Below are 103,008 nucleotides of genomic sequence, written 5' to 3'. Positions count from 1 at the left end.
TCTCTCTCTCTCTCTCTCTCTTTCTCTGCAGACAGTCTCTCTCTGGAGACATTCTCACTCTCTGCAGACAGTCTTATATCTCTCTGGAGACAGTCTCTCTCTCTCTCTCTGGAGACAGGCTCACGCTCCTGAGCCAGTCTCACTCTCACTTTCTGGAGCCAGTCTCACTCTCTGGAGACAGTCTCTTTCTCTCTCTGGAGACAGTCTCACTCTTCTGAGCCATTCACACTCTCTGGAGACAGTCTCACTTTCCTGAGCTAGTCTCACTCACTGCAGACAGTCTCACTCTCTCTGCAGACAGTCTCTCTCTCTCTCTGGAGACAGTCTCTTGCTCTCTCTGCAGATAGTCTCACTATCTCTGGAGACAGTCTCTCTCTCTCTCTCTCTGGAGAGACTCTCTGGAGTCTCTGGAGGCTCACTCTCTAGAGCTAGTCTCACTCTCTGGAGACAGCTTCACTCTCCTAAGCCAGTCTCACTCTCTGGAGACAGTCTCTTTCTCTCTCTGGAGACAGTCTCACTCTTCTGAGCCATTCACACTCTCTGGAGGCAGTCTCAGTCTCCTGAGCCAGTCTCACTCTCTCTGCAGACAGTCTCTCTCTCTGGAGACAGTCTCACTCTCTGGAGCCAGTCTCTCTCTCTCTCTCTCTCTCTCTCTCTCTCTCTCTCTCTAACCCTGCAGACAGTCTCACCTTGAAAAGAGAGTGAGACTGTCTGCAGAGAGTGAAACTGGCTCCAGAAAGTGAGAGTGAGACTGGCTCAGGAGAGTGAGCCTGTCTCCAGAGAGAGAGAGAGAGACTGTCTCCAGAGAGTGAGACTGTCTCCAGAGAGAGAGAGAGAGACTGTCTCCAGAGAGACTGAGACTGTCTGCAGTGAGTGGGGCTGTCTCCAGAGATAGTGAGACTGTCTCCAGAGAGAGAGAGAGAGAGACTGTCTCCAGAGAGTGAGTCTGTCTCCAGAGAGTGAGAGTGAGACTGTCTCCAGAGAGACTGAGACTGTCTGCAGTGAGTGGGGCTGTCTCCAGAGATAGTGAGACTGTCTCCAGAGAGAGAGAGAGAGAGACTGTCTCCAGAGAGTGAGTCTGTCTCCAGAGAGTGAGACTGGCTCCAGAGAGACTGAGACTGTCTGCAGTGAGTGGGGCTGTCTGCAGAGAGAGAGAGAGAGAGACTGTCTCCAGAGAGTGAGTCTGTCTCCAGAGAGACTGAGACTGTCTGCAGTGAGTGGGGCTGTCTCCAGAGATAGTGAGACTGTCTGCAGAGACAGAGACTTTCTCCAAAGAGAGATAGACTGTCTGCAGAGTGAGAATGTACTTGTAAGAATTCGAGAAGGGAAAAGTGCTTTGCAGTAAATTTATTTAGTTAGATTTAGGGAAGTATAACTGAAATGTAAATGTACATCCTGTTTGGGACAGGGCGACTTGACTCTCTGCAGGACATAATGCTGACTCTCTGTCAACTTGCAGCGGAGCCTCTGTGGCTGATAGAAGGGGCGAATAAACTGGAGAAATTGGTGCACTTATTTTCATTTGGAAAAGTGAAGATTTGGTCCTTAATTTTGTTCTGAGGGTTGTTCTATTACCAAATTAACGTTTCATTAAAAGAAAAGTTGAAAAAAATTCTGTTTTCTATCATTTCTAATTCTTGGAAAAAAGATACTATATATATATATATATAAACTCACATCATCATCCCACATGTGTGCACTCGGCAGTCAGCACATATCTGGAATTCTGGGTCTGACCTGGATTCCTCTGGATTTTTCTGTCTGTGGGTTTCTGCCAGGTGCTCCAGTTTCCTCCCACAGGTGTGAATGACTGGGTGAGTGTGTGGAACTGTCCAGCGGTGTGAGTGACTGGGTGAGTGTGTGGAACTGTCCAGCGGTGTGAGTGACTGGGTGAGTGTATGAAACTGTCTACAGGTGTGAGTGACTGGGTGAGTGTATGAAACTGTCTACAGGTGTGAGTGACTGGGTGAGTGTGTGAAACTGTCCACAGGTGTGAGTGACTGGATGAGTGTGTGAAACTGTCCAGAGGTGTGAGTGACTGGATGAGTGTGTGAAACTGTCCAGAGGTGTGAGTGACTGGAAGAGTGTGTGAAACTGTCCACAGGTGTGAGTGACTGAGTGAGTGTGTGAAACTGTCCAGAGGTGTGAGTGACTGGATGAGTGTGTGAAACTGTCCAGAGGTGTGAGTGACTGGAAGAGTGTGTGAAACTGTCCACAGGTGTGAGTGACTGGGTGAGTGTGTGAAACTGTCCACAGGTGTGAGTGACTGGATGAGTGTGTGAAACTGTCCAGAGGTGTGAGTGACTGGGTGAGTGTGTGAAACTGTCCAGAGGTGTGAGTGACTGGGTGAGTGTGTGAAACTGTCCAGAGGTGTGAGTGAATGGATGAGTGTGTGAAACTGTCCACAGGTGTGAGTGACTGGGTGAGTGTGTGAAACTGTCCACAGGTGTAAGTGACTGGGTGAGTGTGTGAAACTGTCCATAGGTGTGAATGACTGGATGAGTGTGTGAAACTGTCCACAGGTGTGAGTGACTGGGTGAGTGTGTGAAACTGTCCACAGGTGTGAGTGACTGGGTGAGTGTGTGAAACTGTCCAGAGGTGTGAGTGACTGGATAAGTGTGTGAAACTGTCCAGAGGTGTGAGTGACTGGGTGAGTGTATGAAACTGTCCACAGGTGTGAGTGACTGGGTGAGTGTGTGAAACTGTCCACAGGTGTGAGTGACTGGAAGAGTGTGTGAAACTGTCCACAGGTGTGAGTGACTGGGTGAGTGTGTGAAACTGTCCAGAGGTGTGAGTGACTGGATGAGTGTGTGAAACTGTCCACAGGTGTGAGTGACTGGGTGAGTGTGTGAAACTGTCCAGAGGTGTGAGTGACTGGGTGAGTGTGTGAAACTGTCCAGAGGTGTGAGTGACTGGGTGAGTGTGTGAAACTGTCCAGAGGTGTGAGTGACTGGATGAGTGTGTGAAACTGTCCACAGGTGTGAGTGACTGGGTGAGTGTGTGAAACTGTCCAGAGGTGTGAGTGACTGGGTGAGTGTGTGAAACTGTCCAGAGGTGTGAGTGACTGGAAGAGTGTGTGAAACCGTCCACAGGTGTGAGTGACTGGGTGAGTGTGTGAAACTGTCCAGAGGTGTGAGTGACTGGATGAGTGTGTGAAACTGTCCAGAGGTGTGAGTGACTGGATGAGTGTGTGAAACTGTCCAGAGGTGTGAGTGACTGGAAGAGTGTGTGAAACTGTCCACAGGTGTGAGTGACTGAGTGAGTGTGTGAAACTGTCCAGAGGTGTGAGTGACTGGATGAGTGTGTGAAACTGTCCAGAGGTGTGAGTGACTGGAAGAGTGTGTGAAACTGTCCACAGGTGTGAGTGACTGGGTGAGTGTGTGAAACTGTCCACAGGTGTGAGTGACTGGATGAGTGTGTGAAACTGTCCAGAGGTGTGAGTGACTGGGTGAGTGTGTGAAACTGTCCAGAGGTGTGAGTGACTGGGTGAGTGTGTGAAACTGTCCAGAGGTGTGAGTGAATGGATGAGTGTGTGAAACTGTCCACAGGTGTGAGTGACTGGGTGAGTGTGTGAAACTGTCCACAGGTGTGAGTGACTGGGTGAGTGTGTGAAACTGTCCAGAGGTGTGAGTGACTGGATAAGTGTGTGAAACTGTCCACAGGTGTGAGTGACTGGGTGAGTGTATGAAACTGTCCAGAGGTGTGAGTGACTGGGTGAGTGTGTGAAACTGTCCAGAGGTGTGAGTGACTGGGTGAGTGTATGAAACTGTCCACAGGTGTGAGTGACTGGGTGAGTGTGTGAAACTGTCCACAGGTGTGAGTGACTGGAAGAGTGTGTGAAACTGTCCACAGGTGTGAGTGACTGGGTGAGTGTGTGAAACTGTCCAGAGGTGTGAGTGACTGGATGAGTGTGTGAAACTGTCCACAGGTGTGAGTGACTGGGTGAGTGTGTGAAACTGTCCAGAGGTGTGAGTGACTGGGTGAGTGTGTGAAACTGTCCAGAGGTGTGAGTGACTGGGTGAGTGTGTGAAACTGTCCAGAGGTGTGAGTGACTGGATGAGTGTGTGAAACTGTCCACAGGTGTGAGTGACTGGAAGAGTGTGTGAAACTGTCCACAGGTGTGAGTGACTGGGTGAGTGTGTGAAACTGTCCAGAGGTGTGAGTGACTGGATGAGTGTGTGAAACTGTCAACAGGTGTGAGTGACTGGGTGAGTGTGTGAAACTGTCCAGAGGTGTGAGTGACTGGGTGAGTGTGTGAAACTGTCCAGAGGTGTGAGTGACTGGATGAATGTGTGAAACTGTCCACAGGTGTGAGTGACTGGGTGAGTGTGTGAAACTGTCCAGAGGTGTGAGTGACTGGGTGAGTGTGTGAAACTGTCCACAGGTGTGAGTGACTGGGTGAGTGTGTGAAACTGTCCAGAGGTGTGAGTGACTGGATGAGTGTGTGAAACTGTCCACAGGTGTGAGTGACTGGGTGAGTGTGTGAAACTGTCCAGAGGTGTGAGTGACTGGGTGAGTGTGTGAAACTGTCCACAGGTGTGAGTGACTGGGTGAGTGTGTGAAACTGTCCAGAGGTGTGAGTAACTGGGTGAGTGTGTGAAACTGTCCAGAGCTGTGAGTGACTGGGTGAGTGTGTGAAACTGTCCAGAGGTGTGAGTGACTGTGTGAGTGACCTTCTGTATTTCCCTCAGCTCAGAGGTTTGAGTTTCCGCTGTGATTTCGATACAGAGACGATTAATCGTTCAGCCCTGGCTTCGACACTTCACTCTTTTCACTCCAGAGCGGCGCGACTGTGTCGTTTATGTAGCCTTTGTGCACAGGTTCTGACAGGAGCTTAATCTGATGTTTCTGCTACTGGAATTTTACTTGGAGATTCTCTCTCTCTCTCTCTCTCTCTCTCATTGTGTGCGTTTTATTCCTGCGGCGGATGGAGGTCTCTGATGTCTAACACGGGTTCACTGTTGTTTCTACAGAGAGTCAACTGAAGAAGGAGGAAGGGAAAGAGGAGAAGAAGAAAAGATGTAGGAAACTCAGGGAGGTTCCTGCTCACTTTTCCAGCATATCTCTCTCTCTCTCTCTCTCTCTCTCTCTCTCTCTCTCTCTGTCTCTGTGGTATTTGAAGCAGTCTCTTTTTCCTGCTTCTTCTTTTTAAAATCACTTCCTCCACTGTGTGGGTTCTCAATGCTCTTTTAAAGAAGTGAAAACTAAAATCAGCAACTAATCCATCATTTCTGTAACAACAGCTTTAAATCTGGGGTGGAGCTGCAGGGTTTCAGTCCTGGGCTGGATCCTCTCTCTCCTCAGGTCACTGTGTGTGAGTGACGGGGTGAATGTGTGGTGCTCAGTCTAGGGTGTTTTTCTAACTTGTGTCCAGTGTTTCCAAGTCAGATCTGAAACCCACTGACTCTGAACCGGATGAAGATCTTACAGATGATTGAGGAATGAATGAATGAATGTTTGAATACTTTGAAAAGGTAGCAGAAATGTTGCTGTGGTTTAGGACACAGTGGTCTCAGGACACAGATGCTCCGCACATAAGTAGGTGGAGAGTTTAAGACCTTGTGTGTTAATCTGGCCTCATTCTGATTGGCTCTCTGTACATTCACGTATACACACTTCTGTGTGTGGTTTTGTACTGGCTCTGGTTCTATTTCGACGTGAATCGCTGTCTCCTCCTACAACTCAGGCCAAAATAACAGACCGTGATTGGTCCTTTTCTGTGTCAGCCACTGTTCCTTTTCCTGCAGCAGTAGGATTCCTGGCCACGTGTTGAAGTGTTGAAAGGTACCAGACTCTCCTTAAAGACTCTGATGATACGGGACTAAGGACAGTGACTTTCTCTGAATCTAAAACATAAACAGAACATCAGGTGAAAGGATATATTTACAGTGAGGTGTGTGCTTTTATTATGTTTGTTAAATACAATGTGTATATTCTCTTCTCTGGGTCTCTGTGTGTGTGTGTGTGTGTGTGTGAGACTGAGACCTTCAACAATTTTAAATTTCTTAAGGTAAATCTTTACTGAAGGGTTTGACTGGAAAGTCCCTGAGAAATGGACAGAATATTTTTATTATTCAGTGTTTTACAATGATCAGCAAAAAACCTCAATCGGTCAAAGTCTCATTAACCTAGAGCTGCAGAAAGGGTTAAATCACGTTCTGTACTTGAGTCCTACCGCCCTGTAACACATAGGGCCCGTGTGATTGGCTGTGCCTTTCCCTGATGTCCCCTGAGACTCTGTAGTTTTTTTTAGACTTTACGAGAATTTGCTAGATTGAAGCTAGCTCTGGACAACTTACTTCCGTATGATGCTTCAGAGAGCTTTGAGTTTCAAATACTCACGGACCATCTCAAGTGTGAAGAGGCATTACTTATAGCTGACTCGTACACTAACAGTCCACTCCCATTTACTGACACTATAAGGGCGCTCACAGAGATGTATGGTCAACCGCAGCAACTGGCACTGAAGAGTATTTCAAATCTGATGGATGGACCTAATATCCGAACTGGGGATATTAAAGCCTTTAAGTCCTTCGCCCTTCAAGTTCGTGCATTAGTGGGAATGCTGCAACAACTTGGAAGACAAGGATGGACAGAACTGAGGTGTGGCTCACATGCATCTCGCCTATTATTCAAGTTGCCACCTGATCTAAGAGCAAACTTTTACAAATTTGTGAATCCCATTATCACTCCATTTCCAACCCTGCTTCATTTGGCCGTTTGGCTCGAGTATGAGATACGAGTTCAAGTTAGCGGTGACCAACAAAGCAGTACCTTTGTTAGAGAGAGACAAGCTCTGCTCAAGAGCCGTCGTTCCGACTATAAGTCACAAAGATCTACTGCTATTCTACTCAGTAGTGAATCCTGTCATTCAAAGGCAAAAAGGGATAAGGAGCCAACTGTGAAGTAAGTCATCCAATGCAAGCCAAAGAAATACTGTCCTTTCTGTAATACTGAGCAGCATTATATGAATCAGTGCAGCAATTTCAACCTCTTGTCAGTAGAAGAAGACAGAGTGGATTAAAGCAAACAGTCGGTGTTGGCGATGTGGATGTGAACATCAGGCAGCCAAGTGCAACCTCAAAGCCAAGTGCAAACAGTGCGAGAGGAAGCATTTGGATATCCTGCCTGAGGTCAATATCAGCCAAAATGCTACAGCGACTGGTAAACCCCAAGCACCTGAGCCAAGCACATGCCTTGCTAGTTATGTATGTATGTAATGTACATTGATCGTCCAGCTAATAGCCAGTAAGTGTTACTCAAGTTGAGTCGTGTCCTCCTTCAGAGTGGCCCAAATGTACTTGAGACCTATGCAATATGGGACGATGAGTCAGAGCGCACAATACTGCTACATGATGCTACAGTTCGCCTTCAAGGGGAAGCATCAAGAACTCTGTACCATTAGTGGAGCCACTGTTTCCTTCTCGGTTGCTCCCGTACCACAACCTAACAAGTCATATCAAATCAACAAAGCCTTCACAGCTAAAGAATTGAATCTAGCATGCCATACTTACCCTGTCGAAACTCTGCAGGAAAAGGACCGCCATCTCAAAGACATTCCACTGCCAACCATTAAAGGGGCCCAGCCATTACTGCTGATTGGGTCAGATTACCCACATTTGGTGACACCGGTGGAACAGCATGTCTCGGTCCACCCGGTGGACCTGCAGCTGTTCACACTAGACTAGGTTGGACTTTACAAGGCCCCACAAGTCTATTACGCCACGATCTGTCCCCACAGCAGTGCCTCTTCACTACCTGCTGCCCCCCAGAAGCTGAGCTTCTAAATCATGTGGAGAAGCTGTGACAGTTAGATACGCTGCCATAAAGGAGTGAGCGGTTGATCACTAGATCGAGACACAATGCAGAGGCAGTACGCATATAAGAGGAAAAGACCACCAGAGTAATGGTGAATGGTGTGAACAAGTGTAGAACTCCATTGTTATGGAAACAGAACCTTGCCCCTCTCCATGCATCTGAAGAAGCAGTTCTGTCTGTGCATGGGACAGAGAGAAGGCTAGTAAGAGACCCAGAGAAAGAGTCTCAATGATCACCTTATGGAATTAATTCAAAAGTGTAGTTTTTCCACAGTATTGGAGTCATCATCTTATATTAAATGCAACTGCAGCATTTAAGTTGGAACAGAAAAACAGAAAAAAACTGGCGAATGAGGCGCCAACTTCAGTGTCGTACAATGACGGATAATTCCAGTTATGAAAGCGGCTTGTTTTTAACTGTTAGGGAAACAGAGGAGGATCTGAGAGTTAGCGATCATTAATTTTAGCTGTGTTCAGGTCGTGAGAAAGAGCTCTAAACATGCAGCAAGTTAACGTTAGTCTCTGGCTGTGTCCCAAACTGCACCCTGCTGCACTGAATAGTGTGTGTGTATGTGTGTGTGAGTGTGTGTGTGTGTATATATCTATATCTATATCTATATATATATATATATATATATATATATATTCTAACTGCGATAGAAGTCAGAAAGAGTGATAGAAGTCAGTCTCCAAACACAAGCAGCTACAAAAAACTGCACCAGAAATAGAAGCTCGATTTGTCGCTAGTCGTTTTTAACAAAGAAAATGCCGCTAAGAGGATTAAGAAAGTCTCCGCTTCAACTCAGAACAGAATGAAAATTTAATGCTCCCACGGATCTTTACACCAAAGGATTGCTGATTCGCTCATTTTGCTGTCAATCAAAAAGGGATTCAGCCTCAGACAGATCATCCAATCATCATGCAGAAGCTGAGCGTCCGGGCCAGCCGAGGCCAGCCCACTGCCCCATAGACCCCCAGAGACGCTGAGCGTCCGATGGGCGGGACAAAGCCCAGCATTTATCCAATGACTCGTCTCGTTTCGCTGCACTTCGCTGCTTCGCTATTTTACTCTGTGAACGCTCAGCGTCCTCACTGTTTAAAGCACTGTGAAGCTGCGGGAATGATTGAGAGGAAAGCTTCGTCTTTACCAATGATGAGAAGCTGATTCTGAACAAAAGTTGAGTGCGTTGTAGTGCATATTTATTCAATGACATGTACACACAACAGTATATATTTGATCACTTATTTTTTTACATTTTAGGGGAAGCTGAGCTTCCCTTGCAGTATTAGAGCAATCGCCACTGATATGGGGTGGGCTTAGACTCAGCAAATATGCCCCCAGCCTGCCCCACCAATATCAAACTCACTCCTATGCCCTGCACCTGCCTTTGCTCATTTTGGCACAGATTGAAAAGTGAGAAACTGAAGCACAGTTTGGTTAGTAGCCATTTCTCTGTATTTTTGAACATGGATGTTAATGTATCTGGTGTTATAATGTCAAGCTACTGATTTGGAGATAGAAGTTGATGTTATTTCAATAAATTAGGAAATTGTAAACTTGTATGTGTATTTTATGACCATTTTTGGGGGCAATATGGTGCAGGTGTGGCACGGAAATTCCCTTTTGTCTGAGGTGGGGAATGATAGAAAATGTTTGAGAACCACTGCTGTAAATGAAGTGTTGTGACATTCTTTTATACAGCTTTGTGACATACAGCTTTATCAGTATTTCTCTCTGAGGAACTGAAACACAAACGCTATTTTGAAATCATCAGAGGGTTCACTCTTATACATAACTGAGGAAGATAACTGAGGAAGGGAAGGGCTGTGAAGCTTCCTGTCAGTAAACAGGTAGGTGCATAGTTTCTGAGTTAAACAGGGTCCTGGTCTGAGTCTATTACCAAAGTCACACTGTACCTCTGTATCATCTCTTTGGCTAGGATTTTATCCACAGTACGGGCATCTTCCTTAGAACAAAGAAACGCCTTCATTCACTTGGAAAAACCTGTCTACAATCACTAGCAAGTACTTCAACAGACAACAAGCACATGTGTAAAGTCTATGTGCAGACACTGAAAGGGATATTCAGGAGCAGGTAAAGCATCATCTTTGGCGTGTGTTAACGTTTGGCACAGATTAAACAGCTGTATGGGAGGAGTTTTACGGTTTTACGTGTATTTGAATGTTACGTGTTTTTGAATGTTCCCTGTGGACTCTCCTAAAATGGATTCTCTGTGCGTTAAAGTCCAGACACTCCATTTAATGTGTCTTCTAAAGGACCTTAAAACAAAACAGTATGTGTGTGGGTTTTTTTTCTAAATGATGCAGTTTTAATATAAATGTGTAAAAATGCATTGTCTCACTTCTCCAAAGTTTGTAGTCACTCCAGGAAATGAATCACTAGCTCTGGTAAGCAATGCTAACAAACCATTAATGGTAAAACAGACTGTAACATTATATTTACACAACATTATATTTGTAATCAAAATATAAGATAATATCATGTTAAACTTGGGAATGGGAGGCTTTGGAGTGAGCACATGTACTTTTGGAAATGGTGGGAATAACCGTGCAAGATGACTGGTTATTCTTTATTCAACAAACAATGATGTTTTGTTGACAAAGATTTTTGTAATTAGCACAAAATATGTGACTCAAATATGGCACACAATTACACGTAGAAATGTATTTAAAATATATATATATTTAATGAAAATATAAAAAATGTAAAATTCTGTATTTGATTACACATGTAAATGAAACAAAACTTCACATACTAAGAAAATGAAGTACTGATTTGAACAAAAATGTCACTGGGGCTGTACCCCTTTTAGGTTCAATACAGTACCTTTCAGTGTAAGTTCTTTTATGTACTCATGTTTTTAGTTAATGTACTTGGGACCATAAGGGGCTAAAACGTATCATTAACATTGGCTTTATATACACCACCCTAGTGACAAACCATTTTGGACCCTGTGATGACTGAAGTGTATCAGAATTATTCACACAAATATTCATAATGACTTTCTGTGCTGTTTATTTAGTTGTAAACATGCACAATGTAGCTTCAGTTAAAAAACATAAATTGCAATAGAAGTCTATGAAATTGCAAATGTAAATGGAATTATTGAATTGTAATTTTGAGATCAAACGCATGTACAAAAGGGAAATTAAAATTCAATCTTAGGATTTTATTGCCATTTTGCAAATTACATTTTAATTTTAATTGTAATACTGATAAGCTTCCATAATCAAGTGTACAAAACAATTACTTAAGTAAAAAGGCAAAATCAAAAATATAGGAATTTTTAAATTAATAAAATCCACCTGAAGAGGAAATACGCAAAACTGACATTTGAAAATGTACATTAAATTTGACCTTTTTTTATCTGTTTAAACCATACATTTATTTAATAAAAATATGACAGTGGAAGGAAAATTATTGCTTGTGTTTTCAGTACACATCTTCTGTTAGAATGAAACTTGAATAGTGTACTGGCAGTCATATACCACAGGTTATACTGTACATGTCCACGCACAGGCCAATGTGTTGTTTGAGTTTGGCAAAGGTAAACTTTCTAAGCAGGAATTGTGTGCATTGGTTCAGTAGAGGCATGAAAGGTTTAGTACAGGAGGTCGATCACTCGAGTCACACTCTGCAACTCCATGTTTAAAATGCATCTCTGGAGAATTGTCATGGTGTTTTCAGGTGTGCAGGGTATTCAATTTTAAAGTCGTGATACATACAGGAGTTTGTGAAGAAGGCCTCATCTACTGCACTATGACAGCAAACCTCAACTCAGCTTTCACCACACTCTGGCTTCCTGATCTTTCAGCTGAATTATCAGATATAATGTTGTAGGTTCACCCTACAGAAAAACAGAAATAGACTTGGCATGACACACTAAGACATAATACTGAGTTTCCATTGACTATTTCAGTTGGTGTGGCAACAGTGTACTTTATCATACTTAATGAGGGGGTCAGAGTTGTAAGTCAAGAAAAACAAGTTTATTCTTGAAGTCAATGCCTATACATCATGAAGAAAAATGCTTTAATAATGATCCCATACCTATAACCTGTTAATTTACATTGGTGCCCCCCTCGGGAGTTTGGTGTTTTCTTACTGTGTCTGTATGGGTTTCCTCTGTGTGCTCCTGTTTCCTCCCATGATCCAAACACACATTGGCAGGTGGATTGGCTACTCAAATGTGTCATTAGTGTGAGTGCGTGAGTGAATGTGTGGGTGTGTGGTGCCCTGTGAAGGACTAGTGCCCTGTCTAGGGTGTGTTCCCACCTTCCACAGAGTGACTCCAGGTAGTATGTAAATATTTGGTACCCACTACAACCTTGAACTGGACAAGCAGTTAAAGACAATGAATGAATACATGAATGAATGAAAGCACAGAGGCCACGTTGATGCAATAATTGTTAAATTATTAGTTAGGTCAAATAACAACCTGCAAGCTTCTCTGAAGTCCTCTCTCATCTCAACGTCAATGTGGCGATGTGTACAGCTGTAAATCCATCACTGAACTGGTGAAGTTTATTCACTGTTAGAGTATGGATTCCATCAACCTCATCAGACAACTGTAAAAACAAAGCAGAACACAATAGATGAAAGCTTCATTATAATATTCCAATAAATTATATCAATAAAGAGAATAGTGTAGCGCAAATAAACTAGAATAAGGAAACCATATTAGACAAAAGAATATTAATAATGGTCTTACAGTAAAAAACTAATATAAATCTAGTATTATATTATAAATGTTATAATAATATTATAAATATTGTATATAATATTTTCAGAATTTAAAAGAAACAATAATACTTATATGATGTTGGTTCACTTGCCACCGGCACTGGGCATTTGGTGACAATGCTGTTGATGCATCTGTTGAAAAAATTACTGAAACCTTCAGATCTCTGCAACATTGAAAAGTGGCACATTTTCTAGCTTTTGCTTGAGTGACATATGCAAGGTGTGCTGGAGGATGGACAGTATTGACTCAAAACATGTATGCTTTCATTAATAATCTGACTGCCACTTACACGTTTTAAAATATTATTACTAATTCTACAATATAATAAAATACATACTTGCATTAGTGTTCCCCACAACATTTATATTTCAAAGTTAAATCTCTGGGAACATGAACATACTCCATGTTGGATACCTGTGTGGGAAAAAAATTGTCAGTCTAACAAAATATTGTATCATATGTAAATGTTTTGGTGCACCTGATAAAATTATATCTATTGTTGAAAATACTATTGATTTTGCGTTCCCTCGCAAAACGTTTTCCGTTCTCTCGCAAATACATTGCGCTCCTTTGCAAATGTTTTATGATACACAATTGTCTTTGTGGCTCAGTCAACACATCAGGACACTGCAATTTCCAGGGAAATCCAGCCACTTGAAACAGATATTATATATGTATTTATTTATCTCTAATAACACACAGGTTCGTTGCCAGTGCGAATCGTTCATACATCTGTAAGGAAGTGCCTAACATCAGAGGATGTTGGGAACAAGTTTATATACGTTCAGTAGCATCCTGAAAGTGCTAGTCAGAATGCGGTAGTTCCATGTATCAACATAGTAACAGGTGTATGAGACGGCGGCTTCGTGAAAAGTGTGGATGGCGCACTGTGGTAGGGGTAAAACTAATCTTAAGGAAAAACTTTTACCAAGCAAAGTCTCTTGCAAAAATCTGGTCATTCAATCAGAAGATGGAGGGTGTGTAAGGGAGTGGCTCAACACAGAGATCTCAGGGCATGCGGCGGACTGATTTTTACAGAGACGTGGCTCCAGACACGGCTGTGGAGCTAGAGCCAATCGCTACACCATGCATTTTGTTTTATCTGGGAATTCTGTTTTTTTTTTCTTTTCTTTTAAAGCTGCAGTAAAAGCAGGATACCATTGTCTGCCTGAACTAACTTTTACACACATTACTCCAATACACTACCAATAGCTACACATTTATTCAGGTGTTCACTCCCCTTTCTCTGCCACTGTTTGGAAACTGTTCAGTGTCTGTGTCTCTGTGCTGTTCACGTCACCTTTGTCCATGCGCTGCACTTTAAATTCTCTCATCCTCATTTCATAGCAGTTAACAACACAGCAACAAACGTTTCAGTTGGTGCCCCCCAATAACACAACCATGTTTTCTGCTCAGAAGAGATGCTATGTCTTTATATTTCAGTCCAAGATCAAAGTAAAATTCAACGAGCTGCTCCATAGTTCACCTGACACGCACAGCAAGCACATAATCACCAGCAAGCACAGTACTACGGAGCCCACAATGTATTTGCGAAGGAACGCAAAATCAGTAGGTAATTGACATGGCTCTGTTTGTTATTGTCCATGTCTCCGCCTATGTCCCGCCTTCATTCCTCCTCCTTGTCAGTGTTTGTAATCCTGCCCCTTCATTATTAGAAGTGTCCTTGTGTGTATTTAAGTCCCCTTGTCTCACTTCCTCTTGTCGGACATTTCACCTCTGTATTCCTTCCAAGTCTGTCTGTTTCTGTTGTTCTTCACTGTTGTTGTTTCCACTGTTGTTTTCCTCCGTAGTCGTCTGTCTCCGCTGTTCCTTGTGTCTGTTCATCATTTTATCTTTTGCCCGAGTCTGTATCTCTTTGTTTAGTTATATTTTGGTTGTAAATAAAGTTGCTGTGTTTTAGCGTGTGCGTCCACCTCCGTCAGTCTTTTTTCAAGAATGAATATTTAAAAATAAATAAAACTAAAAAACATGCGTGGTGTGCACAGGTTATTATGTGTGTAATGATGTGTCCTTCTTACAAAAATTAGGGTCATAAATCCCCAAATTGTAAAATATTGTCACACAATGCTCCATGAACTTGAGTGAAATGTCAAATGAAAGCTTAGGTATTAGACATTGCATGATTTTATGAAATTTTCATGGGTGGAAGCTTCTGTCCATAAGAGCCCTGATAGGATTTATTTTATTTTCATGTGGTAATTGATAACTTAAGACCATAGCAGGTCAACTGGATTTTATTCAATACTTGAGAATGAAATGTGAATTTGGCTGCAGCTATGTGCACGTGTGACGCCGGCCTACCTCCTAGCCATTAAATCACCACACCCTAATGATCATAAGAGGGATAATACCCACTAACAGAATGGGTTATATATGTAAAAAAAAATACTGTGATTATAGTCCGACTACGCCACCTGAGGAATTTCACCTCAGGAAATAAGACTAGTAAAACTAGCCAGGCAACCCAGGGTCGTTTGTTGAAGACAGAGAGAATTTTATTTCAGTACACATTCAAACATTAACCTAAAACACTAAAAGACTTTAGCTGCAGCTTTTAAATTAATACATCAACATTCATTAAAGAGCATTCAAAATTACTATATTTTAAAATGACAACAAGGTGCCATAAACTAGCTGCCACAACTAGAGAGAGAGAGAGAAGGACTCTAACAAAAAAAAAAAAAAAAAAAATTGACAAACTCAAGAAATAACCAATTACAAAAAAACCAAAATAAACAAATGAAAATCAATAAGGATAGTATACACTTAAAGAAAAGAAATAACAAGAAAAGAAAATGAGCAAGCCCGAAATTGGGATATAACCCGCTAACTAAACCCAAAAATTGACACAAATAAACAATAGAAACAAAAACTTAACCCAAAGAAAATCAACAATTTCCAAAAAAAATACAAGTGTCGCAGAAACTGCGCCTTGAAAATTAAACAATAAAAAAGAAAATAACCAAAAACAAACAAACAAAACGATTTAACAGACCTGCAAGGGATACGAATCTATAACAGCGCAGCAGCACGACTTTGCCAAGATGTGGAGAAAACAGCAGCACCACGAGAGGTGGAGCAACTAGGAGAATGTTTAAACTCAGTTTAAAAGGAGTTTATCTATCTCTGTCGGCACGGAGGTGCGACAACCGATAGAAGAGAAGGAGCATCTGGCAGTGTGACGGTTCTAACGAAATATAGAATGTAAATACAAAAGACGACTGGAAATATTCTTAGAGAGAGGAACATGCCTACCTGAGACACAATAACAGTGCTGAATGTTAGTCCCATGGCCTAAAAAGAGCAAACTACTCACCAGACACCACTCTTACAAATTATTAGAACCCATACACAGTGGACCAGCAGATCTGGGGAGGTGATGAACGTTAGGGTGCTGTCCAGCTGTAATACGTGTAGTACGCCGCAAATCCCCCGAACTGGAACTAGGTTGCTCCCCTGAGCATGAAGCCACTGGGCGAGAGCTTATCACCCCTAAAGCTTGGTCCAACCTGGGCACGCCACCAAATATTCCCCAGTGGACTCCACCTCAATATCAATATTCGGCACGGGACCTGCCGAGGACCCACTAGGGCTAACTAAAACAGCATGAGGAACCTTAGAGACCTACACACAGAGGTCATCATCGCTAACCAAATCACCCTCCACTACAACTGGAGCAGGGGAAGACCCACTGGAAGGGGAAGGAAGAGGCACCGGACGCAACCTGGCCTTTAACATGCTCCGGTGTACATGTTTTACCTGCTGCAAGTTTTCCAGAGGTGCTATGGTATACACAGCCACCTACCCAACCGGTGCCTTCAACACCTGATAGACAACAGAACTCCAAATATCTTGAATTTTATGCCATCCTCTCCAGCTATTATCCCTCAGGTACACCAACTGACCCACCTGCAGAGGTGCCTCACGCACCTTCTGATCATGACGTTCCTTTTGACGTCCAGCTGCCTGCAACAATTTCTCCCAGGCACCATCGAAGGCAACCTTAAGTTGGGCCTGATGCTCCAACACCCAATCATGTACCTCTCCTGACATTGGCTCAGACACTCTGCCAAGGAGGAAATCCACCGGGAGTCTAGCTTCTCTCCCAAACATTAAAAAGGGCGACTCGCCCGTACACTGATGGGAAGTAGTATTATAGCAAAACAGGACAGGGGTAAACAAGAAGGCCAATTCCGCTTCCTTGCGACAGGAAAGGTGCGCAAAAAATTGTGAAGAGTCCTATTGAACCGCTCACACTGCCCATTTCCAGCTGGGTGGTATGGGGTAGTCCAGGACTTCTCCACCCCATATAAACTACAAACCTACTGGATAACAGAGTTCTCAAAACTCCTACCTTGGTCAGAGTGAATCCGACTGGGTATCCCAAATTTATAAAACCATTCGGCCAAGAGAACCTGCCCCACTGTAGTTGCCCGCTGATCCCGAGTTGGGACTGCCACTGTGTACTTACTGAATACATCAGTCATAACCAATACATTCTCCAGCCCATTTGCTGCAGGCTCTAATATTGTAAAATCTATGGCCACAATCTCATTAGGTCTAGAGGCCATCAAATGCCCTATGAAACTATGAGGTCCTGACCCAGAATCTTCAGCCACTTGGCAGCGCTCGCATTCTTGACACCACTGTTTAACATCTGAAGCCATTCCAGGCCAATAACAGTGCTCCCTCACCAGTTCAGAAGTCCGCTCTACACTTTGATGGCCATGCTCCTGGTGTAGTGAGGTCAAAATATCCCCCTTAAGGGCTGAGGGTAGGAGAAGCTGCAAGTTCTCCTCACCTACCTCAGGACGGAACACTCTGCAGAACAATACCCATTGTTCCATTGGCACAACAGGGCCAACACTGGTCGAGAAAGCCGTCTCTCTTCTGGAGTGGGTTGCCTTTGTTCCCTCCAGAAATGCCAGATGTCCCTCAACACTGAATCTGCCACCTGAAGTTGGCAAAGATATGGAGAGAAACTGGGGAACACTGAAACTAAGGTCTGGGTGACCGGCGCTCTACTGTCCAAACCCGACACCTGTTGCAAAGAAGCAGGAACAACGGTGCCAGGCAAACCCTGCTCTGTCAAACTAGACCCCAAAACATACTGCCGAGAAAGTAATCGGAATGCAGATGCCCTTCGACCTGACCGATACTTAATTTCAAAATCAAACGAAGCCAACTGAGCAGCCCAATGGTGTTCCATAGCCCCCAGTTTTGCAGTCTGAAGATAGCTCAAAGGATTGTTATCAGCAAAGACAACACACCAGTGACCCAACAAATATTTCCGAAATTTCTCTGTCATGGCCCACTTGAGAGCCAGAAATTCCAATTTCATGGAACTATAGTTGGTCATGTTGCCCTCAGTCGGGCGCAGGCCACGGCTGGCATAGGCCACTGGCCTAAGGCAACCATCCTGTTCCTGAGAAAGGACAGCACCTAGACCACTATAACTAGCATCAACCTCCAGGATAAAGGGACGTGAAAAATCTGCATAGGCCAACACTGGGGCGGAAACCAATTTGGCCTTCAAGGCCTCAAAGCTATGCTCACATTCAGGTGTCCACGCCTCACCCACAGATGGACCAGACCCCTTTTTAGACTTGGTGCCAGCCAACTTTGCCACCAACCCATGGAGAGGGCCAGCTAACTGGGCAAAACCCTCCACAAAACACAGATAATAGCTGGCAAACCCCAAAAAAGAATGCATGTCTGACACGTTTTGAGGCTGTCGCCACTGCCCCAACCTTACCAGGGTCTGTGGAAACCCCCTTGGCAGAAATGACATGCCCCAAATACCCAACCTCCTGCTGAAAGAAGGCACACTTCTCTAATTTAACCTTTAGCCCTTCCCTCTGGAGTCAGTCAAGAACAACCTCCAACCGCTGAATATGCTGAGAAACAAGAGGAAAATACCACAATATCATCAAGATACAAAAGTAAGGACTGACATTGTTGGTCACCAAACATCCACTGCATGAGATGTTGGAAAGTGCTTGGGGCACTACAAAGCCCGAAGGGCATACGATTCCATTCAAAGAGGCCGAAAGGAGTACAAAAAGCTGTTTTGGGTTTATCCCCTTCAGTCACCGGCACCTGTTTATAGCCACTGTCCAAATCCAAGGTAGAAAACCAATGAGCCCCAGACAAAGCATCCAAACTCTCTTCAATCCGAGGCAAAGGGAAAGCATCCTTTCTAGTTTTACTATTTAGCTGGCGATAGTCCACACACATATGCAAGCTCCCATCCTTCTTAACTAGAAAGATTGGAGATGCGCATGGGCTACTGCTCTCACGTATGATCTGGGCCTCAAGCAACTGATTAATATGGACTTTCACTACCTCGTATTCAGATGGGGGAACCCGACGATAGCGCTGCCGAACAGGGACTTCATCCAATAAAGGGATATCATGAGAGATGAGATCTGTGCAGCCCAAGTCACTCTCATGGGCAGAAAAGACAGCCTGATACTTCTGCAACAAAGATTGAACCTCACTCTGTTCCTGACAGCATCGACAAATCCAGCGATTCCAGTTGTGTCTTTACAGAATTAGAAGCTGCCTGCGAAGACACAGGTGCCGTAGTAAACCTCTCTTCCTCAACCCCAAAAGGTAAGCTAATTACATGTGCAATGCTCAAAGAGCCTAGAAGGACCTGAGGATGCAACAATACCTCTGTGGTACCTACATTGACCACAGGAAAATAAACAGTACCTCGGACCACTGGTAACAAACAGGAAGAGACGAGCAACCCTGCTGGCAACCCACAATCAGGGGGCTCTAGCAACGCCACCTCACCAAAGAACTGCTCTGGACAAGTGCTGGCGACCAACTTCATAACCCCACCTGGCACGCGAATCGCTTGGGAACCACGAACCCTGACCTGGCCAGAGAAATCCATTAAGCCCTGAAGGGCAGATGAGTGACATTGTTGCAGTGCATCCAAAACAGGACCTGGAGCCTGAGACACCAAAGGCAAACTAAACAAAGAGGAACCATGCACCACAAACAACTCCTGGTAGCAGCGACTGATAACATTCATGCCCAAAACACCAGGAGATAAAGAAGATGCCCCAGGTGGGTCCTTAACCACCAGAATACCACACTTAGGGATAACCTTCCCACACAAAACTACATCAAGCTCAATGTAACCAATATAGGGGATATCAAGCCCATTGGCAGCTCGAATGGCAGGACTGTAGACGATCGGGACCCCAAGCCTGAAACTGCTGCAAAAAGAAACTCTCCATTATGGTGGACACCATGGACCCAGTATCCACTAAGCAGATCACAGCTACTCCCCCAATCGACACTAATAGTAGGACAAGATGACATCAACCGGTGCACATTATCTATCTCTGAGCCCAAAAATACTCCCTCTGAGCTTTGGATCTGCAGCTCAGTGGGCTTTAGTTTTCCAACTGCAGCAGAGGAGGGCCTGGCCCTATTAAAGGGAGCACCAGAAGGGACACTAGTACAGGAACTAACACGCTCCCCCTCACACTCCCTCGACAAATGGCCTGGCTGTTGGCACTTATGGCATATAACACGACTGGGAAAAGAGGGCCGATTTGGTCTCGACGATTGCTGCAAAGAAATCAAAGCTTGAGTCAGCCAATCAATATGACCCTGCTGATGCTTCAAAAGCTCCCTCAGTTCTCCCAACTCAGATGCTTGAGGGGTAACTACCGGGGTTGGAGAACTCCCCTGCACGCCATACTGCACCCCATAAACTAACGGCAAAGAGAAACTACGTCCCCTAGCCCCGCCCGGTAAACCCTCTCTCTTCCAGCGCATAGCCTCCTCTCGCACATCCAACAAGGTAGCACTAGGCCGCTGACAAATAAACTGTTTAAGTTCCCGACAAAGGGAAACATCCAAAACATGCTCAACAAACTGATCTCGGAGCAATATTCCCACATCAAGGGTGCCAGCAGGTGCCTATTTTTTCACCTGCTCTATCAAAGCCATTAAAGCTAATGAAAATTGCAATAATGTCTCCCCCTCCTGTTGCTGTCTAGAGAAAAAGGCCTGCTGTAGTGTGACATAAGATGAGGTACAACCATACAATTCTTTTAAAATCTCAAATATTTTGGTGGGATCACTGCGCTCTATACTACTCCGATATTTTCTCTCTCTACGTGCTTCTCCCTCTAAATGATCAAAAATAAAATAAGCTTGATCAAGGACAGAAAAGTGTCGAGCACGCATACACACCTGTACCTCCTCTATCCACTCAACTATATCTATGCCAGATTTACCATTAAACAAAGGGCATTTCCTCTCTCTAGGAACGACTACCAGTCGTTCAATAGTAGGACTAGACACTGCAGGAGGCTCATTAACTAAGGGAGTTTGTGGGCTAGTACCAGCCACAGAAGCACCATTCTCCACCGGCACCTATAGACACTCAAGAAAAAAGACAGACAAAAATATTAATAAAAATGCATGTAAAAGGAACCACAAATCTCTGTCAACACAACAAATACTACTGACTACGCCAGTTTGTGACGCGGCCTACCTCCTACCCATCAAATCACCACATGATCACCTAATGATCGTAAGAGGGATAATACCCACTAACAGAATGGGTTATATATATAAAAAAATGCTCTGTGATTATAGTCCGACTACTCCACCTGAGGAATTTCACCTCAGGAAATAAGACTAGTAAAACTAGCCAGGCAACCCAGGTTCGTTTGTTGGAGACAGAGGCTCGTGGTCCACACTCAATTTTATTTTCACAATAAGAATTTTATTTCAGTACACATTCAAAAATTAACCTAAAACACTAAAAGACTTTAGCTGCATCTTTTAAATTAATACATCAACATTAATTAAAGAGCATTCAAAATTACTATATTTTAAAATGACAACAAGGTGCCATAAACCAGCTGCCACAACTAGAGGGAGAGAGAGAGAGAGAAGGACTCTAACTGGTTAACTCTAACTCAAGAAATAACCAATTACAAAAAAACCAAAATAAACAAATGAAAATCAATAAGGATAGTATGCACTTAAAGAATAAGACAAAAAAATAATAAGAAAAGAAAATGAGCAAGCCCGAAATTGGGATATAACCCGCTAACTAAACCCAAAAATTGACACAAATAATCTAACAAAATAGAAACGAAAACTTAACACAAAGAAAATCAACAATTTCCAAAAAAATACAACTGTCGCAGAATAAACCTTGAAAACGAAACAATAAAAAAGAAAATAACCAAAAACAAACAAACAAAACAATTTAACAGACCCACAAGGGATACGAATCTATAACAGCGCAGCAGCACGACTTTGCCAAGATGTGGAGAAAACAGCAGCACCACGAGAGGAGGAGCAGCTAGGAGAATGTTTAAACTCGGTTTAAAAGGAGTTTATCTATCTCTGTCGGCACAGAGGTGCGACAACCGATAGAAGAGAAGGAGCAGCTGGCAGTGTGACGGTTCTAACGAAATATAGAATGTAAATACAAAAGACGACTGGAAATATTCTTAGAGAGAGGGAACATGTCTACCTGGAGTTAAACTGTGAAGCAGTAAAATAGTGAAGATGCAAAGCACAGAGCAGCAACGATGCGAAGCAGAGAATGAATGAAGGCCTCAGACCACGGCACAACACCCACAGCAATCACTACTAAATACACACAAACATCACCCCGTTACTGCACACACTGTAAACCCACACAAATAGGGAAAAATATACCGACACCCGTGGTCCTACCTAAAATAATTAAAACACACAAATCATTGTAGTTGTACCTGAATCCACCACCGCCAAACCACACCAGGAGGGTCAAGTTCACCGGAAAAGCGGGGGAGCCAAGCAGGTCAAACGAAACCCTAAGTCCTCCTACTCCCCCTTCTTATAGGGCTACAGTGACATCCCCCAATTAACCCTTGACATTACCCTTACATGAGTATCAATTGGAAATAAATAAAACACAATCTGCCACACACGCACAATCAAACTCGCTCAGCTAAAAACGAATGGAATCTCATCATATTCAAATCTCTGCCTTTATTCACTCCCTCCTCAACCTGGACTATTAATGTTTTAGTCTATAAAAACTTGGAGATGTTTAAAGGGGTGTAGCCTTGAGGTGATTGACAGCTGTGGGTCAGTTGATAAGTTAGTGGACGTTCAGGGCGTAAGTTTGCTTTTGACATTGGTGGGGACCTATGAATCTTACACGTTTCTTAGAAAATTTGGTTCATTTTGTCCACCTTCTTTTCATCGGCACCCACGATGCACCTGAGTCTTGCAGTGATAGTCGTCTATGACTGGAAAGTTTTCCTTCCAGTTTCTGCGCTGCTCACAACCAAACTACAGAGTTTGTGTTACAGGGAGGTAGGACTCAAGCACAGAACGTGATTTAACCCTTTCTGCACCTCTAGGTTAATGAGACTTTGACCGATTGGGGTTTTGTTTGTTTGTTTGTTTTGGAGGAGATCAAATTATTGTTGGGGACAATTCAGTAATCGTTGGACATTGGTTGGGGACATGTCACCTCCATCCACGCTAATTCTACACCCTTGTGGATGGTGGCATCCTGTGTTTGGTCTGACGCCATTTAATGTAGTAATTATCACTCCTAAACCCACAAATAAATATATATCTACAATAGTATAATTAGGGCGGCACGGTGGTGCAGCAGGTAAGTGTCGCAGTCACACAGCTCCAGGGACCTGGAGGTTGTCGGTTCGACTCCCGCTCCGGGTGACTGTCTGTGAAGAGATGGTGTGTCCTCCCCGTGTCCGCGTGGGTTTCCTCCGGGTGCTCCGGTTTCCTCCCACGCTCCAAAAACACACGTTGGTAGGTGGATTGGCGACTCAAAAAAGTGTCCGTAGGTGTGAGTGAGTGAATGTGTGTGTTTCACTCTGTGAAGAACTGGCGCCCCCTCCAGGGTGTGTTCCCGCCTTGCGCCCAATGATTTCAGGTAGGCTCTAGACCCACCGTGACCCTGAACTGGATAAGGGTTACAGATAATGACTGAATGAAAAAATGAATAGTATTATTACAGTCAGATTATAAATTGTGACACGTGCAGTTATGTGAGGAATATACACTGTACATCACCTGAGTTTTAACTGTGTCTCTGGCTATTTACTCTTCTTTGTGAACTATGCTGAGTTTTGTTCGTGTGTTTTTCAGTGTGTACTAAGCTTCTTTCCAGTATTGTAATTTTTGTACCTTTGACTCTGCTTTGTTTTCTTGTTGCTTTCACTGTTTTGCCCTGGTCTTTGTTTAGTTGCCTGATTATTAATATATTTTATGGCTTCTGGTCTCTGCAGTTTTTCAGACCTCTATTAATACGGTTCCTCTTTTGTTGATAAATATAGTTTTTTTCTGCATGTGTCTTATTCTGTTTGAATACTGTGATATTTAATTACCAAGAGAATTCTACTTTATGTTGATATGTTGGTGAACACGTGTAGTGCCATGACCCACATTTGGTTGTCATTTAAATAATATGTAGTGTCTTTACATGTTCAAATGTCAGCTTGGACAAGGAGGCCGTCCTGTTGGGTGACATTACATATAATATACCGGTATTAGCTAAAATTAATTATTTATTATTAGTTATTATTATTATTTACACTCCATCAACACCCACACAAACAACTCACACACTACTGATTCCCCAACCCAAACACCATGAATACGAATGTAAACACTTACTGGTGATTATACATTTAATGAACGTCTTATTTTTTTTATTTATAAATAAAGCCAATGCCAACATGCCAATAAAGCCAAGCTGAATTGAATTGAATTGATTCACAAAAGTGTTCTTGGCTCCGAAACTGAATCTGACCAGAAAGTGAGAATTTCGTACAAGAAAGGTACACACACACAAACAGATGAGGACTGATTTTATCACACAACTGGTTTATTAAAGGTCAAACAATGAATATTGATTATACATTCATATAATGATATGGATTAAAGCGATACATGAGGGAGCAGGGAGATTAATAGATGAGGGAATTTCTCTATGATTAATGACCTAAACTCTGAACATGAGTGTAGTGTTTACACATATCCTGTTTACATCATGGTTACACCCAGTTACCTTTTACAGCACAAATACACCCTAATGGACATTGTTTTGTATTTTCTTAGCAATATCTTTTGCACTGTAATGTGTGTGCACTGTTTTATGTTGCACTAGCTTTGCACTAGTCGCACTTTAATGTTGTGTATTGTCTTATGTAGCACCTTGGTCCTGGAGGAACGCTATTTCGTTTCACTGTGTACTGTAAACACTGTATACTGCTGAAATGACAATAAACTTCTTGAACTTGAACTTGAACTTGAACTCTAAAAGGGCTATAGTTTTCAGGGTTCAGAGGTCTCCTTCATGCTCTGGGCGTGGCATAGAGTGTCGCTGGACTAAACTATAGCTTCCTAAGTTTGCTAATAGAAAATAGAAATAAAACTTCTGCTGGAATTTCTATTGCCTTGAGTCTATGGCTCCTTTAGGTGAACTTCCTGACTGGATTCACCCTTGGCTTAATCTCCACATCTCAGAAACGGTCATTCCGTTTCTGCCTTTCACGTCTCTTTTTTTCTGGCTTTCTCTACATCTTCGTTCTCTGTTCTGGATTCTCTGAGAAACTGCTTCTATTCTCTCATCCTTGCAGCACTTCAGAACTGCACTTCTGTTATTTTCCTTGGTGCTTCTCTCTTCTTTCTCAGTACTACATTGCTTAGAAAAACCTGTTGTCAATCATGTCACTTCCTCATCAGCTTCTCCCACAATGACTGTGCAGGCACTGCATGACATGACTCTTCTGTAGGAGCTGCACTGTTAAATCCCCCCCTGACAATAAAAAAATAAATAATAAAAGAACTTACCCTGAATGATGCACAGTTGTAGAAACAAATACTGAAGTTAGTGAGAGCCTGCTGCACTCAGTTTGGCATTAGTTATTATTATATGTATTCAATTTCATGCAATAGTTTTAATCATAAATTACTATTCCCTTCGTATGGTTCTGTTTCATATCGTTCATAACGCTCTTATATGGTTTTCTTGAACCAGACATTGACTGCCCTCTTTTACAAATGAATAATGGGTATGATTTGACATAGATATTAAACCATATAACAACAATAAACTGGTTTTCAGTGAAGAACCAGATGGATTTGAGTATTTGAATTTCACAAGAGGCATGATTGTGTCAACCACAAATTATGAGAAATAAGACCACTACAAGAATTCATAAAATAAACCAACAGATGCCATATCCATTACACTGCACCATGAACAGCTGTGTTACAGATGTGTAAAATATATATGCACCATTCACCACGATTAAGAGACTGCACTTTTAAACACTCACCTGAATAAAACCCTGTTGTTGTGTGTGTGATTCTCTCAGGACATGGCTGTGAAGATCGTCCTGGTCCTCCTCCTGTTCTCTGTTTCTCTGGGACACGCTAAGAGAGGTGAGTTTCTCTGATTCCTAAACCTCCTCACAGTGGTCCTTAAATGTTAAAACAAAATGAAATGTTCTGTTATGTGTTAAAAAGAAAATAACATCATTGTAATTCAAGAATTCTTTTGTCTTATATTTCTCATTCTGAGCTGAATTCATTTTATAAAATAACACCTGTTTTACTGGACTGTTTTCTTTAGTTTGTTTGATTGGAATAAACCTTTCACTAAAGATAAAGATTCTTTTAACATACATTTGATATGATTTAAACAGAGACTGTGGACCTGAAGTGCCGGCCTGTTGTTGGAGTCATCGGAGAGAACACAACGATCCCCTGCTCCTTCAAGTTACCAACTGGATATGAGGATGCTATCATCTATGAAGCAAAGATTAAAAAGGAAGGGCAGATAGATCCACTTGTATATATCAATAAGGCTGCCAGTGTAGTTCAAGGAGATACTCGAGTTAAACTTCCTTCTAGAACTGATCCGTCTCTGTTCTTCACCAACACCAACGTCTCTGATGAGGGAGTATATCTCTACGACCTACAGACCAGCCGTGGTGTGATAAAGAACAGAAGATTCAGGCTCAGTGTCAGAGGTGAGTGCTGCCCTTCTTCAGTGAAAGCCCTTGTTAATGAAGCTCTGTGGGGCTGGGGCTGAAGAGCAGGGCTCTGTAAGAAATCATTTCTTAATCAGTGACACCATCTTAAATCTAAATGTGTCCTGAACTGAGGGGCGTTAATCAGGAGTGTGTTCCTCTCTTCACTGCAGTAACACTCCCTGCTCTAATGGGAGGACTTTACTCTAGGTGTTAGAACATAGCTGTGAGGATCTGATGGAGTTCAGCCTCATCATCATCATCAGTGAGGGTCAGGGGCTGGTGTTGGGGATTAGTTCTGGATCAAACTCACCACTCCAACTCACCCAAAGAGAACACAGTTCCACTGTTCCACACACCAGAGGAACTCCATCACTCCAGAGAACACAGTTCCACTGTTCCACACACCAGAGGAACCCCATCACTCCAGAGAACACAGTTCCACTGTTCCACACACCAGAGGAACCCCATCACTCCAGAGAACACGGTTCCACTGTTCCACACCTCAGAGGAACTCATCACTCCAGAGAACACAGTTCCACTGTTCCACACACCAGAGGAACCCCATCGCTCCAGAGAACACAGTTCCACTGTTCCACACACCAGAGAAACTCCATCGCTCCAGAGAACACAGTTCCACTGTTCCACACACCAGAGGAACCCCATCACTCCAGAGAACACAGTTCCACTGTTCCACACACCAGAGGAACCCCATCACTCCAGAGAACACAGTTCCACTGTTCCACACACCAGAGGAACCCCATCACTCCAGAGAACACGGTTCCACTGTTCCACACCTCAGAGGAACTCCATCACTCCAGAGAACACAGTTCCACTGTTCCACACACCAGAGGAACCCCATCGCTCCAGAGAACACAGTTCCGCTGTTCCACACACCAGAGAAACTCCATCGCTCCAGAGAACACAGTTCCACTGTTCCACACACCAGAGGAACTCCATCACTCCAGAGAACACAGTTCCACTGTTCCACACACCAGAGAAACTCCATCACTCCAGAGAACACAATTCCACTGTTCCACACACCAGAGGAACTCCATAGCTCTAGAGAACACGGTTCCACTGTTCCACACACCAGAGGAACGCCATAGCTCTAGAGAACACGGTTCCACTGTTCCACACACCAGAGGAACCCCATCGCTCCAGAAAACACAGTTCCACTGTTCCACACACCAGAGGAACTCCATCACTCCAGAGAACACAGTTATACCCCCCAGACTTTTGTGTGCAGCTGCTTCCCATTTTATTTAATGTTTCTTTATAGTGATGAACATCTGTGTCTGATCCAACAACTGGATTCTCTAGGGATAAAGGTTGTCTACAAACTTTCGAACGTATAGTGTTGAAGTTGAAGGCAAGTTAAAATAATAGTGCTAGTACTAAAAGGGCTGTGGGGCAGAAAGTTCATTTTAAAAATATATCTTTGGGTAATTTAGGAGTATGTTAGGAATATTCATTAATATATTTATGATCATTGTTGTTGAATGTGTGCTCCGCTTCTGGGAGCCACGGGACCACGGAGAGAGCAGTGTCTCCCGTTGCTCCATCTCTGGAAGTACAGGAGCCAAGAGAGATGAGTGTCCCGCTCAAGGTCAATCCCGGTGTTCAAACGAGTTGTACTATCAATTATCTAGTAAAAAGTAGCTAAGGTTTGTAAAGAAAGTAGCTAGATTTGTTGCTGGTCGGTTTTTTCTTCTTAATAGTGCGCTAGAAGTCTGAAAAGTCACTGTAAAGTTGGCTATATCAAGCAGCGGTTTGGACCCGGACATGACGTTTCACAAGGATGATATTTCAAGACTTAACAAGCATATAGAGCCGGCCCAATCACACCATGCTACCACCCTGCTGTTATCAGTATCACTGGAACTCAACACACTTGGAGGAGATCACTATCTACTCATTCAGTTTCATCAGTTCAGCATATTTACTACTTTAGAACAGAATCGTTGACATCTGCAGGCCACTAGGTATCAGTATTACTGCTGTTCCTTTAACATTGTGTGCTTTTCTTTTGTTTCCGCAGAGTACCACCAGCCTGTCTTTGCATCATGCTCATTAAAATTTTGCCGCACTGAACTGTACTGCAACGCTAGCGTTATCTATCCAGCAGGAAACATTCACTGGTTTGACAACACTGACACCAACTGGACAGAGAACGCCAAACTGGAGAAAACAATGGCAGGAGACAAACTGATCTCCATGTTCAGCACACTGACCTTCACCTGCTTCAGCTCGAGACCGGAGGTTTTCAGGTGTGTCGTTCTTGACGGCAGTTTCAGCGCGGTAGAAGAGGAAAGCGTAGACCTGCTGAATGCATGTAACTACTTCATTATTTACTAGAGCACTGAATTATTTTCTTTAGCATCTGACTGGCGGATTCCGATTTTTTTAATGGCCAATTTTTGTTTCTAAAAATGATAAACAATGGCATACAGAAATATTTAATTTAACTTTTAATAGAAAGTTTATGTCAACATAAATATGTGTCCTAGGTTGTAGGACAAGTCCCTTCTTTTCATAAGCCTACAAGTAAATAACATCAGCCTCGACTAATGACACGTTTAACCCCAGAAGCGCCGAGAGCCGGTGTATATTTGAGCACTGTCACTGATTTTACTCAGAGTGCCGTGTTGGTTTCTGTGTGGGAGGGTATCAATGTGGTGCTCAAAGTGGTCATTGAATCAATGACAGCACAGACCAGCGTAGCTTGTCATTAGCAAAATCAGTACACGCTATGTTTATGTTCTGGAGACTGTTTTGCTGGACAACCAGCAAAGGCATCCTATTGGTGACCAGCTGAACCAACACCAGACCAGCAAAGGCATGATGATCTGTGCTTTTGTTTAGCAGCAGGGTGTGGAAAAGTAAATACAGTTTTAAAAAATATAAGAATAATAAAATAAAAGAATCTCAGCAATTATGACAACTGTGGAGTTCCCAAGGAGGAACTTTCTCGCTCCAGTTCACACCCAGTTAAAGTTGTGACCGAAACATTTCATGAAATCAGAGGGGGGTAAATCAAATCAGATGCTGAAGGAGCAAATTAAAATGAGATGTTTTAGCACTTTAAATAAACTATTACATTAATAATGATAGTTTAATAATGTTTCAAAATGTTTTAGGGCCCCTCTCACTCACAGACCCTTAGAAACATCCTACCCATCCACCCCCAAACCGTGGTGGGGGGGTAGAAATGAAATGATGTGTTTGTAACAGTGTGTTGTTGGGTGCTTTACAGATTTCTTGGTCAGAAGGGTTCTGTAAAAGAGGTTTTAAATCTGTGAGTCCTGTTTCCTGATCACAGGAACGCTGATAAATAAAATAGTGCAGAGTGTAAGGCCCTGAGATCTAGAAAGAATGAGTAAAATCACAGCTGAAATCTACACCACGGACATCATCTTACTGAGCTCTGTACGTCTAGTTACTGTGAGTCTTTTATAGTGTTTTAGATTTTATTACAATCTCCTTTTACAAAAACGTTGGAACGCTGCAAAATGTACGTGTTGCTGGCTTCAAATTTAAATATTTTTCAACAAACTATAAACTTTTCAGTTTCAAAATTTAAAATGTTATTGTACAGTTTTATTAATTAAATGTAGGGTTTAAATTGTTTTCAAATCATTTAGTTTCTTTTCACATTTTCCACTGAGTCTCAGCGTTTTCTGGAAATGTGTTTGTAGATATTTCTAATCAGGAAACACCTTTTCAAAATGGTTTTTGCTTTTTACTGCTTTTAAAAACACTTTAACTCAGTAAAAATGTTTTATTTCATTGTCACATAATAAACACTGGTTTATAGGATGAGATTAATAACAGGGTTTATTCCTATGGTGCAGTGGAAGTATTTGGATGGGAATAAAATCACTGAGGTACTCTAGGAATATTTACATTAACCCACCTCCTCCTGTGAAATAAATTCTGTCAGGGCTCTCTGCCCTAAGGGAGACATTTGATCAAATCTCATGATTGTTTTTATGATTTTTCAGGTGATCCAGATTCCTGTCCACTCCCTGCGCTGATTTTATGTGGAGTTCTAGTTCTAGTTCTAGTTTTAGTTCCAGTCTTAATCCTGATACTGATCATCATCTGCTTGTACAGAAACAGTGAGTATCAGCAGCTCTCAGGAACACCAGTGCTCTAGGACCATGAGGAAGCCTACTGTCAGAACTGACCCCTACACTGGGAAACAGAGGCTGTTCCTCAGTGTGTTCCTGAGGGTTCTCATGTTCTGTGTAGATTCTTCCTTTGCCCATGTTTTATTCTGAATTTGAAGAAACACAAACACCAAGAACAGTTAAAGAACACTAGGGTCATTTTGATCCGCTGCAAAATGAAGACACATCGGTTCCTGACTGTTCAGTAAGAACCACCTTAAACTCCCATCATTCACTGCAGCAGTTTGTGAGAAGGTTCTTCAGTAGAACACGAGTCCCTTCTTCACATTCTTGCTGTTGAGAAACAGCCGTGATGTCTGTGAGACACAGAGAGAGAAACATTAGAAATATACACACATATATTCATACACAAATATATAAAAATGATGGGTTCTACAAGGGTTCTTTGTTAAAGAAAATGGTTCTATAAACAATAGAGGAACCCTTTTTGCTGCCATATGGAACCCTTCTCCTAAAGGTTGTGTATAGGACAATCTACAGCACATTCTCCATCAATCTGAAGAACCCCTTCACGATGCAGAGAACCCTTTAATCGTGCAAAATGTTCTTCAAGTGTTCAGGGTTCTATATAGAACCATTGTCTTTATTAAAGCTGCTTCTAGATTTTAAACTACAGCAGATTAATTTTAGAGTGATTTTTTTTTCGACTGAAATCCCCCTGACCCTGAGCTCTGTGTCCTTTTTTTCCAGAGTGTAAGAAAGAGTAGTGGTCAGCGTCGTCATGTCGTCCATGTAAAACCTGATTGGGGGAAGCCGAGTACCGTCATGCAACCTCTCCCTTCCTACAACCCATTTAGAGGCCCTGATTACTACCGTCATCACCATCGTAAACGCTAATGATGACATCGTACATCCAGCTGTTGTCCCTATTTCTAACTACTGCCATGATGTAACACATTCCCCTGCACTAAATCAAAACTGAAATATCCTCCAGAATATGCTTTAACCGGTCTAGTATTCATTTACATTTTATTATACATTTATTTGTTGAGTTTTGTATTTGAGTGTTTTTTCTGCAGCTGTTCTCTCCTAAGTGCACTTAATAAAGTTTACTTGTTTGTTGGTAGCTGTGGCTGTGTCTCAATTTCCACCTCAGTGTCCACCACATTATCATTTAACACAGACAGGTTTCTGTAGCAGAAAGAAAAATCACTAACTTTCCTAATTTTAATATTTTAAATGTCTTTGTAATATTATAAATTAAATAAAGGGTTAACATCATTTGCACATCACTGCATTTTATTACTTTTTGTGCAATGTTTTTTTGTTTGCAAATGAGTTTTTAATTTATACAAAACTGCATCTTTTTACTGAACAAAACAAAACAAAGGGAGAAATCACCTGGGAATGATTATAAATGACATGCATTTTGTTCCTCATTCATTTGCCCTGCTGCATCTATCAGTGCTTCATTGTTTAAGAAGTAAGCTGCTCTACAGTAGAATTAATATATAATATCTGTAAGGCATTAGATCATAAGGTTTTAATAAAGGAGGTTTAAAAGTAAGAATTCAAAATAAACAACTGTTAATTCATGAAATTTTGGGGGGTTATTTTGTGACTTTTGTTGATTTATGAACAACTGATGTTCTGTGTGTTTTTGTATTTCCTGCGTTCATAAAGTGCACAAGCTGAATAAACAGGCTTCATTAAGTTTTTTTATCCTCCTTCTCTGACAATGGTGCTTAGTTCACCCCTGTAAGGGCTGCTGAAACTCCAGCACAGTGTCAACATATTTTTATCATTTAATCATTTTATATCAGGCTTACACTCATTATTATATCTCTCAGAGTTGTTGGTAATATTTGTATTAGTGTGTTTTCCATAATGAAAGTCTCTGTGAATGTAAAATCTGTGCGAGGAGATTATAAATGAGTTATATCCTGTACAGGACAGTAATCTGAGTGCTCCAATGGTGGACCAGCAGTGGTCTACAGTCAGTGGTGTGACAGTCTTTTTATGACCATGGACAGATATATACTCACTGTCTGGGGGATTTCTAAATCGGCAAGAAATGGAACGGGGGAAAGCCCAATCATCCAAAAGGACGGAAGAAACCCACGCAGACACAGGGAGAACACACCACACTCCTCACAGACAGTCACCCGGAGGAAACCCACGCAGACACAGAGAGAACACACCACACTCCTCACAGACAGTCACCTGGAGGAAACCCATGCAGACACAGGGAGAACACACCACACTCCTCACAGTCACCCGGAGGAAACCCACGCAGACACAGAGAGAATGTGATGGATAACCGCTAACTAATAAAGTAGTGAGTAAATGTAATCTAATATGTGGTGATTATGATGGTACAGAATGTGCTGTGCTTGAAGCATGTCCCTTGTAAGAATTCGAGAAGGGAAAAGTGCTTTGCAGTAAAATTTCTTTAGTTAGATTTAGGGAAGTATAACTGAAATGTAAATGTACATCCTGTTTGGGACAGGGCGACTTGACTCTCTGCAGGACATAATGCTGACTGTGGAGAAGTGAGAGAGTAGATGGTAACAGAAAGATGTATGGCCTAATAGTCCATAACGTCTGGGACTTGGGGAAATCTGAGACATGATATAATGGTAACAGGGAAAGTGTACTTGACAAATGATAAACTCCTCACAGGCAGTCACCCTGAGTGGGACTTGAACCCGCAACTTTAATATAAAATATTTAAACATTTTCAGGGGCAAGTTAGTCTCACACTGCCAGAGTCTCTAGGGACAATCTGGTGCATGTGACCAAGAACCCCCCACTACTTCAGGAAAAGAAATCTCATTGACACACACAAGGACCAATCACAGTCTGCTATTTTGGCCTGACTTATAGAAGGAGGCAGTCTTTATGATTTACTTTGGACCAGTAGAACAGCCAGTAAATGATACACAGAAGTGTGTATATGTGGATTTACAGAGAGCCAATCGGAATGCAGCTGGCAGAATCCTGACGGTGAGGCCAGGTTAGTTAACTGAAAGTATCAGACCCTCTGTCAACTTGTGGGCGGAGCCTCTGTGGCTGAGAGAAGGGGCGAATAAACTGGAGAAATTGGTGCACTTATTTTCATTTGGAAAAGTGAAGATTTGGTCCTTAATTTTGTTCTGAGGGTTGTTCTATTACCAAATGAACGTTTCATTAAAAGAAAAGTTGAAAAAAAAATTAGTTTTCTATCATTTCTTATTCTTAGAAAAAAACATATTTGATATATATATATATATATATATATATATATATATATATATATATATATATATAAATTCACATCATCATCCCACATGTGTGCTCTCAGCAGTCAGCACATATCTGGAATTCTGGGTCTGACCTGGATTCCTCTGGGTTTTTCTGCGTCTGTGTGGGTTTCTGCCAGGTGCTCCTGTTTCCTCCCACAGGTGTGAGTGACTGGATTTACATTTACATTTACATTTATGCATTTGGCAGATGCTTTTATCCAAAGCAACTTACAAAAGAGGATCTAACATTCAAACTACAACACAATTTATACCTTACATTAAGTGCAATATGCAGGAAGTAATAAGTGCATTAAAGAAAGACTTTCAGTGCAAAAGATACACTCGGAAGAGCTGGGTCTTGAAGGACTTCTTGAATGTGGAGAGGGTTTCTGTTCCTCTGATGGTGCTTGGAAGCTCGTTCCACCAGCGTGGTACCAGAGAGGAGAATAACCTCGACTGACCTGTACGGGGGGTTGGTCGTGTTAGTAGGCGCTCCTTTGAGGAACGGAGAGGGTGGGCGCTAACGTATGGTTTTAAGAGTCTGTTGAGGGAGATGGGAGCAGAACCAGTGAATACTCTGAAGGCCATCATTAGTGATTTAAATTTGATTCGAGCAGCTAAGGGTAGCCAATGCAGCTCAACTAATAGAGGCGTGACATGTGCTCTTTTTGGTTGGTTGAAAACCAGGCGTGCTGCAGCATTCTGGATCATCTGTAGTGGTCTCACAGCACAGGCGTTGTCAGAAGGACGTTGCAATAGTCTAGACGGGAGATTACTAACGTCTGACCTATTGCTTTGGCATCTTTAAGAGCTTCCATTACTGACAGAAGCACAGTTTCCGTCGAGTGGCCGCTCTTGAAGCCGGATTGGTTCGAGTCAAGAAGGTTATGTTGGGAGAGGAATTTTGTTGCCTGCTTAAAGACAGCTCTTTCAATGATTTTAGACAGGAAGGGGAGGAGAGAGACTGGTCGGTAGTTCTCTACTATAGAAGGAGCAAGAGAAGGTTTTTTGAGTAGAGGTCTTACCTGAGCTTGCTTGAAGGTGTTTGGAAATGTTCCCGAGGTTAGTGAAGAATTGATTACATGAGTGGCTGCGGACACAATGGATGGATCTAGTTTGCAGTAGGGTGGTAGGAATGGGATCCAGTGGACAGGATGTAGGACGGCTGCCTCTAAGAAGATTTGATACCTCGTCTTCTGTGAGAGGAGTGAAAGAAGGGAAGGAAGCAGTAGGTTTAGGAGGATTCGAAGGGGGAGCCGGAGGCTGTGTAGAGGGGTCAGAAAACCGGCTGCTGATTGCAGCAACTTTGCTGGTGAAGAAGTCAGCAAATGCGTCAGCAGTGAAGTTGGTTGCAGGGGGTGGAGGTGAAGGGTTCAGCAGAGACTTGAAGGTTGTAAAGAGCTTCCGGGTGTCAGTAGCGTTGTTGATTTTGTCTTGGTAGAATTTCTTTTTTGCAGAGGTGACATTTGATGAAAAGGCTGAGAGCAGGGATTGTAGTTGTGTCAGGTGTGATGGGTCTTTTGTTTTTCACCATCTTCTCTCAGCAGCTCTGAGGTTAGTGTGCATTGATCGAAGGGAGTCAGTAAGCCACGGGTGGGGCTGCATGGGTCAAAAATGTAATTTTACAAATCTTATTATAGCATCAGCCTCAGCACTGGTGAATTCTGAGTCTGAGAAAACCTGTCTGTGAAATCACACTCACAGTGTCAGTTTGTTTTGTTGTGGTTCACCTGTCTGGCCACTAGAGGTGGTTTTGATTAATGCGCTACAACTTTGGTTTGGGCGGCAAGGTGGCGCAGGTAGTGGCGCAGTCACACAGCTCCAGGGGCCTGGAAGTTGTGGGTTCGATTCCAGCTCCGGGTGACTGTCTGTGAGGAGTTGGTGTGTTCTCCCCGTGTCCGCGTGGGTTTCTTCCGGGTGCTCCGGTTTACTCCCACAGTCCAAAAACACACCTCAGGATGGAGTGTATCTGAAAAACAACTCTCAAAATATTTGCTTTATCTTTCTGACAAACAGAAACAGTGAGTGTTTGCAGCTCTGCAGCTCTCAGTAACACCACACTGTCCTAGAGTCCTCATTTATAGAAAATACAATCATTTACATTATTTCTAGACGTTTTTAACTTGTTTGAAGTAGATTTCGCCAGCAACATCTCCAAGCTCATCTCCCTGCTCCCAAACCAAGCCGCTGGATTTAGACATTGATTACCAGTGGCGGATGCTGGTCTTTCAAGGAGGGGAAGCTCAATTTCGGCCTACATCATAAAATGTGTCGGTTTATTTATACGTAAATTCTACCCTCCGTTCCTTTTTAAGAAAACGATCTGTGACCCTTTCGTACCAACAAGGCGTCTTTTCCAGGGACTGGACTAGTGTCCTCTCAATGGCCAGCAGAGCTAGGCTGCTTAAACGGCCTTGGCCCATGTGAAGTGTGTCCCCCTGTGCTCCCACGGATCTTTACACCAAAGGATCGCTGATTCACTCATTTCACTGTCAGTCAATAAGGGATTCAGCCTCAGACAGATCATCCAATCATCATGCAGAAGCTGAGCGAGGGGCCAGCCGAGGCCAGCCCACTGCCCCATAGACCCCCAGAGACGCTGAGCGTCCGATGGGCGGGACAAAGCCCAGCATTTATCCAATCACTCATCTCGTTTCGTTGCTTCGCTATTGAACTCTGTGGATGCTCAGCGTCCTCACTGTTTAAATCACTGTGAAGCTGCGGGAATGATTGAGAGGAAAGCCGCGTCTTTACCAGTGATAAGAAGCTGATTCTGAACAAAAGTTGAGCGCGTTGTAGTGCATATTTATTCAATGACATGTACACACAACAGTATATATTTGATCACTTATTTTTTGACATTTTAGGGGAAGCTGAGCTTCCCTTGCAGTCTTAGAGCCATCGCCTCTGATATGGGGTGGGCTTAGACTCAGCAAATATGCCCCCAGCCTGCCCCACCAGTATCAAACTCACTCCTATGCCCTGCACCTGCCTTTGCTCATTTTGGCACAGATTGAAAAGTGAGAAACTGAAGCACAGTTTAGTTAGTAGCCATTTCTCTGTATTTTTGAACATGGATGTTAATGTATCTGGTGTTATAATGTCAAGCTACTGATTTGGAGATAGAAGTTGATGTTATTTCAATAAATTAGGAAATTGTAAATTGTATGTGTATTTTATGACCATTTTTGGGGGCAATATGGTGCAGGTGTGGCACGGAAATTCCCTTTTGTCTGAGGTGGGGAATGATAGAAAATGTTTGAGAACCACTGCTGTAAATGAAGTGTTGTGACATTCTTTTATACAGCTTTGTGACATACAGCTTTATCAGTATTTCTCTCTGAGGAACTGAAACACAAACGCTATTTTGAAATCATCAGAGGGTTCACTCTTATACATAACTGAGGAAGATAACTGAGGAAGGGAAGGGCTGTGAAGCTTCCTGTCAGTAAACAGGTAGGTGCATAGTTTCTGAGTTAAACAGGGTCCTGGTCTGAGTCTATTACCAAAGTCACACTGTACCTCTGTATCATCTCTTTGGCTAGGATTTAATCCACAGTACGGGCATCTTCCTTAGAACAGAGAAAAGCTCTGTTCACTTGGAAAAACCTGTCTACAATCACTAGCAAGTACTTCAACTGACAACAAGCACATGTGTAAAGTCTATGTGCAGACACTGAAAGGGATATTCAGGAGCAGGTAAAGCATCATCTTTGGCGTGTGTTAACGTTTGGCACAGATTAAACAGCTGTATGGGAGGAGTTTTACGGTTTTACGTGTTTTTGAATGTTCCCTGTGGACTCTCCTAAAATGGATTCTCTGGGCGTTAAAGTCCAGACACTCCATTTAATGTGTCTTCTAAAGGACCTTAAAACAAAACAGTATGTGTGTGTTTTTTCTAAATGATGCAGTTTTAATATAAATGTGTAAAAATGCATTGTCTCACTTCTCCAAAGTTTGTAGTCACTCCAGGAAATGAATCACTAGCTCTGGTAAGCAATGCTAACAAACCATTAATGGTAAACCAGACTGTAACATTATATTTACACAACATTATATTTGTAATCAAAATATAAGATAATATCATGTTAAACTTGGGAATGGGAGGCTTTGGAGTGAGCACATGTACTTTTGGAAATGGTGGGAATAACCGTGCAAGATGACTGGTTATTCTTTATTCAACAAAACAATGATGTTTTACCTTCAATAACAATGATAATAACACATTTAAAGTAGCACTAAATCTTTGGAAATTGTCCATGTTGAAGTACAATTAAAATATTTAAGTATTGCTTAGAACTGCATTTACATTTTTTAACAGGGTAAAATACCATTGCCCTCTGGCATGAATGAGTTGGTCTTTGCCACTCAAATCACAAACAAGCGGGCCATAATTAATGATGACGTATTAATACTTCTGAATGAGCCGCGCGGAGAGGACTAACTGAGTGTCGACTTGGAGCTCGCATGATGCATTCCCTTTTTCCTTCAGACCACAACCACAGCACTACTCACAGTCTGCTCTTCAGTCCGAGGACCAGCTCTTCCTCTTTCTCTGTGAGTAACAGCGCTGTCACACTTTACTCTCGCTTTACGCACATAACTCTATAACAAATAAATAAAACTCAAAATCGACTAACAAAGTCACATTAAAGACGTCCTTTTAAAGCCGTTATTTCAACGTTGAAATCACGAACCTAAATGTCATTCAATAAACATTGAATTAAAGTTGAAAAGACATCTAAACATAAACTTTGAAAAGACGACTAACAGAGTCACATTACACATGTATTTTCAAAGTACAGTAGGTTCCATTAAGAATTTAATGGTTCAGACTGGTTTTTAGTGGTGTCTACATCTAATAGTTTACCTCATGTAACCCATTAGCACTTAATGGTTCCTAATAGTTTATCCATTATTTCTCTAATAGTTTCCATCATGTATCACTTCTTTTAGTATTTAATTGTTCCTGTCAGTTCACAATCCTGGCTGGAAAAAACATTACACCCATAGGTAAAAGCAATATATTTATAAACATATTTGCAAATTTTTGTAATTAGCCCAAAATATGTGACTCAAATATGGCACACAATTACACGTAGAAATGTATTTAAAATATATATATTTAATGAAAATATAAAAAATGTAATATTCTGTATTTGATTACACATGTAAATGAAACAGAACTTCACATACTAAGAAAATGAAGTACAGATTTGAACAAAAATGTCACTGGGGCTGTACCCCTTTTAGGTTCAATACAGTACCTTTCAGTGTAAGTTCTTTTATGTACTCATGTTTTTAGTTAATGTACTTGGGACCATAAGGGGCTAAAACGTATCATTAACATTGGCTTTATATACACCACCCTAGTGACAAACCATTTTGGACCCTGTGATGACTGAAGTGTATCAGAATTATTCACACAAATATTCATAATGACTTTCTGTGCTGTTTATTTAGTTGTAAACATGCACAATGTAGCTTCAGTTAAAAAACATAAATTCCAATAGAAGTCTATGAAATTGCAAATGTAAATGGAATTATTGAATTGTAATTTTGAGATCAAACGCATGTACAAAAGGGAAATTAAAATTCAATCTTAGGATTTTATTGCCATTTTGCAAATTACATTTTAATTTTAATTGTAATACTGATAAGCTTCCATAATCAAGTGTACAAAACAATTACTTAAGTAAAAAGGCAAAATCAAAAATATAGGAATTTTTAAATTAATAAAATCCACCTGAAGAGGAAATACGCAAAACTGACATTTGAAAATGTACATTAAATTTGACCTTTTTTTATCTGTTTAAACCAATACATTTAATTAATAAAAATATGACAGTGGAAGGAAAATTATTGCTTGTGTTTTCAGTACACATCTTCTGTTAGAATGAAACTTGAATAGTGTACTGGCAGTCATACACCACAGGTTATACTGTACATGTCCACGCACAGGCCAATGTGTTGTTTGAGTTTGGCAAAGGTAAACTTTCTATGCAGGAATTGTGTGCATTGGTTCAGTAGAGGCATGAAAGGTTTAGTACAGGAGGTCGATCACTCGAGTCACACTCTGCAACTCCATGTTTAAAATGCATCTCTGGAGAATTGTCATGGTGTTTTCAGGTGTGCAGGGTATTCAATTTTGAAGTCGTGATACATACAGGAGTTTGTGAAGAAGGCCTCATCTACTGCACTATGACAGCAAACCTCAACTCAGCTTTCACCACACTCTGGCTTCCTCTGGAAACACCAGTTTCCCAGTTCTGATCTTTCAGCTGAATTATCAGATATAATGTTGTAGGTTCACCCTACAGAAAAACAGAAATAGACTTGGCATGACACACTAAGACATAATACTGACTTTCCATTGACTATTTCAGTTGGTGTGGCAACAGTGTACTTTATCATACTTAATGAGGGGGTCAGAGTTGTAAGTCAAGAAAAACAAGTTTATTCTTGAAGTCAATGCCTATACATCATGAAGAAAAATGCTTTAATAATGATCCCATACCTATAACCTGTTAATTTACATTGGTGCCCCCCTCGGGAGTTTGGTGTTTTCTTACTGTGTCTGTATGGGTTTCCTCTGTGTGCTCCTGTTTCCTCCCATGATCCAAACACACATTGGCAGGTGGATTGGCTACTCAAATGTGTCATTAGTGTGAGTGCGTGAGTGAATGTGTGGGTGTGTGGTGCCCTGTGAAGGACTAGTGCCCTGTCTAGGGTGTGTTCCCACCTTCCACAGAGTGACTCCAGGTAGTATGTAAATATTTGGTACCCACTACAACCTTGAACTGGACAAGCAGTTAAAGACAATGAATGAATACATGAATGAATGAAAGCACAGAGGCCACGTTGATGCAATAATTGTTAAATTATTAGTTAGGTCAAATAACAACCTGCAAGCTTCTCTGAAGTCCTCTCTCATCTCAACGTCAATGTGGCGATGTGTACAGCTGTAAATCCATCACTGAACTGGTGAAGTTTATTCACTGTTAGAGTATGGATTCCATCAACCTCATCAGACAACTGTAAAAACAAAGCAGAACACAATAGATGAAAGCTTCATTATAATATTCCAATAAATTATATCAATAAAGAGAATAGTGTAGCGCAAATAAACTAGAATAAGGAAACCATATTAGATAAAAGAATATTAATAATGGTCTTACAGTAAAAAACTAATATAAATCTAGTATTATATTATAAATGTTATAATAATATTATAAATATTGTATATAATATTTTCAGAATTTAAAAGAAACAATAATACTTATATGATGTTGGTTCACTTGCCACCGGCACTGGGCATTTGGTGACAATGCTGTTGATGCATCTGTTGAAAAAATTACTGAAACCTTCAGATCTCTGCAACATTGAAAAGTGGCACATTTTCTAGCTTTTGCTTGAGTGACATATGCAAGGTGTGCTGGAGGATGGACAGTATTGACTCAAAACATCTATGCTTTCATAATCTGACTGCCACTTACACGTTTTAAAATATTATTACTAATTCTACAATATAATAAAATAAATACTTGCATTAGTGTTCCCCACAACATTTATATTTCAAAGTTAAATCTCTGGGAACATGAACATACTCCATGTTGGATACCTGTGTGGGAAAAAAATTGTCAGTCTAACAAAATATTGTATCATATGTAAATGTTTTGGTGCACCTGATAAAATTATATCTATTGTTGAAAATACTATTGATTTTGCGTTCCCTCGCAAAACGTTTTCCGTTCTCTCGCAAATACATTGCGCTCCTTTGCAAATGTTTTATGATACACAATTGTCTTTGTGGCTCAGTCAACACATCAGGACACTGCAATTTCCAGGGAAATCCAGCCACTTGAAACAGATATTATATATGTATTTATTTATCTCTAATAACACACAGGTTCGTTGCCAGTGCGAATCGTTCATACATCTGTAAGGAAGTGCCTAACATCAGAGGATGTTGGGAACAAGTTTATATACGTTCAGTAGCATCCTGAAAGTGCTAGTCAGAATGCGGTAGTTCCATGTATCAACATAGTAACAGGTGTATGAGACGGCGGCTTCGTGAAAAGTGTGGATGGCGCACTGTGGTAGGGGTAAAACTAATCTTAAGGAAAAACTTTTACCAAGCAAAGTCTCTTGCAAAAATCTGGTCATTCAATCAGAAGATGGAGGGTGTGTAAGGGAGTGGCTCAACACAGAGATCTCAGGGCATGCGGCGGACTGATTTTTACAGAGACGTGGCTCCAGACACGGCTGTGGAGCTAGAGCCAATCGCTACACCATGCATTTTGTTTTATCTGGGAATTCTGTTTTTTTTTTCTTTTCTTTTAAAGCTGCAGTAAAAGCAGGATACCATTGTCTGCCTGAACTAACTTTTACACACATTACTCCAATACACTACCAATAGCTACACATTTATTCAGGTGTTCACTCCCCTTTCTCTGCCACTGTTTGGAAACTGTTCAGTGTCTGTGTCTCTGTGCTGTTCACGTCACCTTTGTCCATGCGCTGCACTTTAAATTCTCTCATCCTCATTTCATAGCAGTTAACAACACAGCAACAAACGTTTCAGTTGGTGCCCCCCAATAACACAACCATGTTTTCTGCTCAGAAGAGATGCTATGTCTTTATATTTCAGTCCAAGATCAAAGTAAAATTCAACGAGCTGCTCCATAGTTCACCTGACACGCACAGCAAGCACATAATCACCAGCAAGCACAGTACTACGGAGCCCACAATGTATTTGCGAAGGAACGCAAAATCAGTAGGTAATTGACATGGCTCTGTTTGTTATTGTCCATGTCTCCGCCTATGTCCCGCCTTCATTCCTCCTCCTTGTCAGTGTTTGTAATCCTGCCCCTTCATTATTAGAAGTGTCCTTGTGTGTATTTAAGTCCCCTTGTCTCACTTCCTCTTGTCGGACATTTCACCTCTGTATTCCTTCCAAGTCTGTCTGTTTCTGTTGTTCTTCACTGTTGTTGTTTCCACTGTTGTTTTCCTCCGTAGTCGTCTGTCTCCGCTGTTCCTTGTGTCTGTTCATCATTTTATCTTTTGCCCGAGTCTGTATCTCTTTGTTTAGTTATATTTTGGTTGTAAATAAAGTTGCTGTGTTTTAGCGTGTGCGTCCACCTCCGTCAGTCTTTTTTCAAGAATGAATATTTAAAAATAAATAAAACTAAAAAACATGCGTGGTGTGCACAGGTTATTATGTGTGTAATGATGTGTCCTTCTTACAAAAATTAGGGTCATAAATCCCCAAATTGTAAAATATTGTCACACAATGCTCCATGAACTTGAGTGAAATGTCAAATGAAAGCTTAGGTATTAGACATTGCATGATTTTATGAAATTTTCATGGGTGGAAGCTTCTGTCCATAAGAGCCCTGATAGGATTTATTTTATTTTCATGTGGTAATTGATAACTTAAGACCATAGCAGGTCAACTGGATTTTATTCAATACTTGAGAATGAAATGTGAATTTGGCTGCAGCTATGTGCACGTGTGACGCCGGCCTACCTCCTAGCCATTAAATCACCACACCCTAATGATCATAAGAGGGATAATACCCACTAACAGAATGGGTTATATATGTAAAAAAAAATACTGTGATTATAGTCCGACTACGCCACCTGAGGAATTTCACCTCAGGAAATAAGACTAGTAAAACTAGCCAGGCAACCCAGGGTCGTTTGTTGAAGACAGAGAGAATTTTATTTCAGTACACATTCAAACATTAACCTAAAACACTAAAAGACTTTAGCTGCAGCTTTTAAATTAATACATCAACATTCATTAAAGAGCATTCAAAATTACTATATTTTAAAATGACAACAAGGTGCCATAAACTAGCTGCCACAACTAGAGAGAGAGAGAGAAGGACTCTAACAAAAAAAAAAAAAAAAAAAATTGACAAACTCAAGAAATAACCAATTACAAAAAAACCAAAATAAACAAATGAAAATCAATAAGGATAGTATACACTTAAAGAAAAGAAATAACAAGAAAAGAAAATGAGCAAGCCCGAAATTGGGATATAACCCGCTAACTAAACCCAAAAATTGACACAAATAAACAATAGAAACAAAAACTTAACCCAAAGAAAATCAACAATTTCCAAAAAAAATACAAGTGTCGCAGAAACTGCGCCTTGAAAATTAAACAATAAAAAAGAAAATAACCAAAAACAAACAAACAAAACGATTTAACAGACCTGCAAGGGATACGAATCTATAACAGCGCAGCAGCACGACTTTGCCAAGATGTGGAGAAAACAGCAGCACCACGAGAGGTGGAGCAACTAGGAGAATGTTTAAACTCAGTTTAAAAGGAGTTTATCTATCTCTGTCGGCACGGAGGTGCGACAACCGATAGAAGAGAAGGAGCATCTGGCAGTGTGACGGTTCTAACGAAATATAGAATGTAAATACAAAAGACGACTGGAAATATTCTTAGAGAGAGGAACATGCCTACCTGAGACACAATAACAGTGCTGAATGTTAGTCCCATGGCCTAAAAAGAGCAAACTACTCACCAGACACCACTCTTACAAATTATTAGAACCCATACACAGTGGACCAGCAGATCTGGGGAGGTGATGAACGTTAGGGTGCTGTCCAGCTGTAATACGTGTAGTACGCCGCAAATCCCCCGAACTGGAACTAGGTTGCTCCCCTGAGCATGAAGCCACTGGGCGAGAGCTTATCACCCCTAAAGCTTGGTCCAACCTGGGCACGCCACCAAATATTCCCCAGTGGACTCCACCTCAATATCAATATTCGGCACGGGACCTGCCGAGGACCCACTAGGGCTAACTAAAACAGCATGAGGAACCTTAGAGACCTACACACAGAGGTCATCATCGCTAACCAAATCACCCTCCACTACAACTGGAGCAGGGGAAGACCCACTGGAAGGGGAAGGAAGAGGCACCGGACGCAACCTGGCCTTTAACATGCTCCGGTGTACATGTTTTACCTGCTGCAAGTTTTCCAGAGGTGCTATGGTATACACAGCCACCTACCCAACCGGTGCCTTCAACACCTGATAGACAACAGAACTCCAAATATCTTGAATTTTATGCCATCCTCTCCAGCTATTATCCCTCAGGTACACCAACTGACCCACCTGCAGAGGTGCCTCACGCACCTTCTGATCATGACGTTCCTTTTGACGTCCAGCTGCCTGCAACAATTTCTCCCAGGCACCATCGAAGGCAACCTTAAGTTGGGCCTGATGCTCCAACACCCAATCATGTACCTCTCCTGACATTGGCTCAGACACTCTGCCAAGGAGGAAATCCACCGGGAGTCTAGCTTCTCTCCCAAACATTAAAAAGGGCGACTCGCCCGTACACTGATGGGAAGTAGTATTATAGCAAAACAGGACAGGGGTAAACAAGAAGGCCAATTCCGCTTCCTTGCGACAGGAAAGGTGCGCAAAAAATTGTGAAGAGTCCTATTGAACCGCTCACACTGCCCATTTCCAGCTGGGTGGTATGGGGTAGTCCAGGACTTCTCCACCCCATATAAACTACAAACCTACTGGATAACAGAGTTCTCAAAACTCCTACCTTGGTCAGAGTGAATCCGACTGGGTATCCCAAATTTATAAAACCATTCGGCCAAGAGAACCTGCCCCACTGTAGTTGCCCGCTGATCCCGAGTTGGGACTGCCACTGTGTACTTACTGAATACATCAGTCATAACCAATACATTCTCCAGCCCATTTGCTGCAGGCTCTAATATTGTAAAATCTATGGCCACAATCTCATTAGGTCTAGAGGCCATCAAATGCCCTATGAAACTATGAGGTCCTGACCCAGAATCTTCAGCCACTTGGCAGCGCTCGCATTCTTGACACCACTGTTTAACATCTGAAGCCATTCCAGGCCAATAACAGTGCTCCCTCACCAGTTCAGAAGTCCGCTCTACACTTTGATGGCCATGCTCCTGGTGTAGTGAGGTCAAAATATCCCCCTTAAGGGCTGAGGGTAGGAGAAGCTGCAAGTTCTCCTCACCTACCTCAGGACGGAACACTCTGCAGAACAATACCCATTGTTCCATTGGCACAACAGGGCCAACACTGGTCGAGAAAGCCGTCTCTCTTCTGGAGTGGGTTGCCTTTGTTCCCTCCAGAAATGCCAGATGTCCCTCAACACTGAATCTGCCACCTGAAGTTGGCAAAGATATGGAGAGAAACTGGGGAACACTGAAACTAAGGTCTGGGTGACCGGCGCTCTACTGTCCAAACCCGACACCTGTTGCAAAGAAGCAGGAACAACGGTGCCAGGCAAACCCTGCTCTGTCAAACTAGACCCCAAAACATACTGCCGAGAAAGTAATCGGAATGCAGATGCCCTTCGACCTGACCGATACTTAATTTCAAAATCAAACGAAGCCAACTGAGCAGCCCAATGGTGTTCCATAGCCCCCAGTTTTGCAGTCTGAAGATAGCTCAAAGGATTGTTATCAGCAAAGACAACACACCAGTGACCCAACAAATATTTCCGAAATTTCTCTGTCATGGCCCACTTGAGAGCCAGAAATTCCAATTTCATGGAACTATAGTTGGTCATGTTGCCCTCAGTCGGGCGCAGGCCACGGCTGGCATAGGCCACTGGCCTAAGGCAACCATCCTGTTCCTGAGAAAGGACAGCACCTAGACCACTATAACTAGCATCAACCTCCAGGATAAAGGGACGTGAAAAATCTGCATAGGCCAACACTGGGGCGGAAACCAATTTGGCCTTCAAGGCCTCAAAGCTATGCTCACATTCAGGTGTCCACGCCTCACCCACAGATGGACCAGACCCCTTTTTAGACTTGGTGCCAGCCAACTTTGCCACCAACCCATGGAGAGGGCCAGCTAACTGGGCAAAACCCTCCACAAAACACAGATAATAGCTGGCAAACCCCAAAAAAGAATGCATGTCTGACACGTTTTGAGGCTGTCGCCACTGCCCCAACCTTACCAGGGTCTGTGGAAACCCCCTTGGCAGAAATGACATGCCCCAAATACCCAACCTCCTGCTGAAAGAAGGCACACTTCTCTAATTTAACCTTTAGCCCTTCCCTCTGGAGTCAGTCAAGAACAACCTCCAACCGCTGAATATGCTGAGAAACAAGAGGAAAATACCACAATATCATCAAGATACAAAAGTAAGGACTGACATTGTTGGTCACCAAACATCCACTGCATGAGATGTTGGAAAGTGCTTGGGGCACTACAAAGCCCGAAGGGCATACGATTCCATTCAAAGAGGCCGAAAGGAGTACAAAAAGCTGTTTTGGGTTTATCCCCTTCAGTCACCGGCACCTGTTTATAGCCACTGTCCAAATCCAAGGTAGAAAACCAATGAGCCCCAGACAAAGCATCCAAACTCTCTTCAATCCGAGGCAAAGGGAAAGCATCCTTTCTAGTTTTACTATTTAGCTGGCGATAGTCCACACACATATGCAAGCTCCCATCCTTCTTAACTAGAAAGATTGGAGATGCGCATGGGCTACTGCTCTCACGTATGATCTGGGCCTCAAGCAACTGATTAATATGGACTTTCACTACCTCGTATTCAGATGGGGGAACCCGACGATAGCGCTGCCGAACAGGGACTTCATCCAATAAAGGGATATCATGAGAGATGAGATCTGTGCAGCCCAAGTCACTCTCATGGGCAGAAAAGACAGCCTGATACTTCTGCAACAAAGATTGAACCTCACTCTGTTCCTGACAGCATCGACAAATCCAGCGATTCCAGTTGTGTCTTTACAGAATTAGAAGCTGCCTGCGAAGACACAGGTGCCGTAGTAAACCTCTCTTCCTCAACCCCAAAAGGTAAGCTAATTACATGTGCAATGCTCAAAGAGCCTAGAAGGACCTGAGGATGCAACAATACCTCTGTGGTACCTACATTGACCACAGGAAAATAAACAGTACCTCGGACCACTGGTAACAAACAGGAAGAGACGAGCAACCCTGCTGGCAACCCACAATCAGGGGGCTCTAGCAACGCCACCTCACCAAAGAACTGCTCTGGACAAGTGCTGGCGACCAACTTCATAACCCCACCTGGCACGCGAATCGCTTGGGAACCACGAACCCTGACCTGGCCAGAGAAATCCATTAAGCCCTGAAGGGCAGATGAGTGACATTGTTGCAGTGCATCCAAAACAGGACCTGGAGCCTGAGACACCAAAGGCAAACTAAACAAAGAGGAACCATGCACCACAAACAACTCCTGGTAGCAGCGACTGATAACATTCATGCCCAAAACACCAGGAGATAAAGAAGATGCCCCAGGTGGGTCCTTAACCACCAGAATACCACACTTAGGGATAACCTTCCCACACAAAACTACATCAAGCTCAATGTAACCAATATAGGGGATATCAAGCCCATTGGCAGCTCGAATGGCAGGACTGTAGACGATCGGGACCCCAAGCCTGAAACTGCTGCAAAAAGAAACTCTCCATTATGGTGGACACCATGGACCCAGTATCCACTAAGCAGATCACAGCTACTCCCCCAATCGACACTAATAGTAGGACAAGATGACATCAACCGGTGCACATTATCTATCTCTGAGCCCAAAAATACTCCCTCTGAGCTTTGGATCTGCAGCTCAGTGGGCTTTAGTTTTCCAACTGCAGCAGAGGAGGGCCTGGCCCTATTAAAGGGAGCACCAGAAGGGACACTAGTACGGGAACTAACACGCTCCCCCTCACACTCCCTCGACAAATGGCCTGGCTGTTGGCACTTATGGCATATAACACGACTGGGAAAAGAGGGCCGATTTGGTCTCGACGATTGCTGCAAAGAAATCAAAGCTTGAGTCAGCCAATCAATATGACCCTGCTGATGCTTCAAAAGCTCCCTCAGTTCTCCCAACTCAGATGCTTGAGGGGTAACTACCGGGGTTGGAGAACTCCCCTGCACGCCATACTGCACCCCATAAACTAACGGCAAAGAGAAACTACGTCCCCTAGCCCCGCCCGGTAAACCCTCTCTCTTCCAGCGCATAGCCTCCTCTCGCACATCCAACAAGGTAGCACTAGGCCGCTGACAAATAAACTGTTTAAGTTCCCGACAAAGGGAAACATCCAAAACATGCTCAACAAACTGATCTCGGAGCAATATTCCCACATCAAGGGTGCCAGCAGGTGCCTATTTTTTCACCTGCTCTATCAAAGCCATTAAAGCTAATGAAAATTCCAATAATGTCTCCCCCTCCTGTTGCTGTCTAGAGAAAAAGGCCTGCTGTAGTGTGACATAAGATGAGGTACAACCATACAATTCTTTTAAAATCTCAAATATTTTGGTGGGATCACTGCGCTCTATACTACTCCGATATTTTCTCTCTCTACGTGCTTCTCCCTCTAAATGATCAAAAATAAAATAAGCTTGATCAAGGACAGAAAAGTGTCGAGCACGCATACACACCTGTACCTCCTCTATCCACTCAACTATATCTATGCCAGATTTACCATTAAACAAAGGGCATTTCCTCTCTCTAGGAACGACTACCAGTCGTTCAATAGTAGGACTAGACACTGCAGGAGGCTCATTAACTAAGGGAGTTTGTGGGCTAGTACCAGCCACAGAAGCACCATTCTCCACCGGCACCTATAGACACTCAAGAAAAAAGACAGACAAAAATATTAATAAAAATGCATGTAAAAGGAACCACAAATCTCTGTCAACACAACAAATACTACTGACTACGCCAGTTTGTGACGCGGCCTACCTCCTACCCATCAAATCACCACATGATCACCTAATGATCGTAAGAGGGATAATACCCACTAACAGAATGGGTTATATATATAAAAAAATGCTCTGTGATTATAGTCCGACTACTCCACCTGAGGAATTTCACCTCAGGAAATAAGACTAGTAAAACTAGCCAGGCAACCCAGGTTCGTTTGTTGGAGACAGAGGCTCGTGGTCCACACTCAATTTTATTTTCACAATAAGAATTTTATTTCAGTACACATTCAAAAATTAACCTAAAACACTAAAAGACTTTAGCTGCATCTTTTAAATTAATACATCAACATTAATTAAAGAGCATTCAAAATTACTATATTTTAAAATGACAACAAGGTGCCATAAACCAGCTGCCACAACTAGAGAGAGAGAGAGAGAGAGAAGGACTCTAACTGGTTAACTCTAACTCAAGAAATAACCAATTACAAAAAAACCAAAATAAACAAATGAAAATCAATAAGGATAGTATGCACTTAAAGAATAAGACAAAAAAATAATAAGAAAAGAAAATGAGCAAGCCCGAAATTGGGATATAACCCGCTAACTAAACCCAAAAATTGACACAAATAATCTAACAAAATAGAAACGAAAACTTAACACAAAGAAAATCAACAATTTCCAAAAAAATACAACTGTCGCAGAATAAACCTTGAAAACGAAACAATAAAAAAGAAAATAACCAAAAACAAACAAACAAAACAATTTAACAGACCCACAAGGGATACGAATCTATAACAGCGCAGCAGCACGACTTTGCCAAGATGTGGAGAAAACAGCAGCACCACGAGAGGAGGAGCAGCTAGGAGAATGTTTAAACTCGGTTTAAAAGGAGTTTATCTATCTCTGTCGGCACAGAGGTGCGACAACCGATAGAAGAGAAGGAGCAGCTGGCAGTGTGACGGTTCTAACGAAATATAGAATGTAAATACAAAAGACGACTGGAAATATTCTTAGAGAGAGGGAACATGTCTACCTGGAGTTAAACTGTGAAGCAGTAAAATAGTGAAGATGCAAAGCACAGAGCAGCAACGATGCGAAGCAGAGAATGAATGAAGGCCTCAGACCACGGCACAACACCCACAGCAATCACTACTAAATACACACAAACATCACCCCGTTACTGCACACACTGTAAACCCACACAAATAGGGAAAAATATACCGACACCCGTGGTCCTACCTAAAATAATTAAAACACACAAATCATTGCAGTTGTACCTGAATCCACCACCGCCAAACCAACACCAGGAGGGTCAAGTTCACCGGAAAAGCGGGGGAGCCAAGCAGATCAAACGAATCACTAAGTCCTCCTACTCCCCCTTCTTATAGGGCTACAGTGACATCCCCCAATTAACCCTTGACATTACCCTTACATGAGTATCAATTGGAAATAAATAAAACACAATCTGCCACACACGCACAATCAAACTCGCTCAGCTAAAAACGAATGGAATCTCATCATATTCAAATCTCTGCCTTTATTCACTCCCTCCTCAACCTGGACTATTAATGTTTTAGTCTATAAAAACGTGGAGATGTTTAAAGGGGTGTAGCCTTGAGGTGATTGACAGCTGTTGGTCAGTTGATAAGTTAGTGGACGTTCAGGGCGTAAGTTTGCTTTTGACATTGGTGGGGACCTATGAATCTTACACGTTTCTTAGAAAATTTGGTTCATTTTGTCCACCTTCTTTTCATCGGCACCCACGATGCACCTGAGTCTTGCAGTGATAGTCGTCTATGACTGGAAAGTTTTCCTTCCAGTTTCTGCGCTGCTCACAACCAAACTACAGAGTCTCAGGGGACATCAGGGAAAGGCACAGCCAATCACACTGGCCCTATGTGTTACAGGGAGGTAGGACTCAACTACAGAACGTGATTTAACCCTTTCTGCACCTCTAGGTTAATGAGACTTTGACCGATTGGGGTTTTGTTTGTTTGTTTGTTTTGGAGGAGATCAAATTATTGTTGGGGACAATTCAGTAATCGTTGGACATTGGTTGGGGACATGTCACCTCCATCCACGCTAATTCTACACCCTTGTGGATGGTGGCATCCTGTGTTTGGTCTGACGCCATTTAATGTAGTATTTATCACTCCTAAACCCACAAATAAATATATATCTACAATAGTATAATTAGGGCGGCACGGTGGTGCAGCAGGTAAGTGTCGCAGTCACACAGCTCCAGGGACCTGGAGGTTGTCGGTTCGACTCCCGCTCCGGGTGACTGTCTGTGAAGAGATGGTGTGTCCTCCCCGTGTCCGCGTGGGTTTCCTCCGGGTGCTCCGGTTTCCTCCCACGCTCCAAAAACACACGTTGGTAGGTGGATTGGCGACTCAAAAAAGTGTCCGTAGGTGTGAGTGAGTGAATGTGTGTGTTTCACTCTGTGAAGAACTGGCGCCCCCTCCAGGGTGTGTTCCCGCCTTGCGCCCAATGATTTCAGGTAGGCTCTAGACCCACCGTGACCCTGAACTGGATAAGGGTTACAGATAATGACTGAATGAAAAAATGAATAGTATTATTACAGTCAGATTATAAATTGTGACACGTGCAGTTATGTGAGGAATATACACTGTACATCACCTGAGTTTTAACTGTGTCTCTGGCTATTTACTCTTCTTTGTGAACTATGCTGAGTTTTGTTCGTGTGTTTTTCAGTGTGTACTAAGCTTCTTTCCAGTATTGTAATTTTTGTACCTTTGACTCTGCTTTGTTTTCTTGTTGCTTTCACTGTTTTGCCCTGGTCTTTGTTTAGTTGCCTGATTATTAATATATTTTATGGCTTCTGGTCTCTGCAGTTTTTCAGACCTCTATTAATACGGTTCCTCTTTTGTTGATAAATATAGTTTTTTTCTGCATGTGTCTTATTCTGTTTGAATACTGTGATATTTAATTACCAAGAGAATTCTACTTTATGTTGATATGTTGGTGAACACGTGTAGTGCCATGACCCACATTTGGTTGTCATTTAAATAATATGTAGTGTCTTTACATGTTCAAATGTCAGCTTGGACAAGGAGGCCGTCCTGTTGGGTGACATTACATATAATATACCGGTATTAGCTAAAATTAATTATTTATTATTAGTTATTATTATTATTTACACTCCATCAACACCCACACAAACAACTCACACACTACTGATTCCCCAACCCAAACACCATGAATACGAATGTAAACACTTACTGGTGATTATACACTTAATGAACGTCTTATTTTTTTTATTTAATAATAAAGCCAATGCCAACATGCCAATAAAGCCAAGCTGAATTGAATTGAATTGATTCACAAAAGTGTTCTTGGCTCCGAAACTGAATCTGACCAGAAAGTGAGAATTTCGTACAAGAAAGGTACACACACACAAACAGATGAGGACTGATTTTATCACACAACTGGTTTATTAAAGGTCAAACAATGAATATTGATTATACATTCATATAATGATATGGATTAAAGCGATACATGAGGGAGCAGGGAGATTAATAGATGAGGGAATTTCTCTATGATTAATGACCTAAACTCTGAACATGAGTGTAGTGTTTACACATATCCTGTTTACATCATGGTTACACCCAGTTACCTTTTACAGCACAAATACACCCTAATGGACATTGTTTTGTATTTTCTTAGCAATATCTTTTGCACTGTAATGTGTGTGCACTGTTTTATGTTGCACTAGCTTTGCACTAGTCGCACTTTAATGTTGTGTATTGTCTTATGTAGCACCTTGGTCCTGGAGGAACGCTATTTCGTTTCACTGTGTACTGTAAACACTGTATACTGCTGAAATGACAATAAACTTCTTGAACTTGAACTTGAACTTGAACTCTAAAAGGGCTATAGTTTTCAGGGTTCAGAGGTCTCCTTCATGCTCTGGGCGTGGCATAGAGTGTCGCTAGACTAAACTATAGCTTCCTAAGTTTGCTAATAGAAAATAGAAATAAAACTTCTGCTGGAATTTCTATTGCCTTGAGTCTATGGCTCCTTTAGGTGAACTTCCTGACTGGATTCACCCTTGGCTTAATCTCCACATCTCAGAAACGGTCATTCCGTTTCTGCCTTTCACGTCTCTTTTTTTCTGGCTTTCTCTACATCTTCGTTCTCTGTTCTGGATTCTCTGAGAAACTGCTTCTATTCTCTCATCCTTGCAGCACTTCAGAACTGCACTTCTGTTATTTTCCTTGGTGCTTCTCTCTTCTTTCTCAGTACTACATTGCCTAGAAAAACCTGCTGTCAATCATGTCACTTCCTCATCAGCTTCTCCCACAATGACCGTGCAGGCACTGCATGACATGACTCTTCTGTAGGAGCTGCACTGTTAAATCCCCCCCTGACAATAAAAAAATAAATAATAAAAGAACTTACCCTGAATTATGCACAGTTGTAGAAACAGATACTGAAGTTAGTGAGAGCCTGCTGCACTCAGTTTGGCATTAGTTATTATTATATGTATTCAATTTCATGCAATAGTTTTAATCATAAATTACTATTCCCTTCGTATGGTTCTGTTTCATATCGTTCATAACTTTCTTATATGGTTTTCTTGAACCAGACATTGACTGTCCTCTTTTACAAATGAATAATGGGTATGATTTGACATAGATATAAAACCATATAACAACAATAAACTGGTTTTCAGTGAAGAACCAGATGGATTTGAGTATTTGAATTTCACAAGAGGCATGATTGTGTCAACCACAAATTATGAGAAATAAGACCACTACAAGAATTCATAAAATAAACCAACAGATGCCATATCCATTACACTGCATCATGAACAGCTGTGTTACAGATGTGTAAAATATATATGCACCATTCACCACGATTAAGAGACTGCACTTTTAAACACTCACCTGAATAAAACCCTGTTGTTGTGTGTGATTCTCTCAGGACATGGCTGTGAAGATCGTCCTGATCCTCCTCCTGTTCTCTGTTTCTCTGGGACACGCTGAGAGTGAGTTTCTCTGATTCCTAAACCTCCTCACAGTGGTCCTTAAATGTTAAAACAAAATGAAATGTTCTGTTATGTGTTAAAAAGAAAATAACATCATTGTAATTAAAGAATTCTTTTGTCTTATATTTCTCATTCTGAGCTGAATTCATTTTATAAAATAGCACCTGTGTTACTGGACTGTTTTCTTTAGTTTGTTTGATTGGAATAAAGCTTTCACTAAAGATAAAGATTCTTTTAACATACATTTTATATGATTTAAACAGAGACTGTGGACCTGAAGTGCCGGCCTGTTGTTGGAGTCATCGGAGAGAACACAACGATCCCCTGCTCCTTCAAGATCCCAACTGGATATGAGGATGCTATCATCTATGAAGCAATGATTAAAAAGGAAGGGCAGAGAGATCCACTTTTATATATCAATAAGACTGCCAGTGTAGTTCAAGGAGATACTCGAGTTAAACTTCCTTCTAGAACTGATCCGTCTCTGCTCTTCACCAACACCAACGTCTCTGATGAGGGAGTATATCTCTACGACCTACAGACCAGCCGTGGTGAGATAAGAGACAGAAGATTCAGGCTCAGTGTCACAGGTGAGTGCTGCCCTTCTTCAGTGAAAGCCCTTGTTAATGAAGCTCTGTGGGGCTGGGGCTGAAGAGCAGGGCTCTGTAAGAAATCATTTCTTAATCAGTGACACCATCTTAAATCTAAATGTGTCCTGAACTGAGGGGCGTTAATCAGGAGTGTGTTCCTCTCTTCACTGCAGTAACACTCCCTGCTCTAATGGGAGGACTTTACTCTAGGTGTTAGAACATAGCTGTGAGGATCTGATGGAGTTCAGCCTCATAATCATCAGTGAGGGTCAGGGGCTGGTGTTGGGGATTATTTCTGGATCAAACTCACCACTCCAACTCATCCCAGAGAACACAGTTCCACTGTTCCACACACCAGAGGAACTCCATCACTCCAGAGAACACGGTTCCACTGTTCCACACACCAGAGGAACTCCATCACTCCAGAGAACACAGTTCCACTGTTCCACACACCAGAGGAACTCCATCACTCCAGAGAACACAGTTCCACTGTTCCACACACCAGAGGAACCCCATCGCTCCAGAGAACACAGTTCCACTGTTCCACACACCAGAGGAACCCCATCGCTCCAGAGAACACAGTTCCACTGTTACACACACCAGAGGAACCCCATCACTCCAGAGAACACAGTTCCACTGTTCCACACACCAGAGGAACTCCATCACTCCAGAGAACACAGTTCCACTGTTCCACACACCAGAGGAACTCCATCACTCCAGAGAACACGGTTCCACTGTTCCACACACCAGAGGAACTCCATCACTCCAGAGAACACAGTTATACCCCCCAGACTTTTGTGTGCAGCTGCTTCCAAGCATCCCATTTTATTTCATGTTTCTTTATAGTGATGAACATCTGTGTCTGATCCAACAACTGGATTCTCTAGGGATAAAGGTTGTGTACAAACTTTCGAACGTTTAGTGTTGAAGTTGAAGGCAAGTTAAAATAATAGTGCTAGTACTAAAAGGGCTGTGGGGCAGAAAGTTCATTTTAAAAATATATCTTTGGGTAATTTAGGAGTATGTTAGGAATATTCATTAATATATTTATGATCATTGTTGTTGAATGTGTGCTCCGCTTCTGGGAGCCACGGGACCACGGAGAGAGCAGTGTCTCCCATTGCTCCATCTCTGGAAGTACAGGAGCCAAGAGAGATGAGTGTCCCGCTCAAGGTCAGTCCCGGTGTTCAAACGAGTTGTACTATCAATTATCTAGTAAAAAGTAGCTAAGGTTTGTAAAGAAAGTAGCTAGATTTGTTGCTGGTCGGTTTTTTCTTCTTAATAGTGCGCTAGAAGTCTGAAAAGTCACTGTAAAGTTGGCTATATCAATCAGCGGTTTGGACCCGGACATGACGTTTCACAAGGATGATATATGAAGACTTAACAAGAATATAGAGCCGGCCAAATCACACCATGCTACCACCCTGCTGTTATCAGTATCACTGGAACTCAACACACTTGGAGGAGATCACTATCTACTCATTCAGTTTCATCAGTTCAGCATATTTACTACTTTAGAACAGAATCGTTGACATCTCCAGGCCACTAGGTATCAGTATTACTGCTGTTCCTTTAACATTGTGTGCTTTTCTTTTGTTTCCGCAGAGTACCACCAGCCTGTCTTTGCATCATGCTCATTAAAATTTTGCCGCACTGAACTGTACTGCAACGCTAGCGTTATCTATCCAGCAGGAAACATTCACTGGTTTGACGACACTGACACCAACTGGACAGAGGAGGCCAAACTGGAGAAAACAATGGCAGGAGACAAACTGATCTCCATGTTCAGCACACTGACCTTCACCTGCTTCAGCTCGAGACCGGAGGTTTTCAGGTGTGTCGTTCTTGACGGCAGTTTCAGCGCGGTAGAAGAGGCCAGCGTAGACCTGCCGAACGCATGTAACTACTTCATTATTTACTAGAGCACTGAATTATTTTCTTTAGCATCTGACTGGCGGATTCCGATTTTTTTATGGCCAATTTTTGTTTCTAAAAATGATAAACAATGGCATACAGAAATATTTAATTCAACTTTTAATAGAAAGTTTATGTCAACATAAATATGTGTCCTAGGTTGTAGGACAAGTCCCTTCTTTTCATAAGTCTACAAGTAAATAACATCAGCCTCGACTAATGATACGTTTACCCTAGAAGCGCCGAGAGCCGGTGTATATTTGAGCACTGTCACTGATTTTACTCAGAGTGCCGTGGTGGTTTCTGTGTGGGAGGGTATCAATGTGGTGCTCAAAGTGGTCATTGAATCAATAACTGCACAGACCAGCGTGGCTTGTCATTAGCAAAATCAGTACACGCTATGTTTATGTTCTGGAGACTGTTTTGCTGGACAACCAGCAACGGCATCCTGTTGGTGACCAGCTAAACCAACACCAGACCAGCAAAGGCATGATGATCTGTGCTTTTGTTTAGCAGCAGGGTTTGGAAAAGTAAATACAGTTTTAAAAAATATAAGAATAATAAAATAAAAGAACCACAGCAATTATGACAACTGTGGAGTTCCCAAGGAGGAACTTTCTCGCTCCAGTTCACACCCAGTTAAAGTTGTGACCGAAACATTTCATGAAATCAGAGGGGGGTAAATCAAATCAGATGCTGAAGGAGCAAATTAAAATGAGATGTTTTAGGTCTTTAAATAAACTATTACATTAATAATGATAGTTTAATAATGTTCCAAAAAGTTTTAGGGCCCCTCTCACTCACAGACCCTTAGAAACATCCTACCCATCCACCCCCAAACCGTGGTGGGGGGTAGAAATGAAATGATGTGTTTGTAACAGTGTGTTGCTGGGTGCTTTACAGATTTCTTGGTCAGAAGGGTTCTGTAAAAGAGGTTTTAAATCTGTGAGTCCTGTTTCCTGATCACAGGAACGCTGATAAATAAAATAGTGCAGAGTGTAAGGCCCTGAGATCTAGAAAGAATGAGTAAAATCACAGCTGAAATCTACACCACGGACATCATCTTACTGAGCTCTGTACGTCTAGTTACTGTGAGTCTTTTATAGTGTTTTAGATTTTATTACAATCTCCTTTTACAAAAACGTTGGAACGCTGCAAAATGTACGTGTTGCTGGCTTCAAATTTAAATATTTTTCAACAAACTATAAACTTTTCAGTTTCAAAATTTAAAATGTTATTGTACAGTTTTATTAATTAAATGTAGGGTTTAAATTGTTTTCAAATCATTTAGTTTCTTTTCACATTTTCCACTGAGTCTCAGCGTTTTCTGGAAATGTGTTTGTAGATATTTCTAATCAGGAAACACCTTTTCAAAATGGTTTTTGCTTTTTACTGCTTTTAAAAACACTTTAACTCAGTAAAAATGTTTTATTTCATTGTCACATAATAAACACTGGTTTATAGGATGAGATTAATAACAGGGTTTATTCCTATGGTGCAGTGGAAGTATTTGGATGGGAATAAAATCACTGAGGTACTCTAGGAATATTTACATTAACCCACCTCCTCCTGTGAAATGAATACTGTCAGGGCTCTCTGCCCTAAGGGAGACATTTGATCAAATCTCATGATTGTTTTTATGATTTTTCAGGTGATCCAGATTCCTGTCCACTCCCTGCGCTGATTTTATGTGGAGTTCTAGTTCTAGTTCTAGTTTTAGTTCCAGTCTTAATCCTGATACTGATCATCATCTGCTTGTACAGAAACAGTGAGTATCAGCAGCTCTCAGGAACACCAGTGCTCTAGGACCATGAGGAAGCCTACTGTCAGAACTGACCCCTACACTGGGAAACAGAGGCTGTTCCTCAGTGTGTTCCTGAGGGTTCTCATGTTCTGTGTAGATTCTTCCTTTGCCCATGTTTTATTCTGAATTTGAAGAAACACAAACACCAAGAACAGTTAAAGAACACTAGGGTCATTTTGATCCGCTGCAAAATGAAGACACATCGGTTCCTGACTGTTCAGTAAGAACCACCTTAAACTCCCATCATTCACTGCAGCAGTTTGTGAGAAGGTTCTTCAGTAGAACACGAGTCCCTTCTTCACATTCTTGCTGTTGAGAAACAGCCGTGATGTCTGTGAGACACAGAGAGAGAAACATTAGAAATATACACACATATATTCATACACAAATATATAAAAATGATGGGTTCTACAAGGGTTCTTTGTTAAAGAAAATGGTTCTATAAACAATAGAGGAACCCTTTTTGCTGCCATATGGAACCCTTCTCCTAAAGGTTGTGTATAGGACCATCTACAGCACATTCTCCATCAATCTGAAGAACCCCTTCACGATGCAGAGAACCCTTTAATCGTGCAAAATGTTCTTCAAGTGTTCAGGGTTCTATATAGAACCATTGTCTTTATTAAAGCTGCTTCTAGATTTTAAACTACAGCAGATTAATTTTAGAGTGATTTTTTTTTCGACTGAAATCCCCCTGACCCTGAGCTCTGTGTCCTTTTTTTCCAGAGTGTAAGAAAGAGTAGTGGTCAGCGTCGTCATGTCGTCCATGTAAAACCTGATTGGGGGAAGCCGAGTACCGTCATGCAACCTCTCCCTTCCTACAACCCATTTAGAGGCCCTGATTACTACCGTCATCACCATCGTAAACGCTAATGATGACATCGTACATCCAGCTGTTGTCCCTATTTCTAACTACTGCCATGATGTAACACATTCCCCTGCACTAAATCAAAACTGAAATATCCTCCAGAATATGCTTTAACCGGTCTAGTATTCATTTACATTTTATTATACATTTATTTGTTGAGTTTTGTATTTGAGTGTTTTTTCTGCAGCTGTTCTCTCCTAAGTGCACTTAATAAAGTTTACTTGTTTGTTGGTAGCTGTGGCTGTGTCTCAATTTCCACCTCAGTGTCCACCACATTATCATTTAACACAGACAGGTTTCTGTAGCAGAAAGAAAAATCACTAACTTTCCTAATTTTAATATTTTAAATGTCTTTGTAATATTATAAATTAAATAAAGGGTTAACATCATTTGCACATCACTGCATTTTATTACTTTTTGTGCAATGTTTTTTTGTTTGCAAATGAGTTTTTAATTTATACAAAACTGCATCTTTTTACTGAACAAAACAAAACAAAGGGAGAAATCACCTGGGAATGATTATAAATGACATGCATTTTGTTCCTCATTCATTTGCCCTGCTGCATCTATCAGTGCTTCATTGTTTAAGAAGTAAGCTGCTCTACAGTAGAATTAATATATAATATCTGTAAGGCATTAGATCATAAGGTTTTAATAAAGGAGGTTTAAAAGTAAGAATTCAAAATAAACAACTGTTAATTCATGAAATTTTGGGGGGTTATTTTGTGACTTTTGTTGATTTATGAACAACTGATGTTCTGTGTGTTTTTGTATTTCCTCTGCGTTCATAAAGTGCACAAGCTGAATAAATAGGCTTCATTAAGTTTTTTATCCTCCTTCTCTGACAATGGCGCATTTCCAAAGAGGATGAAAGGCGGGAGCACTGCTTAGTTCACCCCTGTAAGGGCTGCTGAAACTCCAGCACAGTGTCAACATATTTTTATCATTTAATCATTTTATATCAGGCTTACACTCATTATTATATCTCTCAGAGTTGTTGGTAATATTTGTATTAGTGTGTTTTCCATAATGAAAGTCTCTGTGAATGTAAAATCTGTGCGAGGAGATTATAAATGAGTTATATCCTGTACAGGACAGTAATCTGAGTGCTCCAATGGTGGACCAGCAGTGGTCTACAGTCAGTGGTGTGACAGTCTTTTTATGACCATGGACAGATATATACTCACTGTCTGGGGGATTTCTAAATCGGCAAGAAATGGAACGGGGGAAAGCCCAATCATCCAAAAGGACGGAAGAAACCCACGCAGACACAGGGAGAACACACCACACTCCTCACAGACAGTCACCCGGAGGAAACCCACGCAGACACAGAGAGAACACACCACACTCCTCACAGACAGTCACCTGGAGGAAACCCATGCAGACACAGGGAGAACACACCACACTCCTCACAGTCACCCGGAGGAAACCCACGCAGACACAGAGAGAATGTGATGGATAACCGCTAACTAATAAAGTAGTGAGTAAATGTAATCTAATATGTGGTGATTATGATGGTACAGAATGTGCTGTGCTTGAAGCATGTCCCTTGTAAGAATTCGAGAAGGGAAAAGTGCTTTGCAGTAAAATTTCTTTAGTTAGATTTAGGGAAGTATAACTGAAATGTAAATGTACATCCTGTTTGGGACAGGGCGACTTGACTCTCTGCAGGACATAATGCTGACTGTGGAGAAGTGAGAGAGTAGATGGTAACAGAAAGATGTATGGCCTAATAGTCCATAACGTCTGGGACTTGGGGAAATCTGAGACATGATATAATGGTAACAGGGAAAGTGTACTTGACAAATGATAAACTCCTCACAGGCAGTCACCCTGAGTGGGACTTGAACCCGCAACTTTAATATAAAATATTTAAACATTTTCAGGGGCAAGTTAGTCTCACACTGCCAGAGTCTCTAGGGACAATCTGGTGCATGTGGCCAAGAACCCCCCACTACTTCAGGAAAAGAAATCTCATTGACACACACAAGGACCAATCACAGTCTGCTATTTTGGCCTGACTTATAGAAGGAGGCAGTCTTTATGATTTACTTTGGACCAGTAGAACAGCCAGTAAATGATACACAGAAGTGTGTATATGTGGATTTACAGAGAGCCAATCGGAATGCAGCTGGCAGAATCCTGACGGTGAGGCCAGGTTAGTTAACTGAAAGTATCAGACCCTCTGTCAACTTGTGGGCGGAGCCTCTGTGGCTGAGAGAAGGGGCGAATAAACTGGAGAAATTGGTGCACTTATTTTCATTTGGAAAAGTGAAGATTTGGTCCTTAATTTTGTTCTGAGGGTTGTTCTATTACCAAATGAACGTTTCATTAAAAGAAAAGTTGAAAAAAAAATTAGTTTTCTATCATTTCTTATTCTTAGAAAAAAACATATTTGATATATATATATATATATATATATATATATATATATATATATATATATATATAAATTCACATCATCATCCCACATGTGTGCTCTCAGCAGTCAGCACATATCTGGAATTCTGGGTCTGACCTGGATTCCTCTGGGTTTTTCTGCGTCTGTGTGGGTTTCTGCCAGGTGCTCCTGTTTCCTCCCACAGGTGTGAGTGACTGGATTTACATTTACATTTACATTTATGCATTTGGCAGATGCTTTTATCCAAAGCAACTTACAAAAGAGGATCTAACATTCAAACTACAACACAATTTATACCTTACATTAAGTGCAATATGCAGGAAGTAATAAGTGCATTAAAGAAAGACTTTCAGTGCAAAAGATACACTCGGAAGAGCTGGGTCTTGAAGGACTTCTTGAATGTGGAGAGGGTTTCTGTTGCTCTGATGGTGCTTGGAAGCTCGTTCCACCAGCGTGGTACCAGAGAGGAGAATAACCTCGACTGACCTGTACGGGGGGTTGGTCGTGTTAGTAGGCGCTCCTTTGAGGAACGGAGAGGGTGGGCGCTAACGTATGGTTTTAAGAGTCTGTTGAGGGAGATGGGAGCAGAACCAGTGAATACTCTGAAGGCCATCATTAGTGATTTAAATTTGATTCGAGCAGCTAAGGGTAGCCAATGCAGCTCAACTAATAGAGGCGTGACATGTGCTCTTTTTGGTTGGTTGAAAACCAGGCGTGCTGCAGCATTCTGGATCATCTGTAGTGGTCTCACAGCACAGGCGTTGTCAGAAGGACGTTGCAATAGTCTAGACGGGAGATTACTAACGTCTGACCTATTGCTTTGGCATCTTTAAGAGCTTCCATTACTGACAGAAGCACAGTTTCCGTCGAGTGGCCGCTCTTGAAGCCGGATTGGTTCGAGTCAAGAAGGTTATGTTGGGAGAGGAATTTTGTTGCCTGCTTAAAGACAGCTCTTTCAATGATTTTAGACAGGAAGGGGAGGAGAGAGACTGGTCGGTAGTTCTCTACTATAGAAGGAGCAAGAGAAGGTTTTTTGAGTAGAGGTCTTACCTGAGCTTGCTTGAAGGTGTTTGGAAATGTTCCCGAGGTTAGTGAAGAATTGATTACATGAGTGGCTGCGGACACAATGGATGGATCTAGTTTGCAGTAGGGTGGTAGGAATGGGATCCAGTGGACAGGATGTAGGACGGCTGCCTCTAAGAAGATTTGATACCTCGTCTTCTGTGAGAGGAGTGAAAGAAGGGAAGGAAGCAGTAGGTTTAGGAGGATTCGAAGGGGGAGCCGGAGGCTGTGTAGAGGGGTCAGAAAACCGGCTGCTGATTGCAGCAACTTTGCTGGTGAAGAAGTCAGCAAATGCGTCAGCAGTGAAGTTGGTTGCAGGGGGTGGAGGTGAAGGGTTCAGCAGAGACTTGAAGGTTGTAAAGAGCTTCCGGGTGTCAGTAGCGTTGTTGATTTTGTCTTGGTAGAATTTCTTTTTTGCAGAGGTGACATTTGATGAAAAGGCTGAGAGCAGGGATTGTAGTTGTGTCAGGTGTGATGGGTCTTTTGTTTTTCACCATCTTCTCTCAGCAGCTCTGAGGTTAGTGTGCATTGATCGAAGGGAGTCAGTAAGCCACGGGTGGGGCTGCATGGGTCAAAAATGTAATTTTACAAATCTTATTATAGCATCAGCCTCAGCACTGGTGAATTCTGAGTCTGAGAAAACCTGTCTGTGAAATCACACTCAAAGTGTCAGTTTGTTTTGTTGTGGTTCACCTGTCTGGCCACTAGAGGTGGTTTTGATTAATGCGCTACAACTTTGGTTTGGGCGGCAAGGTGGCGCAGGTAGTGGCGCAGTCACACAGCTCCAGGGGCCTGGAAGTTGTGGGTTCGATTCCAGCTCCGGGTGACTGTCTGTGAGGAGTTGGTGTGTTCTCCCCGTGTCCGCGTGGGTTTCTTCCGGGTGCTCCGGTTTACTCCCACAGTCCAAAAACACACCTCAGGATGGAGTGTATCTGAAAAACAACTCTCAAAATATTTGCTTTATCTTTCTGACAAACAGAAACAGTGAGTGTTTGCAGCTCTGCAGCTCTCAGTAACACCACACTGTCCTAGAGTCCTCATTTATAGAAAATACAATCATTTACATTATTTCTAGACGTTTTTAACTTGTTTGAAGTAGATTTCGCCAGCAACATCTCCAAGCTCATCTCCCTGCTCCCAAACCAAGCCGCTGGATTTAGACATTGATTACCAGTGGCGGATGCTGGTCTTTCAAGGAGGGGAAGCTCAATTTCGGCCTACATCATAAAATGTGTCGGTTTATTTATACGTAAATTCTACCCTCCGTTCCTTTTTAAGAAAACGATCTGTGACCCTTTCGTACCAACAAGGCGTCTTTTCCAGGGACTGGACTAGTGTCCTCTCAATGGCCAGCAGAGCTAGGCTGCTTAAACGGCCTTGGCCCATGTGAAGTGTGTCCCCCTGTGCTCCCACGGATCTTTACACCAAAGGATCGCTGATTCACTCATTTCACTGTCAGTCAATAAGGGATTCAGCCTCAGACAGATCATCCAATCATCATGCAGAAGCTGAGCGAGGGGCCAGCCGAGGCCAGCCCACTGCCCCATAGACCCCCAGAGACGCTGAGCGTCCGATGGGCGGGACAAAGCCCAGCATTTATCCAATCACTCATCTCGTTTCGTTGCTTCGCTATTGAACTCTGTGGATGCTCAGCGTCCTCACTGTTTAAATCACTGTGAAGCTGCGGGAATGATTGAGAGGAAAGCCGCGTCTTTACCAGTGATAAGAAGCTGATTCTGAACAAAAGTTGAGCGCGTTGTAGTGCATATTTATTCAATGACATGTACACACAACAGTATATATTTGATCACTTATTTTTTGACATTTTAGGGGAAGCTGAGCTTCCCTTGCAGTCTTAGAGCCATCGCCTCTGATATGGGGTGGGCTTAGACTCAGCAAATATGCCCCCAGCCTGCCCCACCAGTATCAAACTCACTCCTATGCCCTGCACCTGCCTTTGCTCATTTTGGCACAGATTGAAAAGTGAGAAACTGAAGCACAGTTTGGTTAGTAGCCATTTCTCTGTATTTTTGAACATGGATGTTAATGTATCTGGTGTTATAATTTCAAGCTACTGATTTGGAGATAGAAGTTGATGTTATTTCAATAAATTAGGAAATTGTAAATTGTATGTGTATTTTATGACCATTTTTGGGGGCAATATGGTGCAGGTGTGGCACGGAAATTCCCTTTTGTCTGAGGTGGGGAATGATAGAAAATGTTTGAGAACCACTGCTGTAAATGAAGTGTTGTGACATTCTTTTATACAGCTTTGTGACATACAGCTTTATCAGTATTTCTCTCTGAGGAACTGAAACACAAACGCTATTTTGAAATCATCAGAGGGTTCACTCTTATACATAACTGAGGAAGATAACTGAGGAAGGGAAGGGCTGTGAAGCTTCCTGTCAGTAAACAGGTAGGTGCATAGTTTCTGAGTTAAACAGGGTCCTGGTCTGAGTCTATTACCAAAGTCACACTGTACCTCTGTATCATCTCTTTGGCTAGGATTTAATCCACAGTACGGGCATCTTCCTTAGAACAGAGAAAAGCTCTGTTCACTTGGAAAAACCTGTCTACAATCACTAGCAAGTACTTCAACTGACAACAAGCACATGTGTAAAGTCTATGTGCAGACACTGAAAGGGATATTCAGGAGCAGGTAAAGCATCATCTTTGGCGTGTGTTAACGTTTGGCACAGATTAAACAGCTGTATGGGAGGAGTTTTACGGTTTTACGTGTTTTTGAATGTTCCCTGTGGACTCTCCTAAAATGGATTCTCTGGGCGTTAAAGTCCAGACACTCCATTTAATGTGTCTTCTAAAGGACCTTAAAACAAAACAGTATGTGTGTGTTTTTTCTAAATGATGCAGTTTTAATATAAATGTGTAAAAAGGCATTGTCTCACTTCTCCAAAGTTTGTAGTCACTCCAGGAAATGAATCACTAGCTCTGGTAAGCAATGCTAACAAACCATTAATGGTAAACCAGACTGTAACATTATATTTACACAACATTATATTTGTAATCAAAATATAAGATAATATCATGTTAAACTTGGGAATGGGAGGCTTTGGAGTGAGCACATGTACTTTTGGAAATGGTGGGAATAACCGTGCAAGATGACTGGTTATTCTTTATTCAACAAAACAATGATGTTTTACCTTCAATAACAATGATAATAACACATTTAAAGTAGCACTAAATCTTTGGAAATTGTCCATGTTGAAGTACAATTAAAATATTTAAGTATTGCTTAGAACTGCATTTACATTTTTTAACAGGGTAAAATACCATTGCCCTCTGGCATGAATGAGTTGGTCTTTGCCACTCAAATCACAAACAAGCGGGCCATAATTAATGATGACGTATTAATACTTCTGAATGAGCCGCGCGGAGAGGACTAACTGAGTGTCGACTTGGAGCTCGCATGATGCATTCCCTTTTTCCTTCAGACCACAACCACAGCACTACTCACAGTCTGCTCTTCAGTCCGAGGACCAGCTCTTCCTCTTTCTCTGTGAGTAACAGCGCTGTCACACTTTACTCTCGCTTTACGCACATAACTCTATAACAAATAAATAAAACTCAAAATCGACTAACAAAGTCACATTAAAGACGTCCTTTTAAAGCCGTTATTTCAACGTTGAAATCACGAACCTAAATGTCATTCAATAAACATTGAATTAAAGTTGAAAAGACATCTAAACATAAACTTTGAAAAGACGACTAACAGAGTCACATTACACATGTATTTTCAAAGTACAGTAGGTTCCATTAAGAATTTAATGGTTCAGACTGGTTTTTAGTGGTGTCTACATCTAATAGTTTACCTCATGTAACCCATTAGCACTTAATGGTTCCTAATAGTTTATCCATTATTTCTCTAATAGTTTCCATCATGTATCACTTCTTTTAGTATTTAATTGTTCCTGTCAGTTCACAATCCTGGCTGGAAAAAACATTACACCCATAGGTAAAAGCAATATATTTATAAACATATTTGCAAATTTTTGTAATTAGCCCAAAATATGTGACTCAAATATGGCACACAATTACACGTAGAAATGTATTTAAAATATATATATTTAATGAAAATATAAAAAATGTAATATTCTGTATTTGATTACACATGTAAATGAAACAGAACTTCACATACTAAGAAAATGAAGTACAGATTTGAACAAAAATGTCACTGGGGCTGTACCCCTTTTAGGTTCAATACAGTACCTTTCAGTGTAAGTTCTTTTATGTACTCATGTTTTTAGTTAATGTACTTGGGACCATAAGGGGCTAAAACGTATCATTAACATTGGCTTTATATACACCACCCTAGTGACAAACCATTTTGGACCCTGTGATGACTGAAGTGTATCAGAATTATTCACACAAATATTCATAATGACTTTCTGTGCTGTTTATTTAGTTGTAAACATGCACAATGTAGCTTCAGTTAAAAAACATAAATTCCAATAGAAGTCTATGAAATTGCAAATGTAAATGGAATTATTGAATTGTAATTTTGAGATCAAACGCATGTACAAAAGGGAAATTAAAATTCAATCTTAGGATTTTATTGCCATTTTGCAAATTACATTTTAATTTTAATTGTAATACTGATAAGCTTCCATAATCAAGTGTACAAAACAATTACTTAAGTAAAAAGGCAAAATCAAAAATATAGGAATTTTTAAATTAATAAAATCCACCTGAAGAGGAAATACGCAAAACTGACATTTGAAAATGTACATTAAATTTGACCTTTTTTTATCTGTTTAAACCAATACATTTAATTAATAAAAATATGACAGTGGAAGGAAAATTATTGCTTGTGTTTTCAGTACACATCTTCTGTTAGAATGAAACTTGAATAGTGTACTGGCAGTCATACACCACAGGTTATACTGTACATGTCCACGCACAGGCCAATGTGTTGTTTGAGTTTGGCAAAGGTAAACTTTCTATGCAGGAATTGTGTGCATTGGTTCAGTAGAGGCATGAAAGGTTTAGTACAGGAGGTCGATCACTCGAGTCACACTCTGCAACTCCATGTTTAAAATGCATCTCTGGAGAATTGTCATGGTGTTTTCAGGTGTGCAGGGTATTCAATTTTGAAGTCGTGATACATACAGGAGTTTGTGAAGAAGGCCTCATCTACTGCACTATGACAGCAAACCTCAACTCAGCTTTCACCACACTCTGGCTTCCTCTGGAAACACCAGTTTCCCAGTTCTGATCTTTCAGCTGAATTATCAGATATAATGTTGTAGGTTCACCCTACAGAAAAACAGAAATAGACTTGGCATGACACACTAAGACATAATACTGACTTTCCATTGACTATTTCAGTTGGTGTGGCAACAGTGTACTTTATCATACTTAATGAGGGGGTCAGAGTTGTAAGTCAAGAAAAACAAGTTTATTCTTGAAGTCAATGCCTATACATCATGAAGAAAAATGCTTTAATAATGATCCCATACCTATAACCTGTTAATTTACATTGGTGCCCCCCTCGGGAGTTTGGTGTTTTCTTACTGTGTCTGTATGGGTTTCCTCTGTGTGCTCCTGTTTCCTCCCATGATCCAAACACACATTGGCAGGTGGATTGGCTACTCAAATGTGTCATTAGTGTGAGTGCGTGAGTGAATGTGTGGGTGTGTGGTGCCCTGTGAAGGACTAGTGCCCTGTCTAGGGTGTGTTCCCACCTTCCACAGAGTGACTCCAGGTAGTATGTAAATATTTGGTACCCACTACAACCTTGAACTGGACAAGCAGTTAAAGACAATGAATGAATACATGAATGAATGAAAGCACAGAGGCCACGTTGATGCAATAATTGTTAAATTATTAGTTAGGTCAAATAACAACCTGCAAGCTTCTCTGAAGTCCTCTCTCATCTCAACGTCAATGTGGCGATGTGTACAGCTGTAAATCCATCACTGAACTGGTGAAGTTTATTCACTGTTAGAGTATGGATTCCATCAACCTCATCAGACAACTGTAAAAACAAAGCAGAACACAATAGATGAAAGCTTCATTATAATATTCCAATAAATTATATCAATAAAGAGAATAGTGTAGCGCAAATAAACTAGAATAAGGAAACCATATTAGATAAAAGAATATTAATAATGGTCTTACAGTAAAAAACTAATATAAATCTAGTATTATATTATAAATGTTATAATAATATTATAAATATTGTATATAATATTTTCAGAATTTAAAAGAAACAATAATACTTATATGATGTTGGTTCACTTGCCACCGGCACTGGGCATTTGGTGACAATGCTGTTGATGCATCTGTTGAAAAAATTACTGAAACCTTCAGATCTCTGCAACATTGAAAAGTGGCACATTTTCTAGCTTTTGCTTGAGTGACATATGCAAGGTGTGCTGGAGGATGGACAGTATTGACTCAAAACATCTATGCTTTCATAATCTGACTGCCACTTACACGTTTTAAAATATTATTACTAATTCTACAATATAATAAAATAAATACTTGCATTAGTGTTCCCCACAACATTTATATTTCAAAGTTAAATCTCTGGGAACATGAACATACTCCATGTTGGATACCTGTGTGGGAAAAAAATTGTCAGTCTAACAAAATATTGTATCATATGTAAATGTTTTGGTGCACCTGATAAAATTATATCTATTGTTGAAAATACTATTGATTTTGCGTTCCCTCGCAAAACGTTTTCCGTTCTCTCGCAAATACATTGCGCTCCTTTGCAAATGTTTTATGATACACAATTGTCTTTGTGGCTCAGTCAACACATCAGGACACTGCAATTTCCAGGGAAATCCAGCCACTTGAAACAGATATTATATATGTATTTATTTATCTCTAATAACACACAGGTTCGTTGCCAGTGCGAATCGTTCATACATCTGTAAGGAAGTGCCTAACATCAGAGGATGTTGGGAACAAGTTTATATACGTTCAGTAGCATCCTGAAAGTGCTAGTCAGAATGCGGTAGTTCCATGTATCAACATAGTAACAGGTGTATGAGACGGCGGCTTCGTGAAAAGTGTGGATGGCGCACTGTGGTAGGGGTAAAACTAATCTTAAGGAAAAACTTTTACCAAGCAAAGTCTCTTGCAAAAATCTGGTCATTCAATCAGAAGATGGAGGGTGTGTAAGGGAGTGGCTCAACACAGAGATCTCAGGGCATGCGGCGGACTGATTTTTACAGAGACGTGGCTCCAGACACGGCTGTGGAGCTAGAGCCAATCGCTACACCATGCATTTTGTTTTATCTGGGAATTCTGTTTTTTATTTCTTTTCTTTTAAAGCTGCAGTAAAAGCAGGATACCATTGTCTGCCTGAACTAACTTTTACACACATTACTCCAATACACTACCAATAGCTACACATTTATTCAGGTGTTCACTCCCCTTTCTCTGCCACTGTTTGGAAACTGTTCAGTGTCTGTGTCTCTGTGCTGTTCACGTCACCTTTGTCCATGCGCTGCACTTTAAATTCTCTCATCCTCATTTCATAGCAGTTAACAACACAGCAACAAACGTTTCAGTTGGTGCCCCCCAATAACACAACCATGTTTTCTGCTCAGAAGAGATGCTATGTCTTTATATTTCAGTCCAAGATCAAAGTAAAATTCAACGAGCTGCTCCATAGTTCACCTGACACGCACAGCAAGCACATAATCACCAGCAAGCACAGTACTACGGAGCCCACAATGTATTTGCGAAGGAACGCAAAATCAGTAGGTAATTGACATGGCTCTGTTTGTTATTGTCCATGTCTCCGCCTATGTCCCGCCTTCATTTCTCCTCCTTGTCAGTGTTTGTAATCCTGCCCCTTCATTATTAGAAGTGTCCTTGTGTGTATTTAAGTCCCCTTGTCTCACTTCCTCTTGTCGGACATTTCACCTCTGTATTCCTTCCAAGTCTGTCTGTTTCTGTTGTTCTTCACTGTTGTTGTTTCCACTGTTGTTTTCCTCCGTAGTCGTCTGTCTCCGCTGTTCCTTGTGTCTGTTCATCATTTTATCTTTTGCCCGAGTCTGTATCTCTTTGTTTAGTTATATTTTGGTTGTAAATAAAGTTGCTGTGTTTTAGCGTGTGCGTCCACCTCCGTCAGTCTTTTTTCAAGAATGAATATTTAAAAATAAATAAAACTAAAAAACATGCATGGTGTGCACAGGTTATTATGTGTGTAATGATGTGTCCTTCTTACAAAAATTAGAGTCATAAATCCCCAAATTGTAAAATATTGTCACACAATGCTCCATGAACTTGAGTGAAATGTCAAATGAAAGCTTAGGTATTAGACATTGCATGATTTTATGAAATTTTCATGGGTGGAAGCTTCTGTCCATAAGAGCCCTGATATGATTTATTTTATTTTCATGTGGTAATTGATAACTTAAGACCATAGCAGGTCAACTGGATTTTATTCAATACTTGAGAATGAAATGTGAATTTGGCTGCAGCTATGTGCACGTGTGACGCCGGCCTACCTCCTAGCCATTAAATCACCACACCCTAATGATCATAAGAGGGATAATACCCACTAACAGAATGGGTTATATATGTAAAAAATAAATACTGTGATTATAGTCCGACTACGCCACCTGAGGAATTTCACCTCAGGAAATAAGACTAGTAAAACTAGCCAGGCAACCCAGGGTCGTTTGTTGAAGACAGAGAGAATTTTATTTCAGTACACATTCAAACATTAACCTAAAACACTAAAAGACTTTAGCTGCAGCTTTTAAATTAATACATCAACATTCATTAAAGAGCATTCAAAATTACTATATTTTAAAATGACAACAAGGTGCCATAAACTAGCTGCCACAACTAGAGAGAGAGAGAGAAGGACTCTAACAAAAAAAAAAAAAAACAAATTGACAAACTCAAGAAATAACCAATTACAAAAAAACCAAAATAAACAAATGAAAATCAATAAGGATAGTATACACTTAAAGAAAAGAAATAACAAGAAAAGAAAATGAGCAAGCCCGAAATTGGGATATAACCCGCTAACTAAACCCAAAAATTGACACAAATAAACAATAGAAACAAAAACTTAACCCAAAGAAAATCAACAATTTCCAAAAAAATACAAGTGTCGCAGAAACTGCGCCTTGAAAATTAAACAATAAAAAAGAAAATAACCAAAAACAAACAAACAAAACGATTTAACAGACCTGCAAGGGATACGAATCTATAACAGCGCAGCAGCACGACTTTGCCAAGATGTGGAGAAAACAGCAGCACCACGAGAGGTGGAGCAACTAGGAGAATGTTTAAACTCAGTTTAAAAGGAGTTTATCTATCTCTGTCGGCACGGAGGTGCGACAACCGATAGAAGAGAAGGAGCATCTGGCAGTGTGACGGTTCTAACGAAATATAGAATGTAAATACAAAAGACCACTGGAAATATTCTTAGAGAGAGGAACATGCCTACCTGAGACACAATAACAGTGCTGAATGTTAGTCCCATGGCCTAAAAAGAGCAAACTACTCACCAGACACCACTCTTACAAATTATTAGAACCCATACACAGTGGACCAGCAGATCTGGGGAGGTGATGAACGTTAGGGTGCTGTCCAGCTGTAATACGTGTAGTACGCCGCAAATCCCCCGAACTGGAACTAGGTTGCTCCCCTGAGCATGAAGCCACTGGGCGAGAGCTTATCACCCCTAAAGCTTGGTCCAACCTGGGCACGCCACCAAATATTCCCCAGTGGACTCCACCTCAATATCAATATTCGGCACGGGACCTGCCGAGGACCCACTAGGGCTAACTAAAACAGCATGAGGAACCTTAGAGACCTACACACAGAGGTCATCATCGCTAACCAAATCACCCTCCACTACAACTGGAGCAGGGGAAGACCCACTGGAAGGGGAAGGAAGAGGCACCGGACGCAACCTGGCCTTTAACATGCTCCGGTGTACATGTTTTACCTGCTGCAAGTTTTCCAGAGGTGCTATGGTATACACAGCCACCTACCCAACCGGTGCCTTCAACACCTGATAGACAACAGAACTCCAAATATCTTGAATTTTATGCCATCCTCTCCAGCTATTATCCCTCAGGTACACCAACTGACCCACCTGCAGAGGTGCCTCACGCACCTTCTGATCATGACGTTCCTTTTGACGTCCAGCTGCCTGCAACAATTTCTCCCAGGCACCATCGAAGGCAACCTTAAGTTGGGCCTGATGCTCCAACACCCAATCATGTACCTCTCCTGACATTGGCTCAGACACTCTGCCAAGGAGGAAATCCACCGGGAGTCTAGCTTCTCTCCCAAACATTAAAAAGGGCGACTCGCCCGTACACTGATGGGAAGTAGTATTATAGCAAAACAGGACAGGGGTAAACAAGAAGGCCAATTCCGCTTCCTTGCGACAGGAAAGGTGCGCAAAAAATTGTGAAGAGTCCTATTGAACCGCTCACACTGCCCATTTCCAGCTGGGTGGTATGGGGTAGTCCAGGACTTCTCCACCCCATATAAACTACAAACCTACTGGATAACAGAGTTCTCAAAACTCCTACCTTGGTCAGAGTGAATCCGACTGGGTATCCCAAATTTATAAAACCATTCGGCCAAGAGAACCTGCCCCACTGTAGTTGCCCGCTGATCCCGAGTTGGGACTGCCACTGTGTACTTACTGAATACATCAGTCATAACCAATACATTCTCCAGACCATTTGCTGCAGGCTCTAATATAGTAAAATCTATGGCCACAATCTCATTAGGTCTAGAGGCCATCAAATGCCCTATGAAACTATGAGGTCCTGACCCAGAATCTTCAGCCACTTGGCAGCGCTCGCATTCTTGACACCACTGTTTAACATCTGAAGCCATTCCAGGCCAATAACAGTGCTCCCTCACCAGTTCAGAAGTCCGCTCTACACTTTGATGGCCATGCTCCTGGTGTAGTGAGGTCAAAATATCCCCCTTAAGGGCTGAGGGTAGGAGAAGCTGCAAGTTCTCCTCACCTACCTCAGGACGGAACACTCTGCAGAACAATACCCATTGTTCCATTGGCACAACAGGGCCAACACTGGTCGAGAAAGCCGTCTCTCTTCTGGAGTGGGTTGCCTTTGTTCCCTCCAGAAATGCCAGATGTCCCTCAACACTGAATCTGCCACCTGAAGTTGGCAAAGATATGGAGAGAAACTGGGGAACACTGAAACTAAGGTCTGGGTGACCGGCGCTCTACTGTCCAAACCCGACACCTGTTGCAAAGAAGCAGGAACAGCGGTACCAGGCAAACCCTGCTCTGTCAAACTAGACCCCAAAACATACTGCCGAGAAAGTAATCGGAATGCAGATGCCCTTTGACCTGACCGATACTTAATTTCAAAATCAAACGAAGCCAACTGAGCAGCCCAATGGTGTTCCATAGCCCCCAGTTTTGCAGTCTGAAGATAGCTCAAAGGATTGTTATCAGCAAAGACAACACACCAGTGACCCAACAAATATTTCCGAAATTTCTCTGTCATGGCCCACTTGAGAGCCAGAAATTCCAATTTCATGGAACTATAGTTGGTCATGTTGCCCTCAGTCGGGCGCAGGCCACGGCTGGCATAGGCCACTGGCCTAAGGCAACCATCCTGTTCCTGAGAAAGGACAGCACCTAGACCACTATAACTAGCATCAACCTCCAGGATAAAGGGACGTGAAAAATCTGCATAGGCCAACACTGGGGCGGAAACCAATTTGGCCTTCAAGGCCTCAAAGCTATGCTCACATTCAGGTGTCCACGCCTCACCCACAGATGGACCAGACCCCTTTTTAGACTTGGTGCCAGCCAACTTTGCCACCAACCCATGGAGAGGGCCAGCTAACTGGGCAAAATCCTCCACAAAACACAGATAATAGCTGGCAAACCCCAAAAAAGAATGCATGTCTGACACGTTTTGAGGCTGTCGCCACTGCCCCAACCTTACCAGGGTCTGTGGAAACCCCCTTGGCAGAAATGACATGCCCCAAATACCCAACCTCCTGCTGAAAGAAGGCACACTTCTCTAATTTAACCTTTAGCCCTTCCCTCTGGAGTCAGTCAAGAACAACCTCCAACCGCTGAATATGCTGAGAAACAAGAGGAAAATACCACAATATCATCAAGATACAAAAGTAAGGACTGACATTGTTGGTCACCAAACATCCACTGCATGAGATGTTGGAAAGTGCTTGGGGCACTACAAAGCCCGAAGGGCATACGATTCCATTCAAAGAGGCCGAAAGGAGTACAAAAAGCTGTTTTGGGTTTATCCCCTTCAGTCACCGGCACCTGTTTATAGCCACTGTCCAAATCCAAGGTAGAAAACCAATGAGCCCCAGACAAAGCATCCAAACTCTCTTCAATCCGAGGCAAAGGGAAAGCATCCTTTCTAGTTTTACTATTTAGCTGGCGATAGTCCACACACATATGCAAGCTCCCATCCTTCTTAACTAGAAAGATTGGAGATGCGCATGGGCTACTGCTCTCGCGTATGATCTGGGCCTCAAGCAACTGATTAATATGGACTTTCACTACCTCGTATTCAGATGGGGGAACCCGACGATAGCGCTGCCGAACAGGGACTTCATCCAATAAAGGGATATCATGAGAGATGAGATCTGTGCAGCCCAAGTCACTCTCATGGGCAGAAAAGACAGCCTGATACTTCTGCAACAAAGATTGAACCTCACTCTGTTCCTGACAGCATCGACAAATCCAGCGATTCCAGTTGTGTCTTTACAGAATTAGAAGCTGCCTGCGAAGACACAGGTGCTGTAGTAAACCTCTCTTCCTCAACCCCAAAAGGTAAGCTAATTACATGTGCAATGCTCAAAGAGCCTAGAAGGACCTGAGGATGCAACAATACCTCTGTGGTACCTACATTGACCACAGGAAAATAAACAGTACCTCGGACCACTGGTAACAAACAGGAAGAGACGAGCAACCCTGCTGGCAACCCACAATCAGGGGGCTCTAGCAACGCCACCTCACCAAAGAACTGCTCTGGACAAGTGCTGGCGACCAACTTCATAACCCCACCTGGCACGCGAATCGCTTGGGAACCACGAACCCTGACCTGGCCAGAGAAATCCATTAAGCCCTGAAGGGCAGATGAGTGACATTGTTGCAGTGCATCCAAAACAGGACCTGGAGCCTGAGACACCAAAGGCAAACTAAACAAAGAGGAACCATGCACCACAAACAACTCCTGGTAGCAGCGACTGATAACATTCATGCCCAAAACACCAGGAGATAAAGAAGATGCCCCAGGTGGGTCCTTAACCACCAGAATACCACACTTAGGGATAACCTTCCCACACAAAACTACATCAAGCTCAATGTAACCAATATAGGGGATATCAAGCCCATTGGCAGCTCGAATGGCAGGACTGTAGACGATCGGGACCCCAAGGCTGAAACTGCTGCAAAAAGAAACTCTCCATTATGGTGGACACCATGGACCCAGTATCCACTAAGCAGATCACAGCTACTCCCCCAATCGACACTAATAGTAGGACAAGATGACATCAACCGGTGCACATTATCTATCTCTGAGCCCAAAAATACTCCCTCTGAGCTTTGGATCTGCAGCTCAGTGGGCTTTAGTTTTCCAACTGCAGCAGAGGAGGGCCTGGCCCTATTAAAGGGAGCACCAGAAGGGACACTAGTACGGGAACTAACACGCTCCCCCTCACACTCCCTCGACAAATGGCCTGGCTGTTGGCACTTATGGCATATAACACGACTGGGAAAAGAGGGCCGATTTGGTCTCGACGATTGCTGCAAAGAAATCAAAGCTTGAGTCAGCCAATCAATATGACCCTGCTGATGCTTCAAAAGCTCCCTCAGTTCTCCCAACTCAGATGCTTGAGGGGTAACTACCGGGGTTGGAGAACTCCCCTGCACGCCATACTGCACCCCATAAACTAACGGCAAAGAGAAACTACGTCCCCTAGCCCCGCCCGGTAAACCCTCTCTCTTCCAGCGCATAGCCTCCTCTCGCACATCCAACAAGGTAGCACTAGGCCGCTGACAAATAAACTGTTTAAGTTCCCGACAAAGGGAAACATCCAAAACATGCTCAACAAACTGATCTCGGAGCAATATTCCCACATCAAGGGTGCCAGCAGGTGCCTATTTTTTCACCTGCTCTATCAAAGCCATTAAAGCTAATGAAAATTCCAATAATGTCTCCCCCTCCTGTTGCTGTCTAGAGAAAAAGGCCTGCTGTAGTGTGACATAAGATGAGGTACAACCATACAATTCTTTTAAAATCTCAAATATTTTGGTGGGATCACTGCGCTCTATACTACTCCGATATTTTCTCTCTCTACGTGCTTCTCCCTCTAAATGATCAAAAATAAAATAAGCTTGATCAAGGACAGAAAAGTGTCGAGCACGCATACACACCTGTACCTCCTCTATCCACTCAACTATATCTATGCCAGATTTACCATTAAACAAAGGGCATTTCCTCTCTCTAGGAACGACTACCAGTCGTTCAATAGTAGGACTAGGCACTGCAGGAGGCTCATTAACTAAGGGAGTTTGTGGGCTAGTACCAGCCACAGAAGCACCATTCTCCACCGGCACCTATAGACACTCAAGAAAAAAGACAGACAAAAATATTAATAAAAATGCATGTAAAAGGAACCACAAATCTCTGTCAACACAACAAATACTACTGACTACGCCAGTTTGTGACGCGGCCTACCTCCTACCCATCAAATCACCACATGATCACCTAATGATCGTAAGAGGGATAATACCCACTAACAGAATGGGTTATATATATAAAAAAATGCTCTGTGATTATAGTCCGACTACTCCACCTGAGGAATTTCACCTCAGGAAATAAGACTAGTAAAACTAGCCAGGCAACCCAGGTTCGTTTGTTGGAGACAGAGGCTCGTGGTCCACACTCAATTTTATTTTCACAATAAGAATTTTATTTCAGTACATATTCAAAAATTAACCTAAAACACTAAAAGACTTTAGCTGCATCTTTTAAATTAATACATCAACATTAATTAAAGAGCATTCAAAATTACTATATTTTAAAATGACAACAAGGTGCCATAAACCAGCTGCCACAACTAGAGAGAGAGAGAGAGAGAGAAGGACTCTAACTGGTTAACTCTAACTCAAGAAATAACCAATTACAAAAAAACCAAAATAAACAAATGAAAATCAATAAGGATAGTATGCACTTAAAGAATAAGACAAAAAAATAATAAGAAAAGAAAATGAGCAAGCCCGAAATTGGGATATAACCCGCTAACTAAACCCAAAAATTGACACAAATAATCTAACAAAATAGAAACGAAAACTTAACACAAAGAAAATCAACAATTTCCAAAAAAATACAACTGTCGCAGAATAAACCTTGAAAACGAAACAATAAAAAAGAAAATAACCAAAAACAAACAAACAAAACAATTTAACAGACCCACAAGGGATACGAATCTATAACAGCGCAGCAGCACGACTTTGCCAAGATGTGGAGAAAACAGCAGCACCACGAGAGGAGGAGCAGCTAGGAGAATGTTTAAACTCGGTTTAAAAGGAGTTTATCTATCTCTGTCGGCACAGAGGTGCGACAACCGATAGAAGAGAAGGAGCAGCTGGCAGTGTGACGGTTCTAACGAAATATAGAATGTAAATACAAAAGACGACTGGAAATATTCTTAGAGAGAGGGAACATGTCTACCTGGAGTTAAACTGTGAAGCAGTAAAATAGTGAAGATGCAAAGCACAGAGCAGCAACGATGCGAAGCAGAGATTGAATGAAGGCCTCAGACCACGGCACAACACCCACAGCAATCACTACTAAATACACACAAACATCACCCCGTTACTGCACACACTGTAAACCCACACAAATAGGGAAAAATATACCGACACCCGTGGTCCTACCTAAAATAATTAAAACACACAAATCATTGTAGTTGTACCTGAATCCACCACCGCCAAACCACACCAGGAGGGTCAAGTTCACCGGAAAAGCGGGGGAGCCAAGCAGGTCAAACGAAACCCTAAGTCCTCCTACTCCCCCTTCTTATAGGGCTACAGTGACATCCCCCAATTAACCCTTGACATTACCCTTACATGAGTATCAATTGGAAATAAATAAAACACAATCTGCCACACACGCACAATCAAACTCGCTCAGCTAAAAACGAATGGAATCTCATCATATTCAAATCTCTGCCTTTATTCACTCCCTCCTCAACCTGGACTATTAATGTTTTAGTCTATAAAAACTTGGAGATGTTTAAAGGGGTGTAGCCTTGAGGTGATTGACAGCTGTGGGTCAGTTGATAAGTTAGTGGACGTTCAGGGCGTAAGTTTGCTTTTGACATTGGTGGGGACCTATGAATCTTACACGTTTCTTAGAAAATTTGGTTCATTTTGTCCACCTTCTTTTCATCGGCACCCACGATGCACCTGAGTCTTGCAGTGATAGTCGTCTATGACTGGAAAGTTTTCCTTCCAGTTTCTGCGCTGCTCACAACCAAACTACAGAGTTTGTGTTACAGGGAGGTAGGACTCAAGCACAGAACGTGATTTAACCCTTTCTGCACCTCTAGGTTAATGAGACTTTGACCGATTGGGGTTTTGTTTGTTTGTTTGTTTTGGAGGAGATCAAATTATTGTTGGGGACAATTCAGTAATCGTTGGACATTGGTTGGGGACATGTCACCTCCATCCACGCTAATTCTACACCCTTGTGGATGGTGGCATCCTGTGTTTGGTCTGACGCCATTTAATGTAGTAATTATCACTCCTAAACCCACAAATAAATATATATCTACAATAGTATAATTAGGGCGGCACGGTGGTGCAGCAGGTAAGTGTCGCAGTCACACAGCTCCAGGGACCTGGAGGTTGTCGGTTCGACTCCCGCTCCGGGTGACTGTCTGTGAAGAGATGGTGTGTCCTCCCCGTGTCCGCGTGGGTTTCCTCCGGGTGCTCCGGTTTCCTCCCACGCTCCAAAAACACACGTTGGTAGGTGGATTGGCGACTCAAAAAAGTGTCCGTAGGTGTGAGTGAGTGAATGTGTGTGTTTCACTCTGTGAAGAACTGGCGCCCCCTCCAGGGTGTGTTCCCGCCTTGCGCCCAATGATTTCAGGTAGGCTCTAGACCCACCGTGACCCTGAACTGGATAAGGGTTACAGATAATGACTGAATGAAAAAATGAATAGTATTATTACAGTCAGATTATAAATTGTGACACGTGCAGTTATGTGAGGAATATACACTGTACATCACCTGAGTTTTAACTGTGTCTCTGGCTATTTACTCTTCTTTGTGAACTATGCTGAGTTTTGTTCCTGTGTTTTTCAGTGTGTACTAAGCTTCTTTCCAGTATTGTAATTTTTGTACCTTTGACTCTGCTTTGTTTTCTTGTTGCTTTCACTGTTTTGCCCTTGTCTTTGATTAGTTGCCTGATTATTAATATATTTTATGGCTTCTGGTCTCTGCAGTTTTTCAGACCTCTATTAATACGGTTCCTCTTTTGTTGATAAATATAGTTTTTTTCTGCATGTGTCTTATTCTGTTTGAATACTGTGATATTTAATTACCAAGAGAATTCTACTTTATGTTGATATGTTGGTGAACACGTGTAGTGCCATGACCCACATTTGGTTGTCATTTAAATAATATGTAGTGTCTTTACATGTTCAAATGTCAGCTTGGACAAGGAGGCCATCCTGTTGGGTGACATTACATATAATATACCGGTATTAGCTAAAATTAATTATTTATTATTAGTTATTATTATTATTTACACTCCATCAACACCCACACAAACAACCCACACACTACTGATTCCCCAACCCAAACACCATGAATACGAATGTAAACACTTACTGGTGATTATACACTTAATGAACGTCTTATTTTTTTTATTTAATAATAAAGCCAATGCCAACATGCCAATAAAGCCAAGCTGAATTGAATTGAATTGATTCACAAAAGTGTTCTTGGCTCCGAAACTGAATCTGACCAGAAAGTGAGAATTTCGTACAAGAAAGGTACACACACACAAACAGATGAGGACTGATTTTATCACACAACTGGTTTATTAAAGGTCAAACAATGAATATTGATTATACATTCATATAATGATATGGATTACAGCGATACATGAGGGAGCAGGGAGATTAATAGATGAGGGAATTTCTCTATGATTAATGACCTAAACTCTGAACATGAGTGTAGTGTTTACACATATCCTGTTTACATCATGGTTACACCCAGTTACCTTTTACAGCACAAATACACCCTAATGGACATTGTTTTGTATTTTCTTAGCAATATCTTTTGCACTGTAATGTGTGTGCACTGTTTTATGTTGCACTAGCTTTGCACTAGTCGCACTTTAATGTTGTGTATTGTCTTATGTAGCACCTTGGTCCTGGAGGAACGCTATTTCGTTTCACTGTGTACTGTAAACACTGTATACTGCTGAAATGACAATAAACTTCTTGAACTTGAACTTGAACTTGAACTCTAAAAGGGCTATAGTTTTCAGGGTTCAGAGGTCTCCTTCATGCTCTGGGCGTGGCATAGAGTGTCGCTGGACTAAACTATAGCTTCCTAAGTTTGCTAATAGAAAATAGAAATAAAACTTCTGCTGGAATTTCTATTGCCTTGAGTCTATGGCTCCTTTAGGTGAACTTCCTGACTGGATTCACCCTTGGCTTAATCTCCACATCTCAGAAACGGTCATTCCGTTTCTGCCTTTCACGTCTCTTTTTTTCTGGCTTTCTCTACATCTTCGTTCTCTGTTCTGGATTCTCTGAGAAACTGCTTCTATTCTCTCATCCTTGCAGCACTTCAGAACTGCACTTCTGTTATTTTCCTTGGTGCTTCTCTCTTCTTTCTCAGTACTACATTGCTTAGAAAAACCTGCTGTCAATCATGTCACTTCCTCATCAGCTTCTCCCACAATGACTGTGCAGGCACTGCATGACATGACTCTTCTGTAGGAGCTGCACTGTTAAATCCCCCCCTGACAATAAAAAAATAAATAATAAAAGAACTTACCCTGAATGATGCACAGTTGTAGAAACAAATACTGAAGTTAGTGAGAGCCTACTGCACTCAGTTTGGCATTAGTTGTTATTATATGTATTCAATTTCATGCAATAGTTTTAATCATAAATTACTATTCCCTTCGTATGGTTCTGTTTCATATCGTTCATAACTTTCTTATATGGTTTTCTTGAACCAGACATTGACTGCCCTCTTTTACAAATGAATAATGGGTATGATTTGACATAGATATTAAACCATATAACAACAATAAACTGGTTTTCAGTGAAGAACCAGATGGATTTGAGTATTTGAATGTCACAAGAGGAATGATTGTGTCAATCACAAATTATGAGAAATAAGACCACTACAAGAATTCATAAAATAAACCAACAGATGCCATATCCATTACACTGCATCATGAACAGCTGTGTTACAGATGTGTAAAATATATATGCACCATTCACCACGATTAAGAGACTGCACTTTTAAACACTCTTCTGAATAAAACCCTGTTGTTGTGTGTGTGATTCTCTCAGGACATGGCTGTGAAGATCGTCCTGGTCCTCCTCCTGTTCTCTGTTTCTCTGGGACACGCTCAGAGTGAGTTTCTCTGATTCCTAAACCTCCTCACAGTGGTCCTTAAATGTTAAAACAAAGTGAAATGTTCTGTTATGTGTTAAAAAGAAAATAACATAATTGTAATTCAAGAATTCTTTTGTCTTATATTTCTCATTCTGAGCTGAATTCATTTTATAAAATTACACCTGTGTTACTGGACTGTTTTCTTTAGTTTGTGTGATTGGAATAAACCTTTCACTAAAGATAAAGATTCTTTTAACATACATTTTATATGATTTAAACAGAGACTGTGGACCTGAAGTGCCGGCCTGTTGTTGGAGTCATTGGAAATAACACAAAGATCCCCTGCTCCTTCAAGATCCCAACTGGATATGAGGATGCTATCATCTATGAAGCAAAGATTAAAAAGGAAGGGCAGATAGATCCACTTGTATATATCAATAAGACTGCCAATGAAGTTCAAGGAGATACTCGAGTTCAACTTCCTTCTAGAACTGATCCGTCTCTGTTCTTCACCAACACCAACGTCTCTGATGAGGGAGTATATCTCTACGACCTACAGACCAGCCGTGGTGAGATAAGAGACAGAAGATTCAGGCTCAGTGTCAGAGGTGAGTGCTGCCCTTCTTCAGTTAAAGCCCTTGTTAATGAAGCTCTGTGGGGCTGGGGCTGAAGAGCAGGGCTCTGTAAGAAATCATTTCTTAATCAGTGACACCATCTTAAATCTAAATGTGTCCTGAACTGAGGGGCGTTAATCAGGAGTGTGTTCCTCTCTTCACTGCAGTAACACTCCCTGCTCTAATGGGAGGACTTTACTCTAGGTGTTAGAACATAGCTGTGAGGATCTGATGGAGTTCAGCCTCATCATCATCATCAGTGAGGGTCAGGGGCTGGTGTTGGGGATTAGTTCTGGATCAAACTCACCACTCCAACTCACCCAAAGAGAACACAGTTCCACTGTTCCACACACCAGAGGAACTCCATCACTCCAGAGAACACAGTTCCACTGTTCCACACACCAGAGGAACCCCATCACTCCAGAGAACACAGTTCCACTGTTCCACACACCAGAGGAACCCCATCACTCCAGAGAACACGGTTCCACTGTTCCACACCTCAGAGGAACTCATCACTCCAGAGAACACAGTTCCACTGTTCCACACACCAGAGGAACCCCATCGCTCCAGAGAACACAGTTCCACTGTTCCACACACCAGAGAAACTCCATCGCTCCAGAGAACACAGTTCCACTGTTCCACACACCAGAGGAACCCCATCACTCCAGAGAACACAGTTCCACTGTTCCACACACCAGAGGAACCCCATCACTCCAGAGAACACAGTTCCACTGTTCCACACACCAGAGGAACCCCATCAATCCAGAGAACACGGTTCCACTGTTCCACACCTCAGAGGAACTCCATCACTCCAGAGAACACAGTTCCACTGTTCCACACACCAGAGGAACCCCATCGCTCCAGAGAACACAGTTCCGCTGTTCCACACACCAGAGAAACTCCATCGCTCCAGAGAACACAGTTCCACTGTTCCACACACCAGAGGAACCCCATCGCTCCAGAGAACACAGTTCCGCTGTTCCACACACCAGAGAAACTCCATCGCTCCAGAGAACACAGTTCCACTGTTCCACACACCAGAGGAACTCCATCACTCCAGAGAACACAGTTCCACTGTTCCACACACCAGAGAAACTCCATCACTCCAGAGAACACAATTCCACTGTTCCACACACCAGAGGAACTCCATAGCTCTAGAGAACACGGTTCCACTGTTCCACACACCAGAGGAACGCCATAGCTCTAGAGAACACGGTTCCACTGTTCCACACACCAGAGGAACCCCATCGCTCCAGAAAACACAGTTCCACTGTTCCACACACCAGAGGAACGCCATAGCTCTAGAGAACACGGTTCCACTGTTCCACACACCAGAGGAACCCCATCGCTCCAGAAAACACAGTTCCACTGTTCCACACACCAGAGGAACTCCATCACTCCAGAGAACACAGTTATACCCCCCAGACTTTTGTGTGCAGCTGCTTCCCATTTTATTTAATGTTTCTTTATAGTGATGAACATCTGTGTCTGATCCAACAACTGGATTCTCTAGGGATAAAGGTTGTCTACAAACTTTCGAACGTATAGTGTTGAAGTTGAAGGCAAGTTAAAATAATAGTGCTAGTACTAAAAGGGCTGTGGGGCAGAAAGTTCATTTTAAAAATATATCTTTGGGTAATTTAGGAGTATGTTAGGAATATTCATTAATATATTTATGATCATTGTTGTTGAATGTGTGCTCCGCTTCTGGGAGCCACGGGACCACGGAGAGAGCAGTGTCTCCCGTTGCTCCATGTCTGGAAGTACAGGAGCCAAGAGAGATGAGTGTCCCGCTCAAGGTCAGTCCCGGTGTTCAAACGAGTTGTACTATCAATTATCTAGTAAAAAGTAGCTAAGGTTTGTAAAGAAAGTAGCTAGATTTGTTGCTGGTCGGTTTTTTCTTCTTAATAGTGCGCTAGAAGTCTGAAAAGTCACTGTAAAGTTGGCTATATCAAGCAGCGGTTTGGACCCGGACATGACGTTTCACAAGGATGATATTTCAAGACTTAACAAGAATATAGAGCCGGCCCAATCACACCATGCTACCACCCTGCTGTTATCAGTATCACTGGAACTCAACACACTTGGAGGAGATCACTATCTACTCATTCAGTTCCATCAGTTCAGCATATTTACTACTTTAGAACAGAATCGTTGACATCTGCAGGCCACTAGGTATCAGTATTACTGCTGTTCCTTTAACATTGTGTGCTTTTCTTTTGTTTCCGCAGAGTACCACCAGCCTGTCTTTGCATCATGCTCATTAAAATTTTGCCGCACTGAACTGTACTGCAACGCTAGCGTTATCTATCCAGCAGGAAACATTCACTGGTTTGACGACACTGACACCAACTGGACAGAGGAGGCCAAACTGGAGAAAACAATGGCAGGAGACAAACTGATCTCCATGTTCAGCACACTGACCTTCACCTGCTTCAGCTCGAGACCGGAGGTTTTCAGGTGTGTCGTTCTTGACGGCAGTTTCAGCGCGGTAGAAGAGGCCAGCGTAGACCTGCCGAATGCATGTAACTACTTCATTATTTACTAGAGCACTGAATTATTTTCTTTAGCGTATGACTGGTGGATTCCGATTTTTTTATGGCCAATTTTTGTTTCTAAAAATGATAAACAATGGCATACAGAAATATTTAATTCAACTTTTAATAGAAAGTTTGTCAACATAAATATGTGTCCTAGGTTGTAGGACAAGTCCCTTCTTTTCATAAGTCTACAAGTAAATAACATCAGCCTCGACTAATGACACGTTTAACCCCAGAAGCGCCGAGAGCCGGTGTATATTTGAGCACTGTCACTGATTTTACTCAGAGTGCCGTGGTGGTTTCTGTGTGGGAGGGTATCAATGTGGTGCTCAAAGTGGTCATTGAATCAATAACTGCACAGACCAGCGTGGCTTGTCATTAGCAAAATCAGTACACGCTATGTTTATGTTCTGGAGACTGTTTTGCTGGACAACCAGCAACGGCATCCTGTTGGTGACCAGCTAAACCAACACCAGACCAGCAAAGGCATGATGATCTGTGCTTTTGTTTAGCAGCAGGGTGTGGAAAAGTAAATACAGTGCAAAACAATATAAGAATAATACAATAAAAGAACCTCAGCAATTATAACAACTGTGGAGTTCCCAAGGAGGAACTTTCTCGCTCCAGTTCACACCCAGTTAAAGTGTGACCGAAACATTTCATGAAATCAGGGGGGGGTAAATCAAATCAGATGCTGAAGGAGCAAATTAAAATGAGATGTTTTAGGTCTTTAAATAAACTATTACATTAATAATGATAGTTTAATAATGTTCCAAAATGTTTTAGGGCCCCTCTCACTCACAGACCCTTAGAAACATCCTACCCATCCACCCCCAAACCGTGGTGGGGGGTAGAAATGAAATGCTGTGTTTGTAACAGTGTGTTGCTGGGTGCTTTACAGATTTCTTGGTCAGAAGGGTTCTGTAAAAGAGGTTTTAACTCTGTGAGTCCTGTTTCCTGATCACAGGAACGCTGATAAATAAAATAGTGCAGAGTGTAAGGCCCTGAGATCTAGAAAGAATGAGTAAAATCACAGCTGTAATCTACACCACGGACATCATCTTACTGAGCTCTGTACGTCTAGTTACTGTGAGTCTTTTATAGTGTCTTAGATTTTATTACAATCTCCTTTTACAAAAACGTTGGAACGCTGCAAAATGTACGTGTTGCTGGCTTCAAATTTAAATATTTTTCAAAAAACTATAAACTTTTCAGTTTCAAAATTTAAAATGCTATTGTACAGTTTTATTAATTAAATGTAGGGTTTAAATTGTTTTCAAATCATTTAGTTTCTTTTGACATTTTCCACTGAGTCTCAGCGTTTTCTGGAAATGTGTTTGTAGATATTTCTAATCATGAAACACCTTTTCAATATGGTTTTTGCTTTTTACTGCTTTTAAAAACACTTTAACTCAGTAAAAATGTCTTATTTCATTGTCACATAATAAACACTGGTTTATAGGATGAGATTAATAACAGGGTTTATTCCTATGGTACAGTGGACGTTTGTGGATGGGAATAAAATCACTGAGGTACTCTAGGAATATTTACATTAACCCACCTCCTCCTGTGAAATAAATTCTGTCAGGGCTCTTTGCCCTAAAGGAGACATTTGATCAAATCTCATGATTGTTTTTATGATTTTTCAGGTGGTCCACATTCCTCTCCACACCCTGCGCTGATTGTATTTGGAGTTCTAGTTCTAGTTCTAGTTCTAGTTCTAGTTCCAGTCTTAATCCGGAAACTGATCATCTGGTGGCACAGAAAGAGTGAGTATCAGCAGCTCTCAGGAACACCAGTGCTCTAGGACCATGAGGACGCCTACTGTCAGAACTGACCCCTACACTGGGAAACATGGGCTGTTCCTCAGTGTGTTCCTGAGGGTTCTCATGTTCTGTGTAGGTTCTTCCTTTGCCCATGTTTTATTCTGACTTTGAAGAAACACAAACACCAAGAACAGTTAAAGAACACTAGGGTCATTTTGATCCGCTGCAAAATGAAGACACATCGGTTCCTGACTGTTCAGTAAGAACCACCTTAAACTCCCATCATTCACTGCAGCAGTTTGTGAGAAGGGTCTTCAGTAGAACACGAGTCCCTTCTTCACATTCTTGCTGTTGAGAAACAGCTGTGACGTCTGTGAGACATAGAGTGAGAAACATTAGAAATATACGCCCATATATTCATACACAAATATATAAAAATGATGGGTTCTACAAGGGTTCTTTGTTAAAGAAAATGGTTCTATAAACAATAGAGGAACCCTTTTTGCTCCCATATGGAACACTTCTCCTAAAGGTTGTGTATAGGACCATCTACAGCACATTCTCCATCAATCTGAAGAACCCCTTCATGATGCAGAGAACCCTTTAATCGTGCAAAATGTTCTTCAAGTGTTCAGGGTTCTATATAGAACCATTATCTTTATTAAAGCTGCTTCTAGATTTTAAACTACAGCAGATTAATTTTAGAGTGATTTTATGTTGACTGAAATCCCCCTGACCCTGAGCTCTGTGTCCTTTTTTTCCAGGAGTTGTTGTGCGTGTACCAATAACTGATTTCGTAAATAAATCACTTTGACAATCGACAGACTTCTAGACTTGCTCAGAACTTTCAGCCGTGCCAACCTTGGATCATTATTTAACTTCTCCATCCACCGCCGTGTGCAAGGCACAGTAGTGGTCAGTGTCGTCATGTCGTCCATGTAAAACCTGATTGGGGGAAGCCGAGTACCATCATGCAACCTCTCCCTTCCTACAACCCATTTAGAGGCCCTGATTACTACCGTCATCACCATCGTAAACGCTAATGATGACATCGTACATCCAGCTATTGTCCCTATTTCTAACTACTGCCATGATGTAACACATTCCCCTGCACTAAATCAAAACTGAAATATCCTCCAGAATATGCTTTAACCAGTCTAGTATTCATTTACATTTTATTATACATTTATTTGTTGAGTTTTGTATTTCCTCTGAGTGTTTTTCTGCAGTTGTTCTCTCCTAAGTGCACTTAATAAAGTTTACTTGTTTGTTGGTAGCTGTGGCTGTGTCTCAATTTCCACCTCAGTGTCCACCACATTATCATTAAACACAGACAGGTTTCTGTAGCAGAAAGAAAAATCACTAACTTTCCTAATTTTAATATTTTAAATGTCTTTGTAATATTATAAATTAAATAAAGGGTTAACATCATTTGCACATCACTGCATTTTATTACTGTTTGTGCAATGTTTTTGTTTGCAAATGAGTTTTTAATTTATACAAAACTGCATCTTTTTACTGAACAAAACAAAGGGAGGAATCACCTGGGAATGATTATAAATGACATGCATTTTGTTCCTCATTCATTTGCCCTGCTGCATCTATCAGTGCTTCATTGTTTAAGAAGTAAGCTGCTCTACAGTAGAATATTAATATATAATATCTATAAGGCATTAGATCATAAGGTTTTAATAAAGGAGGTTTAAAAGTAAGAATTCAAAATAAACGACTGTTAATTCATGAGAATTTTTCTCAAAGTTTTTTTGTGACTTTTGTTGATTGATGAACACAGTAAATAGAACCAAACAAGGATATAATGGAGTATTTGATGTGGTAAACCTGACTCATTATATCATTTCCATAGAATAAACTATATATAGTTTAGTAACATGTTTCATACACTTCAATATTAAATAATAATCAGAACCACAAATACAGTATATAAGGTACTGAGATAATAAAAATATTAAAACGAAATAAATACAACACTGGTATTTTAGAACCAATGCTCTTAGGAAAGAGTCCCTCCCTGTATTTGAACAGATACAGAGAAGGTAAACACACCACAGTCGCGCCATATATTCCACAGGCCTACACATCCATAAAGAGATTCATGACCAGTGACATTGATTCACGGTAAATTCACTCTCTTTACCGTAATTTACTATAAAATACTGACTGGTAAAATGCTAATTCAATGTACCACTAATGTTTACTAGTAATAATATGTGTTCAGTGTGTGAACTTTCAGAGAACTAAAATATAATGTTTAGATGTCTACCATTCAGCTTTCACTTGTAAGAATAACATCATTGGAATCTAAAGCTAGAAATATTACTAGTCAGAATTAAAGTTTAGATACCTGCAGTGTAATTTGTACCAATAAAAATGAAATTATATATATTACTAGTGATAATTGTAGTAAAACTAGTAGCAACTTCATTATGATATCAACAGTTTTAGTAATCAATCAATCAATCAGTTATTTATTTTATACAGGTGCAGAGTTAATTTGGGATAAACCCGTATCCCTGCACGGCCAAGCGTGGTACTGTAGGTGAGACAAGGCCAGGATCTTGTACAGAACACACAGGGTCAGGGCAACACCGGGAGCAGCAGGAACATCTCGAGGCGTGAGAGAAACAGGAGAAAGAAAAACAGACATGGGGGAAAATAAAGGGGTTAACAGGTTCATGGTAAACAGGGGCAAAATTGTCCTGAAAAAAAAGCATCCACGAACCGGGCAAAAGGACCCAGCACCAGACGAGCGAGAGAGAGGTCTACGATTCTTATTACGTAAAATGAATCCGTGTAGAAAATGGACTGCAGCTTTAAAACTCTTATCTGAATAAAATCCTGTTGTTTGTGTGATTCTCTCAGGACATGGCTGTGAAGATCATCCTGATCGTAAGCTTGTTCCTTTTTTCTCTGGGAAAAGCAGACAACTCACTTTCAGGTTTCTCCTTCTCTATTGGTGTTAGAGCTGGTTTCATATAATCACTACTCTGTGTTAGTCCTGTCATATGACCATAGCTACAGCTTTTTTAGTTAGTTTTCTGGTAACCGCCAACAATCGACTTTACAAATATTTGCAATGTAAATTTAAACAAATGTATTTACTTTCACATAAAAGTATGATATATCTATGAAACCCAAACACATGTGTTTATGAATGTATCTGTATTTGTACAAATTGCAGACTGTGAGACACAGATAGGGATGTGTTCATTTGTGAACAGTGAAACATATTTGTGACTTGTGTTTTATTTATGGATTGACATTTACACATTTGTAAAGTATTTTGAGTCCCAACTTTATATTGTTTGTGCCTCATGAATATGATCCCACATCTCCTCGATCTTTCCCAGTGGGCACAGGTCAGTTGAAAAGATGTTGAGACGTTGTCTTTCCCTGACGTCAGCTGACGGTAGAAATATGGTTGAGTTAGTTTTTTTCCCTCTGCTGCACATTATTAACACAGGGGCCTTTCATCTTTCTCTATACACCTTTTTGTTTATTTCCACTGCACACATGAGTGATTGTGATGTAGGACTTGTCTCTCAGCTCAGATTTACACATTTGAGTGAAAATAAGTGAATTAACGTGTTAAAAAGTTGTTTAATTACTGTATTCATAAATGAACGTTAACCCTAAACACACTCTGTATTCACTGTAAATATTAAATATTGTTTTATGTATTTGTTTTTATTCCTGAGATCTCTGGTTCAGTCACTGGTGGTTCTTCAGCCGTCTGAGGCCGAGAGAGCACCGATATTTTATTATTCCTCAGGTTTCAGTCCTGTTTTATGAAGCTGTGTTGTTACCTAGTGACTGTAACATTTTATTTTAAAGAAATAAACTACTCGTTACTTACTGTGAAGCTTCTTGTGTGTTGTTTTTGAACCTCATCAGCAGATGGCGCTCTCACATCACACCTGACCTTTCTGACCCTTGTTTAAGGCACTGCTCCCCAAACTTTTACTGGAGTTACTTTTGTTCTCCAAAAACTGTGATGAAAAATATTTGTTGACGACCTTCACCACGGAAACTAGATGAGAATTAAATAAATTCATTATCTGATCTTGTTTTTATTTACTTGCTCTTAATGGATTTTTATTGCTTCTGATTTTCCTGTAGCACTTTGAGATTTCCTTGAAATGTAAAGTGCATTACAAATAAAATGTATTATTATTATTATTATTATTATTAATAATGAATATGTAATAAAGCTGTGTCTGAAATGGCTCCCTATTTACATTTTAGGGCACTACAATTCCCATAATGCACCAGTAATTTCCAGTGAACACTGCAGTTCACATGAGCTGAATGTGGACTAGGATGCATTGCGAGTGCCTCACTCTGTAACACACTACTGCTCTCTGGTTTGTTCACGTTCAGAATCTCTGTTTTTAAGGTGGAATGGTATGTTTTTGGGAGAAAAACAACAGTGTTGGTGTCTGAAGTGTAAATTGTCTGTAAGTGTTTATTCACTGTTTGAATTCCCACAGAAACTCATGTGTAACTCGAGCTGTTTAGTTTTGTAGCACTTTCCCTCTGTGTTTACTTTCATGCAGTTAGCGCTCTCCTGAATTTAGAGTCAGTTCCACCTTAAGTAATGTAACTGTAACAGCAAAAATAAGTCAGTGTTACCCCCCTATGGAGCAGGAATAGAGCAACATCCTCATCTCGGTTGGTGCTTTTCAGCGTTTGGAGTCTCTCCGTTGTCTAAAAACCTCCAGATGGCGTTTCTCTGCCGTGAGCAGAGAGAGAGAAAGCCTAGCACCGGACCCAGACACTTTGTTTTTTTACCCATTTACAGACACTGGGGCTTCATGAACATATTAGAGCTGTTTCGAGCATGGCAAATTTTATAAAAAGTGTTTTTTAATTACAATTACTTCTGCCACTGGTGTGGAGCAGATATGAAAGTCTGCACTCAGCACGCCATACAAACAATACTTACTTATTTTCTGCAATTTATATCATTTTATATTCTTTCATGAGTTGATATAATGTTTATTACATGAGATTTAATATCTTCCAATGTATTGCTATATTAACAAGTACAGAAATAAAAGATGAAAATAGGTTCAAAAACCGCTAAAACTGTTAGCCCCGCCCACTCCTCTGTGAGTGAACGGAGCAGAAGGGAATTTTAAATAATTACACACCGAGTGTTTTTAGACAGCTGTGTTCTGTCAAATCCAGAATCCTGAATATCCCCCAGAATATCACCTTAGATGTCTGAGGAATGTTGGCGGAGTTGGGTCTAATCTGGTTTCTGACAGTAATCACAGCTGGTCCAGAACAAACCGGACTTGGCCCAGTGTGTTTTTGAACACAGAGTTACACAGGAGTCAAGAGTCTCAGGAGGATAAATGTGACACGTCTATGGAAGCAAATCTGTCTCATTAGACTTTGAAATATTACCACCTTTGAATCTTTGCACTGAAATTATCTGAAAAATCTGAATTTTGTTGGTTTTGAATTTAAGTCTTCAGACGTCCACCTCTGAATATTTACTGCGGTTAAAGCCAGTTTGAGAAAGTCAGATTTCGTGCGCGTGTACTAGTGACAGAGCGGTACTCCCCAGCAAATACAACTACGTATTCACCACGTGGTAAAAACTACTACATTAATCATTTGGAACGTTGTGTAAATATTGTCAGAAAGTCAAAATGAAACACTTTATAGGGTTGTCACAACGTTTTTGTGCAACATTACACTAACATTCAGATTTGCAACATTCCAGAAGACCCCTTTCATGTATTCTGCAACATTCTGACAACTTATAATTGACTTATTCATTCATAGTCACGAAGTAGACATAAAGTTACATCACATTATGCAAATACTGTTCTATATTTCTCATAGTAACATTGTGTCAGTGCATTTTTCCTGATCCACATCATCAATCATTTTTAGTCTGTTACAAAATGTGGACATTACTGTCGCCAGAACAGAGATACTTTAAAAACTAGATATCATAATTTAATCTGTGTCATCCATTTTGTTTTCATATTTCAGCATAATTACATGATAATGTACTTATGGCATAGTGTTGTTTCCAAAATTACAATGATGCAAAACATAACTACAAGCATCACACAAACATAATAAATATCAGACAATCACAATAACATTCAGAATGCAGTTTAATCAAAAATAATTTTACAAAAAGAGTACGCACGTTTATACACATTACACACAAACATACACTCTTTACAACAGCTCCATCCACTCACGTTGAAGTTAAGAACAAATTTTAAACACAGAGCACAATGAACAGGAGTCAGTCAGAATAAAGTTCATTTATTCACACGACAAAAAACAGTCTGTTGAATTCTAAGTTGGAAAATGTTCATGTAGAAGTAAAGAAATTATAAGATGGTGAGGCTGTGGGGGGGGAATGAGACAATTCACAAGTGATGTACATTGCTTGTATCCCTATAATTGTGCTACAATTGCCACATAAGGAGCACTGTGTAAGATTTACTGACATGTAGCAGTGAATTGGAAAATGGTGCATGTACTGAGAGCAAGGCCGAAAACGCATGTCTGGAGCTGCAGCACCTGCATGGCCAAACATCACCATCTATGAAAATGATCACTGAATGTTCCGTGAGCTTTTGGCAAAAAATAGACTCTTGAACATAACCATCTAAAAAAGTTTAATCTCATTTTTTATTTCTTTGGAGAGCGGCTCCTTGTTTGCACGTGGTCATGCACTGTGACATGCCATGCATCCCAAAAGCCTCCGAGTGTCTATATCCAACAAAAACTACAGAAAAGTGATGTATGAAATTACAAAATCAATCCAAGGTTCACATGGAGTTCTTGTGTGTGAAAGTAAACCAGCTATGAGCTTCTTGCCCAACCGATTCCAGAAACAGTCCTGGGTGAGGATTCGAGTATCTGGGACTGGAAGTGTGGAAAGTTAACAGTAGAAGTGACTGACATCTGACTGGTACAAAGACCTCATGCAAGCTGTGCAGTGTTTCTGCCTCCTTAAAGTATGTTTTAACTGTCAAACAACTGCTGAGACTTTGCAAGGGGAACTGAGGAATGGGTTATTGACACGTTATAAAGACTAGATGTAGTGATGTGTCGGTCGCGAACGAACCGGTTCAAAGAGCCGGCTCTTGTAAGTGAACGATGAGAGCCGGTTCCCGTCTAAGACCGAGCCATTTTTTTCTAAGGCTTGTCATTCAACCAATCAGAGAACAACAAGCAAGCTCCACCCCTCCACCCCTCCGAGCTGAGACACGTGGTTTTCCTGAATGACAATCTGCCTTCCAAAAAAAATAGCTGAAGAAAATGTTAAATCAGTTAAGTGTTTGTTGACAGTTGTGGTTGTTTTACCGTTGAATGCTGCTGTTTTGCACTTTGCAGAGTATTTGTTTATTTTATTTCCCAGAAATGGATGATTATTTAATTTAATAAGCTATTTTGTAAAACCTACCTTTTGGGTTCCATTGGCTGTGTTTCAGAGTTTACAAGTGATTTTTTATTAAGGTTTTTAAATAAAAATCCAGTTATTTATACAATTGAATGTGTGAGTGCAGTCAGTGAGTTATTACAAGACAGACATAAAACATTGGCCATTGCAACACTATTTATTATTTTTAATATTGAACAATAATATTTTGTCCATATAGTGATGTAAAATGTAGGTAATACAATATAATCACTGACTAGATGTCATTTCTTGCACAAAGCAAGTAGTTTGGTCACAAGTTTGAATGCAGAGAAGCTGTGTTTCTATTATTCCCCTAAGCACTATAACAACCTTACAGTTGATCTAAGAGCACTAAATAATGTAGGCACTTTTAAATAGAGACCAAATACAATCTTTTCTATTTAGCTTTTCAGAATTTCTCTGGTGTGGTGTAAGCTATTACACACATAAAACAGAAAATAGACAGTTGGAAATTAATGATTGTATGTGTGTGTGTAATGTGTGGGAATGTCTATAGCCTAATGATAATATGAGTTGCAGAGATGGCTGAAGAATAGTCCCCTCTTGCCATGTGTACAATTGTTTCAGAGTGTGGATCTAAAGTCATATTTCTAACTAACAGCTCTGAAAACAGAAAACGTACAAGAGCAAACATAAAAAAATTTAACGTGAGCACATTGTATTTACACGCCTTGAGTTGCCGTGACGATGGTGTTAAACTAAAGGTTTGAGAAAGATAAAGATGGACCATTTTTCTGTTTCTTATTCTATTTTTACATGATATGGATTTGGAGTATGAAATGAAAATCAAATAACCACCCATTTCTAATTTTTTAATATCTGTTTTTAAAATGAAAATAGAATGACAAAAATGGACACGGACCTGCAACTAATAAAGTTAAAAGATCAAATAAAAAGTACAGAAATGTAAAAACACTGAAGAAAAGGCTTATCCTACGACTACCTACGATAAAAAGAATTTATCGTAGGTTGTTAATTTGCTTTAATTACAAAAACATAAATATCCAAGATGCAAATTATTGATTATCGTATCGGCCCAAAAAAAAAAAAGAACTCAGTGCATCCCTACTTCTAATACCTAATGATGATTCTCATAATGCTTCTAGCACACAGGTTTGTAGTTACTGGTGATTATACTCTAATGAGCACATGGTTTTGTACTCTATATTGCATTTCTGCTAATAAATCCCCTAAATCTTACACACTGCATGTTTCACTAGATTTTTACTTACATTCCCTTTTTGTCGCGCAATCCCTGGTGCATGCTTCAGAGTTTCAGCTAAGTGAGCCTCAATGTCTGCTGCATTTGATCCTGGTTGACTTCTCATCACTGCCTCTGCATAGATGAAGCATACATTTTTAAACCCAATCAACATTGCTTTTTTCCATAAACATCTAAGCTCTCAAGTACAGAGAAATACACTCACTCATTATTACTCTGTAAATGGTTAGATTCTGAAGGGAGATTTTCCCTTTCCTTCCTTTCAGACTAAATGAAGCCCATATTCTTGAGGATGCAATTGTGCGCATTGTACGTCTTACTGAATCTCCAAGGGAATGCCCCCCTAAGGTGCCAAGGTACCTGACCTATGAAGAGAATTGTATAGTTTACAGTTTTAATTTTCCTATTTATTGAAAATATTTCAACTTAAAAACAATGGATTGATGGTGCGTATGAGAGGGTTTGATGGTGTGTGTGAGATGTTTGATGGTGTGTGTGAGAGGTTTGATGGTGTGTCAGAGTTTGATGGTGTGTGTGAGAGGTTTGATGGTGTGTCAGAGTTTGATGGTGTGTGTGAGAGGGTAAGATGGTGTGTGTGAGAGGTTTGATGGTGTGTGTGAGATGTTTGATGGTGTGTGTTAGAGGTAAGTTTGAAATGGTTATTTAGAAATGAAAATGGTTTTATATTGACATTGATCAGTCAAAAAAAACCCTTTTACAGATTAACGACTAAAGGGTTCTTTGTATCATGAAGGGGTTCTTCAGATTGATTGAAAATGTGCTATAGACGGTTTCTGTATAGTGCCTTTAAGAGAAGAGTTCTGTATGGCACCAAATATGGTTCTTCTATTGTTACAAGCTTAACATCATAACAATAGAAGATTACTTTTCTGAAAAGAACCATCTATAGCACATTCTCCATCAATCTGAAGAACCCCCTCATGATGCAAAGAACCATTTAATCATGCAAAAGGTTCTTCGAGTGTTCAGGGTTCTATACAGAACCATTTCCCTTAATAAAGAACCCTTATAAAACCATCAGTTTTAACTGTGTAGTTGTCTATACTGCATTTAATTAGAATATGTAATTATGAATTTATTTTATATTATTGGATTAATTGAGCTTGTCAGCATTTTTCTTTTTTCTTCTTCATCTTTCAGTTTAATTTCAATCTCATTAAAACTCTCCATATCATCCACAGTGACCAACTCCATTTCCATTGGCACCTCACTTCTAGCATTAATCAGCTGTTTAAGGAGAAGGCTTTGTTCCTCCTGCTTCTGCAGTAGCTGGTCACGTTTCATGAGGACACGCATTTGAAAATCTATGAAACAGAATTCTGTCAATATAATTTCCAAACATTATCAATAACATTAATGAACACTTACAAAGAAACTTACTGTCTCTTTGAGGAGGGCGCTCTGGTTGAATGGGTGCTCCTAAAATAATTGCAGAAAACAGTTATATCCTTAATATTCTTTAAAAATTCCAACAGGCAAAGGCTGTGTAGAAAATTATTATTTTACTGGTTGTTTTCCATATAAATAAACATCACTGTCTGAGGGCTAATGCTTCTCATAGTCACAATTTAGCAACAGAGCCATTTCCACAGTATTTGCTCTAATGTTTAAAAGTACAAACAAACAATTTTTTTGTTTTTCAGATAACCATCATACATCAGCAGCCTGCATTTCTAGTCATTCATGCATGTTCTAAATCATTCTAATTTAGACCAAGATGGCGTCGCGATCACACCGCGAGGCTCAGCGTCTTACCAGTTTTAGTAATATTATACTTATTTACTTAGCTATCTCCAGTTTTCTTGCGCAAATAACCCTTGCGTACTACAGCTACGACAGACAGACACTTTTGGAAATTAAAATTCACTGCACAAACACCGGATTCACGCATCAGTTCAACTTCAACCAGCTTCCACCAGAGATGACCCGAACACCGGGACCAAGCAAGTCAATCTTGCCGACCAGAAGGACCCGACGCCGGCGACGCCAGCATAAACAAAGACGAGGTAAGCGCGGTGGCTTACGTGCTAAGCTAAGGCTAAACCCACACCGGCCGGCATTTCCTATAGTTTTTCTTGCGAATGTTCGCTCGCTACCGGGTAAGCTGGATGAATTAAAAATCTGGACCCTCACACAGAGCTGGCTCAGGGACTGTAATTTAATGTTCTTCACGGAAACGTGGCTAAGGGATGATGTGGCGGACAGCGTGGTGGAAATGGAGGGACGAACGCTGTTCAGAGCTGACCGGTCAAGCGTGACTACGGGCAAGACCCGCGGCGGAGGAAACTGTATCTACGTAAACAAAGCGTGGTGCACGGACTCTGTTGTTGTGGAAACCCACTGCTCTGCAAACCTGGAGTTCCTGATCATTGAATGCAGACCCTTCTACCTGTCCCGTGAGTTCAGCTGTATTGTTTCAGCCGTAGTCTACATGCCTCCTGACGCTAACGCTAACTCGGGTATGGAGTGTCTCTGTGCTTCTATCACCAAATTGCAAAATACACATCCGGACGGAGCTTTTATTGTATCAGGAGATTTCAACCACTCTGATTTAAAATCTGGACTACCAAAATTTTTTCAGAATGTCTCCTGCACCACAAGGGGACAAAAACTTTGGACAAAGTTTATACAAACATGGCAAATGCATACAAAACAACACCCCTCCCCCATCTTGGACTTTCCGATCATCTTTCTTTGTTCCTGCTTCCCAAATACACTCCAATCATGCAGAGGATTAAGCCTTCAACCAGAACTGTAAAGATCTGGATGGATGGGGCTGACTCCTTCCTTCAGCAACAGTTCCAGCACACCGACTGGAGTGAGCATGCTGCCCGAGCCACCACAGGCTCACACATCCACTTGGAAACCTACACTAACTCTGTCCTGAAACACATCAACAACTGTGTGGACAGAGTGACATCACAAAAGACAATAATAACATTCCCTAATCAGAAGCCCTGGATGAACAGAGAGGTTCGCACTCTGCTCAAAGCCAGAGATGTTGCCTTCAGATCAGGAGACAGGGAAGCATACAGCTTGGCCAGAGCTAACCTGAGGTGAGGAATAGCTATAGCCAAGCACTGCTACAAACGCCGGATTGAGGAGCACTTTACCTCCTCTGACCCTCAGCGTATGTGGCAGGGAATTCACACCCTGACTGATTATAAACCAGCCAGCTCTGCTCCATCTACCAACAGTGCTTCACTCCCTGATGAGCTAAACAACTTCTACGCTCGGTTCGACCAGGGCAACAAGATATCTTCAATAAACGATCCTCCACCAGACCACAACCCACTTGTACTTTCCACTTCGGACGTCAGTCGCATGCTGAGCAGAGTGAATGCACGAAAGGCAGCTGGCCCTGATGGTGTACCTGGCCGTGTGCTAAGAGCTTGTGCTGTGGAACTTGCGGGTGTCTTCACTCACATCTTTAATGTTTCGCTTGCCCAGACAGCTGTACCATCCATCTTTAAGTCTGCCACCATTGTGCCTGTGCCTAAGCACTCTACTGCTTCAGAGTTAAATGACTTTCGACCTGTTGCACTCACCCCAATAATTTCCAAGTGCTTTGAAAGACTAGTTCTTTCCCACTTGAAATCCTGCCTGCCTACTACGCTGGACCCACACCAGTTTGCCTATCGTAGCAACAGATCCACCGAGGACGCTATCTCAACAGCACTACACACTGCACTAACCCACCTGGATTGTCAGAACTCATATGTGAGAATGCTGTTCATCGATTTTAGTTCGGCATTCAACACAGTGATTCCGTCTATGCTGATATCCAAACTCAACCAACTGGGTATCAGCACATCACTCTGCCACTGGATTTTAGACTTCCTGTCTAACAGACCCCAATCTGTGAGATTAGGCAGCATTCACTCATCAACCATCACCTTGAACACTGGTGTTCCACAAGGTTGTGTTCTGAGCCCGATTCTGTACTCTCTCTTCACCCATGACTGTGTACCTGCCTATGGTTCAAACACCATAGTTAAATTTGCAGATGACACCACGGTGATAGGCTTGATTACAGATAATAATGAAACAGCCTACCGGGATGAAGTACAGCATCTGTCCTTATGGTGCCACAACAATAACCTGGTACTAAACACGCTCAAAACAAAGGAGATCATCATGGACTTCAGACAGACTAGGAACCAAGCTCACGCCCCCATTTACATCAACGGAACTGCAGTGGATCAGGTGTCCAGTTTCAAGTTCCTTGGTCTCCACATTTCCAATGATCTCACCTGGTCCTTGAACTCCTCCGTCCTCATCAAAAAGGCGCAGCAGCGCCTCTATTTCCTTCGGAGTCTGAAGAAAGCTCACTTGTCTCCCAGGATACTAGTGAACTTTTACCGCTGTACCATCGAGAGCATACTTACCAACTGCATCTCTGTATGGTACGGCAGTTGCTGTGCTGCAGACCGCAAAGCCCTCCAGCAGGTGGTAAAAACAGCGCAGCGCATCATAGGCACCGAATTACCTACCATCGAGGACATCTACCACAAACGCTGCCTGGGCAGGGCAAGAAAATTCATCAAGGACGTCACCCACCCAAATCATGGACTTTTCAGCCTTTTACCATCTGGCAGACGTTACAGGAGCCTCCGTTCCCGCACTAACAGGCTTCATAACAGTTTTTTTCCTGAGGCTGTTATCCAGATGAATACTATTCAGGCACTTTAAACAAACATTGCACAATCACTACATTGCACCTTCTGTAAAGTTGTATTTAATTTATCCCTCAGTACTTAATGCATCACCTACACAATGTTACTTTGTTTACATTTTTTATATTTCAATATGTATATATGGTTACTTAACTTCCATAATCACAATGTCATATCACAACTGCACTTTATGTAAATTATGTAAATAATGTTATATATTGCACTTCTGGTTAGATGCTAACTACATTTCATTGGCCCTGTACTTGTACTCTGCACAATGACAATAAAGTTGAATCTAATCTAATCTAATCAATGCCCACTCTTAATTATTCTAACTAATGCTGCTCTGTGTGTGTGTGTTCACTGCCCCTAATCCCTAGTATGAGAGTGTGTTCACTGCCATGAATGGGTTAAATGCAGTGGTCAAACTTCATTGTACTATTGGACAATAATCATAAAGCATGTACGAAGAAATAGTAAGACGTAATGCTTCAATCAAATCAGCATTTTGGCTTCCAATATTATATTAAGATTCTTCACTGACAAATATAAAAGTCACAATAAAGCCTCAAAAACTAGTCAAGTAAACTAGAAAGGGTACATGAAACAAGAGAATTCACGTAAAAAAATTTTTTTAAATAAAATAAATAAATAAACAACAATGTACATTTTCCATACATGAAAACCAATACCAAACCTGCATCACAGAAAATAAAACAAAACGTTTTCTCTGTAACTCACTTTGGGCCGTTTCCAGTTCTCTACCCACAACCACAGGAATCTCGGACCCTATTAGTAACATAATAATGTCTACATTATTTCATTTATTTAAGCATGCCAGATTTTTTTCCCTTCTATTATTGTTTGTATGTATATGTGCATGTGGCTGTTAAACTTCTGGTTCTCTTGCCATATCCAACCCTCTTTCCATATCTAACACAGGCAATATAAACATTACATATACATGAATGTATTCAGACATACAACAATTTTAATATTGATCAAATAAATAATGCCTTCCCTTGGTAGAGAGCACATCTTGTTTGTGTAAGAAAGTCAGACAATCTAGGTGGAGATCTAGCTTGAACTTTAGGACCCTTGGTAGGTTGTAAACTATCATCTGCAGCACACACAGTTAAGTAATATTTACTGATATATTGAACACCAAGAGTAAGGGCTACTCTAAGGCCAGAACAGGAACCCATAAAATTTACTGGCATTTCTAAGATCATGTTACATACTTTCATTACTACTCTTGAAACACTGGACAAGCTTTACAGATAAAAAATCCAATTTTTTTTTTAAAAATCCAATTTAACAAAATAGTACATTGCAATACACATGTCTAAAAATGTACGGAGTATTGTTAATTTCATATTAGTGTTATATATTGAATGATCATGGGATCAGTGACTACCTACCTTCAGTCTACATTCACTGTTCTTTTATTAGCTCCACTGACCATACAGGAGCACTTTGTAGTTCTACAATTACAGAGTAGTTTTTCTGCATACCCCCTTTCCCCCTGTTCTTCAGTGGACAGGACCCATACAGGACCCCCACAGAGGGTATGATTTGGGTGTTGGATCATTCTCAGTGCTGCAGTGACACTGACATTGTGGATGTGT

General features: G+C 41.4%; 2 protein-coding genes across 8 annotated transcripts; both read left to right on the top strand.

Moving 5' to 3' along the window:
- Positions 1 to 37,417: 37,417 nt before the first annotated feature.
- Positions 37,418 to 60,381, top strand: LOC136692153 (uncharacterized). 4 transcript variants are annotated; one of them, XM_066665311.1, is made up of 7 exons: positions 37,476 to 37,525; positions 38,562 to 38,626; positions 54,732 to 54,795; positions 55,059 to 55,385; positions 56,991 to 57,284; positions 58,951 to 59,067; positions 59,830 to 60,380. In XM_066665311.1, exons 3-7 carry the CDS (start codon positions 54,735 to 54,737, stop codon positions 59,844 to 59,846), a joined length of 816 nt encoding a protein of 271 aa, XP_066521408.1. In that variant the 5' UTR covers positions 37,476 to 37,525; positions 38,562 to 38,626; positions 54,732 to 54,734; the 3' UTR covers positions 59,847 to 60,380. The 4 variants fall into 4 exon arrangements, with proteins under 4 accessions (XP_066521411.1, XP_066521408.1, XP_066521410.1 ...); XM_066665312.1 differs by lacking the exon at positions 37,476 to 37,525 and adding an exon at positions 37,708 to 37,768; XM_066665314.1 differs by lacking the exon at positions 38,562 to 38,626 and having other exon boundaries at positions 37,418 to 37,525; positions 59,830 to 60,381.
- A 5,364-nt stretch (positions 60,382 to 65,745) lies between these two features.
- Positions 65,746 to 89,396, top strand: LOC136692152 (uncharacterized). Of its 4 annotated transcripts, XM_066665308.1 has the most exons (7): positions 66,006 to 66,096; positions 66,890 to 66,954; positions 83,016 to 83,079; positions 83,343 to 83,669; positions 85,907 to 86,200; positions 87,865 to 87,984; positions 88,746 to 89,396. In XM_066665308.1, exons 3-7 carry the CDS (start codon positions 83,019 to 83,021, stop codon positions 88,793 to 88,795), a joined length of 852 nt encoding a protein of 283 aa, XP_066521405.1. In that variant the 5' UTR covers positions 66,006 to 66,096; positions 66,890 to 66,954; positions 83,016 to 83,018; the 3' UTR covers positions 88,796 to 89,396. The 4 variants fall into 4 exon arrangements, with proteins under 4 accessions (XP_066521407.1, XP_066521406.1, XP_066521405.1 ...); XM_066665310.1 differs by lacking the exons at positions 66,006 to 66,096; positions 66,890 to 66,954 and adding an exon at positions 65,746 to 65,853; XM_066665309.1 differs by lacking the exon at positions 66,890 to 66,954 and having other exon boundaries at positions 65,983 to 66,096.
- Positions 89,397 to 103,008: the final 13,612 nt, after the last annotated feature.

This window comes from Hoplias malabaricus, chromosome 3, assembly GCF_029633855.1.
Source record: "Hoplias malabaricus isolate fHopMal1 chromosome 3, fHopMal1.hap1, whole genome shotgun sequence".
Taxonomy (NCBI): domain Eukaryota; kingdom Metazoa; phylum Chordata; class Actinopteri; order Characiformes; family Erythrinidae; genus Hoplias; species Hoplias malabaricus.
This window is presented reverse-complemented; position numbering and strand designations above follow the sequence as displayed.

Coding starts and splice junctions, on each gene's coding strand:
- LOC136692153 (XM_066665314.1), top strand. CDS start 54,735: ATGGCTGTGAAGATCGTCCTGATCCTCCTCCTGTTCTCTGTTTCTCTG. Junction 55,386..56,990: donor ATTCAGGCTCAGTGTCACAG/GTGAGTGCTGCC, acceptor TTGTTTCCGCAG/AGTACCACCAGCCTGTCTTT. Junction 57,285..58,950: donor CGTAGACCTGCCGAACGCAT/GTAACTACTTCA, acceptor ATGATTTTTCAG/GTGATCCAGATTCCTGTCCA.
- LOC136692152 (XM_066665306.1), top strand. CDS start 66,865: ATGATGCATTCCCTTTTTCCTTCAGACCACAACCACAGCACTACTCAC. Junction 66,955..83,015: donor CCAGCTCTTCCTCTTTCTCT/GTGAGTAACAGC, acceptor TGATTCTCTCAG/GACATGGCTGTGAAGATCGT. Junction 86,201..87,864: donor CGTAGACCTGCCGAATGCAT/GTAACTACTTCA, acceptor ATGATTTTTCAG/GTGGTCCACATTCCTCTCCA.